Source organism: Hibiscus syriacus, unplaced genomic scaffold, assembly GCF_006381635.1.
Source record: "Hibiscus syriacus cultivar Baekdansim isolate YM2019G1 unplaced genomic scaffold, ASM638163v2 tig00111238_pilon, whole genome shotgun sequence".
Lineage (NCBI taxonomy): Eukaryota > Viridiplantae > Streptophyta > Magnoliopsida > Malvales > Malvaceae > Hibiscus > Hibiscus syriacus.
The window spans coordinates 2,297-116,247 of record NW_024063030.1 but is presented as its reverse complement, the minus strand read 5'-3'; the positions used below and the strand labels follow the sequence as shown (position 1 = coordinate 116,247).

Here is a 113,951-nt window from a genome sequence, read left to right as displayed (position 1 = left end):
GTATTTGTCTTTGTTTTATCTTTTGATTGAAGTAATGCAATTCATTCAAGTTTCAATTTTAGACAATGACTATTTGAAACCGAGAATCGCAACGCGAAATGAAAATCGTAACGACAAAATCGCAACGCGATTTTAGTTTCTCGTTGCGATTTTCATTTCGCGTTGCGATTATCTCGTTGCGATAATCAAATTCGCGTTGCGATAGTCATTTTCGTATTGTGATTTTCATTTTCGTGTTGCGATTTTAAGTTTCAGAAACTATTATTCTTCTGCAAATTGAAACTTGAATGAATTGAAACTTGAATGAATTGCATTACTTCAACCAAAAACAAAGACAAATACGAAATTCACAGTGTTGCAAATTTAAGTTTGAATATAAACTACTACTACTCTTTATGTTTATTATTGTTTTTGGTATATCTTCACGTGTAGTTTTTATATCTAACTTGGTATGTGTTTTTGTTTTTGTATAACTTTTTTTCGGCTCAATTGACCTTAAGGAATAAAATAAGCCTAATAACTACAATTGCGTCGAAACTTTCACTTGTACAAAGAAAATTATTTGAGGATACTTGCTTCGGGCCATGGCTGAAAGTACAACTGTAACGCCCCCAACCCGTATCCGATCCGGATACGAGTCCGAAGTGTCACATTGACTTTTCAAACATTTATTCGTATAAAATAGTGGGTAATTTAAAAACTTGATAACATTTAATTATTTCAAAACGTTACAACATATCAGAGTTCATACCATTTATATCTTTAGACTACATGCCAACTACACTCTGTAAACAGTACATACATTTTATGATCTGACATTTGGTAAGGAGAACTGACCTGTCTTGCTCCGCATTACTCTTTATTCTTCTCGAAACCTACGTGTGAAACAATCACACGCTAAGTCGTTGACTTAGTGAGGCAATAATTAAACATATACAATATTCATGAACGTGCATTCATACCATTGAATCATGACATTTCAATATCATGTATCTATTGCATGATAACAATATATAATCATGTCATACACACACGCAACATATCTTGTATTACTTTCACTTTTCGTTTGTCTTCCAATTGCATTGCCAATGTATATTATTATCTTTATCAACATCATTATAATTCAAGCAACACATGACATATCACCATAAGTATATACATCACATATATCTTATACATTACATTCCATGTTATCTTTATTAGCCCATGTGCACCTGTGAGAACTGTAGATATGTGAGTCTATTGAGGTTGTGCACCACTATGCTGTCACCACAGCTATAAATGTCCCGAGGACCTATCCAGAGGTCACAGACCCCGGTAACTATCCAGAGGTCATAAAGATCCTCGGTAACTGTCCAGAGGTCATAAAGATCCTCGGTAAACTGTCCATATGTTCCTTAGAACATAGGTATACTGTCCATATGTCTCGAAAGACATAGTAAAACTGTCCATATGTTCCGTAGAACATAGGTAAACCCTCGACTCTTGGCATGCCAACTATACCCTAGCTCTCATATCACATAACATGGGCATTATCATTTATCATTTCATATCACTTGTATCACATATTGCATATTCATGTAATCATATAGATCATGTCACATGGCTTATATCATTTCTCATATTCATATATAGTTCACTTTCACATATCACATTTTCCTTTTCTCCTATTTTTCATATCATGTCTCTTATAACCACATATGTCTGTCTATCTCATATCCTATAATTCTTTAGCTTATATCTTATCACATGTTTATATCATAACTTAGTAATCACATATACTATTTATACTAGTTCACATAGCTTATTTCACTAACATGTATTCACATGTACATTTCACTTTTCGTATGATTTCATAATCATCTGTCACGTAGCTTAACACTTCTCTTGTGTTCATCTGGCATGTAACTCATTGTCATCTCTTATTCTCGTATGATTCTCATACACCAAGTATCACATAGCTTGTACCTATATATATTTTTCTCATAACTTATCATCACATAGTTCCCATAACATTTTCCTATAGATTCATAAATCTTTACCATATGACTCATGTATATGTTCATTTCCGCTCATATATCCTCTCTATATAACTTATTTACATATTCATATAATCATTTCTGTCAATGTCTCCTCATTTATATATCATTCTTATATTGCCCTATAAATCATGTTATTTAACTTATCTCACTTTCATTTAATCTCATAAGTTGGTTATACAATTCCTATATATATATATATATCTAACTCATGTAATTTATATCCTTTCTCTTGTTATCATATAAATCATTGCCATATAACACATATCATATAAATTCATACCACCTAACATGTAATACAACTAAACATATTCATGTAATATAAACATAATCATACAATCATATATTCAACATATTGGAAACAGACTTGTCGCAAGTCAAATTTCCATACACAATACGTATATTCTAATAGTACGCACACCTGGCCTCACTAGTCAATATCGATCTGTTATCTTTCCTTGATCGATCTTACTTGCCAAACGTTCCGGAGTTGCTTTATGCGTAGAATCTACATACATGTACATTTTGAGGCAATCATTAGATACCTACCTTGTAATTGGATACTAGCAATTTAAACGAACTTATTAAACCAATATTCACATTTTCCTTTAGGGGGAATCGGTTTCCCTACTATGGGGGTATCGATTCCCTCAGACATTCTGGAAATGTTGTTCGTTTGAAGGGTATCGGTTCCCCTTGAATGGGTACGATTTCCCTTGCCCATAAATCATATTTTCAACCCGAAATTACTTCATTTCCACTCAAACACTTCATATATCATCCCCTTTTCATTCTTAACTCTAGTACACATACTTAAACCAATCTATATTCATTTATTTCATCTTAAACATCAAAATCCTATTATCCATATAAGATTCAAAAATCATACCAAATTTTCAATGTGTTCTAATTCCCATTCTAACACTTCATACTTCTTAATTAGATTGATGACAAGTCAAATTCATCCATAAAACTTCAACAACCATACCATATCAAAATTTCATCTTAAAACTCATATGGCAAATTCCTTCATAATTCCTTTATCTTATTGTTTAAATCTCATATAAGCTTTCCTTAAGCTTATTTAATACCCAAAGAATCAAAACTAAGCTTAAAACTCAATAATTAACCAACTGAAATTAAACTTACCTTTGCCTTGCTCTCCCACGTATGAAGAAGAAGAAAGGAGAAGAACACTCTGGATGGTTCTCACATATCCCACATTTATATTACCTTAAAAAATATATAAAAATCCTTCTGGTCAAATGACCATAATACCCTTAATTTCCTTTAATAATTACCAAATAACCTTCAATATATATTCAAATAATCATTTAATTCCTTCATTCTTCTACTTTAGTCACCAAATTCTGAAACTTTACAATTTGGTCACTAACCCGGTATTACGGATGTTACAACAACATCCGGGTGGAGATGCTATGTTGACCCATTTGTGGCTTCAGACCATGACTAACGATCTACCCGAGAGTATAAAATATGGTAATAAAGAGATATGGTTTTATTTTCCACCGGCGTATACGTGTTTTGGGCGGGATGAGTTTTGCTTAATCACTGGTCTACGCTTCAGACACGATGATGTAGGTCGATACACTAGTCATATTACCCGCCCATCATGGTTATCCCGGGTTTTTCCTGAGCTATCAATGGAGAAGCCAAATTTACACGTTGACGATTTGACGAGATTATTTAATAAGAAAGATGGTTTTACTCGGATGGATGACGTCGATGTTGTCCGAGTATGCCTTTTAGTAGGCAGAGAGGCCATACAACCTATTCCTAAGAATCTAATATTATTGGTAGAAGACCTAAATGCATGGAACCTGTTTCCGTGGGGTTCGTATCTATGGAAAGCTACCTGGAATAAGTTGTCATCTGCCTTTGATGACCGAAAAAGTTTGCGTGGCGATGGTTCCAAATACACTTTGTCAGACTTTATTTGGGCCTTTAAGGTAAGAATTTATATATAATGTTTCCAAAATTATAATTAATTATTTAACAATTACTAATGTTTGTGTATTATATTATTTGTATATTTGGATATTTGAGGCTTTTCCCGGCATGTAGACATATGCATTAAAAACTTCAAATGATATTCTTAAGGCTATTTCCTGTAAGAGGAAACGGCGGTTGTTGGATTGGGAATAATTACTACGGTATACGACAATAAATGATGTAAGTTAACACAAATACTACCATATATAAACAAGTTATTACTAGTACACGTTTAACTTTGTTTGAGCTTTTATACTGTTAAGAGGCCAACACTCCATTACAGAGGCTGACACCCACGGAGGCTGAGCTTTCCACTGATTGGTGGCAAGCTAGTAAGCGTTTTTTTTATGGCACGGATGATGAGCAGCCTCCACTTCAAGAGCCATCACCTCACCCAGAGCCATCACCTGATCGACCACACTATACACCTCTACAACGAGAGCCATCACCTATTTTGTCACATCATCGAGCCTCTTCTCCACCATCACCTCATGATAGGCGACCGGCAAAGATGCCACGACATTTATCTCCCTGTTCTCCACCTTCACGGGATGAGTTAGGGGAGTTACGTGATGAGGTCAATGCCTTGCGTGAGGAGGTCGGTACTTTACGCGATGACAATGGTACATGGCGTGATGGGGTATCTACTTTACGTGGTGAGGTAGCCGCTCTACGTGAGATGGTAGCATCGTTGTAGAGTGAGGTTCATACTCTACGCAACGAGGTAAGTTTAAGATTTTTCATATTTAACTTGATTTACTTGTAATTTCACTTAGATTAACCATTTCACTTAGATTGCTTAGTAAATTCATTCGGTTGCTGCCAATACTGCTAAACAGTTCTAAAATAACCCATGTGAAGTTAGTATTTGTCTTTGTTTTGTCTTTTGGTTGAAGTAATGCAATCTATTCAAGTTTCAATTTGCAGAAGAATAATAGTCACAACACGAAACTTAAAATCGCAACGCGGAAATGACTATCGCAACGGGATAATCGTAATGCGAAAATGAAAATCGCAACGCGAATTTAGTTTCGCGTTGCGATTATCCCATTGCGATAGTCAAATTCGTGTTGCGATAGTCATTTTCACGTTGCAATTTTAAGTTTCGTGTTGCGATTTTAAGTTTCATAAACTATTCTTCTTCTGCAAATTGAAACTTGAATGGATTGCATTACTTCAACCAAAAGACTAAGATAAATACTAACTTCACAGTGTTGCAAATTTAAGTTTCAAGAATAAACTACTACTCTTTATGTTGTCCTTAAACATGCACTAAACCTATATGTTGTCCTTTTAAATGTTTATATAAGTGTTTACTTCTGGAATTTTATCTGATGCATTTTGTGAACTATGATAGAATAATGACTTGGGTGAATATCGTGCAAGTTTGAAACATATTTGTCTTTGTTTTCACTGTTTAATATCATGTCTGTTTATTTACTGATTTATGTATTAATTTTTTTTAGCGTCCCGATAAGGTGGATGCTTTACGTCGGTTTTTTCTTGCACGATGGGGTTCACACATCAGACGGCGTACACGTGCCATTACGTCTCCGTTCACCCCAATAGTGCGAAGACTCCGTAAGAAGAAGCCCGACTCACCTGTCATCGTTCAAGAGGCCCCTATCATCCCTAAAGAGTCCCCTCCCACCGTTCAAGAGGCCCCTATCATCGTTGAAGAGGTCCCTCCCACCATTCAAGAGCCCGATTCACACGGTGTAATATGTCGAATTATTGAGAAACCCTCTCACGTATCGGACATGATGGATGAGTGTTGGCTTTCGTATGAGTTACCGGCAAGTACCATTCCGGCAGATGAAGTGGATAGGAGAAAACTACAGGAAACAATTCTGGATAATACCCTTTGGGCTAAGACCGCAGTTGATTTTTATCTACATGAGCGGAGCCAGGGGTGTTACGCTAACATATACAAACTCAACGATGATATGCATTTGTTGCTTGATCGGTCTTGGTGGGGTGTGTTATTAGGGGTTGTTACAAGGGGTTGAAGACAATGGCTATTTCAATGGGGGGTAAGTCTTATATTTTTCTTATATTTCATTTTGATTATTTTTTTTAAATTTATGTAATTCACTAATATATGTATTTTTTTGTAAAACAGCATATTGATGCATGGGTGTCACGTCTTCTAATAATAAGGAAACTGAGGAAAAATTAAAAAAAACGCGATATACAATTATGCCGACGTCTTTTCACGTAGTTCACTTGAAGAATCAACGAGATGAATCATATGTGTTGGGTAATGTACAAGCTAAACTTTATCCTGCATGGTGGGAGGTCGATAAGGTTAGTATTTATTTTTAAAATATTTTAAAGGTGTTCATAAATAAGTGTGCAATTGAATTATTACTTATGATTGCAGGTGTTTATCCCTGTTTTGGAACATAATCATTAGTTTCTCGTCGAGCTTCAGCTCCCATCCCTGAAGGCAATAGTATATGACAGCATGATAAATTACATATCATTGCCTGATTTGAGAGATATTATTAAGGGATGGAGCTCTCATTTGGCTAAATTCTTGGATGTGATTAATTATTGGACTTGTTCTGGAAACAATAAGCCAAAGAAGTTCAATGTTACAGCTATCATAGACGAGACCGCGCCACAACAAACGCAGGGAGCCATAGGGGATTGTAGTCCTCTCGTATGCATGTGCTTTGAGCGTTTGACGACAGAAAGTATACAGTTTCTACCTTTCACCGATAGAGATAGAGGTGCAGTAGGCTTGTGGTTTTAGCATTTTATGGCTAGAACGATATATGCGAGACGATGTCTACTTGCATCCGCATTATGAAAGTGTCCATAAACAATTGGTAAGTCAAATGCAAGTGTTGTTAAGTACCTAGAATTCAATAATTTGTTATTTGTTGGTTTTATATGTGTAGAAAGTGTTGTATGAGCAAATGTTCGGTTTCTGCAGGTTAATCCTGAAGTGAGCTGCGTGAAATTGATGTATGGGTGCATAAACAACTGTCCGGGGTATACTTTTTTTTATTGTTTAATTGATTCTTAAAAGTTGATTTGTTTAATTGATGAGGAAAATAAGAATTATTATTATTTTTTGCTTGTTTAATTGATTTGTAAAAGTTGATTTGTTTAATTGATGTGTAAATAATTCGTATTTGTGCTTGTTTAATTGATTGAAATATAAAAGTTGATTTGTTGATTTCAATCTACATCATATTGAAGGTAAAAGACCTGTTGAATGTACACTTTCGCAACGCTAAACTCAAAATCGCAATGCGAAAGCCAAAATCGCAACGCGAAAGTGAATTCGCGTTGTGATAGTCTAATACGCTTTGTGATTTTCTCGTTGCGATAGTCAAATTCCCATTGCAATAATCAAATTCACGTTGTGATAGTCAAATTCGCGTTGCGATATTCAAATGAATGTGTAATAAGTGATAACAACTGACCAGATCATAGTAATGTTCAAACTCAAGTTACTAATACATGCCTAACTGAAAATGTTAAAAGTTTACACATAAAATACACATAATACAACGTTTGCATTTAAAAATCACCTAAGTTAATAGTCCCAAAAGGTGAAGCCAGTTGTGATTGGGATTTTGATTTTGATTGCCTTTTGCTTGACACCATATGAGCTTTGGATTTTGATGAGGATCCATATTTTGGTAGAGGAAAAGACGATTGTGATGGCACTGGTGATCCACATGTCAACCTTGTATGACCACTTTCCTTGCACCGACTACATGTCGATCTCTTCATCTCTTCACCCTTAGACGGTATACGATCGTGACTTTTTGGTCGGCCAGGTAGCCTTCTGTCCATGGCTGGTGGCAAAACTGTTTGTAAGTCATCTGGTATGTCCCACTCAGAAGGATGTGGAATAGGGTAGATAATCTCGGCATAAGTTTATCGATATACTTCTGTAGTGTAGCAATCCATAGCGTATGCGCTTGAATCATCTTGGTTTAGATGAAGAGCAACTTTTATAACATGGCCACACAGATAACCAGATGTTTGCCATTTCATACAACTACACGTCTTTGCATTTAGATCGACAAGCCCATTTAATTATACAATAATTCAAACAAAGTGTTTGAACATGGTTCAACTCTCCATGACGTTGACTTCACAACACGTTTCGTTATCTTTTTTTCAATCCATTGTGTAACACGATGTTCCAATGTTCCTGTAAATTTAAATAAATAATACATAGTAAAATATATGATAAGTTACGAAATTAAAGAAATAATACATGTATGGTTTATTTTCTTGTAATACCACTGTTGAATAGAGGCTCGAAAAAACTCCATTAACACAGTAATGGGTAATTTTCGGGAATGACGACTTATAGCGTTGATTGATTATGCACTATTAGACGTCATGGAACCATATCTTGCTCCAAGTTGATGTACTCTTGACCATCTTTCAAACCCGACATCTTCTAGTGTTTGAGCACACTAAGGCAAAACACGTCTTAAACAATTTATATGCTTATTAAAATCCACTTCCAGATAAGCTTTTACATCATTCCAGTATATACATTTGTGATTTTTTTATACCAGCAGACCTTGATTTTAGATTTCTATACAAATGAAGACCACAAAGTCCATGAAAAGCATATGGGAAACACCTTCTAACAGCGTTGTCAATTGAGTTTGCCCTATCGGATAGGATTGTCAGATTGCTAATAGGGCCTATGCAATCCCTAAGATGCCCCATAAACCATGTCCATGAATCAAAGGTTTCAGATTTGCCAACCCCGTAAGCTATTGGCAATATCCCATTGTTAGCATCCATGACTACTGCTAATAAGTTTACTCCAAGGTATCGACCTTTCAAATGTGCTCCGTCAACTATAATAACTGGGCGCATGCAAGTAATAAATGAACGAATCTACAAAATAATATACACAATAAATATAATCATTTAAATGTGAAATGCATGTAACTAACAAAAATGACTCAACAAAATTATATTGATTTACTAACCGCAGCACCAATGGCGATAAACAGCAACTCAAAGCGTCCATCTCTATCTGTTTTGATATGAGTTACCGACCCAGTATTTTTCAACTTTAAATTGTGACAATAAGCCGGCAGTTGGGCAAACGATGCTTCTGGCCACCCCCTCAACAATTTCAAGGCATAATATTTGGCTCTCCAAGCTTGAGAATATGAGATACTAATCTTGAACCGAGCATTCATGTCAGTCATAATTTCATGTCTCCGATATACCCTGTCATTCAAAAACATTAACTTATCCAGAAAACCACCCAACACCTTTTTGTTTGACTGTCTACGGTGATGAAAAATTTGGGTTCTTGAACATGTATGTTTATCAATAAAAATCCTAACTTGAAACATTTCGCAATCTTTTATCCTCTTTGCAATCATACGCCACGTATAATTTTTGTCAATCATACACCTTGTTTCGAAACGATCTTTGCTTGATTTGTTAACTTTTAGTTGATAGCCATCTTCCACACATTTCGTATACAAAACTATCTTCAAGTCTTCCTTTGTATCAAAACAATCATCTTTCTTGATACAAATAATTTTTGTGTAACAATCAACTGTTATCTTTACCAACTCTTCTACCGGTATCTGAAGTAATTATGGCATATTCCAGTTATACTCCAGTGGCATTTTCTTCGGGGATTTCTTCTTTTTTTTTTATTCTTCAGGGTTATATGAATTACAGAATGGATGTTCAACATGTTCATTCACAGTCGTAACTTCCTCCTCATTATCATCAACAACATCTTCCTCGGCAGCGGCTGTTTCATCATCAAAATTCGGGTATTGACAAATATCAAAATCATTACACGCATGGTCTGTTTCTTCTTCTGAAACATCATCAAAATCCGAGTATTAACCAAGATCAAAGTCCGGGTATTGACCAAGATCAAATTTCGAATACTGACTAGTACTCACAATTTTTTATGTTGGCTCATCATCGTCTAACTGGTCAATACGAAAACCGGAATTTGGTGCTGAAAGTTAATTGGGATTTGGAATAGGGAAAGGTTGTGGGTTTTGAGATTGTGTTTGATATTGGAAATGTGGTGAAACAAAATTTGTTTGGAGATGAAATTGTGGTAGAACCATTAAATTTTGAGCACCATAAACTGTGGTTGAAAAACTTAGTTGATTACTACCCGCTAGTAACCCAACTTCACTACTTCTAGGTTCAACAACATACAATGTAACATCATCTTGCGAAACACTAATGTAGGCAATGAATCGTTCAACATCTTCATTGTCGGTTAACAAATAAACTTAACATTTTCTCTGATAAGATAGCCTAAATCCACTTAGGGGCTCTAAATTCAATTTATTTGCAACACGTAACATTAGAGTTTCATAAGTTAACTTTTTTAATGAGAGTTTTAGTTGAAAATTCATGGGTAAAGGCATATATTGTAAAACACCATGAACATTCTCCCATGACCCTTCAAAATACAAATCTATTCAAACATGATCAACATTAGATGATTTCATTATTGTAAATTAATTTACTAAACAAACGAGTTGCGAAACTAAAACCTATTGCCGGATGGGAAAGGATGTCGTTGGATATAGGAACGGATGTCGCCGGAGAGAGTGATAGATGGAGATGGAATGAGTTACGATTTAGGAATTTAGGTTATGAGTTGCTGCTACTGCGTAGTTATATACCCAAAACATTTGTGTTGTGAAACTAAAACCTGTTGCGAAATTGAAATTCAGTGTTGCAATAGTCAGAATCGCGTTGCGATAGTCAAAATCGCGTTGCGAATCTGTAAACTGATTTGCGATACTGGAGATCGTGTTGCGATTTATAGATCGCATTGCGATTTTGTTGGTCATTTTGGCAAATCGAAAAAAAATTGGTCAAAATCATATATTATAAGGGATTTTCGGTCACTGATGTTATTTTCTCTTTCCTTAATATGCACTGAATTAAAATGAATGTCTAAGATTTAAATTAGACAGCCATCGACAAAAACAAAAAGGGTAAATTAACCACTCAACTATTTCCTCACTCTTATTTTGAACAATTAAATTAATTTTTTTAATTTAGTTATTTTATTTCAAAATTGCTCATATTTTAATTATTTTGACTTGTTTTTTAATATATTTTATAATGTGACTTTTTTATTATTATTTACCACATATAATTAAAATTAAAATAAATAAAATCAAGACTCCAAATTATATCCATAAACTCTATACTCAAACAATAAACCTCATAATTAAACCTTAAATCTTATATTTAAATCCTAAATCTCAAATACAACCTTTTACCCTAATCTCACCCTCGACGATAACACATTTATGTTGTATCTCCCCTCTCGCGACTTTAACTTTAATCGGACTTGAGGACCAAGTTAAAATAAACTAACCATCAAACGAAACTAATGTTTAAAAAAAATAACCCGAATAATGGTGGCAGACTCAAACAAGAACTTGTTGTTGAGTTTCGAAGATGAGATTGGCAAGTTCAACGTCGTTGGCAATGTCTAGCCAACATGATAAACTATGCATTCCAATGAGGTGCAATATATAAGAGGTGTTGTCAACGAGGATGAGAGTGAGATAGGGTTGTAATTTAAGATTTATGGTTTGAGTTTAAATTTTCAAGGTTTGATTTTGGAGTTTGAGTTTCGAGTGTAAAGGTTTAGTGAGTATGATTTAAGGGTTTTAATTTTATTTATTTGTATTTTAATCTTACATGACAATAATAATAATAATAAATCCTACGTCATAGAAAAATATTAATAAAATAATTTAAAGTAACTAAAACAAAAATAAATTTAAAAATTTAAACTTTAATAATTAAAATAAGAGTGAGAAAATAGTTAATTGGTTAATGTTGTAGTTTACCCAAAAAAAAGCCCTATCATCAACGATTTTCCCCAAAAATCACCCTACACCTATATATTTATCTGGCACCGTTCAGGCTATATTTTCCGATTTAACACCCTTGGCAGAAAAGCGCCCCTGAGCGCGTTTGGTTAAACATGTAAAAAATCTAGGTGTTAATTTTGTAAATATTTTTAAATTGATGCCTAATATGTAATTAATTTTTGTTAGAGTGATATATGAGTAAAAACACCAACTTTATCTATTTTTTTGTGATATTATTTTTAACAACAGTTAATAATATTTATTGACTTTTAAAATCAATTGTTTAAAAATATTAAAATAAACTTTTAATTACAATTGAAATGTCAAATTAATTATTATTCATTTTTAAAAAATAAATAAAAATGAATTAAAAATGAATAAAATTCAATAAAAATATAATACAAAGCTAAAAAATATCACCTCTTTATTTAAAATATTCTTTCTAATATTAATTTTAAAAAATATTAAATAAATATTAAATTTTAATTTTATTAAAAATGAATAAACATTATTAATTGTTTTAAAAAAATAATAATTAATGAATAATAATTCATTTAATCCCTCAATTGTAATTAAAAGTTTATTTTAGTCAAGTTTATAATTGTTAAACAGTCGTGGTGTGGAAAGCTACACGAATCGAATGAAAATTCGATCGTACAAAGTCAGTAACATAAAATTGTCTAATTGATGTCTAAATATCAACTTAATTGTACCACGAATAAACATCCGATCAAAGAGTTGATATTTTATGCTCAATCTTCACAAAAACTGTTTAGTCTCGTCATTAATTATTATTTTTTAACAACGATTAATAATATTTATTTATTTTTAATAAAATTAAAATTTAATATTTATTTTATATTTTATATTTTTTAAAATTAATATTAGAAAAAATATTTTAAATAAAGAGATGATATTTTTAGCTTTACATTATATTTTATTGAATTTTATTTATTTTTAACTCATTTTTATTGTATATTAATTTATTTATTTTAAAAAGTGAATAATAATTCGTTTGATCTCTCAATTGTAATTAAAAGTTTATTTTAATATTTTTAAACAATTAATTTTAAAAGTAAATAAACATTATTAATTATTGTTAAAAATAATATAACAAAAAAATAAATAGATAAAATTGGTATTTTTACATAAATATTACCCTAACAGAAATTAATTACATATTAGACATCACTTTAAAAATATTTACAAAATTAACACTCAAGTTTTTTACACGTTTAATAAGGTACGTTGCAGGACACGCCTTACCCCACGTGACGTAAAGTACGATGCAAAAATGCGTCTTTCTACAAAAGTGTTAAATTAGAAATATAACCTGAACGGTACTTAACATAGAAATATATAGGTGTAGGGTAATTTTTGGGGAAATCGCCAGCAGCATATATCTTCATTTTTTTTATCTGAAAACCCTAGCGTTCTTTACCAGCGGCTCATTTTCCCTTCTGGCTCTAAGGTTTTCTTGGACGAGTTGAGAATGAAGGTGATAGCTGCCTATTTGCTTGCCGTATTGGGAGGGAACCTTAGCCCTTCTGCCGCTGATCTGAAGGATATTCTCGGATCTGGTATTTTTCTCACTCTCTTGTTATCTCGATTTACTATATTTTTTAACTCTTATCTTTAATCCAAGGATATTCACTCCGTTTATCTATGTTTAATTCAGCTATGATTTGTTAATTTGTTGTTCTTACGTGTTCGTAGGATTTTTATTGAATTTAGTCAAATCTGCAATTGCAAATGGTAAATAATAGCCTAATAGTACAAGGGAAGTATTAAAACTGTAACGAAAATTAAGAAAGCGGAACTAAAATCTAGTAGAATTATTTTGAAACATGAATCTTGAAATTGGATTTTGATTTGTCATTTGCTATGAATTGTAAGAGTAAAATGCATATAAGTTTGGTATGATTCAATATGATTATACACATCAAAGGTATAAAAACTTGAAATTTGAATTCAAATAATGATTTAACAAGCGTTGTGTTATGTAATTTTATACTTCTTTTACTTGAGAATCCAAATTCTGAAATGCCAACTAGCATTTAGGTAGGAATGACATAAATTTTTATTATGTATTTTGTAGTTGGAGCTGAGGCTGATGATGATAGGATAGAGTTGTTATTGTCCCAAGTCAAAGGCAAAGATATCACCGAACTAATTGCATCTGGAAGGGAGAAGTTGGCTTCAGTTCCTTCAGGTGGTGGTGGTGCTGCCGTTGCTGCTCCTACATCTGGTGGCGGTGGTGGCAGTGCTGCACCGGCCGCTGAGGCCAAGAAAGAGGAGAAGGTCGAAGAGAAGGAAGAGTCGGATGATGTAATGATTATTTTACACACAAATTTACTACTACTTATTTGACTTCTTTATTCATGTGTTCTTTACTGACATAATTCCCTTTTTGGTTCAGGATATGGGTTTCAGTCTCTTTGATTAAGCAAGTAATGCAAAATATCAAGGCTTCTCTTATGCAGCTGTTACTTCAATTTTAAGCGGTATATTGTTTGGTGTGTTTGTGACCTCTGTAGTTGGACATTGTTCTCTGATCTTTTAAGTTTGAGTTTTCTTTGGAAAATGTAGTTTAAGAAAACTAACAATTCAGTTGAAATTTTGAATTTTTGGATTAAAGCAAGTTATGATCTATATGTTTTATAGGTTGGGTTTGAATGTTAAGTTCAGATAGTACGTGTTCAATACAGTTTCTTTTAAAGTTTTTTCAACACTCATTTCCACTTATTTGTTTTTATAATTTAAATTTTAAATTGTAACGTTAAATAAATTTTATATGGTAAAACATTTAATTATCTATATTTGTAATATTAACTAGAATTATTTCTAATCTTGGTTAGATTAATGGACTAATTTAAATGTACTCGCGAGTTAACATGTAGGTTTCATATTAAAATTTCTTTAAAATAAAAATAATAATTATGGGAATACATATATTAAATTAATTCAGCTCTTACATTTTTTTAAAGGTTAAAAGAATCTCCTCGTATCTCGATTAAGCCGAAGTTCAAACAAGACGGTGAAAAAGGAAAAGAGTACTCCATATTTTATTAAGCACAATCAAAAAACACACCAAAACCTACCAATATCTGTTACAAGGACTTACAATAAGAAACAAAAGCAAAGCCGACCCAAATCAAGAGATCGGCCCCTAGTACAAAATCTAACATATCAACTAACATTCATTATGAATTTGCACGAAGAATCTTTTGACCAGAGATGAATAAGCCTCGGAAGGTTCCTTAAGCTAGTCTACAGCCACTACCAGTCACTTTCAATAATAAGGCGATAATTTGAATGCCACTTGGATAAAGAAAAAGATTAGTAGCAGAATGAGTGCCCAAAAGTACACCAAGCACAGCCGGCCCTTTGCCAACAGGGATTAAGAATTCCAATAAGATTATGCCCGCGGCGTACATAAACAGACCGAAATTTCTCGAAGAACAAACTCCCATAGATGCAACACAAAGTAACATAAAGAGTTAAGGGGAATAAATGACTCAACAAGTCTCCAGCATCAGTGAATGAACGACAAAGATTACCAAATGACTTGGCACCCTAATGTCAAAAATAAGAAAATACCAGACCCGTGTCAATTATAAAAGTGAATAAACTCCTCAGAACGATCAATACCCCCTTTAGCCAAGCTGTCCTCAATAATATTATGCATTCGAGAGACGTGATGCAGAACCCACTAGTCTTTAGAAAAACTATCTCGAATCCTCTTAATTAAAGGAGAGTACAATTGAGAAGCTTTTGAAGAATCCTCAAACCAATCCACGACGACATGACAATCACACTCAATGATCAACCAGTATTTAGACACCCATTTAGAAGAGAAAAAAACATTCACAACAAAATGGATAGCAATCAATTCAGCAAGAGTAGCATTCCCTGAACCAGCAGGCGCTAAGAATTCCAAAAATTTAAGCCATGTAGAGTCCCTCGAGATGCCACCTAGACCACAGCTACCATTTGATCTATTGCAAGCACAATCGACATTGAAAGTTAAAAAAGTAGGAGGAGAGGGGCTCCATGAAACTACAGCAGGAACAAATCGGCAAAGTTTTTCGTCAAACGGTCAAAGTCGGATCTACTAACAGATTATCTAAAGGAACTGAGCAACCTGGAAATTTGGCTTTGTGCCACCAGGCCAAGCCCGTTTTAATAGTAAACAGTTGCTGAGGTACGTCAACAACTTTATCGTTGAAGACAATATTGTTTCTCAGCAGACAGATGGACCAAATGGTAGCAGAATGGATTAAATTCTATAAAGATTCTCGGTTATTATCGAAAACAATCCTCTGTCATGCAATGAGGAAAGCCATAGGATTTTTGTGAAGAACCAAAGACAGTCCCCATAAAACAGCCATACTCCACCATACAACCCACGCTACAGAACATGTAAAATAGAGGTAATCGACAGATTCCTCCAGAGACTTACAGAGAGGACACAGGTGGTTATTGAGATTTGACATACCCCTTTTTACAAGTTCGGTCGTGACTAGAACTCAGCAGTGCAATACTAACTACATAAATGCTTCAACTTTCAGAGAAGCAAACCAGGTCCAAACCAGATTATCCCTTTTAAAATCAGAATGGGAATTAACTCGAGAATATTTTTTGCCGATTTAACCGAATAGCATCCATCCGAAGCCCCATTCCAATGAATCCAATCCATATCCAAATTATAACCTTTAAAGCCTGATAATAGAACCTGGAAGTTAGACCATTGATTTAGTTCCCAATCGAACAGCCTGCGACCAAGGGGAATATACCAACTCCACCCATCACAGCCCTTTGTCCCAAAATCAGAAAATTTCCCCGTTTTGTTACTAGACAGTGCAAAGATCCGCGGGAATTTACTAGCCAAGGCCATGTTGCCAAATCATGTATCTCTCCAAAATGAAATAGATTTACCACGGCCGTCCTGTATAAACATATTATTACGCAGCATTGATCCCATCGAATCGTCAGAATAAAAGGATTTAAGTATTCTCTCCCAATACCAGGATAAATTTCTATTGTGATCACACGGGGGAAGTAAGAGACCACCCTCAAAATTGTATTTACAAGATAAAACATTCTTCCATAAAGAGTCATTTTCCAGCCTGAAATCTCCACACCCATCTCCCCAATAGAGCTCGATTAGAACTGTCGAAATCAGATAATCCCAAACCTCCAGCATGCGTCAGAAGACACAATAAAGACCATTTGACCTACTTATTTTTCTTTTATCCGGTGAATCACCCTAAAGAAAGTTTGATACGATACTGACCATACAATTATAGATGGAAACATGCAGTACATAGACATGTAATATATGGGCAGACAAGAAAGAATGGTTTTAACCATGATAATCCTACCTCCGAATGAAACGAGGTTCGATTTCCAGTTGGCAAGTCTTTGGGAGATCGAGTTGATAACTGGACTCTACAGAGAAATAGAATTTCTTTTGGCTCCAAGAGGAAGTCCAAGATAGACCGAGGGGAAAGAACCCATGGACAACCGAATACTAACAGACCAATTTTTTATTATGGAGGTTTCGACATTGATTCCAAATAACCTACGTTTTAAAAAATTGATTTGAAGCCCTCGAAAGCCCGCAAAACCCTCTTAACATTAACCACTTGAGACTAACAGCTTTGTAAAACATAATTAGATCACCGACAAATTGGAGATTCGATATGCAAATATTGTTAGAACCACTTCCAATATTGAAGCCCAAAAACAGCCCATTCACGGAAGCTTTAGAGAGCATTAAATTGCCTCTCCAACAAAGATTGAAGAGAAGAGGGGATAAAAGGTACCCTTGACGTAGACCCCTCAAAATCCCAAAGCGTTCTGTAGTCGAGCCATTGTTAAGAACCGAAATAGAAGCTGTTGAGACACACCTAAATATCCATTGACACCATCGAGACCCAAAACTAATCTCAATCATAACATGATTAAAGAAATCTTATACCAACAATCTTTTCAAATATCACATTTAAACATTCCTTTTTAAATTCTTATCAAGTATGAATACTAAATAATTTATCATGCAAATAATTTTTGAACTACCAATAAAAAGTTTTTAAAAACGTCTAAAACTAAATAATGAAGTAAAATAAATAAATAAAAAGTCCATGGCAGTTGATCAGAAAGAGGAAAATAGATTCGTGTATAATTCAACTGAAAAAAACAAATAGGTGTCAAGCAAAGATCCCATCATGGATTTTCTTAACTAGTATAAAAGTTTATAGGAGAGTTTGATATTATGAATAGATTGATATGTAAAAAATATATAAAAATTAAATCATATAATAAAATAATGTTTAAAAAAACATTTATTTAAAACAATGGTAGGCAAAAAATAATAATTGAGATGCTCAAAGTGTCATGTTCTTTTCATTAACATTTAAATAAAACTTTTTAACTTTAATTTTAAAAAAAAATTATCTTACAAAGTCCACCATATTATATATTTACTATAAAATTTATGTAATTCTTTTATCACTTTTAACTTTCATCATAATATTTTTAATTTCATGTAATTTTTTAACATTTTTGTTAAAGAAATTAAAAGTAATATTGGCTTCCTCGTCCATGTAGGGCGTTGGAATTTTTTTTCCTTCCTCGCTCATGTAGGGTGTTTGAATTTTTTTTTTCACATATAAGACTCTAATCAAATCATTTCTTGAACTATAATGTTTGCTACAGTGACCTCATTGGTCGTCAAGTACTCCAAAGGTCGTCAGATGCTCCTTGCGAAAAAGCCTCATGTTGCAGTAACTCTTCTCTCTTCCCTCGCTATTGTAGCTCCAAAGGTCGCCAAGTGCTCCATAGGTCGTGTGTTCCTGGAGACCTATGGAGGTCGACGTGTGCTCCTGGAGACCTATAGTGGTCAAATTAACAATCATCCTACTTAAATAAATAATTGTTCAACTGAATTATGTGAAAAAAAATTCGATTACATTATTCAACCACTTTTACCGCCTAAAATAGATAATTTGTGTAAATAATGATTTTTCCGCAGAGCATTCAATTTTTAATACAGTGCTGCTCGCAAGATAGGATAATTGCTGTACTTTTTGAAGACTCAACTAGCTCTATTGTATATTTATAGCATAGTAATAACTTGCCACCGTCTTTCTGAATTGATTTACACCAGGTCCAGGATAAAAAAACTCACTGTTAGAAAATGACGCAAAAAAGATCTTCCTTTGCTCACATTTCCTAGAAAACTAAAACATATCAAACTCCATATGGTCAACAGTACCCTGCAATTCGTCGCCTTTGGAGCCGTCTTTTTTCTGCAAAGCTGGGGTTGGCACACAGATGCTGGTCTCACATAACCTTAGCATCTCAGGTGGTACCGCGCATCGTATCAGAGCCCAATTTAGGCCTTCAAAGAAAGGATGCCGTTTGATCTCTGCAGCACCTTTCACTGATCCTAACCGGTTTTCTGGTTCCTTAACTAAAAGCCCTCTTATCAAATCTCTTGCATGAAAACTAACTATAGGGCTGGTAGGAAACCTAAGGTTATGTGAAACCACATTGGATAGTGTTTCATCGTTTCCTGAACCCTTGAAAGGCGTTTTGCCGTACAAAAGCTCAAACAGGAAGATTCCGAATGTCCACCAATCAACAGCATTCCCATGACCTTCACCTTTGATGATTTCTGGAGCAAGGTATTCATGTGTTCCAACAAATGAGTTCGATCGGGCACTGGTTGGCTCCACTACAACCTGTGGCAAGGGCCTAATCTGAGTAGCTAGATCGGATTTTATCCTCCTCGACTTGGAAGCAAGTGATAGAAGCCTAGGAGTAAAGCATGGAACTTGAAAGGATGGATTGAGGCAGAAAAGCTCAATATAGCTGGACTCAGAGCATGGAATAGACATCTTCTCTGCAGGCTCAGCAATGGGTGAAGCAGATTTAAGCAGCACTGGATTGGCATCACATCTGAGTGACAGGTCAAAATCCGTGAGCATGATGTGACCGTCTTCTCTAACCAATATATTTTCTGGTTTTAGATCTCGATATACAACACCAAACAAGTGTAGGTACTCCAATGCAAGGAGGACTTCAGCACCATAAAACCTGCATGAATGGAAAGCAAAAGTAGGAAGAAAAACATCAGAAAACCAGAGCAACAAGAAACCGTCGATGAACCACAACAATGTTGATTCAAATTTCATTCTAACAATCTTAATCATGATTAAAACATCGTATATATAGTGTTATTGACTTTAAGCTCCATCACTTGCGTGCTCTTGTGAGGGTTACCAAAACCAAGTAAATGGCATCCTCATGAACACAAACAATATAAAGGAATCTTAATTTAAGAATTCAGGTTCATATTTACTGCCTATAAGTTTCCACTTAAAATATATAACGCTTTAACTTTAGTGGAAATTTTCAATCCTGTTCTGAGGTGCATAAGTTTTCATGATGAGAACTGCCTTTTTTTTTTTCGTCTTTATCTTCTCCTTTTTGCTTTATGGTTGAAATTGCCAACGACTAAATAACACAGAATGAGTACCAAGATGCTTAGATCTTTCACACACAAAAAGGAGACGGCATTTTTTTCTTCCCTATTTTCTCGTATGTCCTACTGGTTGTGCATAATCAGAAACAGATAAAATTAAGAACAATGTACAATGAACACTAAAGTTTCTTGTCAGCAAAAACTAGAATCATATTCTAACATCATTAAAGAGATATTTTACCTTACTGCTTGTTCAGAGAAACTCCTGCCAGGTTGCTTCTGTCGTAACACGTGCAAATCTCCACCGGAACAATATTCCATAACCAAGAAAGAAAGTTGTTCTGTTGCAAGATAGGCATATAGTGTGGGGAGAAAAGGATGATCCAGCATTTGCATTATCTCCTCTGTTTGGGCCCTGGAAATCTTCTTGTGGTCCAACAAAAATTCATTGTTCATCACTTTCAAAGCAAATAAGCAGTTTGTATTGGTTAGCTCAGCAAGATAAACGGTCCCAATATCCCCACAACCAAGCTTCTTGAGAAGCTTGAAGTGATTCAAACTCAAGCTTCCATGCTGCTTCCAAATGGATCTAATAGCTCCCCACCTCAAATCTTTTGACATGTGAGGTCTGCTACCAATCCGACCAGAACCAATGATATTGCTTTCTTCACTAGTGATTGTGCTACTACTATACTCCCTAATGCTACTTTTCGAGCTTTGGGAAAACTCTCCCTTTTCCCTTGATCTTGATCTGTCATCAGCTTCGAAAAACAATGCTTTGGATTTGTAACTACAGTTTGAACTCGCAATCGATTTGAAACTTGTACCCACCATGCTTGAGTTAACTTCAACGCTGCAACTTGTATTGCTGCAAATTCGCCAAACTTTCATGTTTTCCTTTCTCTCATTGCCTGAAGGCTTCTGTATTTGGATATCTGAATAACTCGTACTAGGACCGAGATCATTGCCGAAACAACCGTTACTGGAATTGGAACTGCTGGCAGTGGTAGTTGATGTCTGTGTTGTTTTCTTCCTTATAAAGTTTTTGTTCCTCAAGCCTGGCTTGATTAGACACGGATTTTCACAAATATATTTCACCTTACAAGCAGCACTAGAAACAGAAGGAGGAGATTCAGCAAGCAACTTTCCCTTTGGCTCCTTATCTGTCAAAGGAGTTTCAACACAAATCGGGATAGAGGAACAACCAATCTCCGGGGCTTCCTCAGCAGTATGATTAACAGGAGAAGAATCTATAGAATTTAGTTTTTTAAGTTCTGCTTCTGATACTTCATTTTTAGACCCCGTGCCCAGAGGAACAACCCGATCTGGGACCAGAAATCCAGTGGTGGCCTTTTCTGTCGTTGCATTATTTGTAGAACTGGAATTTTGGTTTAAAATCTCCATGTTTGACACTTGCAAAGATTCAGGCATCTTTTCCAGAGAATTGGATGTAATCTTTTCAGGAACAAGTGAAATTTCCACTAAATTCTCTTTACCTTCATTTAGGGGAACTCCAGATCCATTTTCTTCAACTACTATAGCCCTGTACAACCTTCTTATAGTTCCTGCTTCCGAGACCCCTGATGAACCCGCTGGTTTTGATAACCGCTTCTTCATAGCAGCCATCTCGGATGCCTGAGAGATAGACAACCCTCTAAGTGCCTGCTTCAAACTCATGGGTTCAGAAATTCCAATTTCCGAAGCGTGAGAAGAACCAACTCTAACCGGTCTTTTCATTGCTCGCTTCCATAAAGCATCTCTACCAATGTCCCTTGAGAAACCAGAAACCCTGGATGATGTCCTACCATCGATTGTTTCAAACAGACGGTTAATGTCATCCTCAATGGAATACTTATTTCCTGATTTTTGCAAATAGTATATCTTACCAGGCTCTCCCGTTTTCAATTCAGCATCAATTTCATCAGTCGATTCGAAAATTTCTGAATTACTAGGCCCTACATCCATCTCTTCCAAAATTCAACTCAAAGACTAATCGACGAGAAAGCAGGGGAACTAGATCATCTGCATACTTACTCTAACCTATTTCGGAAGAAGTGACTCGTTCTCAAAGAATGAGTAGAAACAAGCAATAAAACAATCTCACTTATCGCTCAAGATAACCATGGATCATAACTGTTCTCGGCTTTAGATAGCCTATCAAAACCCCATTTTAAATTTCAACACAGTGTTAAAATTCGACAATGTATCACAAAGTTTGAGAGAAACAGGGGTCATAAAAGCACCTGCCACTGAAGTAGAAAGGTCCTGCACCATTCCATGAAAGGGTGTGAGTAATTAATTAACAAGCCACTAAAACTTCGTCAAATAAATAGCCATAAGACTGTTTATATACTGATATGAGATTTTTTTAATCGTAACTTAAATATTAAGAAACAGTTAACCCTTCTGCTAATAGATTAACCGTATTATAATTATTTGTCAATTTTTTTTATAATTCATATTACAAAAAAATATAGTACTTAACGCATACTTACACATGTGTAAATATGTAAATATGCACGTCTTCTAAAATCTTAGTACTTAATAATAAAAATATAATTATATTTCTACATTTTTAAAGAAATAGAAAATTAAAAAATAATAATAAAATATATATTAAGTTATTTGTATACAAATTTTATTAAATATATATATAAATTATAAATAATAGAAACTTATATCAAATTATTTGTGTAAAAATATAATTATAAATTTAATTTACTAATGGTTAATCGTTTATCAAAATTCCTAACCGTAACCTTAATCATCAATTTTAGTGGTTCGATTAATCAAAATTGTTTAATATTAATAATTCGGTTAATTAACTTATTAAATATAATAATTATATCGTTAACGGTTTCAGATTTTTTTGAACACTCTATCCGTAAGTACTACCGGGTTCCTTGTTCCCCTTCATTTTCAAAATTAAAGAAGCTTAAGGCTACCGAAATCCTAGAGCACAATAAAGCTATATTAGCTATACAACAACCGACTTAAAGTCTAATACTTGAATTTTATTATTACAAGCTTTGAACATTGAGTTTCAACTGAAATCCCATATCAGGGCTTTTGGGTAGCTTAGAGAAAACAACCAACTACCATGTGCAAACAACAATATCTAAAAGGAGCATAAAAGGTCGAGCTTTAAACTCCAAAAGGCAAAACTTTAAAGAATCAAATAACTTCACCTCTCAAAAACTGTCGAGAGAAGTAAAGAAGATACCAAACTCTGAAAGTGCATATATTTTCTTCATAGAAGAATTTGAACCCAAAAAAAGGGTAAAAGTTGGTAAGAGCAAACTCGGAAACCCCAAAACAGATAAAGATAGAATTATCAAAGGGTACCTATGAAACTGAGAAAAACGAAGAACCCAGAGAAGGGTTGCCTTTGAAGATGCCATACAGGAAAAGGAATGAAAAGGCCGGAAAGTTGGGCACCTATGGAAAGAGAAATGGCATAATTAGGGTTGGGAAAAAGAGAGAGGGGAAAAGAAAATTGTGAATTGAACGAATGAAGATAGAGAGACGGAGGGAGGGAGGGAAAGAAAGGCAAAGTTAGATATTCAACTCACGAGAAGTTTCACCTTGTTCACTCACAGCTATGACCTACTGCTTCTCTACAATGGCCGAAAATCAAAATAAAAATGTTACAAAACATAAAAGTATACTTTAACTTTCATGTTCTTTTGAATTTAACTATGGTTTTCACTTAAAAATTTAAAAATATTATGAATGTTGGGAAAGAATGGGAAAATTGTGACCATGAATTATCATTGTAAACATGAGAAGAAAACAAAAACAAAATAACATATGTGCATGAAATCCGAAATGTAAATATATGTTATATGGGTGGCATGCACTTGGATTAAGGAGAAGCAATTGATTGTCCAGAAAGGAGATAAAAGACAAGAACGACAAAAATATGCAAAATCAATCAAACTCCGATTCTGTGCATGTTCTTTCAACAATGGATAGTCAAAGTTTCTGTTTATTTTTAAACCCTTTTTCGCTTCCTCGTAAAGTTGAAAACCTTATTAGACTTATAGTGTTTACTGTAACAATCACTCTACTTAAGTAAATAATTATTCGACTATACTGTTTGAATAATTTTTTTTCATTGCATTATTCAATCACTTTTGTAATTTCACGGTGTAAAAATAGCATTATGAATTAAAAAGACACTTTTCGATATGACACTTGGATGATTTTGTTCTATGCTTCTGTAATTTGAATGTTTGATTCTCTTACATAAACAAAAACCAAGCATTTTTCATCGTCAACCGTGTTAGACGGTGATTTAATGGTCTAAAACAAATATTTTTCCCCTCTATTTGAAGAAGGGGATTCAAACAAACCTCTGGTAAAACTGAAAGACGAATTTAACAAAAATACAACATGAAAGCAAATTCTTTGCTTTGAGATTGAGAATAAATACATACAGTCACACAGGCATTTTACACCCATGAAGATTGAAAGGCATCACGCCAAGTGACCCGAACCATTTCTGAAAATCCAAATCCGTTAACGGCCTCTTGTTTCTTAATGTTTTTTTTATCCATATTACCTTTTAAGGTTGCTTAATTCATAATTTAGCCCTTAAAATATACCTATTTTCCCACTTGGTACCTTAAACTACCATTTTCGTCCTAATTTACTCAAAAACAATTATATATCCAAGAATAGCGGCACATGTCACATTCTCATTGGTTGTTTTTTTATTTTGGGTAAAATGGGCTGATAATTTTAGTTTAGGGGGTAAATTGGGATAAAAAATAGTTTAGAATGCAGAGTGAGAAAAAGAGTATACTTGAGGAGCTATATTGTAAATTAAGCCTTCTAAGTTTTAACGCTGTCCCTACTCCCTTCTCTCTAAATCCAATCCGGTTCCCACGAAACGATAGGCATTTTGCTTTGAACATCTCCACATTTGCAGGAGTAATGAGGCCATATCTGAACTAGACTGCCACCATCAGCAACTCCTCCATATTTACCATTTTGCCACCACTCCCATTTCCTTTCCCCCATGACCTCATCCTCTATTGCTTCCAACCAAATACCATCGTCTCCAAAAGCCGAAATCTCCTTCATATCCCCAAAAACTAATTAAAATTAAATCATTGGGAATAAAATTATTATTTCTTTCTAAAAAATGCTTTTTCACAGCAAAAGTCCACAAATTTTAATTTCAGAAGTTGAATGGAAAAACTTTTTTAATCATGATTTTAGAATTAAGTTTTATTGATGGATTTAGCCCATAAACACTTTCACTGCCTTTTGAAAAGTGAAGTTAGAAAATAGGAAGTGCTTGTGTATTCCAAGGCCAATCCGGCCATCTAACTTTAATGATTTTGATCTTGTTCTTGCAATGGACAAGCAAAATAGAGGTAGTATTAATGGATTTAGCCTTTGTTAAAGTCTTACTGGGTTTAAACTATAAAATTGAATTCTTTGGTGTTCTCTCGCTTTTGATTCCTCATTTTCGCTTGTGTTGGTCATCTGTGTAGTGATAATTTTATTGCATGCAGAGGATGCATTAGAGGCTTTCAATAGGTGGAAATCCAGAGACCAACTTCCCGCTGATGCATATAAAAAGGTTTGTAGAATATTAAGAGTGAAAACTATCAGTCAATTAAGGGGTGGCTTTTTCATTCTGATATTTCTACTGGTTATACTGAGGTGCTCTTATTGTAAAAAACACGACGAGACGGAAGCCCCGGATCCATACTGTGGTGGACCGCAAGGTTTCGAGAAGGTAATGTACAGTGATTTTTCATATTTAAGGTAGATTATAAACATTTACATGGGAATCAATTCATCATGTGTTTCTTTGCATATTTTGGAGCCCGGACAACTTTCATTAGAGCTTTGTGGGAAAAGTCATGGCATTGAGAGAAGGAAGAAACATGTGGATCTGGTGAAGTACGGTGATGTTTTGTTATCTGAAAAGGAGAAAAAGGAGAAGAATGAAAGATGTAAAGGAGGAAACTGAAAGTTCTGTTTGGAAAAGTCACTTCTTGTTATAGCTTTCCTTTGTTGCCCAGACTGGGAACAAGTCTGTCGAGTGTGGAATATAGGTATGTGTGTGTCTACATGTTAATTATAAGGTATCAACACACAGGGATACGACTATATAGTATAGATGATTGGAAAGTTGGTACGTCTTGAAATTGATACTCTGCTGTTAGTTCTTGATTAGTTAAACGACATCAAGTAATGTCGTCTTTTTGTTATCTTACTGTGCGTTCCATGTTCCGATACCATTCCGCAATTTATGATAATATTTACATTCTGCATACGAACAACATTCATGGTTCCAAATCACTAATGGACGACATCTCGACGAACAACAACAATATTCATGGTTCCTAAGTTTCTACTTGATACTCTGCATGTATTTAACTGTTTCTTCTTTTATTTATGTATATTCTGCACAAACAATGCTCTTGAAATTTCACCGATGAAATAATTTCTCGATAATTACATCAGAAGTTTCGCTACTTCTCTCTACGTATCAGTTGTCTTTCCTTTTCCAGATGAAGAATCAGCTTAAAAGGCTACCTTCTGAAACTTGAGACATTTTATGATGTTAAGATGAAAAGATCAAATGTCAAACAAGTCACCTTTATTTTGAAAATAAATAGGGAAAACCCCAAATTCCATGACATGATTTGTTTCGATAATCGAAATAACAAGTTTCAACTGATTGACTGAACCTAAAGCAGACATTTAAATTTTAGGTTCGATTCCGAGTCAACTAATTGACTAACTCTATCCCTGTGAAAGGCTTTCCAGCATGAAGTTGTAAGGCAACATCACCAACAACCTGAAATTAGCAAAATATGGGCAGCAATTATACTCGGAGATCCACATTAAACAAATAAAAAAACAAGCAATCACAATGATGAAGATGAAGAAACATGTGAAATACCTTAAACCCCTGCTTTAGTTGGATAAATTTTACAATTCATATGCTAAGTTTCTTCATTTTCTCGGCTTTAAAGCCTTTACAGTGAAAAATTAAATTCATGTTACTTTTAGAAATCTAAAAGTATAGATAAGATGTATACCTTCGACATGGTTCTGTAAGAATGTTCGGTAACCCCGGCAACATGAGGTGTAAGTATAACATTCTTGAATTTCAAAATGGGGTCATCAGGTTCAAATGGTTCTCTCCAAGCAACATCAGTTCCTAAGCCTCCCAAGTGTCCCAACTCGAGATAATGCACAACTGCCTCGTAGTCTAGAAGAGCTCCTCGAGCAACATTTACCAAAAGGGCTCCCTGAAATCATACTATTATTAGCACAAACATCCAACAACTTAAACCATGAGTGCAACTGTTTTATTAGAAAATTAAACATGAAAATTTATAAAAGAGAGGTGGTATATAAATATATGCTATGAAAACATGCGTTTTGAAAAAAGATTTATGCCGTTTAGTTTCATGTTTTCATAGCTATGATTGCACCTAAAAGAAAAACTATGACAGTTCTCTCCTAAATTTTGGAGTGCATTTGAAACAAACCTTTTTCATTGAAGATACGAAGGACTTGTTCACAATGCCAACCTGAAAATTTAAAATATCCCAATTGAATGAAATTTGCTTGGAGATAAGTTTTGTAGTTTTACCGTTTCTTTGAAAGCGTATATTTCAAGTAAAAAAGGAAAAGAGAAGCCTTACTGTATCTTTATTCAAACTCAAGCAACAGACAACTATATCGGCATTGCTTGCAAACTCATAAATATCTCCATGAATTCCTTTCTTGTCAATCAAATCATCAATGACCTCGTTTTGACTTGGAAAAGCTGAATATTCAAGATCATAATGAATGAGAATGCCATTGCAACTGAGTTTCACTATTTACTTAATAAATCTTCTATACCTTTTGGGGTAACAACTTCCAGACTTGAGGGCCAGCTCCTTTTTGTAGCAATAACTTTAACACCAAATGTTTTCAGGCGCTTTGCCAATTCAACTCCAATATTTCCAAATCCCAGTATAAAGATCTGGACAAGCAGGTTGACTAGTGAAAATTAAACTAAAAAAGTCATGGAAACAATTATTTGAAACATGAGAGCATCATATTAAGATTTCATTGCCTACAATATCGAAAAACGAGATCATCAAACCAACATTTCATTTCCACGAAAAAGAAAAAGAAAAAGAAAACAAAAACCGAAGAGTCTAAATAAAGCTTAAGCTCATAAATACAAATGTTTGAAGAAACAAGTTGAAACAGATTTTTTTTTATAGAAGTTGGACGTCTCATTAAAAACTCCCTTCGTATTCTTCCACATACTTAGAAGTATGTTGAAGAACATTGGAAGGAAGAAAAGAGTGCCTCATATTTTATTAAACATAATACCAAGTACATATGGTAACACCGAACCCTCATACAGGAATAAAAGCCATTACAAAAACCATATCACCTAAACAAGTTGAAACAGATTGATTCTCATAGTCCTTTACTATGTTTGAATAAACAAATTGAAACAGATTGATTCTCTTAGTCCTTTACCATGCACAGATAGGATCAATGCTAAAAAATGCCACCTTAAGACATTGCCAGTTCCAAGGAAAAAATGCAAACCAAATATAGCAACAGAGTATTGATTATGCCCAGCACTCAATGTCAAATTTCCTATCACAGTCTCAGGGATTGGAATCGGGTTATACTTATCTCTTTTTCAGAAAATGTTGGTCCTTCTCATCCCTATTTAGCAGAATTGAAAGCTGTTAAAAGAGGCATTGATATCTTTGTTTCTTCAGAATGGTTGTTCAAGGGCAGACTCATTATTGAATGTGATTGTAAGCTGGTCGTGGATTGGATCAAAGATCAAGCTTTGGTTCCTCTTTCCCTTTCAAATTTTGTTAAGGAAATTGTATCTATTGTTTCTTTTAGAAATTTTATTGTCAGGTGGATTCCAAGGTCTTGTAATTGTGAGGCTGACAAGCTAGCAAAAGAGGGGATCGGGTGATTTTTTTGTCTGTTTCAGTTGGTATCTGTTTCTGAGCCTAGAAGCTAGAGGAGTGTGTGAGGTCTTATGTTGTATGTAAAAGTGTTTTTAAGTCTTATGTAACTTGGCTTTCATTAATAAATTGAGGTACTCTTTTCCTCCTTCCGCTAGTTGGGCCTTACCTTACGGATAAGGTCCACTAAGAGGGAGGTTTTTAATGAGACCTCCTATTCCTATCAAAAAAAAAATTCCTATCACAGAAAATATTTAGTTTCATGCCTGAATCCAGGTCAAATTATTGCCTCTTTTGCTGTCTTCTTTTGACATGACACTAAGAAAACTAATTTGCATTAACTGTTATGCCATAATATGGTAAAGCTTTTATTTTTGTTTTCAATTCAGTCGGCCTGATCCTGATATAAGCAAATTATGAAGTTCAAACATTCAGTCATCGAGTATATTATCAGTGACAGTCACCATGAAAACTGAAAGAGAAGCCACATGTCTAAATTCCATGAAAAGGTTTTCAAGCAAGAATCTCAAAGTAATGTCGAAGGAAAGGGAAAACTGAAAAGATAAAGTAGAAACTGACAGTTTTCCCAAGAAGTGTGTCCCCAACAGGCTCTCCAAGCATTTTCTGCTTTACAGATATTTGCATCTCATTCTGCAACACCACCACAATCACTCAGGTCATCAACATATTATGTATCAAGGACAAAAAACAGAACATGAATGTTAAAGTTAAGGTGTCATGTGAATACATGCATCAAATACTTCAACTTACAGACAGGAAAGAATAATGCAATGAGCAGAAGCACCAAGATAAACTGGGGGATCCAATACAATGGTAACAAGAAACTGAAGAGAAGAGATGGTAAAGAGTTGGAAGTGAAGGATATGAAGTAAATTTGGTGAAGCTTAGCATATAGAATTGACTGAAAGGGATGGCAATCTTACTGGAAAATGAATTTTTAATGTAGTGGGTACTGAATGCAAAGAACAAAAAACTATTTAAACAAACAAAAAACTACAAACATGAGTTGCAGCCTATCCAAAATGCAAGTTATGACTGCATTATTTAATTATTCTTATTACAATATTAGCGAACGACCTCAATTTCGAGGCTTGATAAAAAATTTCAGGGAGTAGGAATGAAGACACAGCTAGTCTAGCAGTCAATGGCCATAGATCTCATAACAGTTCATAATGGTATTGTCCTCTTCCACAAGTTGCTTAATCTACTACATTTTGATCATGGTTTATTAAAAATGATAAACAAGTTCCATTGCAAAGTATCTTTCATGCATTTTTAACCCAGATACAGCTTTCAATTGTATGCACAAAACAGACAAATAAGGGAACATAGTGAACTAATCTCACAATTAACATGGAATCAACTATTTTTCATGTTTAACTACAATCATATGAACATATTAGAGAAGCAATGCAATTCTTAAGTTATTAAATTAAATAAACCTGTTTCCTAAGAAGGCCCAACATTAGATATATAGCCATTTCGGCACAAGATGCAGCATTTCCAGTAGCACCACCAGGAATTCTGGCAACTTTTATCCCATGCTTTGTAGCAGCGTCAATATCAACACCTTCATGCCGAAGTATGAAAAATGAAAAATTAATTCAGAAAATGTAATATGGAAAAAGCTTTAAGCTAAGAATATATTATCGTAATAAAAGAATAAGGACCTTCTAGGCCAACGCCAAACTGCATTATAAGCTTCATCTGTTTTGCACGAGATAAGACATTTGAATCAAACCGCATGTTTTTTGCAACACAAAGATCATAGTTCCCAATATGATCAGGAACTTGCTCGAGGGGCAATTCATCAACCTAAAAGAAATTCAATTTAAATTAAAAAACGCAAAAGGTACAACTCTGTTAGAAAAAGGAAAAACAAGGAACATGTTTGGCTTGTTTCAGACATTGGAAAAAGAAAAAACAAGAAATATGTTTGGCTTGTTTCAAACATTAGTGCATGTTTGGTTTAGGATAGTGCTTTAACATTTATGCAAGTGCGATTCTATAACCAAAAAGTACATAAACAGGACAATTTGAGCGAAGTACTTGGATAAAGGGATACTTCTCCAAGTATTCTCTAGTATAATTTTGTGAAGCTGGAAAATGTGGTCCGCAAAAGAGAACCCGAGTGATGGGTTTGTTGTTGTCTACATCGTTCCTCTCTACCACTGAAGACATACCTGCACTGAAGGACCTCAAAATAAAAAGAACAAATACTTTAGAACATAAGAAGGCAAAGCAAAATATAGATCATTAAATGCATCCAAAATTTCTTGAAGCATTTCTCTATCTAAATGTCTAACCATCTACTGTAACAAAGGCTAGAGAAACTGTCTTCCGAGAAAGTGATGTGAAGTAGGGTATGTCTGCCAAGACGCAATCTTACACCAGAGACAACGCGTATCTAATAAACATTGATTTCATCAGGTGCTACAGTTTGAAGCAATCGTAGAACCATTAACATACTTATATACTACCTGTCTAACTACATAGCAAGGGTAGCTGGATGAGGAAGAGAATAAGTACTCTCACTGCATATCCAATGATGGTTAGCACACGATAATCAATGAAAGTTTGCACCACAGTCTCACAACAAAATAACATTTGATTTCATAGGCCTTAACAGAGTAAAACAGAATACCTCAAGGGGCAATCTCAATTCTACTCTTCAGTAATTCAAGTATTGTTGAGTATTTCTAAGAACAAAAGTGCAAATTAAAATACACTCTTTCCCATTGAAAACCAAAGACCCCAAAAGTCTCGTGAATCTCAAATTGAACTCCAGAGAACCTTGTGTTCTTTTTTTTTTTTCAAAAAAGAAAACCCAACCTTATCTCTTGCTGTTAGCAATATGATATGGTTACAATCGGGTTAAAATTACATGAGGTAAACTTGTATTCGTCCTTTTTCATTACTATTTACTTTACTCTACATCCGGCTGCTGGACTGACCTTATTCGCTAACATACAATATTACTTCGTATAAAGAAATCAAAATTGTTTGTATGAGGCACGGTTTCAGAAATGAATAATAACTGATATTTCTACAGATTTTCTCTGTTTTCTTTCATTGCTTCTAAAACTTCCAAATGATGTTCTTGTTAACTTATTACTAGTATACAACAGGGGAAATAATAAGAGAGATTGGGGAGTGTAAAGATATAAACATACTTATACACAACAACTGAAGATTTTGTGGGTTTTACCTGTGAAGAAGTGATGATGAGAAACAAGGGAGACCCTGAACCAGATTTTTTGCGCCTGCTAACGCAATCTGTCTTTTAATACAGGAAGCGAGCATCTCAATTTAAACTATGAATCTCCTTCTTTTTCAGCCTTCACATCAACAACTTATGTTTTTTTTTTATCAAATAAATCACCAACCACTCAGCGTAAAAGACGACGCCCTCAATATTTTTTTTTGGGTTGGGGGTTGAAACAAACTACAGTGACTCACTATTGTTCGTTTTTATTTTGGTCATTAAATTATTTGTTTATTATTTTATTATTTTAATTCTAATTTTTATTGAAAATTAATTAAATTATTTATATAGTAATATATAATAGTAATTTTAAAATTTAAAAGTTATATATTTTATCAATATTATCTTAATATTAAATAATTTATAAAATTTAATTTTAATATTTAAAAATCTTATTAATTTACTTTTTAAATACATTATCACCATCATTTTGCATTAACCACAAGATTAACCAGGCTGTTTCGGTATTAGATAATGGTGATGTGGGTTAAATTTGGAGAAAATTCTAACTAAATCGATCTCAATCCGACCTGAAACCAGCTCACCGGAGGAGTACACGGCATTGGACAAACTTGAAAATTGAAAAATATATCATTCATGAAACGTTCTTCCATAACAGTTCTCTGAAATTATAAGAAAATACTTGTGCAATAAAAATGAAAAAAATATTTAATTCCTAATAAAAATTATTTATTAAGATAGCACTATTTAATGACCGAATTATTCAATCTATACATTTAATTGCGATATGATATTTTTTATCCAAATAATTATAAAAATTATTTATTAAGATAGCACTATTTATCAAATAATTATTAAAATAATATTTATTTATATCACGTGTCAATATATTTAAATATTTTTAATAAAATATACATTTCTATTAAATAATAATATTTTATCTGAATAGTTAAGATTTATATTAATAATCGTTGGATTTTGAATTCAAAATTTTAATTTATAAGTACTTGTAATTAAATGTGTTTTTGTCATTAATATAATATGGTTTTATTGACTGGATATTATTTGTTAAATCTATTTTTGGGTTTAAATCTCGAGATAATTTTTATTTAATCTCATTAATTTAATTTTCTTTATTAGCATGAGATAAATATAATATAATACTTGTTAAAATATAACTCTGAACCATTTGATATTGAACGTTCATATTGTTGACATTTTTTATGTTCGAATTTGATACATCAAAGAATAATAACTATTCATTTACTAACGAGTCACTTGGTTCATGCTAATTTAATTTAAAATATTCTTATATATATATATATATATATATGAGCACATTTTTATAGTTAAAAATTTAAAATTATATTTTTAATAAATAAGAGATTGACACTTAAATCTTAAAAAATAATGTAATTTCTTTTCATTTAAAATAATAAGGGTAAATTATATTGATGATCCCTTTTTTTGATCTATTCTATTTTGGACACCTACATTTTGATCACTCGAATATTAACCTATGTTAAATTATTAAAGTGACACGTTAATAAAAAAATTTAATTTTTAATTTAAACCCTAAAATTTTAAACTTTTACTTTTTACCCTTTCTCAAACAAAAATAATAATAAATTCAGGATATGCCCTGTGGTACATCCGTGTGATTTAATATGTTTCATGATCATGGTTTGTAATATAATAGACGAATATCGAAAGCATGCCTATTTCATGTGAATTAGGATCAAGATGCTTAGCAACCAAATTATTTGACTCACTTGGATCCTCATGAGTATTTGCAATCCCATGAAAGCTTTCAGTAATATAATTTGGAAATCAGACCATATTTTAGTCAAAGCCATCTCAAATAAACTGACATCTGCTTCTGAATTTCTTACCTGACCACCCAAGGAAACAAATCCATCTTGGGGAATATTGAAAAACGAAGACAAAGTTTTATCTCCACCTATAGCAGTTCCTCCAAAAATAAATCACCAGAAAAAAATAATAATAAAAAATAATTAGAACCTTTTACATTTGATATGAAATGACTAGAAATATTAGTATATGATTGTTACAAGATAGTATTTATTTAAACAAAATTTAGTCGATTGAAATTGAACATATACACATCTTGTTCGAATTCAGAATCTTTAAGAAAAATATCAATTTTTATCACTGGAGTCGCTTAATAAGTAATGAGATGACTAGAAATATGAATAGAGAGATTCTAATCATACTACTAATCTCCACAAGACAAGGTATTATCAATTTTAACAAGAAGCAAGAACCAGAGTGCCATACTATTGGGAGCATGTTATATGACGAGAAAAATAACCTTAAATTATCTGGTTTATAAATTAAGTTTTTAAAAGTTATTATATGTAATCAATAATTTTTAGAATAGATGATTAAAATTCTCGGTTGATACTTTTTATCTTTACTAGATTATGAATTCAACGACTGTATGGAGCTTGATTCCTTCCTATAGTGTCTGGTTCTATGGAGTCTCTTGCATACGACAACACCCAGCTTCAGCTTTCCAAAAACACAGAGGATTTATCTCAATGAAAATGATTACAAAACAGCTTTATAAACCAATCTAAAGCATACAGATAAACAACCCCAGAAGCTAAAAAGAAAAGGAAAATGAAACCTTTTTCATCCATTTTGCAAAAAGAACAAAAATAGTAATCTATTTTCTGGTTTGGTGTCGTGTAAGTTTGGTGCAGTAACAGGGCATTAGCGGGTTAAAAGCTTAGGGGTTTGGGCAATAGACGTGCGGCGACTTATGGCGGTGGTAACTGTACGAGGAGGCGGCAACAAAAACAAGAAAAGAGAGAATTTTTTATGTTTCTTTTTTTGAAAAATGATGAAAAAAATGAATTTTTAAAATTTAGGATTTGAATTAAAAATTAATAATTTTTATTAATGTATCAGATCAATAATCTAATGAAGGTTGATGTTTTATTTTTATTTGGATACTATGTCATTAAGATTGACTTTTGATTTAACAAAAATGATGATATGATATAATATGATATAATAATAATTTTAATCCTAAAGCTTTATCTTTTTATCAAATTGGTCATAATTTAAAATAACTTGAAAAATTTTAAATATTTAAAAATTGTTATTAAATTATACAATATATTAATAATAAATTATTAAATTGGTTCAAATTAGAATGAGGAACAACTTGGTAAGATTTTTAAATATTGATATTCTATTAAGTCATTTTGAAATATGTCAATTTAATAAAATATGTAAGTTTTGGAGATTAAAATTATTATTAATTTATTATAGCAGATCACATCATCGTACTACCATTATTTTTCAAAAATAACACAACACTAACGTTTAAATGTTTTGTAATTCATACTACAAAAAATGTAACACTTAATATATACTTATACCAATGTAAGTGAATAAAATAAAAACTGATGTAAGTGAAGAAAATAAAAAAGTATAACACTTAACATATACTTACACCGGTATAAATATGTACATCTCCTAATATCTTGGTGCATGCCAATAAACACATAATTATATTGGTGTAAGTATTTTTTATGTATTTTCAAATAAATAAAAAATAATATATATATATATATATATTAAATTATTTGTGTACAAATTTTATTAAAAATATATAAATTTAAGATTATGATTAAAATTTACTTCAAATTCTATTAGCATTTTCTCAAAAAAGTATAGTTATAAATTTAATTTTTTAAACGATTAACCGTTTATCAAAATTCATAAATGTAACCTTAACTGTTAGCTATCATTTTTAACAATTCGATTAACCAAAACAGTTTAACACTAACAATTCGATTAATTAACATGTTAAAATATAACGGTTATATCGGTTAACGATTACGATTAATGATTACGTTTTTTTAACACCTCTACTTAATAGTGAGATATCAAAATATAAATAAATAACATTAAATATAATTTTTAAAAATAAGTGAACAAAAAAATTACAAGAATAAATTATTATCAAATATGAATTTTTCCCTTTATATATATATATAGAGAGAGAGAGTTCGGATCCACTTACACAATATAAAACTCTTTAGTTTTACACATATTTTGCACCGTCAAAATTATTATTTTTATATTACTATTTATATAATTTATAATTATTTATATTTTTATTATTGAATAATAATATATTCATTAAAACTCTTAACCCAATTAAAATTATTTTTAAAAAGCACGAACTCAGTGACCTTGGTGGTAAATGAATTGTTGTTATTCTTTGAGGTCTTGAGTTCGAGCACCAGCAATGCTGGGGGTACGAGTTGTCAATGTTAAATGGTTGAGAGTTATATTTGAACAATTATTATTATTGTATTTACTATATATTAATAAAAAATATTTTTTAAAAAATATTAATATTAACATAAATTATAATATTAAAATATAATTATTCATTTATGAAATAATATCATATAATAAAAGATTTAAAAATATAATCAAACCCTTAAAAAAAATAAAAGAGATGGCCAACGTGAGTTGGTTTAAGTGATAAGTAACTTAATATCGCTTAAGCAATGTCTCGAGTTTGAGTTATTGTGTATGCAGAAAATCTCTTCTGGGAGACTCACCCACCAAAATCAGGTGTACAACGTGGGTCGGTCCGGATTAGTCAAGACGATGCCTTGGAACCAGGAGGAAAACTTATAAAATCTAAGACTATAACTTGTTGTAAGAACATACAAAACATCTACGTAATATTTTTTAAAGAAAATAAAATACTTAAAATATATATTAAAAAAATTAGAGAATTTGGAATTTAAAAAGTGAATGAAAATATTTAAATTCAGTTATTTTAGTGGGACAAGATATTAAATCTTTTAAGTAAAGTTGGGGTTTTAAATTTTGGTATTTGTGAATGAAGCAAATTGATTGAAAGGGTCTTACTTTTGTAATATCGATCCGGATTAGTCGATTAATAAATAATATGTTGGTAGTTATAAAAAAATTTAAAAAAAACTAATTCTTAGACTGACAACGTCGACAATCAACTACATTTGCTAATTTTAATTAATAGAAGATAATAAACCTTACCCTTCTTTAAATATCAAATACAGATTTAGCAACTTCACATATAAATCATTTATTATACTACCTACGATTATTATTTATTAAAAAACTTTATAACTACACTCTAGCCTAATTTCCCCCCCCCCCCATATACAGAATATGCGACGAAAAAATAAATCTAAATGCTATCAAGGTCGTGGAATTTGATGCGATTCAAATTCATTTGATCGGACGACTAATTCGATTATAGTGTAGATCCATTGAACTGCTTCCATATTACTGTATAAGGGGAAACGCAGACGTGTGGAAACATCTGCAGTCTCCAAAAGTTGTACACTTGGACCCGTGTTCAAATGATCAGAAATAACGCTTTCGGGAAACTATTTCACATTTATATCCTCTCTCACCAATTCTCTGGTCCTGTTTGACTCTTTTATAACGTGTCCCAATTCAAAACATGCCGCCCCGTGTCTGTCACCCTGTTCTATTCGCGGATTTCATTTCCTATTATCTGTACTATATAACATTACTTTTTCTCATGCATATTCAGTCTTCACTTCACTAAGTCTACTACTAATATTTTCAAATTTACTTCAAAAAATCGTTTTGGGTATTCAGAATATTCAAAGCTAAAAAAATGGAGTATTTGGAGATTGTTTCTTCTTCCTTTTCTTCATGCAAGCCATTCAGCCCCGACTCAGAATTATCCTCCTCATCGTCATCAGCTGGCCATCCATTAATGGCTGTTTCGAGTTCTCATAAGAGAAAAGCTGGTAGAAAGAAGTTCAAGGAGACTCGTCATCCTGTATTTAGAGGTGTACGTCAAAGGAGAGGGAATAGATGGGTGTCCGAAATTCGTGAACCTTTCAAGAAATCAAGGATTTGGTTGGGCACTTTCCTTACCCCTGAAATGGCGGCTAGGGCTTACGACGCTGCCGTTTTAGCCCTCAGGGGCAAATCCGCCGCCCTAAATTTCCTTGACTCGGCTTCGGTCCTTCCAATGGCCAAGTCTTGTTCGCCTAAAGATATACAAATCGCTGCTTTTGCCGCCGCCGAGGCTTTTAAACCAACAATAAGTTCGACAAATATTGATCATCAACCGGTGGGACGCCCGTCGCCAAGCCGAGTTCCCAATGGGAATGATGAAGAAGAGAAGGTTTTAGAGCATTGGAGGAACTTGGAAATTACGAGTGCTAAAGATGATTATGAGTTCATGGACGAAGAGGCATTGTTTAACATGCCAGGTTTACTCCATAGCATGGCGGAGGGTTTGCTCCTCACTTCACCACCTCTGCAAACACAAGTTTACGATTACGATTACGATGGCAATATAACCCCCACCGTTGATATTGATTTATGGGGACATTACTTGTAAAAAATAATATTAGCTTTTCGTTCCACTCTCCTCTCGAATTTGAGTCATTGAGAAAAATGATTGTTTTAAACCATTAAAATCATATGATAATAGAATTAAGCTTATTCCTTAAAGAAGTCGACATTACAGGATTTGCATTAGTCTTAAATTGACTTTAATAAAACTTGACTTTTATTTTTTATATCGAATTAAATATTACCATATCCAACTTCTCCTAGTCTCTCCTCGTTGAATTCGATATTGTCTGCTAAAAGATTACGTTCTCTATTCATAGAAACTATAGATTCCTGAACTATCTCATGCTATCTATTTCAGTACTTTTATACTCACAAGTGAGTGAGAATCTTTCAATCACTTAAAAAAGAAACATTGTATAATTCAGTAACTCTATTTTTTTAAGATAAAATTTAAGTGGTAGTTTCATTGATAAAAAGATATGTTGCTTTTAGAAGATTTAAACTCAAATAATTATATGTACAAAATGTGTATATTTTGTCAATAAATTTAAAAAGATTATGAATATTTACAATCTTGTCATACTCTAGACTACTCGTAAAATTTATATTTCATGATATGAGCAAATATATGTAGATGCATATATGCAAACAACCATGATTTTTCATGGATATTATAATCAAATTCACGAAAAGATATTAAATAATAAATCAAATTTCAGTACCTAGTTTTTTTAAAAAATATATTAGCATACATCCAATGGCAAAACTTTCGAGATAATGTTATGAAATAAATTAATTCACGAGCTAATGCACTCCCAAGATTAATTGCTCAAATAGAGTGAAATCCACAGTGTTGTCCGTAGGTCGCCATGCCTTCCGGGCGACCTTGTAGGTCACCATGCACTCCGGGCGACCTACATACACTCCGGGTGACTTACCCTTGCTCAAACAGAGAGAATGAACGTGTTGCATGGCACATGCACGTCCCAACACATAGGTCGCCATGCCCTCCGGCACTCCGGGCGACCTACCCTCGCTCGGCTGCTCTCGGATTCCCTCGCATATCTCGCTCGGATGCCCTCGCATAGCTCGTTCGGATGGCCTCTGATGCTATCGGATAGCCTCGGTCGGATGGCCTCGGATGCCCAGCGTGTTGGGACGTGCATGGCACATGCTATCTCTTGTAGCTCGCGAGGAAGACATGGTGACCAAGTAGGTCGCCCAGAAGGCATGGCGACCTACGGCCAACACTGTGGATTTCACCTTATTTGAGCAATTAATCTTGGGAGTGTTTTATCTCGTGAATTAATTTTTTCTATAACATTATCTCGAAAGTTTTGCCTCACAAAAGCCTAGGTAAGGAATTAAAAAGCATTATTTTTACTCCATTATGTATATCTTTTAAAATATAGTCATACTCCATTATATTTACGTCCTATTATGAACTAGTTAATTTTCTATATTATATTTGTCTCATATAATTGTATTATACGTTCGTATTTAATATATTTGTCAGATAACCTTTATTTCTTGCTGCGGCCTGTCTTCCAGTTATTTGCATGACATAAAATTCTTCTTTAGGAATATCGAAAGCAGGGGAGAGAGTTCAAAAGCACCAATCTTGTTCAGTTTTCCACCATATTCATATTCATATTTAATATTATATATATATATACATTATATGCTTATGACAAGCCAAAAGAGAGACCCCATCCCTCTAGATCTTCGGATCTTCCTTTCTCTCTCATAAATCCCTCAAAAGAAACCAACTTTTGATTTAACATATCCATCATGTTATTTAGCTGAAATATGAGGGACATCGTTTCTTGTTTTAGTGAAAACGCAGTGAATGTTTCTCAATCCCCACGTTCTAGCTATTCAAGCAACGCTTGTATCTCTCCGACTCCAACTCTACTCCCTTCTGTCCAGAACTCAGTCGTCGTCCTTTGCAAGGTCATTCTTTCAACCCACAAGCAGGTCTTCATCAAACGCACTTGGTGTAAGAATCAAATCGGTCAAACCCTAAGCATAAACTTCAACGATGACCCTTCACCGTGTTTCAATCTCAGCACCAATTTGAGGTTCTTCAGGAAGATGAAAGGCAACAAAGCGGTCGAATCCGATCATTCAAACATGGAAATCTTTTGGGATCTTTCAGCTGCTAAATATAAGGCAGGACCTGAACCGGTTAACGGATTCTACGTCATTGTCATGGTTGATTCAGAGATAAGCCTTATGCTAGGTGATATGGCTGAAGAAGAAATCAACAAGAAGTTCAAAACGACAATCCCGGTGGCTATAACCTCCTTCATTTCTCGACATGAACATTGTTCAGGCAATACCCTTTATTCCACCAAGGCTCAATTCAACGAAACAGGCATTCCACATGAAATTTTGATAAGATGTAGCTGAGAACATGAAGGCCTAAAGCATCCGGTTTTATTGGTCTGCATCGATGACAAGACGGTGGTTCGGGTCAAGAGGCTGCAATGGAATTTCAGAGGAAACCAGACGATATTGGTTGATGGATTGTTAGTTGGTTTGATGTGGGATGTGCATGACTGGCTCTTCAATCCGGCTGCCGGTTCAGCGGTTTTCATGTTTAGGACAAGAAGTGAAGCTGATAGCCGGCTTTGGGTGGTGCAGAAAGATGAAGATAGAGTTGAATTCTCGTTTTTGTTTCATGCCTGTAAGAACGTATAAGAAACCGATTATTGTTCATGATTTGCTTTATTCTAAATGGAGTACTCTGAACAAAGCTTGAATTTGGCATCCTTGAAAGCGTCTGTCAGCAAAAGGATAGTAGTCCATTATGTCCAAGGAACCCCTTCCCCCTCTTTAGCAGTAACCATGGTCCCCTAGGTACTTTGGAATTAATAAGCGGTCCTCAAGCATTAGAAGCAAAACATTTGTCAAGGACCTTTGGGGTTCAGTTTAACTTGAAATGGCTCTAAAATTTTTGGCATTTAAGTTCCTTTATTCAGGCCCTTCATTGGACCATTGAAGCCAAGGAAATAAATGACATCCTTTGGCTGGTTCCATGGTTCCATATATAGAGGGGGGGGGGAAGATCCATACGTACCCTGTAAATTTTAAAATAGCGTTGCAAAATGTAATATATAATCACTATAAAAACTATGGAATGTTTCAGTCAACTACAAAAAAAAAAATAGTTACTCAAAGGCTTAATTAAAAAGTAAGTATTCAATTATTTAAGGACGAAATTAAACACATGGCATATGTTAAATGTGATGTCTCATATAATATTTTTTTAATGACTGTTATGGACCAAAGTAACATTTAAAATGTTAAATCCTTACTTTGAACGAATTTTTTTAAACATCTAAAGCGAACAAAAGAAAGTCGGGTACTAAAATGAAGATTATTTAAAATAAGAAGTATTATATATATTTTTTGAATAATTCTTACTTAAGAGATGAGGAAGTATAATTTTACTTTTAATGAGAATTGAACCCATAACCTATAAAAAGAGAAGATTATCTATTATAAAATTTTAACATTTACTCTAAAAATTATTGAAAAATACATTACATTTAAATACAAACAATGAAACCATATGTTACGGTCAAAAAATCATTATATAAACTTTATCCTAACGAAATTTATTGTTTAAGAAATAATTTATTAAATTTTGTTAGTTATATTTATTGTAATGAATTTTCATCGAGATAGCTACTCCTAATTATTGTCAAAAAGTGGTTAGTGAACGGACCCATCAGCTTGAACCATGATCTTATCAGAGAATCGAGTATTGGTGAAAGGAAACATGAAGAATCTTATAAAGGGTACTAAGTACTTGAATGAAAGCGATATTCCACTCAAAAAAAAAAAAAGAATGGCAGTCCATTGGATGTAGGCAAAACTTTCGAGATAATGTTCTGGAAAAAATTAATTCACGAGATAAAGCACTCCCAAGATTAATTGCTCAAATAAGGTGAAATCCACAGTGTTGGCCGTAGGTCGCCATGCCTTCCGGGCGACCTACTAGGTCGCCATGTCTTCCCCGCGAGCTACAAGAGATAGCATGTGCCATGCACGTCCCAACACGCTGGGCATCCGAGGCCATCTGACCGAGGCTATCCGAGAGCATCATAGGCCATCCAAGAGCATCTGAGGCCATCCGAACGAGCTATGCGAGGGCATCCGAGGGTAGCCGAGCGAGCTATGCGAGGGAATCCGAGGGCAGCCGAGCGAGGGTAGGTCGCCCGGAGTGCATGGGTCGCCCGGAGTGCACGACGACCTACAAGGTCGCCCGAAGGGCATGGCGACCTATGTGTTGGGACGTGCATGTGCCATGCAATACGTTCATTCTTTCTGTTTGAGCAAGGGTAGGTCGTCCGGAGTGCATGGCGACCTACAAGGTCGCCCGGAATGCATGACGACCTACGGCCAACACTGTGGATTTCACTCTATTTGAGCAATTAATCTTGGGAGTGCATTAGCTCGTGAATTAATTTCTTTCAGAACATTATCTCGAAAGTTTTGCCCTTTTGTGACTATGAATATTAATAAATATTACAGTAATTAAGTTGTAATTAAAATATCTCTTTAAATACAGAACTCTATGTTTATATAATGCATTTTGGAAAATAAAATGTCAATTAAATATGGTCACTGGTTCGTAATATTTTAGAAGATAAATAGCTTATGATTTGAGTGCTTTAAAAAAAGTTCAAGCCAAACACAGAAAAAGAAAAAGAATATGCACGTGGCTTGTGGGTTTTATGTTTTTAATCAAACTAACGTTTAGTTGTAATGAGAGGGAAAAAAAAGCCTCGAAGACAATGAATAAGGCTAAAAGGAAGAACTGAGAGGAAAAATTATTTGAGAAATAATATTGAGTGATAATCAAATACACAATTTTCTGAAAACCATTGAGTGATAATATCTTTTAACAAGTAGTTATGCTCAATAAATACATACCGTAGATTTTGCCATTGGAAATTATAAAAAGTAATAAAAAATTTGGATTCGTAATTATCCCAGCCTAAATATTGCAGAAGTTGTTACTGCATGCTTGTATGGTAAATCAAATTCTTCTTTACCTGTCATATTCGTTCAATTTAAATCCTTCAAATCTCCCCCCCCCCACCATACGATTGTCCTTTTTGTGCTCGAATTTTACTTTCATTCGGTTAATGAGTTAATTAGACTGAATCATCAGGCAGTTATTGTGCAAGCAATTAAATTCTTCAGTCAGATCCGATCTTGATCGCATTTTCCCGTGAGGGTGCAAAAGTCGGACTACATTGAAAAAGTCATCCACGTGATCCCTTTTTAAAAAAATTCAGTATCGACAGTAAAAGAGGCAATGGATGAACTTTAAGGTAACTCTACTTTCTCTTTCTCAAGATAGAGTTCTGCTTGTCGCAATATGTTTGAATTTATGCAATGAGGGCATTGATGCAGTTAGGTAGAACAAGTATATAACTCCATACTGGCATGGGATTGTGGTCCATTACTTTCGTAACCATCCCTATAATAGGTAGCCCAGTCCCAAAACTCTACAAGCCTACTACAAAATGACACACAACGAAATTAATTGTCCAATACCAGGCAAGTCAAGACTGTCGAGCACTTCAGGTGAACCCCCAAGAAAGATAATCTCAACCAGCTTCCTTTCAATCTTAATATTTTTTTGTTTGAACATCTACAATCATGTATTTCCCTACGCACTACTGAAGCAAGTCAAAACCCAAATAACCAGTAACCAGGAAAATATGGAAGAAAGAGAAGAAAGTAGAACCTTGGAATCTGAAGTTAAAGGTAAAATGCAGAAATTAGAGAAAGAGAAGTTCAATATGTATTTTCATTTTTCCATATTCCCCCAGAAAACAGCACACGATTTATATGATACTTATATAAAGAAGAGAAAATACGAGAAACTACAAAAATGACACCGACAAAAATCAACATCACTTGTAGGCACATAAGCTAAGCACCTAAGCCTAATGCTAGTGTGTTTCTCGCTAATCAACTAGTCCATCTATGTGTGGAAACTGATCCGTAACAACTACCTTAAAAGACCAACCTAGCAAGCCCTAAAAGCTGAAAAACGTTAAAAGGTTATCACTGACTCTCAAAACAAGGCTGTCTTTAGTCTCAAAGCTATTAACAACTTTCACTAGGTTCTCAAGTTCAACCACCTTGGTTGACATAAAATGACACAAGAACAGCCTGTGCTTTTAAATAAGGCAAAATAAGTAGCAACTTACAAAACCAAAAGAATAAAATGCAAAATAAAAATTTAAGTCAAATCATGGAGGATAGGTAGCAATCTCTATTACATTTACACCGGTATAATGAGGCCATGATTTACAAAACAAGGAGTACTCTTTTAGTCCAAGCTTCAGAAACTTGCAGAACAAAAAGACTAAATATTGCAATATCTATCATAGTTTTTTAAACCCCACACAAAGGATTATATTTTAAATGATGCTAATTATACAAATAAGCCAAAATACAAGTTTTTTAGTGCCTCTTTACCATTTATGGCACCATTATCCACTCAAGCTTCCAAATAAATGACCAAGTTTTAGAAACAAGTACACCATCCTCATTTCCCAGAGGCAAGCATCTAGAACATAGCATTAGCCAATTGTAAGGATGCAAATGATAGACATAAACTGTGGCAACAGTTTTCATAATTAGTTTTCATATGTATGGGTGAAATTTTCTAGAAATATTCTCATAATTAGTTTTCATATGTAAGGATGCAAATGATAGACGTAAACTGTGGCAACAGCAACATTTATTTCATTTTTAAGTATCAATCTGAAGCACTATCACTATTCTGATAATAGTATTCAAAGCTGGATGCAATGATGAATTTATTTCTCTAACTATTCTGACGATATCGGTACAAACTTTTAGCAAGGAACCATCCAGTGAATGTAAGTTGAAACCATCACAAACTATGGAGAAGAATTACACGAGTCGGTTAAAACCGCCTAACAAGTAAAAGGTGGGTAAATAAAGCATATTCGGCAATTGATCAACTGAGAGGCTGAGTTCTGACTTGTGAACTGAAGTAAGCAGCATCATTAGATTGAGAGGAATAAGCCGAACCTCTACTAATGCTTGCTACTAGATGGGACTGAGGTAATTAGCAAATCGACCTGTAGTTCTTGAAAACAAATATCATTGGTAAAAGGCATACACATATTTATAAACATAACTAACAGCATTTTTTTACCTGCAAAATGATTACAATATTTATTATATACACGGTAAATGCATACATTATCCGGCCTTTTACTTTTTTGCTTCTAATAAATGCTAGTTGTCTACCTATGACAACATTTACTTAACCATACTAAAAACCATCACTTCCCTCACCAGATTTGTAGCTTGAGGAGATGGAATGCCTCCTACTTACACTAAAGGTACTGAATAAACAGATTAGCTATCTTCTAGTTTAACAATAATTATATAAAAAGCTTAATCCATACAACAAATTCTTGGACGCAATGCCCCCATTACTTCTAAAGTGTTAATAGGCTGAGCTCTTGAATTATGACCCATTGTTTTTAAATTTATAGGGTTTCAATCTATGAAAACTGCTGGAGACTGCAGAGTGTCTTAAAGTACATAAGAATGTAAGCAAAACTGCTACCTAATTCTGAACTCTAGTTCATTGTAGGATTTCCAACTAATTACATATAATGAGAAATGAAGAGCAGTACAACCAGATGTCCGAATAATTTAGTTTGGAGCTTAAAGTTTTCCTATTAAAGTATCTAAACCAATCAAGTCATGTTCACTAAGCAACCAAGATGTATAAAACTGAGTGCCTAAACCGGAAAAATGTAAGGGAAAAAATGGAGATACCTTGAGCACAACCATTGGAATCACGATAAAGCTTGGAAACAAGGGTGGCCGATGCAACCGCACTGTGAACCGGTTGAAGACTGCTCAATTCTCGTCGAACCAACCTTCAAGAAATAACCCAAAAGAAATCAGAAATTAAACGAGCTCATAAAAAGGGAGAAATAACCCAAAGCATAAACGGGGTCAAGGAAAAAAAACGAAGAGTACCGCGACAGAGAGAAAGGAGAAATCCGTGTCTGATGAAGAGTGAAACTGGATCGAAGTGAAGGATTTGGAGCTGAAAACGGGATTTTGGTTCTTCTTGTTGTTGCTGTTCGGAAAATTGGACGAAGAAAAGAAGATTTTTGATGCAATTGTAGTAACCATTTCTTTGTTCTCTCAAGTGGAATTTGGCACCCAGCTACAGTGAAGAGCCTCTGCAAAACCCTGGTTTCTAGCCAACCAGTGAATTTGGTCGTTGCTTCGTTTTGTTTATGGGCTTTGTTTAATATAAAATCCACCAAAGCAAACCCATTTGGTTAGGAAGTAGGCTACGAGTTTCCATTTTATAATAAAAATACTCTTTTTTTAAAAAAAATAGTATATGATTGATTCAATTGGTTTAACTAAGAGATAAATAGTGATTTAGTCACTGAACTCTGTCTCACTTAATAATGTAATTTTTTAATACTTTTTATTATCAATTTACCGTTTTAATTAGCATATTATCTATTGTTATCACTATTAAAGGAAACGAATCGATTACGTAAAAAATAGTTGATATGTTACATATAATTTGATCAATTTTAGTTTTTTCTTTTTTAAATCCTTTATTACGTATTCAATCCAATCCGATGGTTTAAAACAGAAAAGATTAACATGATAACTAATAAGCGCCATCTTGATCAGTCGTGACGATGTCAAATCTTGACCTGAGAAAAAATATAAACGAAACCAATTGTCAAACAATAGAAAACGTAGCATAAAAGCAGAAGAAAGCGTGCCATAAAAACTGAGTTATTAAAATTAAAAAAACAAAAAAAACAAAGATACATTATAATATATATAAAAAAACAATAAATACTGACGGTCGACAACCAACTCCAAAGCTGGTGTCGTTGCCGATCACAAAGATGAAGAAAATAGACAGCGATGACCAAAGAAATTAGAGAAAACTATGACAAAACCTTAGACCGAATGTTGTTGTTAGATTATCTTATCCTCTTTATTTTATATTTTTGTAATTTAAAGTTTAATATTAAAAAAGTGTCTAAACTATACCGTTTTTCTCAAAGTGATGCCTAATTTTTTTTTCCAGTCAATCCAGGTGCTTAACGATATAAACGCTACTACTTTAGGTGTCTTGACTGTAACACTGTTAAAAAAGTCTGTTAAGTGACTTATGTCACGTTCAGGCAATTTTTTTTTAAATAACAAACTTAAAAAAAAATTATATTAAAAACCCTATTTTTTTCTAAAATTACTTAAAAATTTCATATCATTAAAAATCTCAAATCCCTATCCGCAACCATAACCTTATCTCTCTTTCCAGCCACGACCGTTCACGTCGACATCGCCCTTGCCATCTCCTTTGTTTGTCGTCCTCAGCCTTGCCATCAATATGGTCGTCCTGTGTCATGAATCGCATGGGTGTCGCGATTTTTCAAACTGTGGAGTTCATCAGGCTGACTGGCATTGGTTGGATTCAATTGGGTTTTCAAAGTTTGGACTTTTTTTAAATTTTTGAAATTTTTAGATTTTTTTAATAAAAATAATTTTAAGTTTTTTTATTTTAAATAAAATTTTGAAATTTATATAAAAGTGACATGTGTTACTTAGTAGAAATTTTAATAGTCGTTACAATTGAAACACCTAAAATGATAACTTTTACTACATTTACCAAAAAAATTTAGATACCATTTTGAGAAAAACAATATAATTTTATTTTTTTTATTAAATCTTAATTTAATAAACTTTTATTTAATAAATTTTATAGATATTAAATTTCAAACATTAAATTTATCAAAATATTATTTGAATTAATCAAGTTAAATCTGCCTGTACATTATCCATTCTTATATAATTATATTGTTAATTTGATTTATTATGTCCATCTACTGTAATCAGTTCTCCTTGGAAAGGTGGAATTTTACCTAGGCGGCTAGCTAACCGGATTTTTCAGAATGGTTTTCATGGCGTATTTTAATTAATAAGATGATTTTGACATGTGTTCGCTTTGTTCTTTATCTAAATTTCCACGTTAATGCATTTTCTAGTGAAACGGCAACGTCCCAACTTTTTTAAAAGGAAAAGCATTGAAGTGTCAAATATCCACGATTTCTTGATAATATCATTGGCTTCTGGAACGAACAATCTAAAATATACAAAGCTTTATCAGAAGAATGTAATTAACGGTTGTTAACAATTTTGACATGTGTTCGCTTTGTTCTTTATCTAAATTTCCACGTTAATGCATTTTCTAGTGAAACGGCAACGTCCCAACTTTTTATTAAAGGAAAAGCATTGAAGTGTCAAATATCCACGATTTCTTGATAATATCATTGGCTTCTGGAACGAACAATCTAAAATATACAAAGCTTTATCAGAAGAATGTAATTAACGGTTGTTAACAAATAATTCTATTTTTTATTAATTTTTTATGATTTTAAGATAATATTTATTTCGAATATCTTTAATTATTTAATAATAAATATTTAATTAATTTCAAAGGTATTGTATTGAAACTTAAAACCTTTAAAAATAATTATATTCTTAAAAGTTAAAATATAGATCTTATATATAATTACTTTAAGTTGAAGCTAACAATTTTTATGCGAGGTGGGAATTTAATTATAAATTCTTTGAATGTCAAAAATATAATTTTGTTATTTTACAATCTTTCAAAATTTAGGCGAATAATACAATGATTTTACCGTTTTTAATCCAAAACCCTTGCTAGCTTGCGTCTATTCTAATCAATTGATAGCGGTGAAAAGTATATAAGCAGGTTTGTTGAATAAAAAGATATATGTAGGTTAATTTTTTAATCTTGAAATTAAACGCGAATTATTCTTTTTTTTTTTAAATCATAAAAAGGTAAAAATTTGAACTTATCAAATTACTTTAATAATCAAAGAAAATATTATTATTTTTAGATTAGATTTAAACAACTGTATTTATATGTACATATTTATTAATAAATTAAAAAAATCTAAATTGATATTATATTATAGTTATTTCTAATTATTAAAAGATTAAATTTTTTTAATATGATTAATCTTAGAAAATATTTTTCTTTCAAAAATAAAATTTCTACTTTCTGAAATGAAAGAAAACAAAGCTGTCAAGGGAGAAAGGACATCATCTCTATTTGTTAAAACAAGACAAGAAAACGTCTCAGGTGATGAGTTTTTTTTTCTCATTAGCTACTTACGTGGCAATACAGTTTTACTTTCCAATAATATTTTGCCACGTAAGCATTAATATGCCAAGGAGCATACTACGTCAGTAAAGCACAGAAGATATCTATTTCTTCCTCCCTTTTTTATCAGTTCGTAGCTATAGAAACATAAATACTAAATTACCGAAAGATTATCGGCTATGCTTTTAGCCTTTCTCTCTCATTTATACTTACTATTCAGTTTTCTCGGAAAATTTTAGCAAAGGCCTTGTGAGATGTGAAAGGAAGGGAAAGTTTGAGCATCTTTTGTTTTTATTCAAAGAAAAATGGCCTCTTTATACTGCAATAATCGGGGAAGAGATTCTTGCTTTACTAACGCACGCTATGGAAGATCACGTTCCAAAGCTCAAGCTTGTCTCGAAAAGATTCTTCATTTAATTTCAACTGTCCCACCGCCCAGTGAAAACGACACAGAGCCTTTCAAGAAGAGAGGGTTTGATATTGATTTGAACTTAAGATTAGGTTATTTTCTCGACGATGGGGACGAGAGTGAAGAAAAATCCTCCAACTGTTTAGCCGAGAATAGCTTCAATGAAAGAGAAAACAGGTACAGCCACAGCGACGGATGCTTCTTCTGATGTCACGGATATTCAAAAAAGCGAAGAGTTCAAAAGCGGCACTGGCGGTGACGTTAAAACGGCGGCGGCGTTTAATGGTTCATTGGATTTGCTAATAGAAGCGGCACTGGGGGTCTGACATCAAAGGTGATTGGCTTTCCCAGTCAATCCAGGTGCTTAACGATATAAACGCTACCACTTTAGGTGTCTTGACTGTAACACTGTTAAAAAAGTTTGTTAAGTGACTTATGTCACGTTCAGGCAATTTTTTTTTAAATAACAAACTTAAAAAAATATTATATTAAAGACCCTATTTTTTTTTCTAAAATTACTTAAAAATTTCATATCATTAAAAATCTCAAATCCCTATCCACAACCATAACATTATCTCTCTTTCCAGCCACGACCGTTCACGTCGACATCGCCCTTGCCATCTCCTTTGTTTGTCGTCCTCAGCCTTGCCATCAATATGGTCGTCCTGTGTCATGAATCGCATGGTTGTCATGATTTTTCAAACTGTGGAGTTCATGAGGATTCGTCAAGTTCTGGTGGTTATAATCATCTTGTCGTCGGTTGGAGTTTCAATTGGGTGGGGTTCTGACATCAAAGGTGATTGGATGACTGGCATTGGTATAGGATTGAAATTAGTATTTTCAAAGTTTTTGGATTTTTTTTTAAATTTTTTTAAATTTTTAGATTTTTTAATAAAAATAATTTTAAGTTTTTTTATTTTAAATAAAATTTTGAAATTTATATAAAAGTGACATGTGTTACTTAGCAGAAATTTTAATAGTCGTTACAATTGAAAAACCTAAAATGATAACTTTTACTACATTTACCAAAAAAATTTAGATACCATTTTGAGAAAAACAATATAATTTTATTTTTTTATTAAATCTTAATTTAATAAAATTTTATTTAATAAAATTTATAGATATTAAATTTCAAATACTAAATTTATCAAAATATTATTTGAATTAATCAAGTTAAATCTGCCTGTACATTATCCATTCTTATATAATTATATTGTTAATTTGATTTATTATGTCCATCTACTGTAATCAGTTCTCCTTGGAAAGGTGGAATTTTACCTAGGCGGCTAGCTAACCGGATTTTTCAGAATGGTTTTCATGGCGTATTTTAATTAATAAGATGATTTTGACATGCGTTCGCTTTGTTCTTTATCTAAATTTCCACGTTAATGCATTTTCTAGTGAAACGGCAACGTCCCAACTTTTTTTTAAAGGAAAAGCATTGAAGTGTCAAATATCCACGATTTCTTGATAATATCATTGGCTTCTGGAACGAACAATCTAAAATATACAAAGCTTTATCAGAAGAATGTATATATATTACTTTAAGTTGACGCTAACAATTTTATGCGAGGTGGGAATTTAATTATAAATTCTTTGAATGTCAAAAATATAATTTTGTTATTTTACAATCTTTCAAAATTTAGGCGAATAATACAATGATTTTACCGTTTTTAATCCAAAACCCTTGCTAGCTTGCGTCTATTCTAATCAATTGATAGCGGTGAAAAGTATATAAGCAGGTTTGTTGAATAAAAGATATATGTAGGTTAATTTTTTAATCTTGAAATTAAACGCGAATTATTCTTTTTTTTTTTAAATCATAAAAAGGTAAAAATTTGAACTTATCAAATTACTTTAATAATCAAAGAAAATATTATTATTTTTAGATTAGATTTAAACAACTGTATTTATATGTACATATTTATTAATAAATTAAAAAAATCTAAATTGATATTATATTATAGTTATTTCTAATTATTAAAAGATTAAATTTTTTTAATATGATTAATCTTAGAAAAGATTAATTTTTTAATATGATTAATCTTAGAAATATTTTTCTTTTTCAAAAATAAAATTTCTACTTTCTGAATGAAAGAAAACAAAGCTGTCAAGGGAGAAAGGACATCATCTCTATTTGTTAAAACAAGACAAGAAAACGTCTCAGGTGATGAGTTTTTTTTTCTCATTAGCTACTTACGTGGCAATACAGTTTTACTTTCCAATAATATTTTGCCACGTAAGCATTAATATGCCAAGGAGCATACTACGTCAGTAAAGCACAGAAGATATCTATTTCTTCCTCCCTTTTTTATCATTTCGTAGCTATAGAAACATAAAATACTAAATTACCGAAAGATTATCGGCTATGCTTTTAGCCTTTCTCTCTCATTTTTACTTACTATTCAGTTTTCTCGGAAAATTTTAGCAAAGGCCTTGTGAGATGTGAAAGGAAGGGAAAGTTTGAGCATCTTTTGTTTTTATTCAAAGAAAAATGGCCTCTTTATACTGCAATAATCGGGGAAGAGATTCTTGCTTTACTAACGCACGCTATGGAAGATCACGTTCCAAAGCTCAAGCTTGTCTCGAAAAGATTCTTCATTTAATTTCAACTGTCCCACCGCCCAGTGAAAACGACACAGAGCCTTTCAAGAAGAGAGGGTTTGATATTGATTTGAACTTAAGATTAGGTTCTTTTCTCGACGATGGGGACGAGAGTGAAGAAAAATCCTCCAACTGTTTAGCCGAGAATAGCTTCAATGAAGAGAAAACAGGTACAGCCACAGCGACGGATGCTTCTTCTGATGTCACGGATATTCAAAAAAGCGAAGAGTTCAAAAGCGGCACTGGCGGTGACGTTAAAACGGCGGCGGCGTTTAATGGTTCATTGGATTTGCTAATAGAAGCGGCCGAGATGATTGCATCCCGGGATTATTATATGAATGGAAAGGAAGACGAAGTCGAAGAGGTTGAAAAAAGCGGCGGCGGCGGTGGGTCAATGGAAAGGGATAAAGACAGCTCGCTTAACGTTGAAGAAGAAGAGTTCGAGGAAACTGAGAATACGGCGCCGCCGGTGGTTCGATCAAAGAGGGGGCGGAGTCAGGTTTTGCCACTCAGGTATAGAGACTCGGTTTTGGAGCCGTGGATGAAGCGAACACAGAGATCAACATCTGCCGCAGTGATTTCGAAGAAGAAACGAAAGCCAAGGTAAATAATAAAATATTAAATTAAGGAAAAAAAAGTAGAAGTGAAATTCCTTTTTACTGTGTACGTGGAAGGACGTTTTATGGGAGTTACTGGCTTACTGCGAAATACTAGTAAACTGAGAGGATCGAGCTTGTATATAATTTGCCGACGCTGAATTCAGATTCAGATTGCAGAATGTTAAGGTTTGGCGACACTTATTGTTTCTCCCTACTTTTAATTTAGTAGTGTTGAAATTATGCTCGTAAATTTAGTCATTTAATGAAAATAAAATAAAAATTGACTATAAAAAACATTTAATACATGTCATTTTAATTTTATAAAAACATTTAATATATATCATTTTAATTTTTTAAGCATTATATTGTTTCACGAATTATCAGAGCACAATAATCAATTTAAATACATTATTTAAAACCAATTAAATCATTAATAAATATTTTTTTCCTAATCAAAATCGCAATTAATCATAATGCAACGCATTAGTTTCGTGTTTCAAATTTCATCTAAAATGTAAAATCGACTACAAACGGAACAAAAAAGCTAAAATGTAAATTAAAATATTTCCACAAAAAACTTGAGTTAGTTTTTAATAATATAATTATAAATATTTTTTATTTGTTCCTGAATGGATTCGTAATGTGAAATAAAATAGTAAAATGAAAAATCTAAGATTTTTTATATAAATAAATATTTTCCTTATCGGATTCAAAATTATCCTCAATGTTTTATAACCTGTAAAATAAAACATAAAAAAAAAATTTAAAGAACAACTAAGAAATCAGTTAAATTAAAAAAAATGTCTATCAAAGAAACTAAACACATCTCAAAGTAGATAAAATCCTTCCATCTCTAAAAAAAAACTAAAATTAAAAAAATCAATTAACTTAGAAAACAAGCATATCGATCAAACAAACCAAACACATTTCTAATATATTTTTTTAGAATTAATTATTGATATCCGATCTATTGACCGACTAATCCAGATAAGATATTGCAAAGACGAGGGCGACCCTCCCAATCCAGTTTGCTCCATTCACATACACAATGATTCAAACCCTTGATGTTGCTTAAAAGACTTAGTGCCTCATCCCACTACACCAACTGGTTGTTGGTACATTTATAATATTTCTAATACTAAATATATTTACAATTCATTAAAGTACGTTACCATTTTCCGTAGTTTTTCCAACATTTCAGTTTTGATTCTTTTATCCTCTACATCTTACTTGATATAATGTGAAATCTTCTTGCAAGGGGTTTAGGAGCACCTCGACTACGTTCGAATCCTCTAACACAAATTATACCTGATAGAATAAAATAACATAAAAAATTTAACTATCAATAATTTAACTTAATACTTGTATTAACATACCTGAATTGAAGCATTTCTGAACAACTGTAATTGGCTCATCTGTTTCAAACATGATAACTTTTAGAACTTTTGTTTTAAATGCTCTATTATATGATCATTGTTTACCTCTTAGTATTGCAGATATGGATGTTCCACAATATAAAATCCTAGTTGGAAGATTGTATATCAAATCTCTTCGAACCTTGATGGGTCGATAACTAGTTTCATGATCAGCAAACACCTTTACAAAAACGTTCAATGTAAGTTTTTTTTAATCATAATTAAATTAAATTAGATAAATATAAATGGTTTATTACCTCATTTAGTTGAAAGTATGTTCCATTTAGTGGAAATCTACTTTTATTAGCCGATCGGCATGGTATCTGCACATATAGTACATAATTTAGTATTTCGATATATAATATATACACAATTTAAGAGTTTATTACCAAAAGAGTGCCATAAACTATGTTGGCATTTTGTTCCCGAGTATTACAACACGCAAAGCATGTTTCTTCATCACAAAGCTCAGACCTTGTGGAACTGCATCGATTGTTTGATGTCTCCAATGATTTTATAATTTCACCTGAGACCAGTATATCCATACATATATATAACGTATTTATAACCAATATATACGAACATAAAACTCTAACAAGTCTCTAAATACATGAAAAAATTTGAATCAAATATCTAAGTTCGAATAACACGAGCCCGTAATGTATATTGTTCACGTTAAATCATACCTGATCTCCATATGGCAAGATGATATTGGCAATCGTGTTCGGATTCTGTTTGATCTAACTGTAATATATAGAGACATGATTAAAGTTCAATATATATTAGTACAATTTATGTAGTTGAATCTGACTTACCCCTTGAAGAAGTACGTGATTACGTGGAAGTTCATACCTAAATAAAGAAGAAAAATTAGTTTGATTAAATACAGTTTGAAAAAAATAAGATGATCTTCAAGCTGATAGCATGAAATAGGACTACTTACACCATATGCTCAGTTCTTAACCGTCTATTTTGCTTCAATTTAGGAGCTGTGGTCAAAGCTGCTTTTGAATTCAAAGCGATTAAAGCATTTGAAACCGTACCACCTTCAAACATAAGATTGTTTTCTTCCAAATCTTTGATATTTAGCTTGATCATATGAATTCCATCAGAATCATATTCAATCTCAGCTTCATCAAACTTTGAATTCTGAGACTCTGTGAATATTGTCGATGGAACTTCGAAAGGTTCTTCAATGATAGGTTCATAAATCTTGGTTTGACTTTCACTATCAAAGAGAGGTTCTTCAATTATAGGCTCATAAATCTTGTTGAGATCTTCAATATCCAGGAGTTGTATAAACTCTGGTGTAGATAAGAAGTCGTCTAATGCTCGAGGGCTTGAAGCTGAAACCGAACTTGATTTCATTTTGTTACATGGAAGTGTTTTCTTTGCACTGAATTCAAAAGTTTAATATTAATATTAGAGTAATGAGAAGAATAAAATATTCATATCCATATAATACAAAACCTTGCATATTGACTTTGAAAGTGTTTGCAATGATCCCTCATCGGACAAGCGTTGCAATTTGGTTTTATCTTGGTGCAAGTAACCTAAACAGAATTTTTTAGGTAGTGTAGAAAACATTTAGAATCTAAAATAAAATAAAATAAAAGGGATAATACGGGATACCTTTCCAAAGGTTATCATATGATAATGAAGTTTATACCTGTATAATACAGTATATATCAAACTACAAAATATTAGCCAATAAGTTTAGTTAAATCAGTAAAAATGTTTAGAAAACTTTGGCATTACAATATTCGCTGAGGCAATTTGCACAATCGCGGCCATAGATAAATCTGAATATCATCCAAGATAGGGTACCTGTAAAAAAAATGATGTCCATTGGTGTTTTATATATATATATATATATATATATTTGCTTCTAAGCATATGATGCTTACAGTTCAAGGCGATGCAACTCAAGGTGTTCAGGAAGTGGTTTGAGAGGAACCCATCCCAGACGAACAACGATACGAGCAACGTTTACATCAACCTTGTGGAAGAAAGGATAAAAAATTTTAGTGTGCAAATTAATTTCATTAAAAAAGAAATTATATAAAATTAAATATCCTACCGGGAAAGCAACTTGTTCTAGTGATAGAAGCCGTATGCACTCCACACTCTTCAACCCCAGTCCGTTTACTTCCAATAGGTATCGCCTATTAGTAAATAAAAAACATGTAAGCACGTGCATTTTAATGTCATCAGATTCAGTCAATTTGTCGGCTTACTTAGCTAAATCCGGAGGAGTGTTTCGTAGCCATTCTAAGTCAAGACAGTTGTGTAAACTAACCACTCGATTGAGTAAGTTCTGAAAAGTAAAACATTTGAATAGTATGAATCATGCTAAATAAGTTATTTATGATATATAATTTTTCATACCTGGATTGTTTTTGCAAGTATGTTATGTTGGCCTCGGTCTTTGATGCAATCGGCTAATTCATTAACATCTGAAAGTTTGACTGCCTCCCAGTCCACTGCATCCATTTGATCATTATTTCTCTCACCAGTGGAATATTGTATCCTTACACTTTCCCAATCAATCTCTTCTTCCTTGGAATCAATTTCATCCTTCTTTGAAATAGATTTTCTCTTACAAAAACCCATGTTTAAGTAATCATGCTCCTTTAGTTTTGGTATTTTAGCACGAACACCTTTTGGAATTTTAGTATATTGACTTTGCACCATGGACACACAAGCACCATTGAGGTTTTCAGTAGAATTTATTGCCAAGTTTGTGTCAATGATCACCTTTAAACAACCTCCATAATCAGTGTTAATGCATGTTTCTTCGCCAACCAAGCCACCATTTAGGTCTGAATTCGGACTTGTACTAACCACATGAAAACAACCTTTGCAATCATTGTTCATTCTTGTTTCTTCCAATTCATCAATCAAATCATTTGTTACTTCCTCAAAGTCTCTGTCTCTTTCATGCGCAGGTTCAGTTACAAAGTACTGAAGACCTTCTACATCATATCCAATCATGTTATTCCTAACTAACTCTTGACTATAAGATTGATCACTCTCGCTTGCTATTGGTTTTGGAGGAAACTTTGCAGCTAGCGACATAAAAGCATTGCTATCAAGAAAACATTAAATTAGTTTTATATCATTTTTAATTAGTAGATACAAATAAAAGTGTAGAATATTAAAGTGTAGAATATTACCTTGAAGCTGCATCTGTTACATTCTGTGTTAAGATAACTCCGATCACTGAATCCAAAACTGAACCTTTCCATTTCCTAAAGCTTCTGTCTCCTATCAACAAGACAAATATTGACATATTCATTAGAATTTTGATAGGTAATGTAGGAATAAACTGTTTATCAGCAGTCATTTACCTTGTATTGGCTGCAAACGGGCAATAAATGAGGATATTCGTCCAGCAAAAACTTCTCTATCTTTTTCCCACCATTTATTCTTATCTTCACTTGTTTCAAATTTTGTCCGATCAACATCTATTCCCACCAACAAGTTCCATTCTCTCACAGTCTCCGGATCTAGATCAACTTTTGGTACTCTTTTATTAAGAGGTTGAAATGGTCCTTGGTATGGAACCAATGAGTTATCACTGATATGCAAAGATTGCATTTCATGAATCATTAAATCAATCTTCTTTTTGATCGAGGTTCCACTTCGGCCTGCATCAAATACAATCTGTATTTTGATGTTTTTGAGCTTAAATTCAAAGAAAAACGTTGTTTATTTGTTCTTACCTCTCGATTTGAGAGTGGCTTTTAGTGTTCTTGCTCTATGCTTTCTCTTGCCATTAATCATTGCTGATAGATCCATCTTATCATGTGTTTTGGCATCTACATCAGTGACCTGAAGTATATATTATTCAAATATATTAATGAATGAAGATTCTTATAAGCAGCAGTAGTATAAGTATGGTAAACTTATATAATAATACTGGAGTTGGAGTGAGTTCTAATTTTTGTGGCCTCTTCCTTTGTATCCTTCTTTTCCTCGAAAACCAGTTAACATTAAATAGTTTTCTCTTGCCATTAATCATTGCTGAGAAATCCATCTGATCATGTGCTTTGGCATCTACATCAATGACCTGAAGTATACATTATTCAAACGTATTAATCAATAAAGATACTTATAAGCAGCAGTAATATAAGTACGAGGAACTTATATAGTAATACTGGAGTTGGAGTTTCAGTGAGTGCTAATTCTTACCTTTTGTGGCCTCTTCATTTGTATCCTTCTTTTCTTCGAAAACCAATTAACATTAAATAGTTTTCTCTGCTTGACACATTTTCTCACACTCTTAACCAATAAAATGAACAAATTCAATCTCTTCCTCCTTTTGGACCTTTTTCGGGTCGGGAAACTAAGAGAATCAAACTCCATAGGTCTATCATCCAAACTTTCCAATTGAAAATCCAAAGCCCTTGCAGTGGGTGCTTTGGTTTGATTGATCTCTATGATCATGTTGCTTTTGAAGCTTGGTAGATTCTTGGTCTCAATTGTGGCATTCTTCAAGCCAAAACTTGTTTGCTTCCTTACATTCTTAGACTTCTTTTCCTTACCTTGCTCTGCAAGCTTCGGTTTCTTTTCCTTGGCTGACTTCGAAGTAGCAAACTTTGGTTTCCTTTCCCTTGCTTGCTTTGGTGTGGTTGGTTTGCCATCATGTGCCACCTTCGGCCGTTGTATCTTCCTTTTTGGTTTCCGATGTTTCTTCGAATTCAAGAAATCATTGGCAAGAATTTGATCATAAGATACATTCTCCCGCATAAATCCATTATCTGAACTCAAAATTAACTATATCAATAATAATAATAAGAAATAAGTAACACATTAATAGGAAATTGAAGTGCAGAATCAGTGATTTTTAACCATCAATTGCAGCAGACAGCACCTTGTGACATTGCGTAAGGCTGAGAAACTTTAGGCTCAAACAAGCATGAGAGCTCCTCGAAAGGACAATGATTCAATACCGAATCCCGATCATCAAAACCTTTATCCAAGGTATTTAAAACTTCAATGGTGCCGGCTGAAACCAGACATGTTGATGGAGGATTTAAACCATCATCGCATCCATGACCCGAAATTGTCTCTTCAATCGCATTAAAGCTAACTTCTTTTTTATTGCTTGTGACAGTGGACTCCAAGCATAAGTCTTTTATTCCATCAAAGTTATGGACTTTCAAATGTAAGTCCGGAGCAGAACATTTTTCTTTTTGGTCGCAGTCATTCAACAAACCCGCCGTGACTGGGGAATCCAAGGAAATTTTCAAATCTAGTTTGGCCACTGATCCCAAACTTAAGTTCTCGGAACTTTGCTCCTCTTCTTTGTCTGACAACACCATGCAAGGATCAAACAAAACATCGTTTTTTTCATTTGAAACCGAACAATATTGTTCTTCTCTTGGGAAAGTAGGCTCTTTTGGGATCACAGAAACCACACAACATTGATCAAACAAAACTTCTTTTATCTCTGGTCTAGTTGGAAAAGTAGGCTCTTTTGTGATCCCAGAAACCGAACAACATTGATCAGGAAAAGTAGGCTCTTTTGGGATCACAGAAACTGAAAAACATTGTTCTTTTCTTTTGCGTTTTCTCACATACACTCTATACTCGGGCATATTTCAAGGGCTCAACCTAAAACGATCAGAATTCTACTAACTCAGACAAAGCAACAATCAACCTAAAACTACAGGAATACAACCGAGTAAAAGTGAAATCTGGAAAGGTAAAAGGGCAAAAACAGAGGAATCAGGGGAAGACAGTTGTTCAACAAAAGAGACTCCGGTTAGAAATCTTTTGCCGTTTTTAGCATTTATGGTATCTGTTCACTCATAACCCCATGCTAGGGTTTTTTTTATTAGTAACATTGTTTAGGATATTGAAATGCCCCAGATGTCATTTTTAATTTTTTTCTTCTTCACCTAAAAAATAAAAGAAAATATAAAAATGTTGTGATTGTAAAAAAGTATAGTCCAATAATTGAAATTTTAAGATTATAAAACAGTAATGGATCCAAGTTATAAGGAATAAAAATGTTTGTTTTTTATGTAATTATTTTGAGTCCTGAGTTCGAGGCGTACAATAAAATTCTATTACGTATTCTTTTGTATTTATGTTCTTAATTATATTAAGAGCTTATTAAAGTTATATGTTAAGTCGCAATGTCATTTCTTTCGTTCTAAATTCAATTTTTTGTTCATCCCTATCACTTGGTCATAGTTGAATTTGGATGAAATTTTGAAGTGGGTTATCCTTTCACAATTTTAAATACCAATGCATGAGTGGTTAGGATATTGTTTTATTGATTTTTTTCGACTATTAAAAATTATAAAATGTTCTTTCGATTATATGGAGTTGTTTTATTGAATTCTTCAACTATTAAAAGTTATAAAATGATCATCCGACTATTCATTATGCTCTAAACTCGTCTTTTTTTGTTAAAAATATTATTTGTATACTTTATACTATATTATTTTACGTACTCAAATAAATTATTTTAATGTGGGTATTTATAATTTTGTCTTGTCAATTTCTGAATTTGAGGCCTTTAGTCTATACAATTTATCAGCGTACTCATGCAGATGCACTAACGAGCTGGAGGTCACTGGGTGCCTATTCTTTTTTGACAAATTATAAATCTAATTCTAGGAGAGGGGAAAGAGAATTTAGAGTAAAGAAGAAGAGTATTTTTAGTGGGTCTATAACTCATGACATAAAGAAATATAAGGGAAGAAAAATAAACAACTTGATCAACCAACCAAAATATGTTTACTCCACATGGTGCCTATTCTAGTTAATTATGTCAAATTGTCAATGCAAATTCAAATTTAGTTAAATTGGATGATAAATTTTGGACTGTGGCTTAAAAAGTACGGACATATATTACATGTTTGACCATTGTTTACAGGCAATCATAGGTTTCTTGTTTGAGCCTTCATCTGCATCTCACTTCTGTTGAGTTTGTTTCCCTGTGAACTTGTCCTTTGTTCTTTCAACCTTTTCCTCACACCTCATGATGCGTATGTAATTTCTAACTTATTTTTTATTTGATCTCAGACTTTCCTACAGTGATCTATGGCTTCAGATACCTGAATCTAATTGCTGTAAAATGTAGTTATCTAAGGCCAAGAAATATAGTTCATTGACTTATATAGGAGAGCTAAGTTAGTGTTGGAGTTGAGCAAGTTTATGCTTTGGCTCGCATGGTTTTTCTTGTTCTATGTAGGTTTTCTTCTAAGGCGTCAGTTTGAATGTATTGTTTGGTATATGAATTTGTGATGTATGCATGTTTATATGAAATCTTCCTCTGTTTTGTGGTAAAGCCATGACTTTCTGTGGTAGAGTGCTCAATAACAAATGCCAAATTGATGAAAGGAACATCTTTTATGAATTTTGTTAAGATTTCTGCAGACTGATTCAGTTTCTGAAATAATCCTTTCAACTCCTAACGGGTTACTTGTTTTCTGTCTCTGAATCTATAGACCAGAGACCAGGTTCATCTTCCATAAAGGAGTCAACAACAGCCACGTCCTCGTCTGACGCATCTGAAAGGAAAGATTCCGGATCTGGTGAACTGGTTTCTGATCATGAATTATCAAACTACAAAAATCAATTTAAATACACATGTTCCCAATGTTGGCAACCCCAATAATAAAGTCACTGCAAGGCAACTTGCTTAAATGATGACCAAGATTAAACACATGATTGATGATATTAGTTTATATTATTTGTATTATGTGAAATTTAGATTTGTTAACTTTCCTATACTTCAATATTAACCAAATGGCTTCTGTAATAAAAGAATTACTATTATTCCTTAAATACCCAAATTTGAACACCATAAATGCTAAGAATGTAAGCATTCATTGTTAAGAGATTAAAATATATCTTTAAACATATATTGTTTTGTATTTATCAAAATTAATTAAAAAAAACTTTCCGACTCTTCAGGTCTATCTATACAAGGTTAGTGGAGAACCTGCTCTGAAGTCACCAACAGTTGATGTCAGCTCCAAGGAATTTTACAATTTACATTTCCATACATGGCCATCATAATAAAGACAACTTCTTGACAAAGCAAAAATATATCTTCATAAGATTAATAGAACTAATATTAAGACATGTTCAATCTTATATAATTTGAATGACATTGAATAACAATGTCGGGGGTACACAAATAAAGCTAAACTTCGATTTAGTTCAAAATTTCCCTTAAATAAAAACATAAACCTTTATCTTGAAGACCACCCATGTAAATCAGACAAAAATTGAAGCAAACACTACACCATAAAACATAATATTCTTAAAATCAATGAAGGGAAACACCCCGCATAAGTTTGTTTAAACCTTAAATCTCCCATTGACTAACCATCGTCTACCAAAAACACGAGACAGGAGATGTCTCTCCCCCCCAAAAATTAAACATGCACATTAGAGCATGTAAACCCGACCTCATTTGCCACCATGCTTTGCCTTCTTGCGAGATTCTAGACCACCCCCGATCGACCTGCTCAATGAGACATTCATGTAGTTGGTTAACTCAATCAAAATTGGGGCCTTCAAAGTTTTAAGAACCACAAGAGAATTGACCGCCAGACTTTGGAGTCTTTGCTGAATTTTTCTTAGCATGCTTCGCTGGATGCGGTGTTGCTGTATGACCACCCCCCTTCTTACCATCTGCCACAATTGCAAGCAATTATAATCAGAAGATAAAAAAAAGAACAGTCCAATCCTGGTAAAATGATACTGCAGATTTTCAAGCCTACAAAGAGAATGACCTGTTTTCTGGGGTGAAACTGCAGATTTAGCCTTCTTTGAAGAAGCAGGGGTTGCAGTTTCAACAGGTCTCTTCTTGCTTGACTCAACCTTGAAAAGAAGAAAACATGAATTACAGCTATGGAATCTGCCAATCAGGCCAGATTCAACAATTCAAAAGATCATCTCTATCAGCTAAACTACCTTCTTAGGTGTCTCTTCATCCTCATCTTCTGAAATTCCATCCATAGACATCTGTTCATAAAAATAATAATAACAAAAGAAGCAACAGCAAAGATTAAACAAGAAACAGGACACAAACAACTCATAGTCCAAGGAGACAAGATATAAGAATCAGGAAAATGAATGAATTAATATTTTTTTCCAAGTTGAGAAAAGAAACCTCATCAGATTCATCTTCGTCCTCAGAATCATCTGAGTCGTCAGAACCACTTTCATCCTCAGAATCATCATCGTCATCATCCTCAGTTTTCTTGCTAGGTTCTGCTATCTTAACAGCTTGTTTGACAGCCTCTGGTTTCCCAGCATTAGCCTTTGCTGTTTTTGCATCTGTCTTGGCTTTTCCTGGAGCCAGTATGGAAACGTTAAACAGTTGAAACATGAAACAATCAAATCTTCAACCATTGATATAATTTCCAGCACAGAGAGAGAAATTACCACTTTCTGCAGCAACCATAGGAATCTTCTCCTCCTCACTACTTTCTTCATCACTAGACATACCTGTAAATAAGAATAACAAACATGAGAAATAATTAAACAAAATAGAAAAAATTGCAAGTAGGGCAATTTTTATTTGAGGTCTCACCAAAATCATCAGTGGCGACAGAAGAGACCAAAAAAGTCAAGGCGGTACAAGATTGAACAAGAACACTTTCATATTTATTTAAAAACAAAAGCATGGTAATTAGGAAAATAAGTAAATTAATTCCTATTAATAAAAGGATATCCTTCCTCTGGAATATAAGTTTTGTATCCTAGGAAATAGACACTCCCGTTTTTCCAGTTGTGAGAAAGCTCAAACTCTTGGTCAAATACAAGATCAAAGGATAATTGGAGGCAATTCTGGTGGGAAAGTGTTCCAAGAACAAGTTTCTTCCCATTAGCATTCACATAGAGTGGAACAGATTCTGCCTTGTTCTTTGACTCACCAAGTGAGGCCTAAAACACAAGCAACATTAAAAACAAGAAAAATCAATCATATGTATGAATATCAACTTCAATAACTAATTAACTTCGAACCTGGGAAAGATGGATGACGTAATCGGCACCAGGGTCTGCTTTGATAGGCTGTCCAGCCTTAACTTCAATACCTAATAGTAACACAAAAGGTGATCAAATTCATGTGTCCAAACCAAAAAAAATTCAGCAAATGTAGAGGTCTTGAAACATTCTATACAAAAAATCAACGTAAATGACAATTCTAATAATGCTTCCATTCAATGACAACGGGATGAAGTGAACCTGGAATACTTTAACTTGCATGTGTGACATGATACTAATAAACATAACTAGCGATACGAGAAAATACTAAAAATCTTTTCAAAATAATATTACTATTATATATTGACAGCGAAAAGTGGAAAATCCAATAAAAAAAGATCAAATATTCGAATAAATAACTATTAACTTCCAAAAACAGAAGAAATGTAAACAAACAAATAAATAAGAAACAGCAAGAATGTTCAAATAAAACAACACTGAGCAACACAAAAGAATAAATATGAAAGCAAAAGCCCAAACCAAAAAAAAAAGACTAAAAAGAGAGAGGAGCTTACCCCAGAACTCCATAGAGAGAGGTTTAGCGTTTTGGTAGGAGGAGATACCTACGGTTTTAGAAGGGGAAATACGCTGCAAAAGAAACAGATTAAAACTCCTTCCGAAGAGGCGGTCAAGACCGTGTCGCTGAGATGAATTTATAAGCAAATGCCGCCCGATTGCGATTATTATTTTTAGGGTTTCTTTTTAGGGTTTTGGAAAAGGCGTTTTCGAAGGCTTTATTTTTTGAACTTTGGACCTCAAAAAAATAATCGGACCCAATCAAGATTTTAAATGACACGGGCTTTGGGCTAGATTTTTAATTAACCTACTCAGTGTTTTAAATTAGTTAATAATAATGTATTGTAAAACTAAAAAAACATCATTTAAACAACTGAATAATTAACTTACTCATTTTTTTATTCTTAAAAAATTATAATTATATTCTATAGTTTCTTGAATTATTAATTATTAACGAACAATAAAAATTAATATCATACCGCTATTCAAATTATAATTTGGTATATGTTAATCTTTGGACTATTTTATATTTATATAGTATTTAAAATATATTTGTATAAAATAAATGTGATTATTAGAAAATACAAAAAATATTTATAGACACATGTAATAATATGATATTTTTTTTAAATAAACTAATATCTTTAACAATATGGCAAAATATGTTATCATCTTATTGAAAAAAATATTTAAAAATATAAATATAAGACTCAATTTTAAAACTAATTAAACTCGTTTAGTGGTATCAATGGTAAAATGAAATGTTGTTCTCTCTTGAACTCTTGAGTTTTACCAGCTTTGTTTGTAGGGTATATGTGCTTTAATGGTTAAAGATAATGTTTTTTTAAAATATTGTCTCCTTTCCTTTTCTGTTTCTTATTTTTTTCGTTTTTGTTAAACTTCTTTATTTATTTCTAAATAAACACGATTCTCATTTTGATTTCTCTTATTTTCATATATTCTCAAAGCTTTTGTTTTTGTCTGTTTTTATGACACGGTTATTCATTTATTTTTATGGCATGATTTTCTCAATCTTTATTATAGTTTGATGTTTCATATTACATCCATCACATACCTTTTGATCATGAGTAGTCAGCGATATTTCATAGTTAAATTCTCTTGTAGTAAGTTGTCAATGCATTCAGAATCGTTCGGAGCAATCTATTAGACTGATTCTCTGAATCTTCACGTATATATCAATATTGCATCTCGTTTTAAATAAAGACGGGGATTATTGATAGTTTTTTTTTGTTTAAGATGAAACATGTATTCAAGTGAAAGTTCTGCTTTTATTTTTTTTATGCCCTTTAAATTTTCATGTTGGATTGAGTTGTCTTTATTATATTTCATCGTTTTTATTTAATGAAAACCTATTTTTTATCTTTAAAAACCAAACTTGAGAGCCTTCAGTAGATATCAATTCTTAACCATTATATTAACTTAATAAATTGTTATATTCTTGAAAAAATAATTATTTTTAAAATTATATTATTTATATACAAATTATAAATATTAGAATAATGTTTTATAATATCAGTTAAAGTATATTAATTTTATAAATATTATTTATAAATGAATAACTTTAATATATTTAATACTTTTTTTAATTTCAATGAAATAAAAAATCCAACTTTTAGTCATGTTGCTGTAGTTTAAGCATAAAAACTAAGAAGTTTCAGCAAGGAAAATGCGACGCTAACTCCCCGAGTCACAACTCTACAAACATACCGCCTCATTGGCCCATTGCCTAAACTTGTATGAACTCTTCGATCGGTCCTTCAATTGCTACTGCCACACTAAAAGCTCCAAAAGTCAACTACTAAAATAACCACCGAACTATATGATTGGTGTCGATATGATCATAATATTTTTAATTTTATTAATATGATCACATAACTATTTAAGTGGTTTCAATCAAGTCACCTACCTTTAACGTTGATGAAAGCGTTGATGTGGCAATTAACAAAATTGATATAATTATACGTTTGATCTTCAATACTTGCATATTCTATCAATTTATTCATAATTTTAATTTAATTCAAAAAATTAACACTCCAATCAAAAGGTGTAACGTTCAACCAGATGTTGTGACATATTTCACCAATGACATATGTCACTACATGTTTTGTAACATCCCAAATCATGGTCAGTGACTAAATTGCAAATTTTGAAAATATTGTGCTTGATTTCGAAACAAGTTAAAAATTCAAAGACTTAATTGAGAATTTTATTCAAGAGGATTGATTGGTAAATATGAAAAAAGTGGAAGGGCAAAACGGTCATTTGATAGCAATGTTTTTTAGAGGGGTTATATTATCCCTACGTGGGATGAGTATAAGAGGAAAAAAATGATTTCAGAGTTTTCTTCCTTCTTGCGTGAAGGCAAAATAAAGATACTGAACATAACCCTGTTCCGGAACAATCAAAACGATCGAGAGAAAAGTGCTAGAATCAAGCAATGCTAAGGTGAGTGCATCTTATTTCATATGATTATATGGAAATTTGACTTGCGATAAGTCTATTTCCGATAATATAGTACATGAAGTATGTGATTAATATAAAATGTATGTATGCTTGATTGTATGAGTGTATATGTGCTATGTGATCTATGTGAATATATGGTTATGGAATAAAGTATGTAATAATATGATAATATGATTAATTATGAGAATTAATATAATAGAGTTATAGAATTTCAAGAAAATTAAAGAAACTAAATAAGACTTAATCATATAATGAAATGGGAATAATATATCAATTAGGAAACTTGAATATAAAGTAATGATATGAACATATAAGATAAGTTATATGCTAAGGATTTGTAGAGCTATATAAGAGTACATGATATATGTGAACACGTGATAATCTGATATAAGTTAAGTTATGTGACACTAACTATGAATTATATGATATAACATGGTGAACATATAAGAAATGATATAAAAATGTTATTTGAGCTACTTGATAATAAGTCATAAGATTACATGCATATGTAATATATGTTATAAGATAAGAAAATATGTGCTTACATGTATATGAGCATATATATACAATAATAAGAAATAAGTCAGATGATATGTGAATATGAAAATGTGACATGAGTTATACTATAATAAGCTATGTGATTAAAAGATAAACGATATGAATTCTATGAGTACATGTATAAGTGATGTGATTACATGAGCATAAAATATAAGCAATATGATGTGAATGATATGATAAAAGCTATGAGCATATGAGATATGACTATGTGAATATGTGAAACGATATAAAAGAGAATGTCCATGTTAAGTGTCAGGAGAGCTAGAGATATAGTTGGCATGCCAAGAGTCGAGGGTTACCTATGTCTTTCGAGACATATGGATAATTTACCTATGTCATTCGGGACATATGGACAGGATTACCTATGTCCTTCGAGACATATGGACAGTTACCTATGTTATTCGAAACATATGGATAGGTCATTCGGGACACAGATTTCATATGCCACTTAGTGGATTTTATACGAGTTGTGGTGACATCATATGTGTGCACAATCTCATAATACTCGCATATTTTTAGTTCTCACATGTGTACATTGGCTAACAAAAAGATAATAATAAACATACTACATGTGACGTATATATTTTTTTGTGATATGAATTGTAATACATGATTTATATGATGATGGATGTATTATATGACATGGTGTGTATGAATATGATGGACAAGACCGCGTGATTAAAGGAATAAATGAAAATCAATATTGATCACAATAAAAATATGAATAATGATAAGGATATTATATATTTATATGTGTGCAAGTGTTATATGAATTATTATGCGAATCTGTATGATAGTAGTAATTTTTCAAACATTGTGTTGTGTCACAATATATGTATATGCATTTGTGAATTAGTTGTAGTTTATATTGGGGTTTTATATGACTCACTAAGCCCATGACTTAACGTGTGAGTGTTTCACACACAGGTTTTGAAGAGTTTATGGATCGATGAGAAGCAAGACAGGTCAGTTCTTCTTACCGAAAGTCAGATCAGAAAAGAAATGAATAATATGTATTTCAGTATATAAAAATATAGTTGACATGTATTTAAAAGAATAAATTGTATAATCTTTGAATAATTTTGTAAACGTTTTGAATAATTATATTAAAAATAAAAATGAGATTAAGATTTTTATATTTTTAAATTAAATCAATTATTCTTTTTACAATTATTTTGAAATGATTATAAATTTAAAGTAAATGAGAAATATTTTTAAAAAATTGAAGATAAAAAATTAATAGTTGAATTATAAATTTGTTTTATGATTTAAGTTGTTTTTGACTTTTGTTGTGATTTTAGATCCTCTAAATGAATTTTTAAAATAATTTTATTCTTTAATATAGTTCATATATAGTCATTTAAAAATAATTGTGAGAAATTTAATTTGATTAAATTATTAACCAAACCGAATTAATCGAATTTTTTTATTTAACCATTAATCCAAGTGAAATTTATTTGAAAATTATTAACTGAACTGAACAAATTTAAATTAATTCGGTGTATTTTCGAATTAACGATTTTTTAAAATTTTTTTAATTTATATAAAAATTGAATATTTTAATTCAAAAAATAATTTACAATTAATTTAAATAATATTTTATTTAATTTTTGTTATCATAAACAAACTTTTACAAGTCAATTACGAATTGTTGTAAGTTTAAATTATTGGAGACATTTGGTCCAATGGTTTGGGCGCCTAGTAGGTTTTCTTTGTTGACAAAGTTAAATTCCTTTGTAAGCATGTTGTTATTCTTTATTTTCATTTCAATGGAGGTGATGACATGTGTCATCATCTGATTAGATAAAAAATTATTTTATTAAATAATTTAAAATTTATAAATAAACCTTACAATAACATATTAACATATGTCCGTTCACCACCTCTGTTAAAATTTAACGGACGTAATCATATTAATTTTTAATTATAGTTTAATGATCTCCCATATAATTTACCCACGAAATTTCTACCAAATAGTCCCCTAACGAAAAATGAACAAAAATATAATCTAATATACTTCACTCCCTCAAATTTCCCATCCGATCCGTGGAAAGGAAAAGGCGTTTTTAAAACGGTGATGTGTGTTTTTGATCTGGAGTTGAAATGAAATGCAGCAGCCGAATCTGTTCCCGTTCGGCGGCGTTTTGGGGAATCCGTTTTTATTGAATGGCGGCGTTGGCGATTTAAGCGACGGTGGATTTGAGAGCTCTAGGGTTTTCTTCTTGGTTCCTTTTTTGCTATCCCAAGGAGGTGGAATGGATTTGTCCAAGGTTGGGGAAAAACTCCTCAGCTCCGTGCGTTCCGCGCGATCACTTGGTCTCTTGCCTTCTGCCCCCTCTTCTGATCGGCCTGATGTAAGTAGCGTAGCTGAAGGCTTACTTAATCCTTGAATGTTCTGATTATCGAGGTCTTTCTTTTTCCAGAGTTCTTTATTGAGGCTTAGTCCACTGCATTTGATTAGTTTTGAGAAATTTGGTACTAGTTATAAATTAGTGTTACTTTGACGAAGTTTAGTTGGATTTGATCTGAAGTGAAATTATTTTTGTCACTGGACTTGCTAGAAATGTTGCGTTTTAAATGACTTAAGGTTTTGTTTGGTTGTTACTTTTGATTCCCTCAAAAAATCGCTATAAAGTAAAAGTAGATGGACAATGAACATAGAATGCGACCAAATTCTTAGATAATTGTTCAATATAAAATTGAAATCATGTATTCTGTGCTGGACGAAACTAAATTTTAAATATTAAATCTCAAGAAAACATTGTTTGCTTTTATATCCGTCCTTTGGTTTTGGGAGGCAAAATTTAGGTATCTAAAGTTATTACCAAATTGTCTCCATCGAAAACATAGTAGTAGATCGAACTAGGTATAGATGTTTATGTTTTTAAGCCAACAGTTTACTGGGTTTTGTGGTTTATATGTTACTCATAGAACTATATCTCTGTTCTTTTGTATAGTATGATCGATCCTCCTGATAATGCCAAACTCAAATGAGCTACATTTTAAATGACTTAAGGCTATGTTTGGTTGTTACTTTTTATTCCCTTCAATATAAAATTGAAATCATGTGTTATATGCTAGACGGAACTACGTTTTAATTTTTAAATCTTAAGAAAACATTGTGATTGCTTTTTATATGGGGTTAATCATGCCTTTATATTTTTGATCCCAAAGAAAATTAATCCGGATTGCATTGAAGATTATAGACCTATAAGTCTCGTGGGTAGTCTTTATAAAATTATTTCCAAAGTTTTATCGAAGAGACTTGTTTCAGTTATTAAAGACATTGTGAGTCTTTCCCAGTTTGCATTTATTCTTGGGAGACAACTGTTAGATTGTTCCTTTCTTGCAAATGAAGGCATTCATTTTTGGAGGAAGCAAGGGTTGAAAGGGGTCGTTTTCAAAGTTGATTTTCAGAGAGGATATGATTCGAAAGAATGGCCGATTCTCATGAGATTATTGAGAGTCATGGGTTTTGGCGAGCGATGGGTTTCATGGATAGAATATTATCTTTCTTCGGCATCAATCTCGGTACTAGTGAATGACTCTCCAACAGAGGAATTTTCAATGGCTAAAGGGTTGAGACAAGGATGTAGTTAGTCACCTTTTCTGTTTAATATAGTTGGAGAACTTAATCTTATGCTGATTAAAGCTGCTGATTTGAGCCTCTTTGAAGGGTTTACGATTGGAAGATCTGATCCCTTTCAATTAACACACTTACAGTTTGCTGATGATCTTATTCAATTTTGCCGAGATTCTCCTACTCACTTATTAAATATTAGGAGAGTGTTGAGGATTTTCAGCCTAATTACAGGGCTTCATCTAAATCTTTCTAAGAGCAATTTATATGGCATTAATATGGAAGACGACATCTTAAATGAATGGGCTACTAAGGCTGGTTGTGCAGTGGGTTCTTTTACTACGGTGTATCTAGGCCTTCCCTTAGGTGTAAAGAAAAATTCTGAGGTTCTTTGGGATCCCGTCATCCAAAAATTTAATAAGAAATTATCCGGTTGGAAAGCATCCTCACTGTCAATGGCGGGTAGACTGGTGCAGTTGAAGTCAATACTGTCCTCACTGTCGAATTTTCATTTCCATTTTCAAAATACCGAGTAAGGTAAAGAAGAAGATTAATACTTTGATGGCCAAATTTCTTTGGGGGGGGGAGGGAACAACAAACAGTCGTATTCACTGGTTGAATTGAAAAATGTTATGTCAACCCTTGGAAGAGGGAGGATTGGGAGTATTGGATCTGAATATTCTAAACAGAGTTCTGCTTGGTAAATGGGTCTGGAAATTCGGAAATGAAAAAGATACCCCATGGAAAAGAATGATTTGTAGCAAGTATAATGTCAGTAATCTGTCTCTATCAATTAACAAGGTAGTTTCTCCTATGGACTCATGGATTTGGAAATGTATTATTAATAATTATTTGAAAAAAGATGAAATTGGAGAAGGTTTGAGATCTCACTCTAAGATCCAAGTGGGTAATGGTAAGTCTATATCCTTCTGGAATGATGTTTGGGTAAACGATGATACCGTAAAAATCAATTTCCAAGGATCTTTGCTTTATCAAATAACAAGTGGGGAAAAGTGTAAGAGTTTGGTAGTTGTGTGAATAATGGTTGGGTTTGGAACATTCAATCTAGGAGGAATTTATGTGATTGGGAATTGGATCATTAGATTCAATTAATGTCATTGCTTGATAATATTGTATTGTTTGACTCAGTGGATGATTTCCTTTCGTGGTCGGGGAAGGGAGATAGACTGTTCTCGGTTAAATCATGCAGGTTGACTCTATCTTTAAAATCTGATGGTTCTTTCAATTGGAACAAGTGGGTTTGGTCAGGTTTGGCTCCTCCCAGAGTCGAAACCTTTATTTGGCATGTTTCCCACCAAAAATTGGCAGTTAGAACGGAGTTGAAGAGAAGGGGGGTTACATTGGAGGATGTAGTATGTCCGTTATGTTTAAATCATGAAGAAACTGTCCACCATCTATACATTTCGTGCTCGTTTGCAGGGGAATTATGGAATAGATTTTTCAGGTTATGAGAAATCTCTTCAGTTCTGCCTAAAGATCCTCCTACTCTGCTAAGTTCTTGGTCTGAGTTAAGGGCAAACTCTACAATTTGGAAGTTTATACTAGGAGTTGTTTTGTGGATAATATGGAAGGCTAGGAATTCGATGGTTTTTGATAATAGGAAACAAGACAGATCTTCTCTATTCTTTATTTCTAGATTCAGATTGGCTAAATGGTTTCTTGCTAAGTATCCGAATGTCACTATTCAGGTCGACTCACTAGTTGGGGACCCCACTCTTGCAAACAAGCTTCCTAGTCCTACCTTTAAGAGAAAGAATGTTCAGAGTTGGCTTCCTCCTCCAACACATTTTTTCAAATTTAATGTTGATGGGGCGGTCAGAGGTGATGGGCTAGTGAGTGGAATTGGAGGCATTTTAAAAGACTTCAATAGTAATACTTTGGGGTCTTTCTCGAATGGTGTTGGCCCAGGTCCTCCTCCTTTGGCTGAATTGAAAGCCATTGATTTTTTTATTGCATCGGCTTGGGCTACGGAGGGAAGATTGATTATAGAGAGTGACTGCAAAGCAGCTGTGGAATGAATTTTTTTACCGACTTCTGCTCCTTTTTTAGTACTTTGGTTAGGAAAATTGTATCCCTAGTTTCTGCTAGGGAGATTATTGTTAGACACATTCCTAGGAGTTGTAATTGTGAGGCAGATACTTTGGCTAAACATGGGATTGGCTGAAATTTTTTCTTTATTTTAAGATTTTTTTGTAGGGTTTTGTTGTTATGCTGTTGTTTAAGGTCTTCTACTTTACCCTGATGTATTAGTTTGAATTATTAATAAATTGAGGCACTCTTTTCCTCCTTCCGCTAGTTGCCTCTGTTCATGAGGCAACTATGAGGAAGGTTTTTAATGAGGCCTCCTACTTCTATAAAAAAAATATCCGTCTTTTGTTTTTTGGGGGCAAAAATTAGGCATCCAAAGTTATTATTACCAAATGGTCTCCATAAAAACATAGCAGTAACTAGGCATAGTTTTTATGTTTTTTGGCCAAAAGTTTTTTGGGGTTTTGTGGTTTATATGTTACTCATAGAACTATATCTCTGTACTTCTGTATAGTATGATTGATTCTCCTGATTATGCCAAACTCAAATGAGTCGTGATTTGTGTTGAACAAAAAAAGTCGTGAATTGTGAAATTTTGATCCTATGTTCTTTCTCATCTTACAGGTTCCAGCTCGAGCTGCAGCAGCTGCTGCTGTTGCTCGTGCTCTTTCAGGATTGCCAGCTGATCAGAGATATAACCTTCCATCTAGTTCTGAAGAATTGATGTCAATATATGGAAGCAAACCTCCGAGTCAAATAGTAGAAGAAATAGAGGAAGAATTCTATGAGGAGGTATTTTTTGGATTTTTATGCATAGGTGGTGTATTATAGACATGTAAATTATAATTTGAGAACTAGTGTCTATAGTGCAATACAAAATCAGTGGAGTGGTTCGATTGCTATTTTTGTTGTTTTAAACTTTATTCTTGTCAATATTTCTTTGTTGATGTCTGTTTTCTTCACCATTTTCCTTCTTCTGTCTATAGTAATCCTATTCTAGAGTATATGCCGTGCTTCAAGGAGACGAGAAATGACTGTTTTGTTATGGTCTGCATGCTGTTTCTTGCTTTTTTTATTTATTTATTTTCAACATGGGATTTTGAAATCTGAAGAAAGAAAGAAGGAAAAAGAGGTGGGGATGGGGAAGTAGCAGTACTACCATAGTTCATTTGAAGCAGACTAGAGTAGTTCCGAAAGCGAAACAGAAAAACTAGTGTTTAGCTTCTCTTTTGTATTCTACTGAACATGGTGTTGTTATTATGCTCCTGTATATTTATTTTTTCAATCTGTGGCAGGAATTTGATCCAATAAAACACATCCTGGAGCATATCCCTTCCGAAGAATATGAACTGGAATATTTTGAGAAACAGGTATTATTTTGGTTTAGTTTTTTGAGTAGATTTTTTTATTCTGTTATTTTTTTTCTTCCATTTGAGCACCTCGATTATCTATGTTGTAGAATGCAAGACTTTGATGGTTTATCTTTTTTCCCTCTTGGTGATTTTGACCCCTCCAATATTGCCTAACTACAATCCACTACAATATTTGGATTTCGCAAGCCTTTTGTTCTAATTGTGAGGATTTTTTTATAATTTTTTCTGGTATCCTTGTTAGTAATTGCCTGGTGTATGGATTTCTGCCTCTGTTCATTGCTTATCATTATTGGTGTGAACACACTGGTAAAGATTAGGCGATATAATCAAGACATCTGATAATAACAAAATATATTTGGGTTTTTTTATGAATTGCCTAAGCTTGACTAAGCAATTGTGGAGCAAAGATCCTTGGATTTTACTTTGTACCAGTGAGCTAAATATGTCCAAGATTCTGTCTTTTTCATATACACGTAACTGTTTCTTTCGTTTACCTGTTTTAGTTTTTTTTCCAAGCTTATAGAGGTGGATTTGTGTGAATTTCTAAAAGTTATAACAATGGGGAGGTATACTGCTCGCTAGGCTTTGATAATATTTATGATTCTACTGGATACCTTTATGGATGTCAGCCCATTGATAAAAATGTCTTTTTGTCTGAAAGTCTATAAAATCATACATCACATGTTAAATATGGTTGATGTATTTCACCTGTAAATTGTAATGGAAATTACATGATAAGTTTTTAAATGAGGAGTTGTTGAAAAAGCTAAAGAGGGATGTTGTGTTATCCATTGTGATGATGTTTTTTCTCCTGGGGTATCCAATGGATTGCTGTCGGAAAGCTTTTTTCTTTTTCTGGAATTTTCATTAAGATTATCTATTTAGCCATGCGTCTTCATCTCTTTGTAGGCCACACTTAGATTAGTTCAACTGGATAGAGTAGCAGAACATTTATCCCGGAATGTCATGGAGCATTATGAAGTAATGGGTAAGATTTCTAGTGTTTGCTTCTATATAACCTCTATTTATGCATCATCTGATTTTATTGTATAGGTGTACAAGTTGTGCTCCTCTACCTATCATTAAAATGAGAAGCGTTTTTCTTACATCTTTGAATGACGTTTTCGAATATGATATATAGAGTATCAATCATCTGAGTTCTTTATCTAATCTCTAGACATCAAGGTTTTTTGTCTATATTTACTAAAGTTGGTCCCCTGACACTAGTTATTCATTAAAGAATAAAGATGGACTTTTATCCTGGTTAGTTGTAAGTTGATTAATTGGCTTGATGTGTTGTAGTATTGGTTTTATTGGTGCCTGTATCATAATATATTTATGCATTTCTATGGATGATTAAAAGATGTATTGTGTTATGGTTTAAGATTCCTTAGTTTTGTTGTGTGAACTATGTTGAGGTTTAAAAAATTTCAGAATTCATTGTCTCTTCTTTGAGTGAGGTTTTGATACTTGCTTTTGGTCAGTGAAGGGTATGCATTTGGTCAGGGAATTGGAGAAAGACTTGAAGATTGCAAATGTCATCTGTAGGGTAAGATTTGCATGGTAACATGGTTTCATGTATAATATATTAAAGAACCTCATGGAAAATATCAGCTTATTGTTTCTGCTTTTTCCCAGTTTTTGGTGTTTCTATTTATTACAGTAGATATTAACTGTACAACTGTTATGTTGTTACTGAATCTGTATCTCATTTGAGTTTTTGTTGTTTGCAGAATGGCAGAAGGCATCTAAACTCATCAATGAACGAGGTTTCAAGGGACCTTGTTGTGAATACTGATTCTAAGAAAAAACAGGCTCTTATGGTAAATTCTCTCTATACTCACCTTAGCAATGCGTACCTTTGATTGCGGCTATATTTATATTTCTTCTGGCTTTTCTTTTTGTTCATAATATCTTTTGATTTTCTGGGAGAGAAGTATAAATGTTGTCATAATCTTCATGTTTCTCATTGCAGCACTTGCTTCCAGTACTTGCTGAGCTTCTTCATGCACGGGACATGCAAGTAGCTCTTGAGTCTCTTGTTGAGGAAGGTAATTTCTACAAGGTGAGTTCCATGTAAAATAAGTTAAATTACCTATGTGATTCTTCAGTTTGTTTATTTTTACCTCAATTTACTTCATCATGATTATATCTCTAAAGAGTCAGTATATGTTATTGTTCAGGCATTTCAAGTACTATCCGAGTATTTACAACTTCTAGATAGTTTATTAGAGCTCTCAGCAATACAAGAGATGAGCCGTGGGGTTGAGGTGCGCATTAAAGTTCTATTATGTAAATCTTTTGTATTTCATACAAAAATTGTTCTCACTTTCTGTCTTCCTCTCTTAATTTCTGTTGTTAATTATATTAAGAGCTTATGAAACCTATATTTTAAGTTGCGATGACGCTTCTTTTGCTCTAAACTCAAAATTTTGCTCATTCTTATCACTAGGTTATAGTTAATTTTGGATTAAAATTTGAAGTGAACTTTCTTTTCACAATTTTAAATACTAATGCAGGTTTGGCTAGGAAGGACTCTTCAAAAGCTGGATTCGCTCTTGTTAGGAGTTTGCCAGGAGTTTAAAGAAGAAGGCTATTTAACTGTCGGTTATTTATTCTCTGCCCTTTGTTCTCGATACCTGGTGCATGTATGAAGTCATTGATTTCAACTTTCTAGATGATTTATGCGTTGCTTTTTCCATAGATGATAACCTTATAACGTATTATCGGTAAATTATTTTATTTGTTTCAAGTGTATACAAACAAGTTGTGGCTGCATTCTCATCAATTCATTTGTCGTCAGTTTGTTTTATCAAATGGATTATGTATAATTGTTTGCACCTTTCATTAAATTACTACATTTTTTTCGTCTACATAGAACACTAGGGAGGTAGACCAGGATATCGGCTGGATTTATGTTTTCGACTAGTTCAGTGCTTCCTTGTTTTCTGTTTCTGACAACTAACTTAGTATGCAGACTACTACAATTTCTTTGATCTGTTTATTGTGCTTTAAAAACCGCTTTGCTCTAGGGTTTTTTTTAATGGAATTCAGATATGTTTTTGGCCATTCTATTAAGGTCATTTTGTTTTGCTCGAGAATTGCATTATTCTGGTCTACGATAAATATCATATAGATCTCATTATAACTGAGCTTTTTTGTCAATGGCACTTTTAATTTTAGTCCAATTTAGAAAATGTTAAATTCTTATATAATATTTTATTTTTCTCTGTCAAAGCTCTTCTATGGGTTGGCTTTGTGGACTGTCTTGCAGTTAGAAGATTCATTTCATTCTATAGTCTACGTCCTGGCTTTGTTAAGTTCATTGACAATTGTCTTATTCTTTAGAGGGAAAAACTACAAGTTAGAGTTTACGACTATCATTTTTATTCTATTCTTCTTGTACTTGGTATTTATGCAATAAAACTTTAAGGCACACTTTTCCTCCTTCCAATGTCCGTTGAGACACTCTTGTTGCTTGACGGTTATGAAGGGGGGGTTTTAATGAGGATGGTGGCTGGTATTGGGGGTATTCTTAGGAACTGGAATCGGGTGATTCTGACTTCTTTTTCGATAAATGTTGGTCCTAATACTCCCATCCTAGCAGAATTAAAGGCTATCAAGAAAGGCATTGACATCTTTGTTTCATCTGTTTGGGCTTCGAAGGGTAGGCTTATTGTTGAAAGTGATTCAAAGACAGCAGTGGAATGGATTAAATATCAAAATTCTGTCCCTTTGTACCTATCTATTTTTCTGAAGGAGATAGTGTCTGCTGTTTCTCGAAATCAGATCGTTATCAGGTGGATCCCTAGGTGTTGTAACTGTGAGGCGGATAAGCTGGCTAAGGAGGGTATTGGCTGAGTGTTTCTAGTCTTTGGTATTTTAGTTGGAGTGTGTTTTCTATGTGGTGAGGTATTGTAGGAGTGTTTCTTGTCTTAAGTATTTTTGTAGGAGTGTGTTTTCTTCTGTATGTTATTTTTGTAAGTGTTTCATTTTTAATAAATTGATGTTCTCTTTTCCTCCTTTTTCTAGAGGGTTCTTGCCTTACGGCAATGGACTACTTAGAAGGAGGTTTTAAATGAGACATCCTATTCCTATCAAAAAAAATGAGGCCTTCCTATTTATCAAAAAAAAAAAAGTGAGGTTTATATATTTGTAATGCTTCAGGTGGTTGACGCTTATGCTTTAATAGGAGATGTCTCTGGTCTTTCTGAAAAGATACAAAGTTTTTTCATGCAAGAAGTTATCTCAGAAACTCACTCTGTGTTGAAGAGTATTGTTCTGGATGAGGTAATATTGATTTTATACTATTTACAACTCTAATATATTATTTTACCTACTCAAAGAAAATTTTTAATGTACGTATTGATAATTTTTTCCTGTCAAATTCTAGATTTGAGGCCTTTAGTCTATACAGTTTATCAGTAGACTTATGCAGATGCACTGGCTAGGAAATGAGGCGGAGGTCACAGGGTGCCTATTCTAGTTAACTATATCAATGCAAATTCAAATTTAGTTAAGCTGGATGATAAATTTTGGACCGTGGCTAAAAAAAGTACGGACATATATTAGATGTCCGTTAAAGGGGGAAAAGAACTTAAATATACATGTTTGACCATTATTTACTGGCAACCATAGATGAAGGAGTACTAATCATAGGTTTCTTGTTTGAGCCTTTATTTGCATCTCACTTTTGTTGAGTTTTGTTTCCTTGTGAACTTACCCTTGGTCCTTTCTGTGTCCTTTCTACCTTTTCCTCTCACCTCGTGATGCATATGTAATTTGTACCTCGTATGATAAGCTAACTTATATAAATGATTGATAAACTCTTGCAGAACCAAGATGTACATATGCAAAATAGCAGGTATGCATTTCAAACTTAACCGTTCTTTCTATCAACTGATGTGCTAGTATTTGATTTAATGTCATGGTTTCTAACTTATTTTTTATTTGATCTCAGACTTACCTGCAGTGATCTATGCCTTCAGATACCTGAATCTAAGTTTAGACAGTGTTTCTTAAGAACACTGGCTGTCCTTTTCAAACTAATGTGCTCTTATCACGAAATCATGGCTTTTCAGCCGGAGAATAAGGTCAGTTTGAATCTTACTGCTTCTCACTTGTTTGTGCTTTGACTCGCATGGTTTTTCCTTTTCTGTGTAGGTTTTCTTCTGAGAAACCAGTTTGAATATATTGTATGGTATATGAATTTGTGATGTATGCATATTTTTATGAAATCTTCCTGGATTATGTGGTAGCTGATTTTCGTCCTGATTATTTGGGGAAAGGGAAGGGGTCCCTGTCTCGTTTGGCTTATTTATTTATTTATTATTTTGAAATATTTTGATCTTGTTGCAGGTTTTAGAGTGCTCAATAACAAATGCCAAATTAATGGAAGGTAACATCATTTCAGAATTCTGTTAAGGTTTCTGCAGACTGATTCAGTTTCTAAAATAATCCTTGCAACTCCTAATGGGCTAATTGTTTTCTCTCTCTGAATCTGTAGATCAGAGACCAGGATCAACTTATTCCACGGTGTCTACAACAACCACATCCTTGTCTGATTCATCTGAAAGGAAAGATTATGGGTCTGGTGAACTGGTTTCTGAGGGTAGAAATGACGATGGTGCTACGTCAAGCAGTGGATCTCCATGGTATCAGTTAAGGAAAGAAGCCATAACTTTTGTGTCACAAAACCTTCATAGGGGACGTAAGAATCTTTGGCAACTTACGACTAGCAGAGTATCAGTATTGCTGTCTGCTTCAGCTGCTGCTTCTACAAGCATTCATCATTTTTTGAAAAACTACGAAGATCTTAACACTTTCATATTGGCCGGGGAAGCCTTCTGTGGAGTTGAGGCTTTTGAATTCAGGCAGAAATTGAAGGGTGTTTGCGGAAATTATTTTGCTGCATTTCATCGGCAAAATGTATCTGTAAGTTGCTCTGCACACTTATTCTTCATCCTGGTGACTTTTGTTGTTTTTATTGGCATTGGGGGAGTTAGTCTTTGAAGTTGCAAGCTTTCTTTGGAGACAGGGTGGGGCTGCCATTTAGTCATAGCTAGTAATGGGCTTCTTAGTTTCTTTTCTTCTCTGCAAATCATAATGTGAGATTTGTTGGCAAATGAATCTATAGATTACTGGAGGAAAAAAGGTAGGAAAGGAGTTGTTTTTAAAGTAGATTTTCGCAGAGCCTTTGACTCAGTGGAATAGCCAATTATTTTGAGGTTATTGAAGATAATGGGTTTTGGAGACAAATGGATTTCTTGGATGGATTATTGTATTTCTTCTGCTTCAATTTCAGTCCTAATTAATGGTTCCCCTACTCAAGAATTTCAGATGGGCAAAGGGCTGAGACAAAGTTGTAGTCTATCTCCTCTTCTGTTTAATATTGTTGGTGAGCTATTGAACTTAATGTTGAGTAAGGCTGCTACCCTTGGTCTTTTTGAAGGATACAATATTGGTATTGAAGATAATCTTTTTAAGTTGACTCATCTGCAGTTTGCAGACGACCTAATCTTATTTTGCAGAGATTCTTCAATTCAAATTCTGAATTTAAAGAGAGTATTGAGGGTATTCAGTTTAATTTCAGGGCTTTATCTTAATCTATCCAAGAGTAAATTGTTTGGTGTTAATGTGGCAGAGGACAGATTAAAAGATTTAGCATTGGAAGCAGGTTGTGGAGTGGGATCTTTTCCTATGACTTATCTAGGTCTTCCGTTAGGAACAAAGAAAAATTCAGAGTTATTGTGGGAACCAGTTTTACATAAAGTTTTCACCAGATTAGCAGGGTGGAAAGCTGCTTCTTTATCGTTGGCTAGAAGATTGGTGTTGATAAAATCGGTATTGTCCTCCTTACCTATTTTTTACCTCTCCATTTTCAAAATTCCGTTTAAGGTCAATCAGAAAATTAACTTAGTATTGGCAAGATTTCTTTGGGGTGAAGAATCTGATAAGAAGAGGGTTCATTGGGTGAATTGGAGTACGGTTTGTCAACCATTGGAAGAAGGAGGCTTAGGAGTATTGGACTTAAGTATGATTAATAGAGTTTTGCTAGGGAAATGGGTTTGGAAGTATGCAAATGACAAAGATTCTCAATGGAAAAAACTGATTTGTTGTATTCATAATGTCAGTATGGACTCTCTGTCTATAGGTAAGGTTGTTTCTCTTCAAGATTCATGGGTGTGGAGAGGAATTCGGAGTAACTATGAGAAAAAGGACGAGATTGGGGATTGTTTGAGATGCAATTCAAAGATCCAAGTGGGGAATGGTAGGTCAATTGATTTTTGGAATGATATTTGGGTAAATGGATCTACTCTTAAGATTCAATTTCCTAGAATCTATGCTCTGTCGACTAACAAAAGGGGAAAATTGGTTGAATTTGGTGGATTTGTAGCTAATGGTTGGGTTTGGAACATTCAGCTAAGGAGAAATCTTTGTGACTGGGAATTGGATCAGTGGCTTTCCTTAATGCTTTTGATTGACAACATAACACCAAATGAATCAGTGGATGATTTTCTGGGGTGGTCGGGGAAAGGGGATGGTTTGTTCTCGGTAAAATCCTGTAGATGACTATCTCAAGCAGAACTGGAGGTCATTTTCAATGGAAGAAATGGGTGTGGTCCGGATTAACTCCTCCTCGAGTTGAAACATTTCTATGGCAGTTTACTCATCAGAAATTGGCGGTAAGAGTGGAATTGAAGAAAAGAGGGGTCAATCTAGAAGATGTTTTATGCCCTTTTTGCCACAAATATGAGGAATCAATTCGTCATCTGTTTTTTTATGCTCGGTTGCAGAGGAGTTGTGGTATAGATTTTTAAGGTTTTGGGACATCTCTTCGGTCATGCCCCAAGATCCTCCTTCCGTTCTTTGCTCTTGGTCTTATCTAAGGGAGTGTTCTAATATTTGGAAGTTCATTCCAGGTGTTGTTCTATGGTCTATTTGGAAAGCTAGGAATGCAGTGGTTTTTGAAAACTGGACATTAGATAATTCATCCCTATTCTTCATTTCCAGGTTTAGGTTGGCTAAATGGTTTTTAGCGAAATTTCCTCATGCTAATATTCAAGTTGACCTACTAGTAGGGGATCCATCGCTTGCAGACAATTTGCCTATAAAATCCTACAATAAGGAGAAGGTTCTTAACTGGTCTCCGCCTCCTCCGAATTTCTTTAAATTCAATGTTGATGGTGCGGTAAGAGGTGATGGAGGGAGGTATTGGAGGAGTCTTGAAAGATTCGGATTGTTCTACTTTATATACCTTTTCTTTTGCGGTGGGACCTGGTCCTATGTTAGCTGAGCTAAAAGCTATTAAACAAGGGATTGATCTATTCATTTCTTCCGAATGGGCTCTGAAGGGAAGACTAATCCTTGAGACAGATTGTAAAACAGCAGTTGACTGGATTTTGCTGCCATTTTCTGCCCCTACTTTTTCCAATACTTTAGTTGGGGAAATTGAGGCCTTAGTTTCTGCTAGGGGTATTATTGTTAGATGGATTCCTAGGACATGCAATTGGGAGGCTGATAAGCTAGCTAAAGAGGGTATTGGTTGATGTTTGAGCTTTATGGTTGTTTTGGTTTGTATTTTATTTCGGACAGTTTATTTAGTAAGCTGTAATCTTATGTAAACATGGTTTTAATATAATGAGGTACTCTTTTCCTCCTTCCGCTAGTTGCCTCTTTCACAAGAGCCAACTATGAGGGAGGTTTTTAATGAGACCTCCTATTCCTATAAAAAAAAAACTTCCATGAAACTTTGAATAAAAATGGAACATGGATCGTTTTTTGGTGGGCAGGTATCAATATTTACGTTTATTTTATCTTCATATGAAAATTGTTACTATTATTTCTGTTGAAATGGAGCTGTGGCTTATTTTTTGTTTCATTTCCAGGCACTTAAAATGGTTTTGGAGAGGGAAACCTGGCTTAGTTTGCCACCAGAGATGGCCCAAACAATTAGTTTTGCTGGGCTGGTTGGTGATGGAGCACCCTTAATGGCTGCATCTGGTGGAAGGTCTTCTAATTCTAGGGTCCTTCACATCGACAAATCAACTAACAAAGTCGACACAGATATCAAGAAGAGTGGGTTTTCTCCTTGGCTTAGAAATGGAAACCCGTTTTTGCTAAAAGTAAGCTGCAGTTACAAAGAGACTCACAATTCGTCCCCACTTAATGGAGCAACCTCTGTGGTATTCGAGGGAAATGCTGATAATATTCATGGTGATGTCTCTCCACACAATGATGATGAGAATCATATCAATGGCTCCAATCCCATCTCAGAAGAGGAAAATGAGGATTTACTTGCTGACTTTATTGATGAGGATAGTCAGCTCCCCAGTCGAATTTCAAAACCTATCCTTTCAAGAGGTTACTCTTTTCATGGCATTGATGATTTTACAGCACAAACTGGATCATCTCTTTGTGTTCTAAGGTTAGATGGTTACAATTCAAAAAGAATATGGATTTCTCAATGTTGTTTATTTTCTTACAAGTGAATATTGAGCTGTTTTCTAACTTTGACACGTTAGGTCGATGGATAAGTATGCAAGATTGATGCAGAAACTTGAAATAATAAATATAGAGTTTTTTAAGGTGTGTACTGGTTAAACCTCTCTTTTCCTAAGCTCTACGTTCTCAGATGCGCATACAATCTGAACACTATTTTTCTTTTTCCCTCTAAATTATTTTTCCTGATTTAGTACATTGTTGCAGGGCATATGCCAATTATTTGAGTTGTTTTTCCATTATATATTTGAAACATTTGGTCTGCAAAACATGAATTCAAGTGCAAAGACTTCAACTGATTCTCTTAATTGTAAGTTAATTTTCATTCAACACACGATGAAAATTTATATATCAATTGATATGTTTTTATGTATTCGCTTCTCATTTCTGCATTTTCATAATTTTTCTTATTCCTAGATCGGTTAAAGAATGCCTTATCGAGAATAACACAAGATTGTGAAGCGTGGATAAAAACTTCATCAGGATCCTCCTCATCTCCAACTGGACATGCCGATTTGACACCCACTGCTCCTCAAAATACAAATTTTGGTTCTACAGCAAGCACCTCCGTTGGTCTAAAGGTATGTAGTAAATTTCTTTGGATAAGGTATTTACTGATTTTTAGGATGACCATAGTATGTTTTTTCCCAAGTTCTTTTACTTCTAGATTTGATGGGGAAAATCTGCCGGTTTGTTTTGAAGGAGATTTTAATGTATACTTGTGTGAAGATGAGAAGGTGGGTAGAGCTCAGAATAGATTCTCAATGAGGATTTTTTCTCAATTTATTCAGTATTTAGGGTTAATTAATCTGCCTTTGAATGGGGGCAGGTTCACTTGGTGTAATAACCAAGATGATCCAACATTTGTTAGATTGGATAGGTTCTTGGTGGATGGTCAATTTTTGGCTACATTTCCTGAGATTATTCAGTCTCTTATTCCTAAATCCATTTCGGATCACAATGCTATTTTATTACAAGATGAAGGAATTGATTGGAGAAAAAGGCCTTTTAGACTTTTTAATTATCTAATGGAGGAGGACGGTTTTGAGGAAATGGTCAGACATTCCATTACAGAATGTAAGAAGCCTGGGAGAAAAGGTGGAATCTTAAGTATTTTGAGTAACTCTAAAGCAGCCATAAAAAAATGGGCAGGGAAGAAAAACCAGTTTCCGGGAGCAGCAATCTCAGATTTAGAAAAGAAAATTCAAAAGCTTGAGGAGGATGCCCAGCAATTGAATGTCTGTTCTGTTCAGGGGATTGCTGATGAGATTAGTGTTTGTAGAGCAGATTTATGGAGACTTCATAGAATTGAGGAGCAGATTTGGTTTCAAAATTCTAGGAAGAAGTGGATTAATGATGGGGACCGAAACACAAGGTTCTTTCATACTTGTGCTTCAGTTAGAAGAAAACGAAATGCTTTGAATGCTTTAATAGTTGATGGGAATATTACTCATGATCCAACTGTTATCAAGGCCAAGGTCAAAGATCATTTTTTCAAAATTTTCAATGATCGGTCTACTTTAGACGTTGAGGATATTGATTTGTTTTTTCCTAGAATTTCACTCGAACATAATATGCTTTTGGAGAAGGATTTTTCCGAGGAGGAGGTTTGGGAGACTATAAAGTCTTGCGACAGTAATAAAGCTCCGGGGCCAGACGGTTTGAACATGGGTTTTTTTAAAAGTTTTGGTCTGTTCTTAAGGGAAACATTATGCAGTTTTTTCACAGATTCTTTGTGGGGAAGGATTGGGAACATGGTATTAACCATACTTTTATCACCCTAATTCCTAAGGGATCAAACATTGGAAGCCTTGATGATTACAGACCTATAAGCCTAGTAGGAGGAGTTTATAAGATATTATCCAAGTGTCTTGCAAGGAGGCTCAGAAGTTGTATAGGAGATATTATCAGCCCGACTCAATTTGCTTTTATACCCGGTCGACAAATTTTGGATTGCTCTCTCATTGCTAACGAGGGTATTATTGATTATTGGAGGAAGAAAGGGCTAAAAGGTTGTGTTTTTAAAGTTGATTTTAAAAAGGCATATGATACGGTTGACTGGCCTATTTTGTTCAAGGTGATGGAAAAGATGGGATTCGGTTTCACTTGGATAAGTTGGATTAGGAGATGTGTTTCTACAGCTTCAATTTCTGTTTTAGTCAATGGGGTTCCATTCGAGGAGTTTCCAATGGCCAAGGGTCTTAGACAGGGATGTTCACTCTCACCTTTATTGTTTAATCTAGTTGGGGAATTACTGAATCTATTAATTCGAAGGGCTGTTTCTGAGGGATTATTTTCTGGTATGACAGTTGGCAAGGAAGAAGGGTCCTTTAATCTTACGCACTTGCAGTTTGCGGATGACTTAATTATTTTTTGTGGAGCTTCGAAGACTCAAATTATGAATGTGAAGAGGGTGCTTAGAGTATTTGAGATTATGTCAGGGCTGCAACTGAACCTTAAGAAAAGCAGATTGTTCGGGATTAATATTCCCCAACAGGAGGTTAAGACTTGGGCAGATTCTATTGGTTGTACAGTGGGAAACTTCCCCTCTAATTATCTAGGCCTCCCTCTAGGTGCTACTAAGAATTCCTCTGTTATTTGGGAACCAGTGGTACATAATTTTCACTCTAAATTAGCAGGTTGGAAGGCTGCTACTCTATCTTTAGCAGGGAGATTGATTTTGATCAAATCGGTTCTTTCCTCGCTGCTTACGTATTTTTTATCTTTGTTCAAGATTTCAGCTTCTATCCTTAAGTCTCTAAATTCAATTATGTCTAATTTTTTATGGGGAGGGTGAAATGGTAATAAGAAGATACACTGGGTTAAATGGGATGATGTTTGCTGATCAAAGAATGAGGGAGGTTTGGGAGTTCGGAATCTGATTTGTATGAACAGGGCACTGCTAGGGAAATGGTCTTGGAGGTTTGCAAATGAGAGAAGTTCTGTTTGGAGGAATTTTATTTGTAGCAAATACAACATTGATTCTTCTAGATTACTGTTTGATAGCAAGATTTCTACTCAATCTTCCTGGTTATGGAGATCAGTGGTTAATAACCATTACAAACAAGACTCCTTTGGTTCTAAGTTTCGTAGTTTGTGCAATTTTCACGTTGGAAATGGTAAGCATGTTCGATTTTGGCAAGACAGCTGGGTTGCTGATTTTCCGTTTCAGATTATGTTTCCTAGACTGTTTTCGCTTTCTACTAATAAATACGGTAAACTTTGTGAGTTTGGGGAATTTCTTTCTTCGGGTTGGATTTGGGATGTTCAAGTTCGAAGAAATTTAAATGATTGGGAGGTTGAACAATGGTGTAATTTGGTGAGCATCATTTCTTCTTTTTCTCTATCTCTTGATTCTAGTGATGGTTTGATTTGGAAAGGTAGTGGGGACGGTGTTTATACAGTCGGTTCTTGTGTTGAGAGGTGTGGATCAGGTTTAGAAGATGTTCATTTCTGGAATAAAATTGTTTGGAGAGGATTGGTTCCCCCTAGAGTTGAAACATTAGTGTGGCAAATTGTGCTTCACAAAATTGCTGTTAAAACCGAATTGGTTAAAAGAGGTGTTCAAGGTATTGAGGATGAGTTATGCCCTCTTTGTAGAATGGTTGAAGAAACTTCATCGCATCTATTCTTTTCTGTTCGGTTGCGTGGTCTTTGTAGAACAAATTTCTAAATTTTTGGAGGTTTAGTTCTGTGTTTCCTGCAGAAGCAAAAAGTTTTCTTCTAGCTTGGGATGAGTTGAAATCCAATTCTGCAATATGGACTTTCATTCATGGGGCTGTTATTTGGTCAATCTGGAAAATCAGAAATTTTATTGTTTTTTAAGGGGGAAAGCTTGATCAGTCTGAATTATTTTTCTTAACAAGAGTTAGGCTGGCTTCTTTGTTTCTAGCAAAGAATAAGGATGTTTCTATTACTAAGGACTCTTTAATTTCTGATCCTTCTATAGGAGATTCCTATTCGTCCTACAATTTCTTGAAGTCTTCTATAATCCCTTGGTTACCTCCCCCTATGGATTTCGTCAAGGTAAATGTGGATGCAACCACTAGCAGTGATTGGAAGGAATCAGGTCTTGGAGGTCTTATGAGGGATCAATCTGGTGCAATCCTAGGTTCTTTTCAGGAGCCTGCTGGTTCAGGACCTCCAACATTGAAGGAACTTAAAGCTATTCAAAGGGGTATTTCTTTCTTTGCCTCTTTTCAAGGGAGGGTTAAAGATAGGCTGATCGTTGAGAGTGATTGCAGGGTTGCAGTAGACTGGATAAATAATGTTGACTCATGTCCAATTGTATATGGTTTTATTGTTAGAGATATTGTTGATAGTCTTAGAACTTTCGGGGGGGTTGTTAGATGGGTTGCAAGGACAGCGAATATGGATGCTGATGGTTTAGCAAAGGCTGGTATAGGTTGATTTTTATGTTGTTGGCTTCTTTAGTTTGGTTTTCTGGCTCCTGTATTGTTTGTAATGGTTTTTTTTGGAATAGTTGTTCCAAGGTTGTAATTCTATTTTCTATAATGAAATTATAAGGCACTCTTTTCCTCCTTCAGATGATTAAGAAGCTTCTATACAAGCTCCATTAATCAAGAAGGAGGTTTTTAATGAGGCCTTCAAATCTTATCAAAAAAAAAAATGGGGAAAATTTCCCATAGTTAATAGATTTCTTCTTCTCTCGTAAGCTACTTAATATTTTTGTCTTTGTATTTCTCACTGTGATATTAAATAAGGAAATAAGGAATAAAGAATTTTGTTTGTTAATGTGGCATTATTCATGATAATGCCCCAAACCAGCTCATCAATGAGAATCTCTATGTTAAATGGTTATTGGTTTTTTGATTTCTTCGAAGTAATGTGATTTATGTGGATTTTGTTTATAAAACAGGAATGAAGCGTTTGGTAATTTATCTGCCCATAAATAACATAACACTTACGTTGCAGGAAAGATGTGCAGGTGTTGATACTATTGCCCTTGTAGCTCGGATTTTGCATAGATCTAGAACTAATCTCCAATCATTGCTTCTGAAGAGTAATACAACTGTAGTTGAAGATTTCTTTGTGCACCTGGTATGTTTCTCATTTATTCATTTCTTACGAAGTGGGTTAAGAAAATGCAAAATATCTACCTTTTGTGACTTATGGTTTAATGCAATCTCTGAATAAAACCAGAATAGTTATTTATAGCAAGAAACACTTTGTCCTCTCTTTTTTCACAAAGGATATCCTGATTTCTTCTTTGAGTTGTTTGAAAGTAAACGAATATTATTACAAATGGTTGAAGTAGCATGTGGTCTGGATTTTAGTTCCACCTTTTGTAGAAATGCAAATTATCAATTCTTTGTAGATATAGATAAGGATAGGGGTAATTTTACTGATTCTTCCATGTTTTAAGGTATGTAAGAGTAAATTAAATAAATCCCCATTTTGTTGCTTTATCAATTTGATACTTTGAACTTTTTTCAATATGTAGAACCCATCATAGTATTTTCAAGCTGTAGCTTTATATTTCTTGAACGCCTTTCACACCATCCTGTGCTAGATTAATGTGTTGGCACTATCAAGTTACTTAACTTTTGATTTGTGGTTCAAGTAATTTCTTTAATCGGTATAAAATGACAACAAACTGGCAGCAACGGGGCTTGGCTCATGAAGAAATCTTTTCTTTTTCAAGCAGATAAAACAAAATTCAAAGCATCAGTTACTCCCAATAATTATTGTAGCTTCCATGAGGGTAGCTCTTCCCTGTCAAAGGCCCTCCTATTGCTTTCCTCATTAAAGCTAAAAAAATAGGTGGACCAAATTATCGGTTCTACTATCTGTATAAGCACTTATACCTATCAAGTCCTTGCTGCCAATCAACCCTGTTTATTGCTCGTGTAATAACCTACTTGGCCTAAGCAAAGCTGCAAGTTTAAGTTGTCTCGCTCCTTCGGACACACACACACATACTACTTTTGCCTGCTTTATGTGGAACATGTTTTTTATATTTTGATTTATAAAATTCATTATTGTTTTTCAATTTAGTATGTTTTTTTTCTTATCTAGTGAATCCTATACAATGTATATTTGAATTTTACTTCTTCTAATAATATGATATTAAGTTTACTATCTTGGTTACTGCCAGGTGGATGCTGTGCCAGATCTTATAGAGCACATACATGGGACAACTGCAAGAATACTGCTCCACATTAACGGGTAAGCTCATTATATTGACTTCCTCATTCAAAAAGGTTATTGTTGGTCATGTTACTTGTGTTTTTCTTTTAGGAGCAAAAATAAACAGAAGTGCATGTCAACACAAAAGCCAAAATGTCGTTTTAAGGATTATAAAATAAAATAAACTTTAATTTTATGGGAAAAAAACAAAAACCATGTTTTTGATGTTTGCGCATTTTTATCTGTGATTTTGCATTTTCTTTATGTAAAATTTTGAGGAAACAAAATCAACCAAAAGCATGCGTGTGTGCTAGGACTGATTCTAGGTTTTATTTTTTCCTCCACTCAACCTTGTAGTTACCCAACTTGATGCAATAGATTTTTTTCATGGACATCCCTTTTTTGATTTAATTGAACCAAGAAAAATAATCTGAAGTAAAAGAGAAAAAGAAGTGACGAAACATTTGAAATTTCCAAAATGCTGAGTTGCAGAAAATGGGTGGGAGAGTAAACAAAAATGTCATATGACATGATATTAAAATTTCAAGGTAGGCTATAGATATTTGGCCATCCGTTCTTGCTAAATTTAATGATTGGAGGTTTCTATCAATCCATCAAAACCAGTTATCAGCGACTATAATTTGCAATGTCTGGCTGACTTGGGATAAGATTAGGATGGCCAAAAAACCTGAAATCAATGGATTTCGACCCGACACTATAGGGTTTTCGTTTTTTTGGGTGTGAAAATAAGGTTTGGGTGGAGCGGGATGGGTTTTCTAAAGGTGGGGGTCACGGTTGGGACGGAGTCGGATTTAAGCTGTATCCGCACCGTCCTGCCCTGGGATAATTATCATAATACCCCTATATATATGTTAGTGTTTCCGATTTCTCAATTACCCCTTCTTTTCCGACCCTGTCTCATGTTTCTTCTTCAGGTCATCTCCTCCCTCTTTATGTTGCTGTTCTTCAACTGGGATTTGTGCGATTTCTTCTTCCTAATTTTCATCCGGAAAATCAATGAAATCTTCCTCTTCTTCTGTCTCCTTCATTATCTCCAGCTTCGGTTTCCAATGGCAACACGAACCCACGATATGCTCATATGCTTCTGCAACTGTGGAGTGCTGCACGCTCTATTATTACTCTCACCGACTCTGCTTTCTTCGGTTTCCTCTTTCTTCCTACCATCTTCCAACAACTGCCTTATAAACGCATTGGACACGTGTATCCTCAAACACACGACGAACTCTTCTGGAAATTTGAAGTTCCAAATGCAACAACTTTCTTCAACACTGCATTCTTCTATCCCTTTTCTCTGCATTTTCCTTAAGTTTCCCTTGCATTTCTCTATAATGTTTTTTTGTCAATTCTGCTCGGGTCAGATCGGGGGAGGATTTTTATCTCCAAATTTTGACAAGATTGAAGAATTTAGGTTCACTTGCCAAGCCAATTAAAGTTATAACATGTGTCAAGTTTTTGTGCTTATATAATATAAAAAAAATTGGTTTAAGGTTCCAGAAGCCCTCGAACTTTTGAAGAAAATCAATTAAATCTTTAAATTATTTTGCACCCAATTAAGCTCTTGGACCATGAAATTTATCAATTCATCCCTTTGATCAACATTGACAGTTAAATCTAATATTTTTTGTTCAGGGATCAGTAAACTTATAAAAATTATAACAATTTTTTTATTAAAAAAATCTGTAAATGCCTTGTGTGTGTGGCAGAACCGTAATGTGGCACTTTGTAATAATATCTCAGAACCCCCATCCCCCATTAAGACTTAACTGTCAAAATTGTTCAAAAGGTTTAATTGATTAAATTTTTCGGTTCGATAGTTCAATCAGGTACAAAAATGTTCAGGGGCTTAATTGATTTACTTTTTCAGAATTCAAAGTTTGTTATTTTTTCAATAAAGTTCGGGCACCCTTAAGCCATATAATTTCTACAACTAACCCTCTATGTCCTCTTTCCCTCCATTTCCATGGCAGAAATCCGTTCCCAGTTGAAAACCTTGTAGAAGATTTGTAACAGTGATTAGTTTTTGTTAAGTGATTGGCTGGCTGAAAGCAAAAAGAAAATATATTTTTACTAGCATGCCGTGAATTTTCCTGTCCATGGTCTAGGCTATTCTCATAATAAAATCTGAATTTTTGGCAGGTACGTTGATCGGATTGCTAATGCGAAATGGGAATTGAAAGAGCTTGGCATGGAGCACAATGGGTTTGTTCTCTTGCATTTGTCCTCTTTCTTTACAAGTCATTGGTTTCGTCTTGTTTTGTGTTTTTTGGTTGTGATCTCATATTTGGCCGTAGGTCTTGTTATTTTCTTTGCTTAATAGATCCATGTCCTCCATTTGACAAGTTCTTGTGATTTGTTTAATGAATAGGTATGTGGATTTGTTGTTGGGAGAGTTTAAGCACTACAAAACAAGGCTTGCTCATGGGGGAATTCAGAAAGACGTAAGATGAACCTCTATCCTGTTACATTAGCTAGATATCAGAGTTAATCAACATGATATAGTTTGCCTATTGCTTTTCATTGATGCTGGATAAACTTAGGGATGACAATGGAGTGGGGTAGAGGTAGATGCTGCCAAATGCATCACCGCTCCACAGTTGACATGCTCTACTTAACCATCTGCCCGCTCTACTATTGATATGTAAAATGGTAATTTCATATTGAGAGCATGGAGGAGCTGGGCAAGCCCGCTTGATGCCTGTTTCATTCGGAACTGATTGGTTCGGAATCCATCAGGCCATTCTGATTTTGCCATCCCTAGATGAACTGCCCTTGGAGTAGTTGTACATGTTCGGAGCAAGTTAGTGCGTGGGTCAGTTAATAAAGATAGCTGGGTTATTGTTAAGCTGGATGGATTTGCTAATGAAGAACGGTTACAATAAATGTCATGAAAAAGCAAAGATAAGTAAATAATATAACCAGATTGGATAATGGTAATTGTTACTTGAAATCTATAATAGAAGGTTAATTAATTTCAGATTAGGTTGCCATTAATAAAACATGAAAATAAATGTGAATTCAGTATCTTTTTTTCTTAAAGAATATGACTGATGTTTAATGTGTTCATGCGTGTTCACTGTTATGATGTCTTGGCTTTTTGACCTAGGATAAATACAATTACCAATAAAAATGTGAAATGATTTACTCTTATGTTTTCCAATGACTTAGGTTCAAGACCTCCTCTTGGACTGTGGACTCGAAATTGTTGCGGAAACTCTTATTGAAGGTCTATCCCGAGTGAAGCGTTGCACTAATGAAGGACGAGCTCTCATGTCATTGGACCTTCAGGTGTTGATTTATATTTCGATAAGAAAATCCAACATGTTTATTGTGATCATCTTGCTTGTCTATCTGTTTTAGTAACTAACCTTTTTTACTTTTCCCCATTCAGGTTTTAATCGATGGCCTACAACACTTTGTCCCCTTGAACGTGAAGCCAAAGTTACAGATTGTTGAAACTTTCATCAAGGTAACACCATAGTTAACATGTTCTATTCAGAAATTGATACTTGATTTGTATATGGAGGATTAAGTTCAGTCATTCTCTTCAGGCTTATTATCTCCCCGAAACTGAATACATACACTGGGCGCGAGCTCACCCGGTAAGAAATGTTCTCGCTACAGAAAAATAGCAATTGCTTTTATTATCATTATTATTATTCACTTGTTAGTCACAGAAGCCTGAAAATAATAACTTTGGGAATGCAGGAATACAGCAAGAATCAGATTGTGGGGTTGATAAACCTTGTCGCTACCATGAAAGGTTGGAAAAGAAAAACCAGGTTGGAAGCTCTGGAAAAGATTGAGTGAGGTGGTATGTAGTCAATCAACCTTGAAATTAAAATGTAAAGTTTCACACACTGATAAAAAGTCTTTTTTGGTCCTTTGTAACAAAATTATGTATATCCAATGGTGTTCCTTGATCCCCCCTTCATTACAATGAGTGCAATTAAGGTTGTATATCTTCGGATGTCTCTGTTTGTAATACTTGTGTTTCTCTTAATATCTAATGCAATCTTGAATTAACACGTGATGTTAATAATGAGCTGTTTTTGTGTTGAGAGTTGAGACTCATTGGCTTGAAGTTCTGCCATGTAGATATATATTGCTTCTACTAATATCATCATATTAAATAGGGTTGATATACATTTGATACCTTGGTTTCAAAGTTCAATTTCGTGCTTAAATTTAGCTTAAAGATTCAATTTGGTATTTAAGATATTTTCTGGTATAAATTATTAAATACTTAATTAAAAATATAAGTACTAGTTGTGAAAAAAACTTAAAAATTAAGTGTATATATTAATTTGAAAAAAAAATAAAGTTCAGGCATCCAATTGAAATAAAAAGTATCAAATTGAATCCTGAAGTCAAGCTTAAGCAATTAACTGAATGAAAAAACTAGATATTAGATTGAATTTTAAAGTTAAGTTGAAATAAAGTTACATATATATACTCTATTAATCAAGACATTGATAACTTTCTTTTAAATTGGTGGGGTAATTCTTTTATAGAAAATATCATTGCACTAAGTGAAGAAAATAAAGTAAAATTTTAATAGTTGTGCATAATTTTATAAACATAATTATTATTGAACATAATTTAATAACCATTCATTCAGTCATTCTATTTTTGTTATTGTTGTGGCCTCCTAATGATAAAATTCTGAAGTTGGTGTCTAGAAAATGAGTTTAGGACCAAAAGTAAAAACTATAAAATTAGTGTATAAGAAGTGGGTTATGGTATAATTGGGTGTCAGTTAATCTTCAATGTTAAAAATCTAGAAGATAAACGGAAGTTTTAATGTAAAAATAGGGATATCAAATGCAAGTAATAACTCTTTTAAAGTGATATTTTAGTGGTGGCTCAAGCCGGGAAAGATGCCTTCCAAACCTTCCACCCAGGCTCTAACCAAATAACTTAAATAGCGGTATGCGACCGTGATAGCGTTCACGAAATAGTGATAGCGTTGCTTTTCGATATATGTGCTATACCTGTAATAAAGTTCACTATGGTCGCAATATTATCCGCTATGGCCGCAATAACAGTAAACAAGACACGACCGAAAACACAACCACGCCCGATATTTGAATCCTGCAAATAACTACACTAAAAGCCGAATATAAGGAAGCAAGGATCAAATAGTGGACTAGAATTTAGTGAGGGGCGTTCCCTTTGGGACCAAATGCCTCAACTTACGGACTTGGCTGCATCCCATCCATCGCAGTAGCAGGTAATTAAATTCAACATGTATTTTATGTGTACCCTTCAAAACAAAAAAACAAAAGAAGATAAGTGAGGGAAACTGCTTGTTAAGTACCCTTTGCCTTTATACTCCCTTCTCAAATTTCTACTTGTCCAAAACTGTTTCTTTCTTTAGTTTTTACAGTCGGCAATGGAGAAAAATAACAAATTTTATAGTTTCAGTACCAAAAAACTACGTAAGTGATTTCCCATTAATGAGATGAGGCGGTGAGATATAATATATATATATATATATATATATAGAAATTGAGTGAGATTTATTTAGGTTATGAATTATAACGTGACAAGGAAGTGTATAGTACATGTCTCTGTGGACGGTGGAATTATTTTCCAAGTGAAAAACGGTATCCAATGTCCGTAGTTGTAGATGCAGACAAGCGCAAGAAAGATACATTGACATGACAGGTGCACAGAGACACTCTTTCAATCCCCTCAAAACAGTTACTAGTAATTTCCAAATTTAACATATTAAATTCGAAATATAAGTATATTATACTTGTTAGATTCTCATTAAATCAACATATATATATATATATATATATACTCACAACATTGTTTCTCTCCATGAAAATAGATTTTTTGCTATCGAAATGCATGAAAAATAGGTTTTTTATGGTTTAAAATTTTTCTATTTAATGGTAATTTAAATTTTTATAAATTTAAATATATAAATTAGGTTTATTTTTTAATTTTAAACTAAAATATTTAATAATTTTATATGTTAAAAGTTCAATAATTTAATACTTTTAAACATGGACGGAGGGACGCATGATTTATGTTAAGAAATAAATTCTTAAAATTTTAGGAAGATAAATTTATAAAATTCTTTAGGATGAAAATAAATTATCAATAAAAATATCAAAAGTATATGATAATTTAAAATTTTGAGGTGACGACGGTCTTTAGTTTATTCATTCAGTCCATTCTTACTTTCAATATTTGATCTTGATTCTATCTCATATAATTAATGTTTAAAATACAGTTGATCAATTATTAGATGATAATTATTTTTTTAATAGTCTGTGGTGATTACAAGGTAATATGTGTTCAGAATTTTTTTAATTTGTTGACAACGTACACATTCTACAAACGACACTGCTCGAATCCAAAACCCCTAGGGAGATCATGCCCATTTTTAAGACTTTGATGATCTGTGGATGAATATAAAAATTGAACTCCTAATAATAAGTATTAAAAATAAAATTTAATTAAGAGTAAGAAAAAAAATTAATTTACTTGTAAATTATATTTTTATTATGCTTAACAACATATCTAATGAATACATCAAATTTTACATAGAATATATTTGTCATAATATCAAAATTGACTCATAATGTTCACCTAAATGGTCATTTTGGCTTTTATTCTTTTTCTTATTTTTTTAAGCATTTTGGCCTTTAATGTTTCATTTTAGGATAAAAAAAATCCTTCAAGGTTTGACAAAATAATCACTTTGGGCCTTATTCTTTTTTCTGAAGCATTTTTCCCCTCAACATTTTATTTTATGGTAAAACCCCTATCTGGAGTGTTAATTGTTTCTTAAATAATGGTTTCCTTTCACATAGAGATCTTTTTGTCTCAAAATGAAATGTCAGAGACAAAAATGCTCAAAAAAGAAAGAATTGGATCAATATGACTATTCAGTTAATTGTTATGGACACCTTTTAATATTATGCCAAAACATCAAGAATTTTTTTTTAACACTCAAGTAATTACACAAAACAACCATGCCCTCTTTTAAGAGGGTCAAGATTCGATTTCAGTCATCTTCATATTGTTAAAAGAAACTATTTAGTTGAAATTTTAAAAATACCACGTCAATATCATCGTTAATTTTTTAATGGTAGGTTACCGAAATAGAAACAAAATGTAATGTTAAATATGATCTAAAAGATAATATTTGAACAACCAAAATAAAAATGAAATAGTAGATAATGATAGATAGATAATTTTTCTTTTAATTATAGGGTTTAGGGTTTTCAGTTTTAGCTTAGGGCAAGTGTCCTTTTTGTCCAGTCTCAATTACGATACAAAAAGAGATGAACATTCTTTTGCAATTAACGGCTTTTATAATTACTTTTACATGTGTTGCCGTAGTGAAGTTAGAGTAATAGGGAAAGAATCAAAGGGCGATCCTAATAAAAGTCAATTTATAACCATTCGTTGTTGGGATCTGAGATGTGAGTATATACTCCAAGTTTCCCCTTCTTTGCAGTTACTCTTAGTGGAACATTCATTACAAAAAGATCACAGCCTTGTCGTGATAAGAAAGAAGCTTCAATGGTTAAATTCCAAAGGTAGAAATAACGTGGAAAAAAGGGTATACAAACAAATGAATGTGCCAAATTTGAGTAGACCTTATATATATATATATATATGTTCTTTCAAAAAGATAAGAAAGAAACAAGGGACCGCAAATTTAAAAAAATCCTCTCGACCCAATAACGAATCTTTTGCTATAGAGTTAGCTTCGTCAGCTCCATGTCCAAGGATCACCATGAAAATATTCTTCAAGAAGCTCTGCAAAAACTTGAAGAACACCAACAAGAAGGAAAAGGAGGAGGTTTGGGAGCGAGGGAAGCTGATGAAGAAGAAGCAAAGGAAAAAGAAGAGTGCAAAACGCCGACGTCGAGTGATCACAAAATACCCAGCATTCAAAGCTGCCCGCCGACACCGAAGAAGAAAGTGAGAGCAGATTCTGTCCTCAAGAGGAAGTTATCGGAGCTACAGTTCTTCGAGACCACGAGAAGGGACGAGGTAGAGTCGTTTTTCCGATCCAACACTGAGCCATTTAGTTTCAAGAGGAGATGTAGAAGTGCTTGATGAAATATTTATTTAGTTTTGAATAAACCCATCAGGTAAAATATGTCACCATGTAAAGCAATTCCATTTTCACTTTAAATTGCGTAACACTTGTTATTTATTATCTTAAATTATGTGATATATATTATATTAACAATTTAATACATGTAGAAATAACGTGTTAGTATTAATATACATTAATTGTTAATTAGTTAACAATTTTTATATACCATGTATCATTTTGACAAAAAAAAAGAACTTTTCAAAAGAAAATCATTTAAAAAAATGAAACTAAAATATCATTTAAATAAATATTGAAAACTAATTTTAATATTATATCACTTTTTTTTCACTATAGTTTTAAAATCATAAACAGGTTGGATCAAATTTATATATAAATAACAATGAATCATATTATGTTATCTTAAAATAAATAGTTTGCTGTAATGTTTATGATCCTTTAAATATGTGTCATTGTTATCTTTAAAAGTATATATAAATAAACTATTTTTGCATCACTTTTTCAAGATTTATTGTGCTAAATAATCAATTAGCTAGATCAACCTTTTATATATACCGAACACGTAGAATTCCTTTTTTTTTTATATATTGACGGTACAAATTTTTAACTTTATCGGTAGATTTAAAAAGTATGATAATTTAGTCGTACTATATGTTATCTATGTATGTTTTGCCCATTTATTAACTGGTAAGAAATAGCTCTAGCTTAGCAAAAAGCCTAATGAGGACAAGCTGTTTTGACATCTTTTGTTGGTATGATTTGGCCATGTTATCAAACTATTCTTTCTGTACATGCTGTTGCCTAGGGTTTCACAATCATATCGCATCACATGTGTAGCATTTTTATGTTCTTTTAAGAGCAAGTTATAACTTATAAGATGGTATATTAGTGTGACATTATTTTAAATCCGGATTAATTGAGTTTTATTAGGGGGTTTCTTTTATTATGTGATTGATTGAAATTCTTAATAATCAAGTTTTATATTTTTGAGATGATATTGTCATGGAATACTCAAGGTTTTGTCTCTCTCTGCTCTTTATGGGTCTTAGGAAACACCTTAGAAGGGAAGACATAGTATGTAAAACATATAACATTGAACGTGATGTACTTCTAGATATTCAGACGTCACATATTGATCCAATTAAGGATTTGACGATGGCAGAAATTAAATTACAAAGATTGACAGAAAAATTAAAAGATTAAATTAAGGTTAAAACAGGTAATTACAAGTTTCGACCAAACATAGAAAAGATATCTCAACAAACTTTATTTTGTTTTCTTTTTGGAAGCAAATCGAGAGCATAGCATGTGGTGTGTCCTTGTCAAACTTTCCCATTATAATCTATATGAATTAGATGCAGTAAACCCAGATTTTCTTTTCACCCACTTTTACCGTAAAATTGGATTTTTGATAAGCTAAAATAATGAATTACCCTAAATTACGATGGAACTGTTGCAAAAGTGGTAAAAGAAATGAGAGGTGGGGGACAAGAGCGTACCCGCCACTCTAAAATGTTGCATTTAATCCCCGGCCCCGTCTTTGGGTTAGATTTTCTGGGGCCAATACTGTAATTTGGAAAGATATCAAGTATGTCGTCTCTCTGCCGTTTGAACACTCGCCATTTTCCTCCCGAGTTTTCCCATTCTATTTGTTATGATACGAGGCATTGGAACATAGATTCTCAACGCCTTGGATTCTGATGTATATAGGGAATTCTTTTATCGTTTTTTGATTTGTATTCACACTAAAGGGAGGAGTAGGGTTATGACAAATCTTTCAAAATGCCAAGTAATGTACCTTCCCTGTGCTTTTCTTTTTTGTATTTTTTTATTCTCTAGTAATTGACAAGAAAACGTGCCCAATGCATGTCGGATATATGGCTTTTGTTATTCCTTTTACAATGTTTTTGACTATGCCACACGCATGCTTCATATACGAATGAACTCATTGCCATCATGCAATGCAAAATACTGGTAAACTATTTTTCTCTACGTTGTCACAGTTTCTCATCGTAATGGATTATTAGATTTTGAGTTGGATTTTCAATTCCCGAGGAACAATCCTGTAAGAAAACTGGCTGGAGATTCTTTTCCAAGACATTGCACTGTTGCAGTTGCAAAGGAAGAAGAAGATAACTGGTGTTTGTGTGGAAAAGTTAAGCCAGAGAATCAAGCAATAAGGATTGTTGTATTACCTAAATTGGACTAATTTATTTTGTGGTTTAATGTAAATCGAGTGATTAGTAATAACAGTTGTTGGATGGATGGTGGCCATACTTTTAGGGTGCAAGCCTCGTCGGCCCATTAGCAATTTGTAAGTACAGGACTCTTCAGTTGGGATTTCCCAGGAAGCCTCCGATGATAAGAAAACAACTTAACCTCGTTGCAGTTTAAGCAATTACATGAGATTCACTCTATGAGAAGAAGCAATTTTAATGGTGGATCGAATGAGAAAAAATAAAACTTGGAGGATATCTTGTTCTAATAATTTATTTTCCTCAATCATATTTTATATCAACTTATAATTATATTTAAATTGTATTATGTTTATATAGAATTATGATATATTTATTATTGATTTACTTGCTCATATTATTTTATATTTTATTTTAAATAGAAAAATAATTGGCAATCAGTTGATCTAGTGGGATGAGGCACTAGGTCCCTTAAGCAAGATCAGGGATTCGAACTCTGATGTTTGCGAATGGAGCAAATTGAGTTGGGAGGGTTGCTCTTACCTCTGCAGTACCCGATCTGGATTAGTCAGTCAATAGATCGGATATCAGTAATTAATTCAAAAAAATAAAAATAAAAATAAAGCATAAATTAAAGAAACAAAAATATTTTATTTTGTGTGAATCTTAGCGAAAGGAAAGAAGTAGAACTATGTTTGTTTTATATTTTTAATGTTTATAGATAACAAATAATCATAGTAGATAATTCAATTATCATTGTCAAACAGTAGTCAAACAATCATCGTATATCATTGATCATAATTTAAAATAAAATTAATATTAAAATGTTTACATTTTATTTTCTAAAATTAACATTTTATAAAATTTATTTACTATTGATAAACTTTTCATCTAAAGATATGATATTTTAACATTATAATCTATGTTTCCTATCATTAAAATTTTCAAAGAGAAAAGTATCAACTTCAATGAGTAATAGATCTTATGTTTTATTCCATCGATAAAGAGATTTAAAAAAATCAAATTGACAGAATAATAAAAAACATTAAAAGAAATTTAATGATGTATAAAATAATAAAAGATATTGAAAGGAATTTAATTATGTATAAAATGATTGTAAAAAAATATTTGAAAACTATGATTTTCAATTATGTTTAAAGATAAATAAAACTTCTGATTTTAATAAAAAAGATAATAGAGTAAAAATAATTTATTTTTTTTACTTTTACATCAATACTAAATTGTTACATCATCCGGCGTTCTTGTGTTATAATTAGATTAATTGAAAATTCAATAATAAATATAATACTAAGTTTCAAATTTAGTGGTACTGGATGAAGTTTACCCTTTTCTTATTACTATTATAGTCCCTTCATTGAGGTTGCATTGAGGAATCCAACCGTTCACCTTATTTCCAACAACAACAACAATACCCTATTTTCATATGGGAGGTAGGGTAATAGGTTGTCCCCAAACGTCAAATTTAAGAGCAGTTTTCGTATAAGACCTCCGACAATCAGAAAATTAAAAATAAAATAAAATACAATACATATATAAATAAATAGAATAAATATATAACTGAATACGCGTCTTTAATGAAAAATAATTCTGGTAAATAAATCTCTGCGCGTCCACCTTATCTCCGTTATCTATAATTCCTTACATAATAATTTATTTAACATATCAGCTTCCCTTTCACTCGAAAAAAAAATCAACAAAATCAGAGCAGAGCAGAGCCGAGCAAATCACTGACCTCAAATGAAATCCTACCACCGGAAACTCTTCCTCTACTATGACTCTCCCTACTCCGCTACCACCACCTCGTTACCGCCGCTCCAGCTCAACGCCACCTAATGTCCGCCGTCTTCATCCAAAAAGCTACCTCTGCACAACCCTCCTTTTGACTTCTCCATGGCTCTTACCGTAGTTGTTCTTCTCACAGCTGTCTTCTTCATGGGATTTTTCTCCATTTATATTCGTCGTTTCTCTGAAGACCCAGCGGTTCATCTCTCTCGTAGACGACGTTACCGTGGTGGCCCACTTAACTCATTGCCGTTCCCCTCTGAACTTCACCGTGTCTCGGTTTCAATTAAAGGACTTGACCCAATAACCATTCTATCGTTGCCGGTATATTCTTACCATGGGAATGCCAAGTACCAGATAGATTGTCCCATTTGTCTGAGCGAGTTTGAAGAGAAGCAGTGTCTTAAAACGATACCGCTTTGCAAACATGTTTTCCACGTCGAATGTATAGACACGTGGCTTTCTTCCCACGTCTCCTGTCCCGTTTGTAGAGGGACCAGATTGTTCGAGAGCATGAACGGCGGCGGTGAATTGGGTGTAATGCAGGAGAGGATTGATCAGTGTGTGAGTCAGTCATCTACGGTTGAGATCAGTGATACGTGTACGGTGATGGAAACGACACCAAGGATGAGGAGAGCGAGTAGCTGTTCAAGTGTACAGCAACGACGCATGTTGCGACGAACGTTGAGCTTTTGATGCTTACAAGTTCCGATGCGACTGACAAGCACAGGATGTTAATAAAAAATTAGTACATAATTATCTGTAATTATGCAGGTTTCGAGGTAAATCTAGGGGCTTCTAGATTGTTATATTTAATATTTTGTTTTTAATTTGCTTTCTATAGACACATAATACAAGAACAATAAAAGGGTGTTTAGTTCAAGTTACGTGAGATTTATATTGAAAAGGAATTTTATTTCTGATAATATTTTATTATTAATATTGAATTTTTTGGATATATTATCGGGAATATCATTATCTTCATTTCTTTAAATATTATTAGATTATCGGCGATTTGGACTAAAATGTCTTTAATTTTTTCTTCTTCAAAAATATCATTATTATGTCATTGAATAATAAAAATTATACGAATGTTAAATTATAAATTTATCCTTAAACTATTTTAGATTTACAAAAAAAATCTATAATTAAAATTTTATATGAAGTTCAGGGGTTAAAATAAAATTTTACCCTTTCATTAAATTTTTTTATATTTTTAATTTTGTAAAAAAAATTATATAAATTAAATTTTTTTAAAGAAAATATATAAATATTTTTTAACTTATTAAAAAATAAATATATAATAAGAACAATTTAATCAAATATACATTCTAATAATCTTTTATTCCTTTAACCAAACACAGTAATCTTATATTCCTGCTAAACCAACCAAACACAAAATACAACATTATCAATAATCATATTCTCTGGTAATCTTTTATTCTCACGAGTAATCTTACATTCCGTGAATCAAACACACCCTAAAGTGCATAAAGCGATGTGGCATTTAGGGAATCTCATTAAGGAAAGCAAAATCCTTGTACTTTATCAACTTCTATTATTCTTAATATTTTTTATTGATTAAATAATATTCGAAAATAATATTCGAATAAGACTAAAATCTCCAAAATAAGTAAAAACACAGTCCAACAATCCGCATCAATTACAATAAATGATTTTACACCCGATTTAGTATTATATAGGGACGAACATAAAAATTTATGTTAAGGTATAAATTTAATAAATTATATTAGAAATGTCAGGGGTGTGAACTTATAAAATGTCAATGTATGCGAAATTAGATAATTAATAAATATATATATATATATATGATATAAATAAATTTAAAATTTCTAAGGTACGATCACATCCAACAACCCTGGTCCATCATGGTGGTATATAATGAATTCAACAAGATGGATTTTATGTTTCAACCATTCACCCGATTTATGTATTCATCTAATGGAGGCCCAAGAAAGGTGAAAATAAAAGCAATGAGAGGAAGGAAAATAAAACTGATGTATATAAGTTCTCTATGGTTTTTCTAATTTTCTTTTGGTTTTTCTTATTAAATACATAAATATTATTGATTTGAACATTTTCTTCCATCATGGACCAACTCATTGGCACATTTCGAGCATGTGCCCGCATCTGTAACAATATGATACAGGAATGATGAAAACAGAAAACTGAAGGCCTCGGAATTATGAAACTTGAGGATCAGTTTTGAAGACCTGTGCAGTAATGAACCAATATTGCCTTCACAACATATACAACAAATTCCTTTCCTGACATTTTCCCATTCAGACACATCCTTCGGCAAGTTTTCATTGATCATCCCTGTAATAGAACATCACAAGAATATGAAACAAACCAGCAAGAGAAAATTTCGGCTTATATATAAACAGAACAAGAAAATTATATCAGTGACACGTCGAATGTATTGACACGTGGCTTTCTTCCCACGTCTCCTGTACCGTTTGGACCAGTTTGTTCGAAAGCATGAACGGCGGCGGTAGCGATGAATTGGGTGCAATCCCGGTGAGGATTGATCAATGTGTGAGTCAGTCATCTACGGTCGAGATCAGTGACACGTGTATGTTGATCGAAATGATACCAAGGATGAGGAGAGCGAGCAGCTGTTAAAGTTTACAGCAACGACCAATGTTGCGACGAACGTTGAGCTTTTGATGATTACAAGTTCCATTGCGACTGACAAGCAACGGATGTCAATAAAAAATTAGTATGTAATTATGCGGGTTTCGAGGTAAACAAGTTATTACTGGGCAAATTTACATGCATTTCAAGCTTCTAAAAGTTTTTGGCATTTACTATAAGCATCGTTTTGTGTGCATATAGTTTCTCTTCTCTCTTGTATATACATTTTGGCAGATCTACAGTTGTCTGTTCTGGGTCTTGCAAATGAGACATATGCAGGAACCACAAATGTCAGCCTTCAGAAACTTCTTCAGCGCAAGGAGCGATTCTGACCTGATAACTCGAAGTCAATACATCAAATGGCTCGACCCTAAACTTTTAATTTGGCTTCAAGTTAAAATCAATTAAACTCAATATCTAAATTATACACAACACAACAAATTAAAAAACTATATATATATATATATAGTCTCAAAAGGAATTCAAAGAGGTACACGTATAGCATGGATGTTTAGCCGGTTTCATTTTTCCAACACACTAAATTAAGCGGCCATGCGCATTTTGCGTGCCTCTGACAAGCATAGGCTTACCAGAGTGAAACATCAGAGGGGGAAAAACATATAAAAGTATGACATTTGCATTAACTATCTATTTGATTGTGTTTCGTGGTGTGGAGGACAATGTTTTGATTGCATTGGCCTGTCTTCTAAACGTAAAAAGGTTGATTGATGATTCTATCAATACAGCAAGTCTCTGTAGATGGCATGGAAATACTAGTACATAAATGACTTTGACTCGTTTTTGCATTATCATTTCCCCACATTGCGGATGTTTTCCTGTTTTAATCTCAGTCTCTTGTTCCCTCTATCCCCCCATCTTTTCTCATCTCTTTGGAACGTGGATGCCTGCTATTAGTTGTAGCATTACAGCTCTATATGTCGTACGTTTCCTTAGTTGGGCCTAAAAATGCTATTCAGCTTCAAGGTATATTTACAGGTTCTTTGAATTGTGAGAGTAGAGACAACCCCCAGTGGGCATGTCAAAGAATCTTCAAAATGGTTGCAGCCATTTTACCAGGGTAGAAATTTCAGTAAACATCTCAACTCAGACTAACCATATCACGACTTTCTGTCAAATTCTGCCCCTTTTATCTTATCAGCTAGGGGATTCTTCAAAAGGGCCTATTATTATTATTATTATTTCCAGGCTGGGTGTTCATTGATTTAACAGAAATTTATAACAGGCTCCGTTGGTAGGAAAATATTGTCCTCCTCATATGCAGTCAACCCTTTTACTTTGAATTTACCATTTACATTTTCAAATAATTAATTACAAAGAGACTTGAATCTAAATGCAATGATCTCATACAGATTTTGGTGATATTTATAAATTTTGAGGATTTTCTTTGCTCATGCTGAATTATAGATCATAAATATCGATGCATAGTACAAGTTAACCTTTAAATTAGAAATAAATCTATCAACAATCTTTCCTATCAAACAAAATAAATACTAGAAATGATAGGCATACTAACTCTTTTTTATTGTTTGCTTAGTTTTCACTTCAAAGAAAAACAACAACAATAATAAACCAAAACAGACACTTAAAAAACACACACACAGTTCCTCTCTCCCAACCAAACTCCATTTAGCCTCATATCCACGTGTTATTCAGCAAAAGCGTTTGCACTTAAAAACACAATTTCTTCACTTTCTTTCCCACCGAAAATATATTAAAAAACGATATGGAGTAATATTTTATTATCCTAAAGCTTTGCAGTCTTAGTGGCAATAGGCGTCTTATCTTGGGCGTGGTTGCTTTGGTGATTGACTTAACATTAACAAAAATATCATAAAAGTTCAAAGATTTGACTTTCCAATTAGACATATCTGAAAGCCTTGAAAAATGATTAAAAAAAGGTTTGGTTTGGTAAACGAGAGAAAGTGTTCAAAGGTCGGTTCTTGTTTAGAGGAATTGAAAACTATAGCTCTAAACAAAGGTCAAATACCCTGCAAATGCTTATTCTCTTTTCCTCATAGTGTACGTCCAAAATAATAGTCTTTTAGAAACGTGTCAATCCCTTACTGCATGTACCCTACAAAATATATATATAATATATGTATATAGGGATAGATTTGGGAAAAGCCATTTCCATAACAGCTCACTGCTGCTGCTTTTCGGCACTTCTTTGGTGACCATCTGAATGCCACAGGATTGGCATCTTTGAAGGATAAGTACATAGAATTGACATGATCCAAATAATTAGCTATAGCTAGTTAGGCTACCTTTCTTCTAAATTCGTTTACTGGTCAGCACCGCATATTTTTGTTCCCTTGCAAGCCTGGCCATTTCATTCGCTATATATAAAACAGTCCCCCACAACCCCCGCTCCCCTTTCCTTATATATATCTTAATTTTAATTAGTTCAAATAAAAGATATGCGTTTGAAATTCATGTTCTAAATAAAAAGCCATATCTTACGTCGAAACCATGTTCATTTTTCCCAAGTTGGTTGACTTTTGGTTTGCATTTGCCTATACATGGCATGCATAGACCGAAAGGGTACACTTAGATAATAGAGTCATGCATGCAATCCCAAGGTGTTGTTGTCACTTTAGGAATATTAACAAGTGTAGAGTGGCAAATGAAAAGCATATATCAATAATGTGGATCATTGAGGAGAAGACCCTTATTTTGAAGGCTTTTGGAGCTTTCGGCCATGAATCATTGAATATAATTAAAATTCTCAGAGTAGTAGGGGTTTGACACAAATTCAAAGGCCCTCGACAGTCGACACACAGCTTGCTATGGTTTAAAAGATACTGCCCACTGCGGCATAGCTTGGCTTCATTCCCTTTCATTTCACTGAGAAAAATAAAACCAAGGGCCGACCCCTCACCACAGCTTCCGCCCAAAGAGGATAACGACTAGTGGCTTATCTTTGAAAAGACGCTAAATAGGCTAAATGCCACATATACCTTTACCGGTTTTAGGAATATTGAAACACACTCACACTGAAATACACCACTATTTAAACTAATTAGGATAAAGTGAAATAAGCCATTCTTGCTCCAACATGAGTTGTATCTAGGACACTAGCATGAGATGCAAGGCACTCAACCATTGAGCGAACTAGTTATTTAAATTAATTTCACCACATTTCATATTCAACTTATATGACATTATCACCACAAAATAAAAAAAAATCGATAATTATAAGATTCCAAAATAAGATACATTAAATTAATCATTGAAAGCTCAATCACTCAATTGTAGTGTAAATCTTTTTTTTATTATATTGAACTTAATAATTATTTGTATTGTTATTAAATTAAAAGACTAATTTATTTATTCTTAAAATCATATTATTTATTTTTTAAATCATTTTAACAAACGCATGTCTATAATTTAGATACAAAAGTGATAATTACAGTATGCAATGTACATTGAAGACTCGTTTATTTATATATTGATATTAACATTTAAAAATAATATTTTTAAATGGATGGATATGAGTGGCACACATCGATGTGCACCACTAATGATGTAAACCAATATGCATTAAAATATGATAAAATTCATAAATGGTCATTAAATTTATTAAAATGATTTAATTTGTCATTGGATTTTTATAAGTTACAAAATTGACATTAAACTTCGGATTTTATTTAAAAATAGATAACGACCAAGAATAATGTTAAAAAAGTGACATGTCATGCTAAATTAAGAGGAAATATCTTATTTTGCCCCTCAATTATAAGGGGGCAATAAATTAGAGAGGTTGTTTGAATAAGGATCCCCATGGAAGCAATGGTAGTCTTGGGGTTAGCAAGCAAACCACACATCAATATCATGAACTCATACCACCACCATTCGAGGCAAACCGAGGCACAAGTCGTCACAGCAAGAGCAAGCAGAGAAGACCATCCTTTAAGACAATCGATGCTGGGAGTCACCCAAGAATCATTATATACACCTGAGAAGTAAACGAAGGAAGAAAGGAAAAGGAAGACGTTGAGATTAGTCCACACCATGGATATAGCCACCCTGCTACACCAAGCTTGAAACGGAAAACAAGAAAGTAATTCAACCGCAAGGACGGAACTAGAACTAAATATTGATAGGGGCCGAAATATTAGACTATTTGAGAAAAATATAAAGACTTATTAGATATTCAAACTCAAAATTCAGCATGAATCAAACGGCTTTAGTGATTAAGGGATTATTGTTATCCTTGAGGTCTTGAGTTCGAGCATATAGGGGTATGAGTGTTTATTGTTAAATAATTGAAAATTTTTGTACATATATTCTCTGTTTTGAAAACCGGACCGGCCGGTTCAACCGGGAACCGTTGCTTAGTCCGGTTCAATCTAAACCGGTTGAACCGCTATTAGCGAATCGGCCAGAACCGCTGAACAGTTCGAACCGGACCGGCTGAAAACTGGAAAAAACCGGGAAAACCCGGGATTTTTGTTTTTTTGTTTTTTTTTAAAAAAAAAACTAAACCAAACAACGTCGTTTGTTAAACGGGCCAAGTCGAACTCGAGTATTGCTGAGCTCGACTCGAACTTGAAAACTTTAAAAGTAAGCTCAACTCAACTCAAACTCACAAGCTAAAAATTATCAAGTTCAACTCAAACTCGAAATATAATATTGAAACTTGAACTCAAAAAGGCTTGAACTCAAAAAAATTAGAAGCTCGATTGAAGCCTAAACTTCGAGCTTGATTGAAGTGAAAGAATAGTTCACTCAATGCTCACCAAAAGGCTCCATGATTTTGAATGTCAAATTACCTCTATTATTTATAGAAGTTAGTTGTGATGCGCTTCTATGTTTCTTAGCAATGTGAGATTGTTTTGTTCTCATATTTTTACTCTTTAGACTTTTGGGATGCTCTTCTATGTTTTTTAGCCATGTGAGATTGTTTTAAAAAAAATTAAACCAAACAATATCATTTTGTTATGATTTTTTTAACTCCAAATTTATTTTTTAATTATAGTTATATAATTATATTTATTATTTAATATGTTTTACCTTAAATATTATGTTGTAGTTAATTTGAATCATTTTGTTTCACTTGATTTTATGGTTTTTAACTTATATGTGTTATGACTTGCTTTGAATATGACTTGTGATATAAAAAATTATTTTTTATTCAATATTTTTGGTATTTTTATTTAATTTTTTAAATAATTATTACGTCGTCTGGTTCTTCCGACCAGTCGGACCGGTTCGACCGGTTGAACCAGTGAACCGATAGCATGACCGGTTCGCTAACCGGTCCTGTTCTGAAAACCATGCATATATTACTTTGTATTTACCCTATATTTATATATAAAAAATCAAAATTCACAAGATAACATCTAATTTGTCTTATATTTAAACTTACAGTGACATAAATTGTTATTAAACCAAAAATTTTGAAAACACTGGATAATATTTAGTTCGGTCTTTACTTGATTAAATATTTAATAAATTTTATATTTTTTAATTTAAATATTTATTTTTACCTGAATTAAAATATTATTAAACCAAAATTATATCAAATTTATAAATTTTAACGAGCGACAGAGATTGCGGAACAGTAAGTTACGGGCAACGTAATGCACTAATGCTTTGAGTCCTGAGGTAGATTCGAAGCGGGTGAAGAAGCGAGAGGAAGAAAAGGTCGGGGATGGAGAAAAGAATAAATGTATGAGCCACGGATGATATTTCTTGGTTTTGACCACACCTAAGAAGGATAGTTTTCATGTTCACCCACATGAAAGAGATGGGGACAGAAGCCGAAAGGAGGATAAGCACCGTTTTCTGCAGTGTTAACCCCAGCAGTTTCCATTGTTTGGCTCCATAAGCTTGTCCACAAATGGGTTCCATTCCCATGGCTAAATCCTAGATTACAGAGTAGCCAGTTATGTTTGCAACACCTATAGCAAGAGAGCCACCAGCAAGTTCAAGTTCACCAAGATAGCCAAGAAAGAGCATGGAGATCATTGCTCTCGAATATAGAAGTGAACTACTGATCGCCGTCGGGCCGGAGATTTTCCCTATGGCTTTGATCTCTTCCAGAGCCTGAATACAAACAAAGCAAGATATATATAAATACGTCATTGGGTGAAATATTTCTGGAAAAAAAAATACCCTTTTATATAATTTAAGCTGTTTTTATACCTCGGAGAGCGTTGGCAATCTATGAAGTTCATCTTTATTGAGAATGGGAAAATCCGCAGTTTTGTTGAAAAGGTTTTTTGTAGGAGGGAGAAAGGAGGATTTGGAGAAGATGGTTTTGGGTTATACATAGCTAGAAGTTAGCTATCTTAAATTTATGGATAAAAGAAGTTATGGGGGGGGGGGGGAAGGGAAAGAAATGATATAAAAAAAGGGAAGGGAATGGATAAGTTCAAATGAAAGCGTTTGCAATGGTAAAGAACGTCGACGATCCTGTTTGTGCCTTATTATGGGGTTTGGAGATGGAATGAATGTCGATATTTATACAGAGCCCGTTTGACTACGCTTTAGGTTCCCGGAACGTGTCGATATAACAATATACCGAAGCCAATGCTGAGAGAAAAAAATGACTAAAAATTCTTTGGAAGTTGGAAGGGGGCCGGGGTCGCCCATCCTATCCTTTCTTTTAGCTTTTCTGCTCTTTTTCTCCTTCTATCTCCTACCTGAATGTGAAGGGTAGTAACATCGAATTTGAATTCTTCTTATATGTTCAACAATTGAGGCGAAGAGTATTCTCTGAGAGAAAGATAGCAAGACTTTGGAATATGAAGATTTGATTTTGTATACCCTTTGTTGTTTTGCTGTCAATAGAAATCTGTTTGGTACTTTATTTTCTTTTGACACGTATAATGTATTTTTATTAGTACAAGTTTATCTTGAATTTATCCAAAAAACTTGTTGGCGAAATGTCAGAAGCATATTGGCATAATAAATATTTTATATACTAGAGAATGGCTAAATGGTAATTTAAATATTACCATACACAATTACGTGCTCCATTTGTAACCATTTATACCCTATATTCCTTTTTTCACCCTCATTAACACTCCGCTCTATCAAGCCAAGCATTTTTGTTTTCTCATTTTGCAGACCAACTTTGAGAATCAGACTCCATTCGTCTGCTGTGGATGAGATAAATGTGTCATGAAACGCAAGAACCTAATCGGACAAACGTTCGTCTCAAATTATTCATTAAAACAAAAAAATGTTGAATTTAACATTTGTAATGGGGAAGTGGGGGTCCTATCCTGTAAAAATAGGAATTGACATGATGTTCTGGAATGACAAGGATGATATTCGTTTTCTAGCGTTTAACCAGAAAAGAAAAAACTATTGTTATAACTGTTAGTAGAATTAAAGAAGCTATGAGAATTAAATTGTACAAGAGCCATATGAATAGATTAGATGATGTAAATAGACAACTGTGTATAGATTGGAAATTAATATAATTGTTTAGAGGTTTATGTTTTGTAGCAGCTAATCTACATTCTTTTGGATGAATAAAACTTTACTTCCAGAAAAAAAAACATTTCACTTTCATACCAAGCAGTTGTTGAAGTGGAGTTGAGGCAGAATTTCTAATGGCACATCAACAAGAGCTTTCGTATAATACCCCAAACGTCTTCAAGTTTCATTCAAGGAAAAGGATATTCAACA

The 113,951-nt window shown here is 33.4% G+C and overlaps 8 protein-coding genes, 2 long non-coding RNA genes and 2 pseudogenes across 15 annotated transcripts; 7 read left to right on the top strand and 5 right to left on the bottom strand.

Moving 5' to 3' along the window:
- Nucleotides 1-13,356: 13,356 nt before the first annotated feature.
- LOC120157003 (60S acidic ribosomal protein P2-1-like) lies at nucleotides 13,357-14,594 on the top strand. The gene is made up of 3 exons (XM_039168268.1): nucleotides 13,357-13,512; nucleotides 14,031-14,260; nucleotides 14,352-14,594. The coding sequence occupies exons 1-3, from the start codon at nucleotides 13,425-13,427 to the stop codon at nucleotides 14,376-14,378; spliced, it is 345 nt and encodes a 114-aa protein (XP_039024199.1). The 5' UTR covers nucleotides 13,357-13,424; the 3' UTR covers nucleotides 14,379-14,594.
- Nucleotides 14,595-19,130: 4,536 nt separating this feature from the next.
- On the bottom strand, nucleotides 19,131-22,580 carry LOC120156920 (serine/threonine-protein kinase D6PKL2-like). The gene is made up of 2 exons (XM_039168187.1): nucleotides 20,665-22,580; nucleotides 19,131-20,035 (listed from the first exon to the last, which is right to left on the bottom strand). The coding sequence occupies exons 1-2, from the start codon at nucleotides 22,386-22,388 to the stop codon at nucleotides 19,177-19,179; spliced, it is 2,583 nt and encodes an 860-aa protein (XP_039024118.1). The 5' UTR covers nucleotides 22,389-22,580; the 3' UTR covers nucleotides 19,131-19,176.
- Nucleotides 22,581-27,100: 4,520 nt separating this feature from the next.
- LOC120156848 (hydroxypyruvate reductase-like) lies at nucleotides 27,101-32,777 on the bottom strand. Of its 4 annotated transcripts, XM_039168105.1 has the most exons (11): nucleotides 32,622-32,679; nucleotides 31,720-31,820; nucleotides 31,463-31,601; nucleotides 31,084-31,228; nucleotides 30,856-30,983; nucleotides 29,972-30,043; nucleotides 28,305-28,428; nucleotides 28,103-28,227; nucleotides 27,947-27,988; nucleotides 27,491-27,703; nucleotides 27,101-27,246 (listed from the first exon to the last, which is right to left on the bottom strand). In XM_039168105.1, the coding sequence occupies exons 3-11, from the start codon at nucleotides 31,592-31,594 to the stop codon at nucleotides 27,178-27,180; spliced, it is 1,050 nt and encodes a 349-aa protein (XP_039024036.1). In that variant the 5' UTR covers nucleotides 31,595-31,601; nucleotides 31,720-31,820; nucleotides 32,622-32,679; the 3' UTR covers nucleotides 27,101-27,177. The 4 variants fall into 4 exon arrangements, with proteins under 4 accessions (XP_039024036.1, XP_039024034.1, XP_039024035.1 ...); XM_039168103.1 differs by lacking the exon at nucleotides 31,720-31,820 and having other exon boundaries at nucleotides 31,463-31,610; nucleotides 32,622-32,776; XM_039168104.1 differs by lacking the exon at nucleotides 31,720-31,820 and having other exon boundaries at nucleotides 32,622-32,776.
- On the top strand, nucleotides 28,977-29,708 carry LOC120156849. The gene is made up of 3 exons (XR_005519093.1): nucleotides 28,977-29,071; nucleotides 29,451-29,452; nucleotides 29,640-29,708. It is a non-coding gene; the product is annotated as an uncharacterized LOC120156849 (long non-coding RNA).
- Nucleotides 32,778-38,282: 5,505 nt separating the features above from the next.
- Nucleotides 38,283-39,067, top strand: LOC120156928 (dehydration-responsive element-binding protein 1A-like). Its single transcript, XM_039168196.1, has one exon. The coding sequence runs from the start codon at nucleotides 38,323-38,325 to the stop codon at nucleotides 39,058-39,060; it is 738 nt and encodes a 245-aa protein (XP_039024127.1). The 5' UTR covers nucleotides 38,283-38,322; the 3' UTR covers nucleotides 39,061-39,067.
- Nucleotides 39,068-40,685: 1,618 nt separating this feature from the next.
- Nucleotides 40,686-41,720, top strand: LOC120157168 (annotated as a pseudogene).
- Nucleotides 41,721-45,843: 4,123 nt separating this feature from the next.
- Nucleotides 45,844-47,305, bottom strand: LOC120156929. Its single transcript, XR_005519096.1, has 3 exons — nucleotides 47,076-47,305; nucleotides 46,869-46,972; nucleotides 45,844-46,156 (listed from the first exon to the last, which is right to left on the bottom strand). It is a non-coding gene; the product is annotated as an uncharacterized LOC120156929 (long non-coding RNA).
- Nucleotides 47,306-55,099: 7,794 nt separating this feature from the next.
- On the bottom strand, nucleotides 55,100-60,898 carry LOC120157167 (protein ROS1A-like). The gene is made up of 21 exons (XM_039168404.1): nucleotides 60,172-60,898; nucleotides 59,490-60,058; nucleotides 59,218-59,367; nucleotides 59,021-59,129; nucleotides 58,646-58,945; nucleotides 58,472-58,562; nucleotides 57,684-58,383; nucleotides 57,533-57,612; nucleotides 57,376-57,460; nucleotides 57,203-57,294; nucleotides 57,054-57,122; nucleotides 56,928-56,964; nucleotides 56,766-56,848; nucleotides 56,239-56,691; nucleotides 56,111-56,147; nucleotides 55,982-56,039; nucleotides 55,685-55,821; nucleotides 55,553-55,618; nucleotides 55,362-55,476; nucleotides 55,257-55,295; nucleotides 55,100-55,188 (listed from the first exon to the last, which is right to left on the bottom strand). The coding sequence occupies exons 1-21, from the start codon at nucleotides 60,896-60,898 to the stop codon at nucleotides 55,100-55,102; spliced, it is 4,086 nt and encodes a 1,361-aa protein (XP_039024335.1).
- Nucleotides 60,899-63,623: 2,725 nt separating this feature from the next.
- LOC120156955 (histone deacetylase HDT1-like) lies at nucleotides 63,624-65,981 on the bottom strand. Of its 2 annotated transcripts, none has more exons than XM_039168220.1 (10): nucleotides 65,831-65,981; nucleotides 65,295-65,365; nucleotides 65,002-65,213; nucleotides 64,861-64,874; nucleotides 64,713-64,775; nucleotides 64,438-64,619; nucleotides 64,239-64,289; nucleotides 64,058-64,145; nucleotides 63,850-63,956; nucleotides 63,624-63,794 (listed from the first exon to the last, which is right to left on the bottom strand). In XM_039168220.1, the coding sequence occupies exons 1-10, from the start codon at nucleotides 65,841-65,843 to the stop codon at nucleotides 63,732-63,734; spliced, it is 864 nt and encodes a 287-aa protein (XP_039024151.1). In that variant the 5' UTR covers nucleotides 65,844-65,981; the 3' UTR covers nucleotides 63,624-63,731. The 2 variants fall into 2 exon arrangements, with proteins under 2 accessions (XP_039024151.1, XP_039024152.1); XM_039168221.1 differs by having other exon boundaries at nucleotides 64,861-64,871.
- Nucleotides 65,982-70,896: 4,915 nt separating this feature from the next.
- On the top strand, nucleotides 70,897-95,409 carry LOC120156954 (syndetin-like). 2 transcript variants are annotated; one of them, XM_039168218.1, is made up of 26 exons: nucleotides 70,982-71,227; nucleotides 75,127-75,294; nucleotides 75,798-75,872; nucleotides 76,785-76,863; nucleotides 77,360-77,424; nucleotides 77,609-77,698; nucleotides 77,851-77,940; nucleotides 78,059-78,145; nucleotides 78,395-78,478; nucleotides 80,043-80,165; nucleotides 80,711-80,739; nucleotides 80,836-80,968; nucleotides 81,234-81,273; nucleotides 81,382-81,809; nucleotides 84,764-85,302; nucleotides 85,400-85,463; nucleotides 85,584-85,686; nucleotides 85,794-85,957; nucleotides 90,312-90,437; nucleotides 91,495-91,565; nucleotides 93,684-93,746; nucleotides 93,913-93,985; nucleotides 94,713-94,832; nucleotides 94,936-95,013; nucleotides 95,096-95,146; nucleotides 95,253-95,409. In XM_039168218.1, the coding sequence occupies exons 1-26, from the start codon at nucleotides 70,982-70,984 to the stop codon at nucleotides 95,352-95,354; spliced, it is 3,291 nt and encodes a 1,096-aa protein (XP_039024149.1). In that variant the 3' UTR covers nucleotides 95,355-95,409. The 2 variants fall into 2 exon arrangements, with proteins under 2 accessions (XP_039024150.1, XP_039024149.1); XM_039168219.1 differs by lacking the exons at nucleotides 94,713-94,832; nucleotides 94,936-95,013; nucleotides 95,096-95,146; nucleotides 95,253-95,409 and adding an exon at nucleotides 94,085-94,135 and having other exon boundaries at nucleotides 70,897-71,227.
- Nucleotides 95,410-99,227: 3,818 nt separating this feature from the next.
- LOC120157166 lies at nucleotides 99,228-101,842 on the top strand. Its single transcript, XM_039168403.1, has 2 exons — nucleotides 99,228-99,624; nucleotides 101,637-101,842. The coding sequence occupies exons 1-2, from the start codon at nucleotides 99,291-99,293 to the stop codon at nucleotides 101,840-101,842; spliced, it is 540 nt and encodes a 179-aa protein (XP_039024334.1). The 5' UTR covers nucleotides 99,228-99,290.
- A 1,710-nt stretch (nucleotides 101,843-103,552) lies between these two features.
- On the top strand, nucleotides 103,553-104,417 carry LOC120156956 (annotated as a pseudogene).
- The last annotated feature ends 9,534 nt before the right edge of the window (nucleotides 104,418-113,951 follow it).

What these genes read in the sequence shown, in the direction of transcription:
- LOC120157003 (XM_039168268.1), top strand. Translation starts at nt 13,425, where the DNA reads ATGAAGGTGATAGCTGCCTATTTGCTTGCCGTATTGGGAGGGAACCTT. An exon ending in GAAGGATATTCTCGGATCTG is followed by an intron (nt 13,513 to 14,030) that starts GTATTTTTCTCA and finishes TGTATTTTGTAG; the next exon opens with TTGGAGCTGAGGCTGATGAT. An exon ending in AGAAGGAAGAGTCGGATGAT is followed by an intron (nt 14,261 to 14,351) that starts GTAATGATTATT and finishes TTTTTGGTTCAG; the next exon opens with GATATGGGTTTCAGTCTCTT.
- LOC120156920 (XM_039168187.1), bottom strand. Translation starts at nt 22,388, where the DNA reads ATGGATGTAGGGCCTAGTAATTCAGAAATTTTCGAATCGACTGATGAA. An exon ending in TTCTCTGAACAAGCAGTAAG is followed by an intron (nt 20,036 to 20,664) that starts GTAAAATATCTC and finishes CCATTCATGCAG; the next exon opens with GTTTTATGGTGCTGAAGTCC.
- LOC120156848 (XM_039168103.1), bottom strand. Translation starts at nt 32,716, where the DNA reads ATGCTCGCTTCCTGTATTAAAAGACAGATTGCGTTAGCAGGCGCAAAA. An exon ending in GTTTGGCGTTGGCCTAGAAG is followed by an intron (nt 30,984 to 31,083) that starts GTCCTTATTCTT and finishes TTCGGCATGAAG; the next exon opens with GTGTTGATATTGACGCTGCT. An exon ending in TGGGCCTTCTTAGGAAACAG is followed by an intron (nt 30,044 to 30,855) that starts GTTTATTTAATT and finishes GTGGTGTTGCAG; the next exon opens with AATGAGATGCAAATATCTGT.
- LOC120156928 (XM_039168196.1), top strand. Translation starts at nt 38,323, where the DNA reads ATGGAGTATTTGGAGATTGTTTCTTCTTCCTTTTCTTCATGCAAGCCA.
- LOC120157167 (XM_039168404.1), bottom strand. Translation starts at nt 60,898, where the DNA reads ATGCCCGAGTATAGAGTGTATGTGAGAAAACGCAAAAGAAAAGAACAA. An exon ending in CCGTTTGCAGCCAATACAAG is followed by an intron (nt 58,563 to 58,645) that starts GTAAATGACTGC and finishes TCTTGTTGATAG; the next exon opens with GAGACAGAAGCTTTAGGAAA. An exon ending in TCAGAAATGCTTCAATTCAG is followed by an intron (nt 55,189 to 55,256) that starts GTATGTTAATAC and finishes TTATTCTATCAG; the next exon opens with GTATAATTTGTGTTAGAGGA.
- LOC120156955 (XM_039168220.1), bottom strand. An exon ending in ACGTCATCCATCTTTCCCAG is followed by an intron (nt 65,214 to 65,294) that starts GTTCGAAGTTAA and finishes CTTGTGTTTTAG; the next exon opens with GCCTCACTTGGTGAGTCAAA. An exon ending in AGTTTCACCCCAGAAAACAG is followed by an intron (nt 63,957 to 64,057) that starts GTCATTCTCTTT and finishes CAATTGTGGCAG; the next exon opens with ATGGTAAGAAGGGGGGTGGT.
- LOC120156954 (XM_039168218.1), top strand. Translation starts at nt 70,982, where the DNA reads ATGCAGCAGCCGAATCTGTTCCCGTTCGGCGGCGTTTTGGGGAATCCG. An exon ending in CTTTTCAGCCGGAGAATAAG is followed by an intron (nt 80,969 to 81,233) that starts GTCAGTTTGAAT and finishes ATCTTGTTGCAG; the next exon opens with GTTTTAGAGTGCTCAATAAC. An exon ending in TTCAACTGATTCTCTTAATT is followed by an intron (nt 85,687 to 85,793) that starts GTAAGTTAATTT and finishes TCTTATTCCTAG; the next exon opens with ATCGGTTAAAGAATGCCTTA.
- LOC120157166 (XM_039168403.1), top strand. Translation starts at nt 99,291, where the DNA reads ATGTCCAAGGATCACCATGAAAATATTCTTCAAGAAGCTCTGCAAAAA. An exon ending in TTTCAAGAGGAGATGTAGAA is followed by an intron (nt 99,625 to 101,636) that starts GTGCTTGATGAA and finishes ACGTTGTCACAG; the next exon opens with TTTCTCATCGTAATGGATTA.